Source organism: Gymnoscopelus microlampas, assembly GCF_963454915.1.
Source record: "Gymnoscopelus microlampas genome assembly, chromosome: 18".
Classification (NCBI taxonomy): Eukaryota; Metazoa; Chordata; class Actinopteri; order Myctophiformes; family Myctophidae; genus Gymnoscopelus; species Gymnoscopelus microlampas.
Window position 1 is genome coordinate 10,217,483 of NC_139955.1, and position 106,211 is coordinate 10,323,693.

A 106,211-nucleotide genomic window follows, 5' to 3' on the forward strand; every position below is an offset into this window, starting at 1 on the left:
GGTGTATGCAGGATCTATTCTTTGACTCAAGTACTGGGGTTGAGTACTTTGTCCACCACTGAGAATGTGGTTGTAGAGAAGAGAAACAGGATTAACTTTAAGCTACTCTTAACATAATATTGGTTTGAGACAGATTGAATCTCAAAGGCAATTGAAGAGTCTCTAAAGAATAAGTGAAGCAATAGAAAGAACATTAGAGGGGAAAGGGGCTCAGCCCAGCACAGAGCGAGAGAGAAAGATCATTTGCAGTTGGATGACTAGTGCCAACTGAGAAGGTCTTTCCTCAGAGTGAAGTTACAGCAAAACAACAGATATCACGTATCGTTGCTATCGGGCGGAAACCTTGTATGTCCAAAACCATTACTTTTCAGGCAATGGAAAAAAGAACCTGTGTTCCAATTTAGTTATTATTTAGTCACAAGCTCTCTAAATTGAGGTTAAATATTTAGAAAACCCACAGACAGACTTGACCACTTTCCACCTGGCGTCCCTATTTTGGGCATGTCATTATAGGCACAAATTTCAAATATTTCCAACATTTAAAAAAAGAATGGAACATGGAGATACAAGGTTTCTGCCCGACAGTGACGATATGTATTCTGTGTCCTGCAGATAGTATTTTAGAGTTGTTTTCTTCACAAGTCAGGCTATGGATGAAGAACTGCTGATCTGAATTCACTCCCTTCAACGCCCATCCTGACCTGACCCAAGCCTCCAACCTCTCCTCAACCTTATCCTCTCACATTTTTTATTTTTCTTTGGTTTATCTTTGTTTACTTGGTTTGTCTTGTGAATAGACTGAATTTTAACCCCACCTCGGTTGAAATTCTGAGATGACAAAGAGGATTTCTCCATTGAGAATTAGTTTGTGGAGTGCTCTGCACTCTAAAGAAATGTACAGTATTTTCATACTTTTGTGGTTGTAGTCATTTAGGGCTGCAACGGTTAATCGAACTAATCGATTCATTCGATTATAAAAAATCGATATCGATAATCGATTATCGTTATAGCTGAAAAAAATAAGTGAAAATAGCAGATCTACGAGGTCACAACGAGCGCATTGCGACCCGTTGTAAGCTTGTAGATCAGCTATTTTCACTATTTTAGCTCTACAGCGTTTTGTGACAAAGTGTAAAAGAGGCCTTACTGCCTTAGTTAATCGATTCATTGACATATTACAAAATTTACACTTTTTAAAAACGTGCTATTCGATTAATCGAAATGTAATCAATAGCTGCAGCCCTAGTTATTTGATATTGACTGATCTAAATATTGTGATTCTATAATAATGTATTTTTTTACCTGATATACCGTGCTCTAAATAGCACAGTTTTGTCTCATCTGTTATGATTTCTTTTGGCACATCACTATTATTTTATTTATTCTTAATAAACATAAGTATCATAAGTGTGTTAGAAATATGCACGCTAGTATATTTTGTATCACTATGTTTTAAACCAGTGGTTCTCAAAGTGGTGTCCAGGGACCACCAGGGGTCCTTCAGCTGGTTCCAAGTGATCCCCAGTAAAATGAGGAACAGTAAAACACTTAAGCCCTATTGTATATTCTAATAGATATCTACAAGCTCACAACACCATGTTGTGAGCTTGTATATAGACCAATTATTTGTTTACTAACATTGAGACTGGACGCACAGGTGATTGTTTCACGCAATCAATTCCCAACCTGTTGTTTCGGGGTGCGCTGGTTTCAGTACACCCCAACCCCCTCTTGTGTGTTGGCTAGTGAGGCGCGTCCTAACGAGACCTGATAGAATGGGTTTCATTGCACGCATACTGGTTGCACGCATACTGGTTCTTATCAGTGTGACGTCGTCTGTTAAGGGGTCTATATATTTTGAAGGTTTTAGAAAATCCTAACATATATGTTTTCTTAAGGGGGTCCGTAGCACAAAACTTTTCAAATTGGGATCCACAGCCTAATACGTATCAATTTCCTCGGGTCCAATACATGAAAACCTTTGAGAACCATTGTTTTAAACGTAAGATCGTCTCCCCCGCCGTCACTTCCTCTCACACCTCTTTCTCCGTTCCTCGCAACACAGATGACCCCCGACGACAACATCCTGTTCAGCACCCTGGAGATGAAGAACGAGATGGGAGGGGGCCCCGGGGACCTGTCCCGGGGCCTGGGTGCTCCCGGGGACCCCCGCAGCAACACCATGCTGGCCTACGACAGCTCCACGCTGCAGTACCGCCGGGCCGCCATGGCCCGGCAGAACTATGGCCAGTGCGCCCTGGAGCGCCACGCCCAGAAGAAGTCGCGCCTACGGAGGCGGGCCTCGCAGCTCAAGGTGAACATCCCGGACCTGTCCGACGTGAACTCTATCGACAAGTGGTCCCGGATGATCTTCCCCACCGTCTTCTCCTTCTTCAACGTGGTTTACTGGCTCTACTACGTGCATTAAGGCAAGATGGCACGGCCGGTGGCCATCTCACAGCGAGCGAAGAATGGAGGAGGACGATTTGGGGGGAGATGAGAGGGAGAGAAAGAGAGAGAGAGGGGAGGAATGAGAGATGCAGTGCACCAAATTTGTTTGCAGATTAATTTAGAGAAAACGTAAGGACTTTTGGAGGGACTGCGGCACCAACACCTCACGTCAGCAGTGACTCTTTTCGGATCGGGGGAAACACCTTAATGACTGACTCACGCTAACGTAACGAACGAAGGAGTGAGATTTTAAGACAGACATGGTGCCTGGTTCCAGAATTTCAATATATCACTAATATTTGTCATTCGTAGCTTAATCTCTGTGGATCAAATATTTATGCTTGTGTTTGCATATACTTTAAAAGATTTGTTTTGTTTAGTATATCTATTTACTTCGTAGCCGAGCTTACTGCATCCAGGGAAGCTTTATAGATGATTTAAAAGGAGTCATCCTTGATAGACTATTTTCCTATAATTACTGTATATCAAAAAAGAAAACATCCTTAAAAAAAAAGCATGCTTACGTTTGATTTCATTTGCATCTCAGTCATAATAATGAGCTCAAAGCTTTTTACTTTTATTAGCTGAGGTTTCATCTGCCTAGCAAACACATGCTGGTAGCCATTCTGCAGATCTTTCGTAGTCATCATAGCTTATACCAGGGGTCCCCAAACTTTTCCATGCCATGGACCCCCAAATAGCCATAGCCAATGGCTGTGGTCCCCCTATTGCGAAATGGCTTAAAAATTAAAAATAGTGGAAATAGATGATCTACAAGCTCACAGCACGTCGCACTGTTTTTGTTTGTGTGAAATGCTTTGAACAATCTTAACATTAATGACTTGACCAAAATAGGGAGGCCAGTTTGAAAGTGGTTCAACTGGCATTGAATTTGAATTAAAATTACAAATTTGATATACGTATATAAAGAGATTTTTAATTGTATTTAAACATTTTCAGTTGATTTTCCAATTGGCCCCCTTAGCGCCCTCTTGGCGCCCCCTGGGGGCCATGGCCCCCACCTTGAAAACCTGTGGCTTGCAGGCTTATTACCTTGGGGCCACCTGGGTGAGGAGATGGGGACTTCCACAGGAGGACAAAGGGTGGTCAGCAGGGGGCACTCTTTTCTAGGGACTTCCCTATGAGTCCTCAGTGGTGCTAATGTTGGGCAGAGAGAGAGCTTCCATTTTTGGGGAGTCTTTAACCACATGAACCCTAACCTCATTACCAGGATTTTCTCATCTTACAAGGGGGAAAAGCCTAAGGTAACAACCTAAGGTTAGAACGTGTCTGTGGAGTGGGAAGTTTGTTGTATGTACTTCCCGGAAGCTATCTTTTTCAACCAAACACGACACGATTTTCATGCCCTGGGTCTGCACAGCATCAACATAACCTTGGGTGGTCGTTCTCGCCCAGTGAACATTAACACTAGCATCGCTATTTGGGGCTAACATTCGCCGTAAACAGCCAATTATGCTTCCGCTTAAAGTTTAAGTTCTGCTACCGTTGCACTGACAGAATCCTGTCCTCATCACAACGCCCAGGTTTTCATTGTCTTTTTTGTTTTTAAAAGATGAGAACCTTTAATCATTGACTCTTGTGTGCTTTTTGCCATTGTGTGAGCAGCTTTAAAGGAATAGAATGGCTTTAATGTGACTTAATGCGTGGTGGAGGAACCCATTGATGACAGATGAGTTGAGTTGAAGCCCTTTCATTGCAAAGAACGTTGCTGCATAAATATGATAATCCACAATCACCATTAACAGTAGAACTGAATGATAGATGTACCACGCGTTTCATTGTGATTAGGTTTCTGTTTCAGAAAACTGTAGATACGGTTAAATCATGTTTGGAAAAAAAAAAAAAAAAACAAGTACAATTTTTATAAATCAATATTCATGATACAGTATGTGTAAATATTATGGATTTATTCTACTTAAACGGGTCTCTATTGTTGTTTTTGCAGTAAACTAACAGGTAAAATGTTCCATTACATTTCAAAAGAAAAAAACAAACAAACAAAAAAAAGTTCTCTGAGGAAAAAAAACATGATTTACAATTTTTCTGACCCTATACTGTTTGGAGTTCGAGTTCTCCCTTTTATTTTATTTTTAATGGACTCTAAAAAGCATCCACTGGCCAACTCAAAAGCACTTCCGGACAACCGTCAGTCACTTTTGGGTCAACGTTTCTGTTTTTCTTCTCTAGAAATGACTTTACACGGACCCGGCTACTGAGGCGTCAGAGCGGGGCATATTTTGTACAAAGTTCCTGTAAATTCCAGTTGTAATATTTCATATTGACTTGTAAATATCTTGTGTAATGATTGTCAGCAATTATGAAGATGTATCTAAAATTAATTAAAGCTTAACTCAGCTTATCACTTCATTTACAGAATACGTGGACGGACGTTTTTGTGTTATGTGCTTCTGTTGGCGGTCATTGATAAAAAAAACACCACCGTGTGTGTGTCGGAGGAGGACTGGATGCATGTCCATTCATGAGTATTGAAGCTTTGCCCTCAGGGGTGACACAGCAAGGGAATGAGAGAGTGACCACACTAAACATGAGAGTGAGTGAGTGAGTGAGTGAGTGAGCAGGCGATCAAGTGAATGTGTGAAGAAACGGGTGATGTGAAGACTGCAGTCACTGCATAATGGATGGGGAGACAGAGGAACAAGAACATGGTGGTCTGGTGGTGGTGGTCCGGAGCTGCGATGGGGTGGGCTGGGATGGAAGCCAGTGTCAGTCCCTGCCTCAGGGGACATTAAGGCAGAAAGCCTTGTACATGCAGGCATTCTCTTGACTCACTGGCCAGAGGGGACTCCTGAATGAAAGATGGGTAGAGGAAAAAGTGAGCGAGCAAGAGAGAGGGGTGGGGGGGTGGGGGTGGGGGTTCGGGTAGAGAGAGAGGAAGGACCTTCGATTCTTTCATTAAGCGACAGACAAACTGCAATGAATCTGCCCCATCACCCTCCCTTGCTGATATGATCAGTGTTGCGTGAATGTACTGTATGCACGTCAATATTTAATGTAAAAAAATGCTGAATTGTTAATGCTTAGCAAGAGTGGTTGTTATTACTGCGTCTGATATGCGGTTAATGCTTGATAGTTCCCCACCGAAGTTGTAGGACAAATTGAAGGCGAGGCAGTCAATTCTGTTTGTTCCTCTAAAGAAGCAAATGTAACCTCAATTTAAGTGTAACGTAGTAAACGCACCACATAATGTAATATTATGTAACAGAATAGAATAGAGCTGATGGAGACTCTTAAAACCTCCTCACTGATCTTCACTCTAATCCAACTATAGAAAAGAAACGGGAGTGTATTTGGATGTCTTAGGTTGCACCCCCCTGCTGAAGAACATAGCTCACTCCTCTACTAAACACATGGCTTTGATTGTTTTACAATAAGAATGTACTGGAGACCAGTAGTTCAGTTCAGTTAGTATTGAGAATCCATTCAAATTATTATCAATAAGCACCTGCACAAATTCTATAGTAATGACCACTGCTTCGGTGCAGGTGAGCCGGTCCTGACAGAGGAGAACCCTGCGGCCCTGGCCCCCCACCAGCTGCACCCAATAGACCACGTCAGAGTTTTTCCTGTGCCATCTTTCTTGATGTGTCAAACACCTTAGCCCCCCGGGGCAAAGTCTACAATTCTCCCAGTAGAACATGGCCCGGAGGCATTGTAGGTTTTTGGAGACCCCAAAGAACCCCCCCCCCCCCCCCCCCCCCCCCCACAAGCCATGGACAACCTGGAGCACTGGAGCGTAGAGGCAGAGGAGCACCAGGAGCTGTTGTACCTGGCTTCTCTCCTCGGGTGACTGCCCGAGGCTGAGAGAGAAGCTGGCCCACTGGCAACAATAAGCCTTGCTGTCTTCGTCCAGTGCCGACACCATGGACCATTTGGGCTGTTGGACCTGCTCCAATCCCAGACCCGGTTGAGGACAACATGATCGTTGTGCTGCTCTCTCTCTCCGCAGCTTGTGGGATAGTTTGAGGGGCTGCGGGGGTGACACTGTTCCCATCTCTGGAGTGCCAGTACCACCAGTGTCGCCACGTCCCATTCTTCCAGGTGCATGGAAACGGCCCGCCTGGTGGAGCATCTCAAAATTATAACCGTGACAGCCACCGGGCCAGCTGTCCGTCAGGGAGGCGCGGCCTATCCGGAGCAGGAACCAATCACCGCACAGGTAGGATGGAAGTGTCACAACTCAACGACCTGGACCAACATCAACTTTTCTAATCGTTATAGTATATTCTCATGCCATTTTAATGTTAATAGTTTAAAGCCTAATGTATACAGCGTTGCTTGACGAAAGGAACAGACATTTGGTGTGTGTGATAGTGTGTGATAAAATATAAATACGTTTTTTTTGGGCCGAATTCCCACTCAGCAGTAAAAAATAGAACAGGGAGATGGTCCAATCGACTAGACCTGAAAATTCTTACTAGTCGATTAGTAAGAATTTACTAGTCGATGCTGCTAAAACTTCTTGCTAATCCTGCTGCTCACCCTACTGCTAACCCTGCTACTAATCCCACTGCTAACCCTACCGCTAATCCCACTGCTAACCCTGCTACTAATCCTATTGCTATAACCCTGCTGCTAATCCTGGCGCTAACCCCGCTACTAATCCTGCTGCTAACCCTAGAGCTAACCCTTCTCAGTGAGCAAAAGATGGCCCAATGTAAAGGTGGATTCGATTTACTGTTTATCATTTTGTCCCTGACTCTAACATTTGATTCTATGGGAATTGACCAAAGCCTTAACCCTGGTAAAATACAATATCATGTTTTGTTTTCATAAAGAAAGGTATATCTGGGTAGACATATAATGACACAGTGAGCTCGTAAGTGCAAAACCAGCACGGTGTGAAAATTGACTCATAGTGACAGATTCCACGTACATAGATGCTACAGTACATCACTCAGGTGGAACCCTAACGTAACTTTTCATAAAGGTTTCTGCCCCATGGTGACGATTTATAATCCCTTTTTATGGGATCCCCATCAATGCTTGATTTGTGAGAAATGTTACATATTGTCTCAGTGGAGTATTAATAGACAGATTATTTTATCCTGCTGCTGAATGTCTCTCACTTTTGCATGGGGGGGTGGGGGTGGGGTGCAGATGCTTAAATGCATTAAAGTGGAAATTTCCGCTTTGTAATGTTTTCGTGTCGCTGGACTAATTAGGGATTCACAGACCTTTGCTATTTTTTTTTAGGAGTGTGTGTGTGTGTGTGTGTGTGTGTGTGTGTGTGTGTGCGCGCGCGTGCGTGCTTGTATGTGTGTGTGGTTGTATGTATGTGCCATGCAGACTCACAGCTGTGCCCCTGTGCAGTTGTACTGCCAGCCAACAGAAGCCTGGTCAGTGAGAGGGCAAAGCTGTTGCAACCCACACGTCAGAGCACATGACATCATGCCACGCCCCTGCACGCCTTATGGACTGGAACAACACGTCACAGGTCACGAGACGTCAGTCACCACACGCCCCTGTACGCCATATGGAGTGGAAACAACTTGTCATCAACCACCACCAACCAGGGAAAGGTGACATCAACCATTCTATCACTTCTTATAACCACTTAAGCCCCTATACTGTATACTACACTATATCATTTATATATAGACATGTCCAAAAAAGGGACACCAGGTTGAAAGTGGTTAAAGGAGTAGTTAACCCCAAAAAAAAATACTTATTTTCCATCAATTACACACCACATGAAGCCTTGAATTCGTGGAGATTTTTTAGTTTTTGTCGCAGCCAATAATTTGATGACTGGCTCCGGTACGAGACTCCTACTGACCGATGACCCGGTCATCAAATTATTGTCTCAGGAATGCAACAAAACCAAATTCAAGGCTTCATGGGGTGTGTAATTGGTAGAAGGTACGATTCTTTTTGGGTGAACCACTGCTTTAATGAAGAAAGAGGACCTCAGAGAAAATCCACTGCACACGTCAACATTTTGCAGAGAAATCCACAGAAGAAGTTGAGTATTCTGAAAGTCACGAACGGAAGCTGTCATCTCTCTGTCATTTCCGTTCATGAAAATATCTTTAAAATATATTTTTGAATTCCTATTTATGCTCAGCAGCAAGCTATATGCGTTGACTAATTTGAGTCACTGTTGGACTTATTTATGCGACTACAAAGATGAAACGGAAGTGTGTGGTCAGTGTGTGGAAGTGTGTGGTTCTGACGTGACCAAGCGTCAGAACAATGGGCTATTTCCCTTTGATTCAGACTGTAAATTGCAGATCTACAAGCTTGCGACTGCGATTTCTAGCATGCAACACCCTCGTACGACAAAGCATGTATCAGGCTTATTATGTGCATTATTCGCAGCTGTGACCGTTTACGTTTTATGAATCAGTGTAAACGTGTGTGTGTGTGTGTGTGTGTGTGTGTGTGTGTGTGTGTGTGTGTGTGTGTGTGTGTGTGTGTGTGTGTGTGTGTGTGTGTGTGTGTGTGTGATAAGTCTTAATGAATATCTCTGTGGGAGATTCTGGCCGGATAAAGAGGGCGTTGGACAGCCTGCTCTGGAAAAGACAACATATGTCACTATGAGGAAGTAGAAGCATCCTACATGCACACCATCTGTGCCAGGAGCTGCTTTGTGTGTAGCCCACAATAAATCAAACTCAATCACTCACTCTTTCTCTCTCCCTCCCTCCCTCTCCTCTCTCTCCCTCCCTCCCTCCCTCCCTCCCTCCCTCTCTCTCTCTCACAAGCACGCGCACACGCACAACACAGTATTAACTCTTGCCACTGGGCGACCAATTGTACCAAACGCTAATGTATAGTTCCAAACTCTACTATATAGTATAGTTATAAACATTGAACCCTTGTAATGGGTGTTGATGAAGCACACGCCTTACTTGAACCATGTGATTGCGACATGTGGTCGTAAGTCTTTCAGATGTTAAGAATGTGATGTAATTTTGATAGCATGTTGTTTAGACAGATGCTAGGTTCCTTGTTTACCTGGTAGGCTATCCTAGTTTCCTTGAGGCACAACAGCGTTCTCTCTGCACTCTACTTATGTGACTATTTAACCTTGTGGCTTATTGAATAGACTCGGAATAAGCAGAGTAAGCATGAACTCTAGTCACTAGAGTTCATGCACTTGCAAGCCGCTCTAAATAAGAGCGTCTGCTAAATGCCTACATTGTAATTGTAATAGTAGCAGATGTGGTATAACCTATTTTGCTGTTTGATCATGGCCCAGCCGCCAGCCCCAGACACACTCTCTTGTTGATAATATTTTGAGTCAAAACGAAGAACCGTAAGCAAGGCTCAGGATGTTTTATTGTCACTTGCATGGCAGCAACATTGCAGGCATTACAATTCTTGTACTGAACTGTCAAGTGCAAATTCTTGTACTTGAAGCTCCATGATATATAGCCTCCTAAACCAGTATGGAATATAAATATACTGTGCTTCCTCTCCGTTTGTTCGCGCTGCGTCTACGCTACAGGCTGTTTATATAGGTTTACCCCCTGAGGACTGCTTATGTCACTTTCACTGTCGGGTTGTCAATTCAAATCTCCTCACTCACACTGCTCCCATGCCTTGCTTATGCTTTCCAATGTACAGGATGTAGTTGATCTGGGGGGGGGGTTATTCGGATGGGGAGGGGGGTCATTATGTTATCAACTTAAGCTCTATATACTTTGTTGTACAACAAATAGCCCATCTGATAGCTCACAACATAAGAATGCTACTGTCAACTCAGATCCTTGAACCCAAAGATTATTGACCATAACACCGATAAGTCACCTCCCTGGAGCAAATGTACACCTTACGCATACGTTTCGCATCCTAATATTTTGTGTCACCTGAACTCTATTATCTCCCTGCAAATAGCTAGCTACATCTACTTGAGGAATGCCAAACTGCTCAAACAAGATGCCTATCAATCCAAAGGGGCGGGGACACACAGGCAATGTAGGTGTGCACCCATGCACCATTTCTTAAATGTGGCCTTGAACCTATAAGCACATACAGTAGTGAGAACTCAGTCAACGCACTGGAGAGGAGAGCTTGGGACTCTGGGTTTGTTGGAACGTGTAGGAACATTCAAGAAACTGCACAGAAGAAGTAAATGTGCAGTAAGTGATCTTTTCTTTTTGTTATGTGTTGAATACCTCTATATTCTGATAGTAATCATTGCTATGGAGTGTTTATTCAGTAACAGGTGTCTGTGTCTCCCTGTCTCTTTAGTAAACAGAAAATACATTTTCAGGAGGGTTACAATTTTCATCCAATCAGGAGAGAGAACCCATTTATCATCTTCCATTCTATAATGTTCCAATTCCAATTTTGTCTGCTCATTTGTTTTGATTCATTACTTCCAATTTCACTTGTTTATCCTGATCTCTCCAGATTGGATGAAATCGATATCCAAACCTGAACATTTATTTTCTGTGAACTAAAAAGCTGTAGAGATGGGATGACCTCTGTTATTGAGAAAGCACTCTGAAACAACGATTGCCATCAGAATATAGATTTAACATTTTGTTTAAACCAAAATATATCACTTACAGCATCTTTAAAGGGATAGTTCACCCCCAAAAATACTTTTTTTTGTATCAATTACACACCCCATGGAGACTTGAATCCATGGAGATTCTTTTGTTTTTGTCGCATTCCTAAGCCAATCATTTTATCCGGTAGGAGACTTAAAGTGTCAACTTTGAGTCTGAAGGAGATGGGGGCCAGAGGTTTGTCAGAGGAGACAAAGTGACGGATCCGCCCACCATGACGTGGAGAAGCCCCCTGGCATTGGTGCGGGACGCCCTGAGAGGTCAGAGTGAGAGAGAGAGGGACCTCCGCACCCTGGTGTCCAACCTGCCGTACGAGGGCCTGGACAGGAGCGGCCAGCCTAACCGCCACTTCCCCGGCAACGCCATCAAAACCACCAAGTACACCCTGCTCCTCTTTATCCCCATGAACCTCTTTGAGCAGTTCCACCGCATGGCCAATGTCTACTTTGTGGGCCTGGCCCTTCTGAACTTCGTTCCCGTGGTGAATGCCTTCCAGCCCGAGGTGGCCCTCATCCCCATCTGTGTCATCCTGACTCTGACCGCCTTAAAGGACGGCTGGGAGGACTTCAGGCGCTACCAGTCTGACAGGAAACTCAACAACACGCTGTGCTACGTCTATTGCAGGTAATTGGTGGCCTTACTTTTGCTTTGCTGCTCTTGTGTGTTTGGCATGCAGTGGTGGAAGAAGTACTCTGTTTTCTTTTTACTTAAATATGATTAGCAATTCCACAATGAAGAAATACTCTTATAAAATGATTGCCATAAAAATATACTTACAGTACAAGTCCAAGATAGAGACATAGCCGATCTACAAGCTCAAAACGTGTCGTATGATTACGCGTTGTGAGCTTGTAGATCGGCTATTTCTGAATAGACAAAGTATGAATAGGGCTTAATTGGTTAATGTTTGTTTTGTCAAAGTAACTGGTAACTAAAGTTTTCAGTGGAGAAAAAAAGTACAATAGTTGCCTCTGAGAGTTGAAGCATAAAGTATTGAATAGATTGTACAGTACATGAGTAAATGTACTTAGTTTCCACTGCTGCAGTTAACTGGTGGCCTTGCTTTGCTCCTCTTGGGTGTTTTGCATGTTAACAGTAATTCCCGGGATGATTCCCCGGGAAACACTCGTCGTGGTGCACAGATAGAGATGCAGCTGCGTAGCAGCTACAGTACATGATGTGCAGGCATTTATTGTGAGAGCAACCAAAACAATTAAATGACGCCTTACAGTGTGTGCATGTGTGTGTGTGTGTGTGTGTGTGTGTGTGTGTGTGTGTGTGTGTGCGCGCGCTTGTGTGTCCGTGTGGATGTGAGTCTGTGTGTGTTTCCCAGCTGTGCTGATGTCTGTGGACGTGGTTGCGCTGTGTGAACGTGTAGGCCTGTGTGTGTGTGTGTGTGTGTGTGTGTGTGTGTGTGTGTGTGTGTGTGTGTGTGTGTGTGTGTGTGTGTGTGTGTGTGTGTGTGTGTGTGTGTGTGTGTGTGTGTGCTTTACTTCATCTGCGTCTCAGCGCCCCATGGGAATTTTTGACCTAGAAATAGAAAATATGTGGGAGATTATTCTTGGTTTGAAGAGTCTCACAACAATATATTGCATCCATCACATTGTGCGCGCACTGATGAAATCCTCATCTTAGCGTTGCGTCAGTCAAGACGGTAAGGTTAGCAGTTATCTATTTTGAAATTACTGGTGAAAAATGAATAATTCACAAACACGGCAAAACAGTCATTTTCAGCCCTTTCATTATCTGAAGCTAATTCGTTTGGTGGGAGGTGGGTGGAGCACGGAAAGAGTGAGAGAGAGAGAGAGATTGAGAAAGAGAGGAGATGAGAGAGAGGAGATGGGAGAGAGAGGGAGGAGAGAGAGAGAGGAGAGATTGCGAGAGAGAGTAGAGAGAGATTGAGAGTGAGAGAGAGATTGAGAGAGAGAGAGAGAGAGAAAGAGAGAGCGAGGAGAGATTGCGAGAGAGAGTAGAGAGAGATTGAGAGTGAGAGATAGAGAGAGGAGAGATTGAGAGTGAGCGATTGAGTGAGAGAGAGAGAGATTGAGAGAGAGAGGAGATTGGAGAGAGGGGAGGAGTGGATAAGAGAAGATAGCAAGGGTTATCATCGTAATGTGCATGCGTTCGTCCGTGTGTGCGTACCTCCGTGTGTGCGTACGTCCGTGTGTGCGTGCATGCGTCCGTGGGTGCGTGTGTGTCAATGTGGAGGCAGACCAGAGTTCAGATGGCCGGAAGCACAGGCTCCAGACACAACAGTGAGCACACCAATTAAAGATATTTTGGGGCCTTTTCTGCCTTTATTGATAGTCTCAAACCCAGGACTCGCCGTCAGGCATCAAAGCCTATTCGGTACACACCTTAACCACTCGGCTATCGGCGCCTTAAATGATGTACATTTGTCTGCACTATATTTCTAGGAAGGGACCCCTGGGACCCAAACATACTAAAAACATTATGAATTAATTAACCACCGCCCTATTTCCACGTGTTGTTTTAACTCCAGAAAAGTATAGTCCAGCACTTTAGCTCACGTACAAATTTGACTAAGTAACTTTTATTGTAGTTGAGTAATATTTGACTAGGAGTAACTATACTTTGACTCAAGTACTGGGGTTGAGTACAGGTACTTTGTCCACCACTGCAGAGCTCTAGTGTTATTGCGAACGCGGAAGGAGGCGCGCCGAAGGCGCGCTTCCGCCCAAGTGGAGCTTACTATGAAAGTCTGCTCGGCTTGTGTGTGTGTGTGTGTGTGTGTCTGTGTGCAGTGCACTGCCTGGGTGCGGCCGACAGAGTGCGCCAGAGTGCAGCTACAGTCAAAACACAAACACACACACACACACAAACACACACAAAGTCCGTAAATACACAATATTTTCGAGCTGCGTTCGCTTCCAGTGTTCGCGCGTCTTACTTGTGTTATGTTATGTTTACTTATTTGATATGGACATCACAATTACACTGGACGAAACCATAGAGTTATGATATATCTAGAGGGCGGATTGCCCCGCCCCCCAGCTATTCATTTCTATGAAAGTTGCTCAGTGGCGTTTGAAGCACCCGGAAGTACCATATATTGGTTCGATATTGGGTCCTGAGCAGGTGCACTAGGGTTTCTACGGAGCCTCTGAAGGGACATTAGTAGGTTTTAACAGTAGACACACACGCAGTAGCATTTTAAATGCGGAAGTGTTGCTATCCCAGATTTGACTACCAGGCGAAGGCAGCTTCACTTCACTGGTTCTGGGGGCTTGGACGAAACCAGATGCATATTGTTTACAGTGTATACAGCACGAGCGCTAATTTTCAATGTCTGTCCACAGGAAGCTTTTCTAAAATACAGTATCACCAATCTAAAACCCAATCAGGTACAAACAAAAAAATACTTAAATCAAATCAAAATCAGACCCAATACATTAACTAAACAAAAGAAGACATAATCATTCAGATAACCAATCAGTAACCATACATTTGAGCACAGTTGATTTGATTCCAACCATAATTTGAGTCCTCTGTTAATCACATTACCATCCGTCTCTAGTTTTAGAACCGTAGGCAAAGAGTTCCAAAGGTTTGCCCCCTTCACTGAGAAGGCAGACTGTCCGAATGTGTTCTTGCTTATAGGTACAATACAGTCACCATTTGTTGGTGCTCGTGTAGTTGCTCTACCAGAGCTCTGACGCCTAACCAGTCCAGAGGTTAAACATGATTATGTAAGTTTACATTACATTACAGTCATTTAGCAGACGCTTTTATCCAAAGCGACTTACAATATAAGTGCATTGAACATGCACTTATTGTAAGTCGCTTTGGATAAAAGCTTTGGATAAGTGCAGTAGAATGTCACTGAAGAAGGGCTTCTACAATGCATTGGATTATTCTGGTCAGTCTTGAAGCTCTAGCTTGGTCCATTGAAAGATAACTTTAATAAGAAGTGTATATTTTATGACCTTTTTTGTTTTGTTTTCTTCTTCCACTATATGGTTTTGCATTTAGTGAGAGAACATCCATTGATTAACACAGACCTAGGTAGAGTATAGTAACAATTTATACCCATACTTTACAGATCACACACCACACATCAGCAACATGAACACACACAACCACACCTCACTTATGTAATGATCCGAGCATTTTTTTTATTGGGGCGGCAGTGGCGCAGGCGGTAGAGCGGCTGCTTGGAATCACATTTTTAAGCGCTTTGGATAACGGCGCTATATAAATGAGCCATTTACCCTTTATTTAATGCAGACACAAACACGATTATGTGGAAACTTTGCATTGTCATGCCTGTGTTTACATACTTGAATGCCGCACCCTGCTTTCAGCAACAATTATCCTTTAAAACGTCATTCATTTAGGCCACTTCAACACTTCTTTCGTGTCTGTGGAATGTTGTCGGATGGGATTTAACTGAAGTCACTATAATGTAGTCATGTAACTATAAATAACTACTTTGGACTGTAATTTGAGGGCGTAAAGTTTAATGACTTATTGGCAGCAGCCGCAGCACATTTGATGCCGAACAGTAGTGGAATTTGTAAAGCTAAAGAGTAACTAAATGTATTTATTCTTATATATACACAGTAGAGGTTCGGGCCGCTACACAGCCCTCACCTACGTCACACTGCCGATCTGACTGATATGCCCATATATGGAGATCTCTGTATCTGTCTGTCCTTGTCCCTTTTATGCCCATATATCACTCACCTGCATCTCACACTACTACCGGGGCGGCAGTGGCTCAGGGGTAGAGTGGCTGGTTAGAGTGAACCGGAAACCACAAGGTGGGCTCCCCCAGAGCTAGTGTTGAAATGTCCTTGAGCAAGACACTGAACCCCTAATTGCTCCCGATGAGCAGGTTGGTGCCTTGCATGGTTTCCTCCGCCTTGTAAATCCCTTTGGATAAATGCACCATTTATCTCTGTATCTGTCAGTCCTTGTCCCCTTTATATACACTGCATACTCTAAATAGTAATAATTCCAAGTGAATTGAATTATATTTAATTAAACAATTAACTTGGATGGGGATCCCCTGCAGTAATTGGTTTATACCTGATAGATGTAAACACATTAGATTCAAATGTCGACAGTAGCTAAGCTCATTCTCATCTTCTCCATCGCTGTCATTGTCAGTCAACCTGTGCATTATTCACTGTGTTGGAGCTCAGCTGTGTCCATAATCATTAGTGTGGAATCTGTGGATGTTGCTCTGCTCTTGCTCTTCATTTCATCTGAATGTGACTCATCCTGTTAGCATTGAACCACACAGCATTGCTAGTCTGTCCACAATGATTATAACAACCAATCTTAGCCGCTTAAATGTGCTGTAAGTGATATATTTTGGTTAACCACTTAAACCCCTGCATCGGTATTGTGGGGAAAGCTTTGGCTTAAAATAGCAGATCGACAAGCACACAACGTGACGTGTTGCGTCGCATTGTGAGCTTGTCGATCGGCTATTTTCAGTGAAAGCTTTCCCCACAATAACAGAAAACAGAAAATACAGTATTATTAGTAATGAGGGAATTAAACCCATATGGGGTTTAATTGGTTAAATCAAAAGAAAAAAGTTAAAGCTCTGTATTCTGATAGTATAGTCATTGCTATAGAGTGTTTGTTCAGTAACGTGGGTCTCCCAGTCTCTCCAGTTCTTTAATAAACAGAAAATACATGTTCAGGTAAGACACCAATTTCATCCAGTCATGAGAGAGAACCCATTTTTCAGCTTCAATTTCATAGTGTTCCGGTCCCAATTGTGTCTGCTCATTGTTTTGTTTCCTCATTTCCAATTTCACTTGTTTATCCTGTATCCTGTATGCGTTCTCTCTCCTGATTGGATTGGTATCCTGCAGCCTGCAAATGTATTTTCTATTTACTAAAGAACATTCAACTGTTTTTATCAGTAGAGCAGTTCAGTGGTCCAGGGGAACCCATTGGTCCTTGAGGTGGTTGCAGGGGATCCGCAGCTAGACAGTTTAATTTCACTGTCATTTCACCAACTAGACGTTAACTCAATGAGAGAATGTATAAGAATGACTTTTCACATCATTGGATTCACTCTTTCCACCTGTTATAGAATACAGTTGTAGAATTCAGTACTAAATCTAATCTAATATAAATTAAAGAAAAATATGTGAGATACATACTGTACTTCTTGACGTGAACATGTTTGAGATTGACTGCACTAGTTGTACAAGGAGCTACTATCTCCACACAATCATAAAACATTTGTTGATCTTATCTCAAAAGACCTCAGATAACCTATTGTAGAACAGAGCCACATTTATCGCAGAAAGCAACTCCATTCCATCTCACTTTGAAGATTAGAAATGTACATCAGTTGGATTAATTGTGAATTAATTAATTGAGTACGGTGGTAGATGATTAGAGAGATGGCTTAATGGTTTCCTAAGGTCTGTTGAGATGGCATACAAATAGTTTAATCACTTATTATAGGCTATTGTTGCCTTTAATGACATGCCCAAAATAGGGATGCCAACTGCCAAGGTTAATGTATTTAAAGAGAACATTGCATTTTGCTGATACAGGTAGACATGTCCTTACCCTGTCTAGGACCCTACTGTGTTCACCTCATCAGAACAAGAAGTTCTCGACTGACCACAGCAGAGAACCGGTCTTCCCTGAACTGGAAACGGGGCCAAGTTGAACTTTGTTCAATTCACACGCAATAGCTATTGAGCTATTTTTCGCTAGCGTTTGCTAAAAATACACACAAATCCCCCTTTGTGTTCCATGAGGAGTGGTGTGTCCCAGGGCAGGGCCACCCACCCGGTAAGGACAGGACAGCATTGCATACCTACTGCTCTGTGTCATCTAACATCATTCACTAGCACTTGACTGTAAGGTTTTGACCTACTTATGGCTCTGGAAACACCTCGAGACAGACACAGGATGATGATGATGATGATATTCTTCCTATCTGCCCTGGAGACATTTACAATATTGTAAATTATTATTATTATTGTAAATTAACTTTCTCACCATTACTGCAGTTGATCTTTTAGGTATTCATTATGTTCCCTGGTCTATTTTCCTGCTTCTGTGTCATAGTCTACTCCAGCTGTATCTGGTCTGTAATCAGCCCTAATTAGTCTTGTTCCCGGTCAGTCCTGGGTGGATCATACGTGTTTCAGTTGACGTTTGTGTCACCTGTGCATTAAAACACCCAATCCTAGTGGTTCAGTTCATCACTACCTGGCTTGCCGTCCTGTGCTTGGCGCCTCGCCACAGCAGCGGGTGACATGAAGGACAACAAACACCTTGATCCTTGGCTTTTCCTCTAAACCCGCTGGAGCCTTTCTGTGTTCCAAAGAGCCATAAACAAACCTGGGCCTCATTCCAAATCCAACATCACATGCTTTTTCATTGAGTTTGAGTCTGTTCATTTCCATACAGTCACTCTAGTTCTAGTGTGTGTTCCTGCGTTTATGACAAGCAAGCCAATATTTCACCTGATAATTACCTGATAACTTAACCTAATATACATACAGTGATCCATCAACTACTCCAACTGTATCTAACTATATAAATGGCGAGCGACTTCCGCACCCTAGGTGCGACACCCCACAGCTCTGTTATCGAATAAACAACGCACCGCCAGACCACATGTCGCCAACTGACTCGCCACGGCGGCCGCGCTGAATTTACGCGTCGCGTAGGGGACCTCTCATTGCTCACTACACCTTTTCCACCGCGCAACATAATTAATTCTACTCACCAAATGTCGGACAAAACGGAAGGGGAGGCAGCTTCGTACCGTTTACCGTGCACACCACCGACACCGCACGGCGACGGGTTTCGCCGAAACAACACGAGCGGCCGCCATTGCACTCTGCCCATGTCCTCCACAACAGCACACACACAGCTCCTTTGCTTCAACCCCCCCCCCCTTCTTACGTACCTCCTTTGTTCCACCCAGGCCGTTACTTTCACTTCACTCATGTCTCGATCACAATATGTCCGTCCTTCACGTGCCATGCTCATCCCAAACACAAAAACAAACAGCCACCGCCACAGCACAGCACGCTGCCCAGGGTAATGTGGTAAACAAACCTGCCTAGGTTCATGACACCACAGGACTCGACAGTGATGTCATCATTATGCAACCCGGAAGTACAAATACCAAGGATAGGTCAGTGATGTCAGTCGGGTTGCCAAGTTTGCTGCCAGGTTTTAAAAAACAAGCGACAGAAACAAGCAAACCGTGCATGAAAAAAACTAAAACTGCCGAAGGGGTCCGCCATGTTCCAGGGGGGTCCCCGGGGGTCCCAACACTCACAGGGGTCGGCGGACCACCAGGGGGTCCGCGGACCACCAAAGTAACAATCACTATTAACACATCGCGTGCCAGTCGCGTAGATCTACGCCAAACGATTTAAAGCCGCAGTGTGCCAGTCGCGTAGATCTACGCGACTCGCATTTCCCATGTTAAATCGAAAAAGTGCACATTCCGGAATTTTTTTCGACCCATTTCCGGTTCCGGGGCCGACCGGAAACGGAATAAAACTGGTTCCGGTTTTTTCGCTCGCATCCGTTTCCTGTCTGGGCGTCAGCTTAGAATCGATTTATCTCCCTTGTGGGTTTCCTCACCGCATCGCCCTGTCTAACGTTCTCGCATGTAACTTCAAAATGGCGGCACGGATCGGCTCGGATTTTTTTGTTGTTGTTTTTCACGGATCCCGTGTTTGTGTCGAACCAAATGAACGCGGATTTTAAACGGATTTAGCGGGGGCTATGACGACATGAAAAAAACAAAAAAACAACAAAAAGAGCTTGGCACTGGTAGGTACATTATGAGATTAACCTCTGGCGTCCAATGTGTTAACATTTTTTCCAATTTTTTTTTTTTTTTTTTTTTCTTTTTGGACACTTTTACTCCGGCGATTTGGGTACCCCAATATACACGCACCCACGCCGGGCCCCGTGCGCGGCTGGGGTTGAGGGGGGCGTAGCCCCCCGAAACTCTAGTGTTTAATAAATGCACACAGTAAAAATCAATCTACTGCATCAGCAGCGTGGGGACACCTACGTCTGTAATGACTGACTATAATTAACAACATGGACATTTCTCATTTCAGGAAGGAGAAGGATTTCGTGGAGAAGCGCTGGAAGGACGCGCGGGTGGGAGACTTTGTGAAGGTGGTGTCCAACGAGATCATTCCTGCAGACCTCCTGCTGCTGGGCACGTCGGACCCTAACGGAGTGTGTCACGTAGACACGGCCAGCCTGGACGGAGAGACCAACCTCAAACAGAGAAGGGTTGTGCCGGGCCTGCTGTCTGCTTCTGTGAGCATCAGTGTTTTTGTGTTTTAACTTTTAACCTCTTATCTGTTTCTTTCCTAATCGCGTCTTACTCCCCAACGTGGGTATGTTCCATAGATATACTGTATTCTTTGACACACATTATTCACATTGTATTTCGGGGCTTGGCCGAATCCGTCATTCCTTCACAACAACACAGCTTTCATCATTGGAATTGCATTAAGGTACGCACACATTGTTACATTTAAGGGGTTATTTCATCATAGCACAACATAAATGGTAAATGGTGCATTTATATAGCGCTTTTATCCAAAGCGCTTTACATTGATTGTGCCATTCACCCATTCACACACCGATTCACACACCGATGGCAGAGGAAACCTTGCAAGGCACCAACCTGCTCATCGGGAGGAAATTGTAGTGCAGGTAATTGCAACTACCACCAATCTTGTGAAAATGATCATTTCTACATAAAAGGGGGTCTTTAACCACTTGAACCCTAGCGTCCCTATTCAGTGGTGAAGATCCGGTGAAAATCGGCTATATTTGGTGGGGATGGACAATCGGTCATCATATCAGTATCGGCTGATATTGGCAATATCGGTATTGAACCGATATCAAAATAATATATCGGTTTTAGCCGATATTTTATAATAATAATAATAAAATAAAATAAAAAGCCTGAAAAAGCCTTTTCTGATGATGATCAATGCTGCAGATTCAATCAGTGTTTTCTGGGGAAGTTTTCAAAAGGGTCAGTTGGATTTTTTTTTACTAAAAATACCACATTCAAGCTGTTTATGTTGGGATATGGGCCAACATTTTAATAACGATGCATCCCTTGTTTTGGAATAAAGAGACATTGCTTTTTCCAATTCAGTGTTTATATGCCTTTTTCAGAATGGACAAAATTATTATTTATTTATTTTTTAATACAGAATGAGATCAAATCGACATCGGTTTATATCGGTTACCGGCCATAACAACAATTATTATATCGGACATCGATATCGGCCAGAAATGTCATATCGCCCATCCCTAATTTTGGGCGAAGATATTTGGTGTAGAGCAAAAACAGTAGGGTGCCTAGTATAGAGCCCTATGGGACCACAGTATATGGTCAACTAAGTATATAGGGTTTGGTTTTAAGTGGCTAAGGTTATGTTCTGTGGTCCATTAAAGATTTACTTACACCAGATGGCTCTGGCATAAGGATTGACTAATGACTTGTTCCAATGCAGTCTATGAATGGACTATTAACAGTGGGGGACAGTAACCAAGAACATTTACTTGAGTACTGTACTTGGGTAATTTTTTGAGTATTTGAGTATATGTACTTTACTCAAGTATTTATAACAAATGTTATACTTTTGGATACTTTACTCCACTACATTTAAAGACAAATATTGTACTTTTGATTCCACTAATAGTTAATTAAGCCCTATTTCAGATAGATAGATAGAGAGGTCTCTAGGAACATCTGAAAAATGCCTTCTGATAAGTTCACAAGTATTTTACTGATGCCATGCTTACACGTAAAAATGACTTGGGTGCAACCAGTTCACTCTAGATGTATGTTTTTATTTTAATAGTCTCCTCTCTTGTCATTTGGCAGACCTTGGAGTTTGAGCCTGAGCGATTCAACAGCACGGTCGTGTGCGAGAAGCCCAACAACAATCTCAACCATTTCAAGTGTTACGTGTGAGTATCAAGCACATGAATCACCAGGATTCCCCACACAGATCTTTGAGTCTCCGAAAGCAGCCGAGCAAAACTAATTTCCAACCCACTCACTGCTCTTCCTGACGCATTATTGGCCTGTAATAGGCTACGATCGATTTCCTCCTAGCGTACTGTAGCTTTGATAACAGCCGGGCTTTCCTTCCTGTCCAGCTAGAGGCCATGAGGCAGCACATTCGCTAATAGGGAATATTATGAGGGCTAATGAACATCTAACGAGATCTGACAGTAATGAGTGTGATGGTGTGTGGGGTGGGCAGTAGCGGAAAGTAACTAAGTACATTTACTCAAGCTAGAGGTTCGGGCCGCCGATCCGACCAATATGTCTGAGTCATAGTGTGGCTTTGGCAGAGTGCCTGTTGTACCCGTCTGTCTGTGTCCCGTAAAAGTCTGAAAATGTCACTTACTCCCCAAGCCCTCGATATGCGTATCAGGGCCCCCAGGGGCCACGTGTGCAAATCGGTGTTGTTAGGCAGCTAGGGGTTATGTTGTTGACATCAGCGCATGTTGTCTGTCTGTCCGTCCGCCCGCCCACCCATCACCCACCCTTTATGGATTTAATTATAGGAAGATAAGATAAGATAACTAACCCTAACCCTAACCTATATTGATCCTGTGAGGGAAATTCATTCACCAAAGGCAGTATAGCAGTTAAAGGACGACATCACCCATTTTAAACCTATCTTCATATAATAGATCCTCACTAATACTCATGATAAAATTGTGTAATTTTTCCCTACTCAGTCTGTCTCATTGGAGGGCTGTGGACACTTCAGAAACCCGTCTACCAGTGACATCATCGTTAGGAAGGTTTTTCTTTTTTGATTTTTATTAACGTGAAAACAGTGGCCTCCGTCATAGCATGCTAACTTTCCAGGAATAGAAAGCCTGTTGTTTCTATTAGCTTGGATTCCCCATCGATGATGTCACTGGTTTTCTGAACTGTCCACAGCCCTCTTCTGAGACACAGACTGAGTAGACAAAAATGGTGCCATGTTATCATGAGCATTAGTGAGGACCAATTAAATGAAGGCAGGTTGAAAATGGGTGAATAGAAGTCGTCCTTTAAGATACAGGTACAGGGCACGAAAAAATTATGTAGATACAGCTGAGTAAAGACGTCACACGAAAGATAAGTACCATCAATAATGAACAAAATATACAACAGTATACAGTATATAGTATACACACCCTAAATAAAGATTCTTCTCCGCATCATAAGAATATTAGTGTTTCTTTCTCCATCTGCAGAGAGAAGCCTGATAAGCACAAGCTGGGTGTGAGCATTGAGAGTCTATTGCTCAGAGGATGCACCGTGAGGAACACAGATCATGCAGTGGGGTTCGTGGTGTATGCAGGTAGGCAGTGGTGGAAGAAGTACTCATTACTTAAGTAAAAGTAGCAATACCACGATATAAAAAGATTCTGTTACAAGCAAAAGGCCTGTGTTCCAAATGTTACTTGAGTAAAAGTATTGGCATCAAAATATACTTAAAGTACCAAAAGTAAAGTACTAAAATGTTTGAAAATAGCCGATAGAAGCTCACAACGCGTCGCGGTGCGATGCGTTGTGAGCTTGTAGATCGGCTATTTTCAAATAGTCTATATAAAATAGTGCTAAAGGGGCAAAAGTTTTATGATATAATGAATTATGCCGTGAACCACTATTGGTCCGTGGACCACTGGTTGAGAAACAGAGCTCATCTGGGAACTGGAAGGTTCCCGGTTCAATCTCGGCGCTGCTCCTTTGCGTTTCGTTGGAAGTGTCTCTTGAGAGCAGGTTGGCACCTTACATGGCTGCCTCCATCGTTGCTGTGTGACTGAGTGAAGTTGGAGGATAGTTTCTTAGGGTTTTTTTCAAGATTTATTTTTGGCATTTTCATGCTTTATTTACAGATAGACACGGTACAGAGAGAGACAGGAAATGCGGACAAAGAGCAGGGGAGTGACATGCAGCAAATGGTCTGTCCATCCGGTAATCAAACCGCAGACTCACTGTCGGGCATTAGAGGCTTTTTGGTACGCACCCTGACTAGAAAAGTGCTTTATAATCCATTCTATGTGGTTCCCCCACAGCCTGCTACAGTACATAGAACAGTACATGTCTACCATCATAGCAGTGGTCTACTGCACAACCCGCACCACTGCATAAATGTTTCACCATCATTTGGAAACCTTACATTTCTCGTACATTTACATGCGGCAGAGGCTCAGGAGGTAATTAAAAGGTCCCCGGTTCGATCCTTTGCTCCTCCAGGCTTCTTGTGTCGCCTGGTTAAGTGTCCCTGAGCAAAACCCCAACTGCTCTCTCATGTGGTGGTCACTCCAACCAAATCATGGGTCAATGTAGAGAAGTAATGCTTGATTTATACCTATAGTTGCGCGCCAGTGTTGTGTCAATAGTCAATTGAAAAGCTTGTAGATCTGCTATTTTCAATATTTTGAGAAAAGGTGGTATATTCATAAAGTATTTTTGGACGTTTGAGTCCCTGGGGTCCCTTCCTAAGTAAGTAGTGTGCCATGTGTTTGAAATGTAGGCGAGTGAAAGTTATGTTTCCCAAAAAAACATATACTCAAGTAAAGCACAATATACTCAAAATATTTACGCAAGTACAGTACTCAAGTAAATGTACTTAGTTACTGTCCACCAGGTATGCAAGGTGTTGTGTCTGTGCTATGTGTGAACTGTTCCATCATGGGTCTATAATAGGTCCACAGTTTTTTCCTGAGTGCATCACATCACTGTCTCAAGGATTTTCCAAAGAATAACGAGCAGATGAAACTGTTATTATTGCACTCTTTGAGATCAATAATCACTCCTCTCCTAAGTGAGTTTTTCATGGCTTGTTTAATGCCTCTCTGTACTGGTGGTCTTAATTATTGGATAAACGCCCTTCTGTCCCATGTTCAAGGTCACGAATCCAAGTCCATGCTCAACAACAACGGGCCGAGGTACAAGCGCAGCAAACTGGAGCGCAAGTTGAACAGTGATGTCATCTTGTGCGTCATTCTGCTCTTCGCCATGTGTCTCATTGGAGCGCTAGGTACAGTGACATTAACCATAAATATCATTACATTATACAAAGACTGATTAATGGAATATTCCTTACAATGTGTTTATTTATGCTAATATATTTAGATATATTAGCAATATATATAGTATAGTGTAGAGCAGTGTGATCCTCAAACATTTTCATTTCAAGGACCCCCAAATGTATGTATTTGGTTGTGGACCCACATTTGAGCAGATTTCGTGCAAAGAACCCCCATAAGAGAAAATGTGTCAACAACATTTAGAAAATAGCAGATGTAGAAGCTCACAACGCGTCGCATTGCAATGCGTTATGAGCTTGTAGGTCTGCTATTTTGGAATAGCCGAAGAATATTCCGGGGTGAACATTTAGCAAACATAGCAGATACAATCTCACAACCCACGCAACATGTTGTGAGCATCTTGTACTGTAGATCGGCTATTTTCAGCAAAGATATTTAGTGTAGGGGGATAAAAAGAGACCCATGTGGGGCTCCATCCAACTAAGTATATAGGGGTTTGCAAGTGGTAAAACTGCTCCTCGTTTTCCTGGGGACCCCCTGAAAGACTCCTGGGGGGGTCCCTGGAATCCCACTTTTAGAACCACTGGTGTGGAGTGACAGGAAACTGCGGGCGGGAGGACATGCAACACAGGTCTCTAGAATCAAACCATTGCAATTATGTGGTCAAGGTGCTATCTGGTCGACTGCCGGCACAGTGCATTTATGAATGGGACCTGTCACTTCCTGGAGTGTGTTGGCCTAAAGCCCAGTGAGAGAAAATACTGTAGGTACGAGACAACTGACCGAGTAAGGAAGGACTCGGAGTGGAGCCAAAAATAGCTGCCTCCCTTGCAGACAGAGTGGGTGTGATTAATCCCCTGTCCTCACATACAGGTCACTTCATCTGGCTGCACACACTTCCCAGCATTCCTCCATTCCTGGTCCCCGACAGCCTGGGACACCTCAACCCTGCCCCGCTGTCTGGATTCTATATGTTCTTCACTATGATTATCCTGCTGCAGGTACCACGCGCGTGCGTGCGTGCGTGCGTGTACATGAAAAAGTTTGAGAACCACTGATAGCAACATAATTTAAAAAACATATATAATCACAGATTTGCACAAACAAAAATTGCAGATCTACAAGCTTGAGCTGCGAGCTTGCAGATCTGCTATTTTTGAATAGCCCAAAGTATAAAATAATGGTTATAGCTAAAAATCTAAAATGACACAGTATATGCGTTCCTGGATTGAATGGGTTAACCCATCACCTCCTGTTCCCCCTTAGGTCCTCATACCTATCTCCCTCTACATATCCATTGAACTGGTGAAGATCGGCCAGATCTTCCTCATCACCAACGACATTGACCTGTACGACGAGGACTCGGACAGTCGGGTGCAGTGCCGAGCCCTCAACATCACAGAGGACCTGGGTCAGATACAGTACCTCTTCTCAGACAAGACCGGCACACTCACCGAAAACAAGATGCTGTTCTGTAGATGCACCGTGGCGGGCAACGAGTACTCACACCATGAGAACGGTAAACCTCACACATAGGCCTCGGACCTCCTCATTCAACCTCCTCCTCTTTAACTACCCCCTTCTTTACAAGTTCAAAGGACCAGTAGTATCACTGCCGTGTGTGTGTGTGTGTGTGTGTGTGTGTGTGTGTGTGTGTGTGTGTGTGTGTGTGTGTGTGTGTGTGTGTGTGTGTGTGTGTGTGTGTGTGTGTGTGTGTGTGTGTGTGTGTGTGTGTGTGTGTGTGTGTGTGTGTGGATGTGTGGGTGTGCGTGCCGGACGCGGACGCTTTTGGGGGGCTTTGCAGCTGTTCGACTGGCCGTCCTCGACGAGGCTGACTCTGACGAGGAGGAGGTGGTCTTCAGCCAGCGGCCACGGCCGCCTCCGCAGACAGGATGGTCACTGGAGGCCGAGGAGGACACCGACCCCGAAGCCACACAGCGTCGCCATGGCGCCCGACGCAGGAGCAAAGCTGCAGGAAGCACCCCGGGCGACGTGGCCTTCAGCAGCCCACTGGTGAGATGGCAGCTCAGTCACAAAGTAAAAAGCCACATGTTCATATGCTGTGAATTCCTCCCGGCATTATGAGCCACACAGAGCCCAGGGGCGTATTGTCATCAGCATTCCACTGGTGGGGTGATGCTGGAGCTCAGACACTGAGCCACTGAAGGCTGCTAGGGGCGTCCAGTATACCTTGCAGGGTTCCATTTGCTGGGGGGGGGGTCTCTGGTCATTCATTCTTATGGCCGGTGCGGATATGTTTGATCCCTGCTTCTGGTCAGACTGATTTCAATACGTGCTTTTCCTTTTGGGAAATGTAGACTGATAGGTTCAATATTTATGTTTGATAATATCACAATTTAACAGTTAAATATTATTATATACACTGAGTATATACACTATATATACTGTGTAAATATACATTGAATCTTCTGCGATCTCACGATTCGTTTCAGATTCTTGGGGTCACAATTCGATTAAAATCGTCGGCGATCTTTTTGATTCAAAGCGATTCTCGATTCAAAAATCGATTTTCATTTAAAAATAATTCCCAATCAGTATTATTATCTACTTTAACAGTCATATTTTTGTCATCTGGACTTTAACAACCAAATGAAGCCCAGTTATTTCCAACAGCTCAAACAAAAAATTCTATAATACCAGATAGGGTCAACTTATAATAATTCTTGGTTTTGATGGTATCCTTAGATTAGGTGCATTTCTATTTGATGCAGAAACACAACATAATCTCCGTGATGCAGTAACATTAACGAGCGTCAACGAACGTCAGCTGGACACAGACACACATTGATTTTGAATCATTGATAAGAATCGCAATTCTTACATTAATTGATTTTTCCCAACACCCTAGATATACATGATGATGTACAGTACAGTATACGTATGTTAACCACATGAAGCCTTTTGGGCAAGATCCATTTGTCAAGATTTGTCTAGATTAGAAAAAGAAAGAGAAAGAAAAAGGCCAACATAGCAGATCTATAAGCTCACAATGCTTCAATTTATTTGTAAAAATGCTCAACTTGTCTTTATTGTATTAAAATCAGCCAGGCAGCGAAACGCGGCCTCATGTGGCGGTGGGTTCATGATGCAGATGGTCAAGCTGCTAGGTGTCAGTGATGAGCACTGCCCCTGTGTCTGAACCGACATATGGCCCTGCTGGGCTACATTAGGCATGGCCTACTGATGGCACATAGACTACAGTAAATGTGCATTATATATTAGTCATGGTGTACAGTACAGTGGTCACGGTGCCATTTCTATTTTTGCCCACAGGAGGAAGGGTCCAGGCCAGTTGTTGTCATGGAGAGGCATGATGCTCAGACGGCAGAATCACTTACTGTACTTACAGTACTACTCTTACCCCACCATGAATACCCCACTCTGTGACCACAGTAATAATGATAATAAAAATAATAAATGTATTTATACTATAGATAGATCACTTAGCACTTAATTAGAGTTTTTTACATAAATATTTAACAGAACAAAAACACAATGTGTGCAAAAAGTGCTGTCTGAAATAAAATAAAAACCTGAAGAGAAGCAACAATAACACTTTAACATCTAAATCATGGCCCTTTGACAAAAGAAAACCCAATAACAGCAGATGAACAATGGAAAACAAATGGTGAGCAACCTGGCCTTTCAAATTAACATGACCACAAATAAACCTTGTGCCAACAGGAAATGGAGGTGGTTCCGGACAGGAAGTTGCTTCAGCGGTTTCTGGGGAGCGACATCGGCGTCTGTAAGGCAGACCCCTATGTGGACTTCTTCCTGGCTCTCGCCATCTGCAACACTGTAGTGGTTTCCACGGCAACAGCTCAGCGACAGAGGGTGAGCTGTGTGTGTGTGTGTGTGTGTGTGTGTGTGTGTGTGTGTGTGTGTGTGTGTGTGTGTGTGTGTGTGTGTGTGTGTGTGTGTGTGTGTGTGTGTGTGTGTGTGTGTGTGTGTGTGTGTGTGTGTGTGTGAGTGTGCGCGCGCGCGTGCGTGCGTGCGTGCGCGCGCGCCCTGGATGAAACGCATAGATGAAGGCTGCAGAGAGAGAGAGACAGACAGACAGAGACACTGCCAAGCATGAATAAACTATTTGTGCTCTTGAAACTGGCTCCATCATCCTGTCTGTTTGTCTGCCTGGCTGCCTGCCTGCCTGTCTGTCTATAATATTTATTTTTGTGTTGTTGCCCCTGCATCCCGTCCCCAAAAGGACCACAAAGGAAACAAGCGTTCAGGCATTGTGCTTTTATCCTTTTGAATGTATTTTCAAGTGATCTATCTATCTGTCTGTCTGTCTGTCTGTCTGGGTGCCTGCCTGTGAGTCTAACCTCTTCTCTGTCAGACTGTGATGATTATACATTACATTAGTAGGCCTACAGTATACTATTTCAACCAAGTACGTTGATAAGGGTGCAACAACACTATCATCAACATATCTGTCTATAGCCTAAGTGCATTCTCTAGCAGGAGGCATGCCCTCATAATAACCATGTATGTAGTGAAACTCAATTTCTAGCCTACAGCCTTGAAAGTAGCGTGGCATGTGGTTTCCAGTTGTACATTCTCACCATTGGTCTCTCTCTCTCTCTCTCTCTCTCTCTCTCTCTCTCTCTCTCTCTCTCTCTCTCTCTCTCTCTCTCTCTCTCTCTCTTACACATTCATTGTCTACCACTCTTCATCTTTCTCTCAGATTTCTGTCATTCAAATGTCTCTGAAATCTGCAATGTATGATTGCTAATTCCTTGTGTCAGTTGTATCACCCAGTCAGTTAAAGGTTGCAAATTGAAAGGTTTTCGCCGCCCCACAATAGCTGAACGAGTCCTCAACATGAGGCCACTGAAGGCAGTGAGCAGTGTACAGTAGGGTAGGCTTTTAAAAAAAAACAGACATAGCAATCGTTATAATCCCAAAAAAATGCGATTGTATGACCTATGGGTCAAGAGTTATTGCCCAAAATGTAAAGTGGCTGTAAAGTGTCTTCCTTGGCCTACTGAGAGTGTGTGTGCAAAGTTTGACATCGGTCGGTCAAGTGTTGTCCAAGATTATCTGCACACATTCACACACTGCTACCTTGACCAGGTCTGTCTTGTAAAAGCGATTACTGATCTCAATGGGTAAAATAATGGAGTGGACACACATGCAGTGGTGGCTTATCCAACAGGCTTGAGGTGCTGAAGCACAGGGCACCAACCTTGGGGGGGGCACCAAACGGCGTAAAAAAAAACCCCTGAAATTTTGAAGCAGCGGCTGCTAAAGGAGCGCTACAACATTGAAACGCGCCGGTGAAGCGTTATTTTTTTCCGTGCTGCTTCCAGTCCGCAGCCTTATGGGACGCATACAGTATTAGTTCACAAAAATGACATAGTTGTCATTGTACGACTTTGAAAAACATTTAGGAATTGAGTTTGTTGGCCTACTAACAGCATGCACAAGAAATACGACACTGATCAGCCCTGTAATATGCAAGATTATTTGTGGACAGACGCACGCACGCACGCACGCACGCACGCAGGGCCAAATGCATGAATCTCCTGGTGGAGAATAGATTAATTAAGTTGGCATTCCACTTATCGGCCTCTCAGTTTGACTTGGATTTTTCATGCTCGCTGGAAATGTTAGCCAAAAGTTGCCTCTCTCTCTCATCAGTGGTCAGTGCTAATTTCTGTAATTGCTCTTCTAAAGCCCCAGATGAAATGGCTTTGTCTCTTTTCTAAATTAACCACACAGTGAGGGGTGAGTGCTGGGGGAGTCGGGTCACCCTTATTAATTTGATTACCCGTTGTTCGTGACTCGTCTGTTTCACGTTCAAATGGGACAAGATGGTGGATTGTAATGGAAGGTTCCAAAGCAAAGGGAACAAGTTGTTCCTTTTGGTGGAACGCATGCATCCTGTGCTTCGTGGAGAGGGCCCAGAATCTCTCCATTTAAGCCTCTTTGTTGAAATGGCAGTGAAGTTATCAAAGTGGAACCTTATGGGACGAATGCAAAAAAAATAAAGAATAAAAACAACAAGCGGCAGCCTATTAATTCCTTTCTCCTTCTTTAATTACCCAGCTGAGTGGGCGCCAAAGCCCCTCTCTGTCAAGGAACCCATTGGACACTTTGTCGAGCCTGGCGAGGACGGCCAGCTCCCTCCGCCAAAAGATGGCCTCTTGGCAACGCGCGCCTCGGAGGAGCCGAACTCTTTCTGAATGCTCGCCTATGGAAGAGGAAGATGTCCCTGCTAAAGCGGATGAGCCCGAAGGTCTCGACATGACGGGCGTCCAAACGAAAAGTGCTCCCCGTACCCAAACCGGCGAGCCTGTGGTCGACATGGACAAGCTGTGCTATGAGGCGGAGAGTCCGGACGAAGCGGCGCTGGTGTACGCGGCCAAAGCCTACGGGTTCACCCTCCTGGCCAGGACCCCCAACAGCGTCACCGTTAGGCTGCCACACGGGGAGGAAGTGAAGTTTGAGGTGCTGGACACCTTGACCTTTGACTCCAACCGGAAGAGGATGTCGATCCTGGTGAGAAACCCAGTGACCACAGAAATAGTTCTCTACACAAAAGGGGCAGATTTTGCCATCATGGAACGGCTTGGCACACCATATGCAGGTCAGTGGTGTAAAGTAACTAAGTACATTTACTCAAGTACTGTACTTAAGTACACTTTTGAGGTATTTGTACTTTGCTTGACTATTTCCAATTTCCAATACTTTCTACTCCACTACATCTCGGATCCAAATTTTGTACTTTTACTCCACTACAATCATTTGAAAATTTTAGTTACTAGTTACTTTGTAGATTTTGATTATTATTACAAAACATACATTAACCACTTCAGCCATATACATTTCGGCCATTTGAAAATAGCAGACCTACAAGCTCACAACGTGTCGCGATGTGACGCGTTGTGAGCTTGTAGAATGAGTAGTTTTACTTCTGGTACTTTAAGTACATTTTGATACCATTACTTTTGTACTTTTACTCAAGTAAATTTTGAATTCCGGACTTTTACTTGTTTCTACATTGCAGTATTGATACTTTTACTTAAGTAAAATATGTGAGTACTTTTTCCACCACTGATGCAGGTATGTGTAGCTGTAGCTAACAGACATGGTGTGTTATTTGTATACGGTGTTTCATATGTAGCTCAAGGTGCTTTACAGAACAGAAATTACTTTAGCAGATACATAAATAAGAGTTGCTGCTTTGCAATCTCATACACAGTAAAAGTACCGTAAAATGGATTCAAATGGACCCGCAACGGCTCAGTACTACTCTATGTTGTCATATCATTTTCCAGAGCACCTTAAAGGCAAGCAGATGCAGACCATAGCAGCAAATACTCAGAAACATCTGGACTGCTACGCTAAGGAGGGGCTGCGGACCCTCTGCTTTGCAAAGAAGGTGCATGCATATGGATATAAATTCTCACTGAAAAAGTATTCAACATACAGTAAATGTGTTTTTTTTTTGACAACTTCTCCAAACAGTATTTTTTGTCACAAGTGTCTTCCCCAAGTCCCCCAACACTAGTTAAGTTAAAGCGGCACTATGTAACTTTCTTTTCATGAATAAAATGTAATTTTGTCCAATCTGTATGCTATGGTAGAGTATGGCAACTTACAATGGTAACTTAAACAATTGGGGTGGTTGTATTTTGTCTCCCTGCTCTTCTATTGGGACATATATATTAGATGGTGTCAAAGGTCATGTCTCACCTAGACACAGGATTAAAAGATTACATTTATCCCCTGAGCAAGCAGGCAGGCTCTATTAGCTCCATGGTAAAAATGTCAGCACTTACGCAGGAAACCGGGTTCAAATCCGGGGTAGAAGAGGAAAGTTACATAGTGCAGCTTTAATACATACTATACAGTTTCTGTTTCTGACGTTATTACAATATGCTTCTACTTTTACAGCTTTTGATTCTGTACACAGTATAGTACTCCAGCCCACCTAACTGCATGTAGACATACTGGTATATTGGCTAAAATAATGTTTTATTAATAAAAAATGGGTTTTGGATTGCAGCATTAACCATTAATTACGGATTGTGTGTTGCAGGTGATGAGTGAGGGGACATATAATGACTGGTTAACCATCAGACAAAGCGCGTCTGCTGCCATGGATGACAGAGAACAACTCATCATGGAGTCCTCCGTCCATCTAGAGACAAACCTCACCCTGTTAGGTAACGCACATCAGCCACACACACACACACACACACACACACACACACACACACACACACACACACACACACACACACACACACACACACGCGGACACGGACACGGACACAGACACACACAGGGACACACAGACACACACACGCGCACACACGTACAGTATACACACACACACGGACACACACAGACACACGCACACGTATACACACACACACACACACACACGCACGCATACACACACACACACACACACACACACACGCATGCACAATAAAGTTGAATTTGAAGTTAACTATGCTAAGTGATTTGGTGAAGATGAAAAGACTGAGCCAACTCGAGTCCAGATTTGTAGGTGAAGGGGGTTTAAGAGGTTAAGGTATGCTCTTAACCTTAGCTTTGTATTCAGATTAGCTGAACTAGAACCTCTTCTTTGGATACTTTTGTTCTCTATAGGGGCCACGGGCATCGAGGACCGTCTGCAGGACAGCGTCCCCGACACCATTGAGGCACTCCGGGAGGCAGGGGTCCAAGTGTGGGTGCTGACGGGTGACAAGCCAGAGACAGCTGTCAACGTGGCCTACACCTGCAGACTGCTGCACGAGGAAGACCTGGTCATTAACATGAACTGCAAGGACAAGGTAGGCGTTCTGAGCTTGTAGATCTGCTATTTTCACGATTTATGATTAAATACTGTATAAAATAGGGCTTAAATGGTTATACTGTTCCTCATTTTTCCTGGGGACCCCCTGGAACCCCCTCAAGGACCCATGGGGGTCCCAGGACCCCACTTTGAGAACCACTGCCTTAGACCTAGGATTTTTTTATTTTTTTAATTAAACTTTCCATTTAGCCATGTATTGTCCAAGCACCAAAGTTTCAGGAGATGTTTCACCATGAGACTGTCTCCTTCCATGCAGTGTTTTTAAGCACATTTACGTTTGAGCTAAAGGTCAAATCTTCACATTTCCACCTCAGAGAGATAAGATGTCAAGAGACGGGCCGTGTGGTCTTGACTGGTCATTAAAGATGAGCTGACAGTCAGGAGGAGAACCGGACACTTCAGAAGAACCACCCGGCCTGTCTCTTAATCAGTGGTGGAAGAAGTAGGCTACTCATATTTTTCTTTTACCTAAGTAAAAGTAAAACACATAATCTTTTACTTGAGTAAAATTGCCATCTTATTGCCATCAAAATACTAGTAAAGTACTCTTTATGCAGAATGTCCCTTTTCACAAGGTGAATTCTTCAAAATGAGTCATAATGATTGCTATTTTCGGTACATCCATTTATTATTTATATAAGTCAATACTTTATAATCGACTAAATCAATTAGTTTGATTAACTGTTGCACCCCGACCGTCTCCCCCATGCCCCCCCCATACCTCATGCTTTGAGATTTAGTTAATGGTCCAATATACAGTAGTTGGGAATGGTTAGCACCACCTGTGTGGTGCTAACCATTCCCAACCGTTCTCTTCTGAACAAGAGAATGTATCTATGATGTACTGTATATGAAATGGACCACTTTGTACCATCATAAGACATTGACTAATTATTGTCCTGAATATACTGGCCCATCCTATCCCACCCACTGTACCTAATAATAAAGTCTTGCCAGCAATTGATGATATGACCCAGTTTAGATTAAAAACATTTTTTGGCACACTTTCCCTGAGGCTCAGAGAGAGCTGTCATCATAAACATGACACTGTGACATGCATTGGCCAGAATGGGCACACTGGAATATGTGAATTCAGCAGACAATGCCATCATTTGTCATTCCATCCTGCACTCTATCCGTCTTTTTGTAACTGTATATCCTTTGACAGTACAGGTATGTATGGCATTTTGATTCATTGTCTGCTTGTGGATTTTTTGTTAATTGTGTTGTGTTAATTACAAGCTTGGTTTTTGATCATGGAAGTGGTTTCATACACGACAAGACCCCGGTACATTATCTTACAACTATCTTTAACAATAAAATTCTGTTGGGACATGATCAAATTTCTCATCATTATCTCTCTATATTTGTTGTCTTTAAGTTCCATTATCAGCAACAGAACTGAGCCCATAAACGCAGCTGAAAGGTTTACTCCAGTGATGTGACTTGAGTTAAATGTGTGAATTTTAAAACTACAACCTAGTGGCGCTCGGGTTTGAATCCTCCGTGGTGCCTCCGGCTTGATATATGAACCCAGTTGGGAGAAAAGGGTGACAAATAATTGACTAACTCTAAACTAGAGTTAGTCAACTCTAAATTAAAAACAAGCCTACTACCCTTAATTACTTTTTAGAGGCTATACCGTTGGTCTCCAAGACGTTAGCTCAGCTGTGTTCAGGATTAAAATAATCTTGAATCCAGCAAACACAAATCAGGTTGATAATGGTGGCCATATAAACTTTTTCATGTCAAGGACCCCCACATTAATATGCTTTTGGACCTCCATCTGAAAGGATTTAGTGCCAGGGACCCCCATAAGAGAAGACTTTTCAGAGTTGTTAAAATGTTTCATGAATATAATATAATGCTATAACCCTGCAAGAGATCATAAAAAATACTCGGGCGTTGTTTTTTCAGCTCATGTGTGCATCCAGCCTGGACTGCATTGTGGAGGAGGTGAGACGCTATGAGGACGACCCCAGGAACGTGGGCCTGGACCCCTGCATGGCTCTGGTGATAGACGGACGCAGCCTGTCCATGGCTCTGGAGTCTGACCTGCAGGACAGGTTTGTGGACGTGGCTCGACGCTGCCGCTCCGTCCTCTGCTGCAGAGTGACGCCCTTACAGAAGAGTCACGTTGTCAAGGTCGTCAGGGAGAAACTCAAGGTCATGACACTTGCTGTCGGTAGGTGTGAAACTGTATTCTTTTTCTGTAGTATTGGTACTATGTTCTGTGTGTAATTGTCTGCTTTTAACCCCACATTGACCCTGTGACTTCAGGTGACGGCGCTAATGATGTCAACATGATCCAGGCAGCTGATGTGGGCATTGGGATATCTGGTCAGGAGGGGATGCAGGTCTGTGTGTCTGTCTGTCTGTCTGTCTGTCTGTCTGTGTATATAATCTCTCCTTTATTGCGCACAGACCAACAATCTTTACAAACGGTCATGTGTTTGTTTCTTGCAGGCCGTAATGGCGAGCGACTTTGCCATCTCCCGCTTCAAACACCTGAAGAAGCTTCTGTTGGTCCATGGTCACTGGTGCCACACTAGACTGGCAAACATGATCATTTATTTCTTCTATAAGAATGTGGTCAGTGTTGTTGTTTTTTTTTACAAATAAATCAATTCACTTTTATACAGCTATAAAGATGTAAAAAACATTACACTGTGTATGATCATCTCTGATGATCATACACAGTGTAATGTTTTTTTATCCTGCCTAAATAGTTAGAGTATGTTGTATGTCCTCTTGCAGGCGTATGTGAACCTGCTTTTCTGGTATCAGTTCTTCTGTGGCTTCTCGGGGACCACCATGATAGACTACTGGCTGCTGATCTTCTTCAACCTCTTCTTCACGTCGGCCCCGCCCATCATGTTTGGGATGATGGACAGAGATGTTTCTGCTGAGATGCTGCTGGGCGTTCCTGAGCTCTACAGAACTGGACAGGGCCCAGGGGTCAGTGGCAGTCCTTTATTCCTAGCCTGGTAGCTTGGTGGCACACCAATGTGCAATCTACAGCGAACAGTTCTCTTTTGATTTTTGAAATGTGTCTAAGATAGAATTTACACTGTGTGTGTGTATTTATGTGGGTCTCTGTGTGTGCGTGTGTCTAGGAATACAAGTTTTCAACATTCTGGTTTGCCATCCTAGATGCCTTCTATCAAAGTCTAGTGTGTTTCTTCATTCCATACTTGGTAAGACAGAATCTGATTCTAGATTGTAGAAAAGTACATTCAAAACTTCTGCTTTGTTGTCAACCATTTGCTTTTTTTTATTACATGACATTGCGAGCTTGTATATAATGCTATTTTAGTTAGTTCGTGTTTTTATTATTTAGTGTAGAGCCCTTGGGGATTCTGGTCATATAAGTACAGTATACTGTATGCTTTAAAGGTGCCGTGATATTCTTTGGTTAAAACAAAAATGTTTTTTTTTGTGTGTTTGAAATAAACAGCTTTTTATTCTTTATTTTATTGATGCTATGCTAAATTAAATTCATTATTTCAGGGGTGAAATAATGAATGATTTAAAATCATTGTTTATTTTGCTGGCCTTCCTGGCATTTTGCCTTTTTGCACCAAAGATTTACAACACCAAAGGTTAAGTGGCCTTGCCCCTAAAATGATGAATTTCCAGGCCTGGTAACAGGGGTCTCTCTGTCTCTTCATCTCTTTAATGAACAGCAAATACATTTTCTGGTGGGTCACCAATTTCTTCCAATCAGGCGAGAGAACCCATTTATCAGCTTCAATTCCAATTTCAGTTCCAATTCCATTGTTGTCCGCTCATTTTTTTGGTTTCTTCATTTCCAGTTTCACGCATTTTGCCTTTTTGCACCAAAGATTTACAACACCAAAGGTTAAGTGGCCTTGCCCCTAAAATGATGAATTTCCAGGCCTGGTAACAGGGGTCTCTCTGTCTCTTCATCTCTTTAATGAACAGCAAATACATTTTCTGGTGGGTCACCAATTTCTTCCAATCAGGCGAGAGAACCCATTTATCAGCTTCAATTCCAATTTCAGTTCCAATTCCATTGTTGTCCGCTCATTTTTTTGGTTTCTTCATTTCCAGTTTCACGTGTTTATCCTGTATGAGTTCTCTCTCCTGATTGGATGAAGGTGTCCCTATCTGAAAATGTATTTTCTGAGCTGGGGAGACAGGGAGACCCCAGTTACTGAACAAACACTCTACTATATAACAATTATTCATTATTATAAATTATTAATATCAGAATATTGAGCTATTTAACACTTATTTGGTGTTTTTGTTTGTTTGTTGTTTGTTTGTTCGTTTTAATGACACATTGTCTTCTTCCTTCAGACTTACCAAGATTCTGACGTTGACATTTATACCTTCGGAACGCCAATGAACACAGCGTCTTTGTTTACCATCCTGCTGCATCTCTCTATTGAGATCAAGTCTTGGGTAAGTTGAGGATCGACACCAGATTAGATTTATTCATCCCAGAGGGAGAGACTAACAGCTTTACAGCTGCCACAGACAAGCGTCGTAAATAAACGCCATACGAGTCGAGGAAACAATAAAGGCATCCATGTGCATAATATAGATTTGAATAATACTAAAACATCGTTTTATTTAATTCTGTGTCATGTAGATGCCTTTATTAAGTTATGTAATAACTTCACAAATAAAATACAGAAAACAGTATGTCCATTCTCATAATTCTGAATATTACTTTGCAAAAATAAATAAATTGTAAAAAATTAATTATAATCAAAATAAATGGTAAGTTTAATAAACAGAATACATCCTTTATCGTATAAAACCTTGACCGTATACTATGTCCAAAACCAGTGGTGGTAAAAGTACTAATATTCTTTACTTAGGTAAAAGTATAAATACTGCAATGTAAAAGTACAAAGTATTGGTAAAATGTACTTAAAGTACAAAAAGTAAAAGTGCTCATTGTGGAGAATGTCCCATTTCACAAAATGTTCAAAATGTATAAAAAATCTTTTGAAAATAGCAGATCTACAAGCTCACAATGTGTCGCATCCCGACGCATTGTGAGCTTGTAGATCTGCTCTTTTCAAATGGCCAAAATGGATATAGGGCTCTGAGATGTAGTGGTGTAGAAGTAAAAGTATTGGAAATTGGAAATACTCAAGTAAAGTACAAATACCTCAAAATTGTACTTAAGTACAGTACTTGAGTACATGTACTTTCCACCACTGCCCAAAACCTATACTTTACGGCAAATGAATCTCTGTTCAATGGATCCAATGTAGTTATTATTTAGTCACTCACAAGCTCTTGTTAATACTTTTTAATTGGTTCAATGTTTATAAAACCCACAGAATAATTTTCCCCAACACTATCATACGACAAAGTAGGGCATTGATTCACAAAGAAAACATCAAATGTTTCAGCCCAATATATGAATGTGTGCTTGTTTTTTCTTCATCATTGAGTGTGTTGAATGATTTGCTGATATGAACGGTATAGTGATGATGATGAGTATTAATGTTTGTTGGCGGTGCGTGTTATTGGCTGCCAGACGCTGGTCCACTGGGTCGTCATGGTGGGCAGCGTGGGGGTCTACTTCGCCGTGACCCTGGCCTACGGCGCCATCTGCGTTACCTGTAACCCTCCGTCCAACCCCTACTGGATCCTCCAGCAGCAGATGGCGGAGCCCGTCTTCTACCTGGTGTGCGTGATCACCACCGTGGTGGCGCTGCTGCCCAGGTACCATCTGCAGGCCCAGATTGTGTGATTCCCCCTCTAAAACCCAATCTGTGTGTGTGTGTGTGTGTGTGTGTGTGTGTGTGTGTGTGTGTGTGTGTGTGTGCGTGTGCGTGCGCGCGCGCGCGCGCGCACGCGCGTGTCAGACGTAAAGCCGACCGCTGTGAAAGAGTGAAGTGGTGTTTTTTATTTTTTTATTTGACCTTTATTTACCAATTCTGTTGAGATATAAGATCTCCTTTTCAAGGGAGCCCTGTCCAAGGATAGCAGCAGCATTATGAACGTTTCAAACAACATAAAACAATATAAGATGCTGAAATTACAATGTAGTTAATGACATAAAGCAACAATAAAAAACTAAACGCCTATAGAAAACATACAATAAAAAGCTGCAGATCTGACTGTTAAGTGGCTCCTAGATGCAGGGGCACATGAAAATAAGAGTATAGGAACAGGTTTAAAATCAGTGTCATGTAGATTAAAGAAGCATTCATATAAAACACAGTTCAATTAAGTCAAAGGTGCATAGGGTTTGTTCAGCGGTCTGATGGTTGCTACTGTAGATAAAAAAACGTTCAGAAATCTTGCCTGGCAATGGTCGCAGCAGAGTCCCTTAAAGACCCTTAAGAGGGTGTCGTTTTAACGTAATCTAGATCTTGTAGGCAGATTTCTAACCGGATAATGTTAATAGTGAAGGTCAGGGCTGAGTGAGCAGGAGGCTCACTGTTCCTCTCTGTGCAGAAGAGCTCACAATGCTCTGGTTTTACATCAAAGAGACGCATATTTTCCACTGGCCTACTTTCCCACCACCACCGCCAACACCCCCCCACCCTCTCTCCCCCCCAGGTACATGTTCCACGTGGTGAGGAACACGCTGGCCCCCTCCCCCCTGCTGCAGGCGCGTCATCTGGACCGCCTGGAGACCTCCGTCAAACAGCCCGGGATGAAGGAGTGGAGGAACCTCAGGCAGATGGGGGAGGTGGCGCGCTCCAGGCTGTCCCGTCCACCCTCTCCCTCTCCCACCCTGGACCAAGACGAAGAAGACCCCCACTTCATGACCTGATGATGTCATCATTGTGGGACATCAGAAACACGCCACCCTGTTACAGCCTCCTCGAGTTGTCAGGGGTCTGTTTGCCCTCCTTGGTGGACAAGGAGCCACAGTGGCAGCATGCTACACTAGCAGGGCGGTAACCACAGGATCCTTAACGTCCCCATTCTGAGGGCGAGCGCTAGACGAAAATATCCAATCTATAAGTTCACAACGAGTCGCAACGTGACACGTTGTGAGCTTGTAGATCGGCTATTTTCAGCGAAGAGATTTGGTGTGTAGGATGGAAAAAAAGAGGGTTTCATGGTTAATTTATTCAAGACAATGTTGAGGTTGTTAAAGGAGTTTTGAACTGGTTCATATCTGGATATGTCTCAGTGTAAAATAGTGTTTTACATTTTTGGAGAGAGTAGGCGGTTGGGGTGGGGTGTTACATAAAAACAATCTGGAAACAAAGCTGTTTTCAATAACAAAATTCTTCCTCTGTCTGTGTTGTGACAAATCATCAGCTACGGTGATGAGTTCATTTTGTAATGGAATGCTTGAGGAGAACCCCCCCCCCACACTCTCTCCTTGTAACAAGCTTCCAAAGTGAACACATAAGCCTGTTACTTTCCTGATGGGTTTTGAGTGCACACTGGTAACCCAATCAGTCACGCTACCCGCCCTTCCAAAAAAAGAAAAAGAAAAAAAAAAGGCTTTTCCAGAACAAAATGGCTCACGGACATTTAAAATATTCCCCTCACCGACAAACCCGAACGTAACATTGCTCAATGGATGTATCGTCCCACATGATGCATTGCTTCATTTGCATCCCATCGATGCACTTGTGGTTTGCAGATGGCACAACATGCTTTGATATTTTCATCCCGTTTGTCTATATTTAGAGCAGTTACATATGATGGTGTCAGAGAGGAGGAAAATGGCGATTTAGTGTTTATTAAGGCTGGGCCTGAAAATACAGCATGTATTTGTTTGTTTTGCGCGTTTTTCAAAAGTTCCACACTGATCAATATTCAAAAGGTGACACTGCTGTTGATATATTTCAACAGACCCTACTGAACATTATCTCCTATTACTATGACCCAGATAAAACTGCAACATCACGAAATTGAGAAGAGACAAGTCTATTAAAATGTAAAGACAGCTGCCTTTATTTATTAAATAAAAATGTGAAGGAGCTGAATCCACCTGTCTGAGATAACTCTTTATACAAGTGTTTATATAACAAGTCACATGCCTTCATTTTGAAACAATGCTGCTCTCTAGTGGTCAGATGGTGAGCAGCACAGAGGTCAATTATGACAATGTCATTGAACAATACAAACCCACTGTATGGGGAATTCATTAAAAGAGCACATAAACATAATAATCAATTGTACAATGGATGTGGGAGCCCATAGAGAAGGCAACATTGACTATGAATATACATTTTACTGGGGTCCCCAGTTGGTGTCGGCTAGACCGCACTCTCGCATTGCATCATTCCATTAAGTGAAACATTGTTATAATCATCTAAATATTAGATATTGGTCAATAAGGCCTCCCCTTTGAACAGAGTAATATTAATATAATTGTTTTTCTTATTTTGTTTTATTAATTTATGATTTAATTTGAGCCAGCAATAAAAAGTGTCTCCAACCAAAAAAAGAGAAAAGAAAATCCATTTACATATAATACATGCATACAAACATACTATACAATACATACATACTGTACAGAAAAACTAAAGAAACCTCAAGTCTAAAGAATATTAGTCTCGCGTAGCCAGACCCCACAGAAAATGAAAAACAGCGACCTCTGCTTTTCTGATATTCTGTGGAGTCTGGCAGGAGTATAATGTTAGACTAGAGCGCAGGGAAACACCGGTTTCATGTCTGCCTATAGCGCATCACTTCCGGTTGGTGCGACCATGTTTTCATTCCCACTAACAATATTTCTACACGGAACACTAACACCACTTCTCCCAGAGAACATGGATGGTTTTGGTTATAAGCCCACTTGTTTCTATGATGAAAGAGTAATTTAAAATGTGAATATCTTTCCGTGGTTTTGTCCGCTCCGAGGACGCTATTGTTAAATTAGTTTCGGCTAGTTTCGAGGGGGGGAGGGTGGATCATGGTGGATGGACACGTGAATCCCGCCCACTACATTTGATTGGGTAAAGCGCGGCCCACTTCCTGATCTGAAGGCACGCCCACTTTTAGCCAATGCGCACTGGTTAGGACGAACCGCTCCGACAGATTCCACCGCAGGTCGGAATCTGTTCTTGAGAGATTAAAAGAATATAGACTGAAGCTTATGTAACAAAAAAATATTATTATTTTACATATAGTACAGTCCTATCAGCAACCAACAACTTGATTTTGCATGGCTGTGTTCATTCATCAGAATTCATCAAAAAGGAGCTGATAGCACACAATCATGTTCTTATTTGTCGTGAAGAGTCTGCAGTGACCTGTAAGCTCACTGATTTGACATAGTGCTAAAAGTGAACAGTAAAACATCGTAGTCCAAAATGTCATCACTAAGACAGTTCAGTGAATTTTAAAAGACAATTGAAACCGAATAAAATCAGCCTAAAGGTTAGAGCAGCACGTTTGTGACCTAAAGGTTCCCGGTTCAATTCCTCACACCGGCAGGAAAGATCTCGGTGGGGAAGTGAATTGCCATCATTATTTACACTATGTACTGCATATTTTTATGCAAAGTATAAAATAGTGGCTTAGTGGTTAAGAATCTTTTGAAAGTATGTCCTTATATCTAGCATCCCTATTCTGGGCATCTTATAATAGCCAAAAAAACAGGAGAACATTTGGCATAAATGTAAGATCTACCAGCTCACAATGTGTCGCAACTTGTAGATGTGATATTTTCATCAAAGGGAGTGCCTAGTATAGACCCCTGGGGTACCCCAGTTAATAAAGTACATAGGGTTTAAGTGGTTAACAACTTAACCAAGTCTGTCTGTAAACGTTTGGTCCTGATTTGTCTCATAAAGTGGTCCTACTGTACATGAGACCTGTCGCAGTACATCAGTCTACCAGGTGGGCATCATGTCGGGGAACCAGGCGCGTCCGAGATGCTTGGACACCTCGCTGTGGATCTGCTCCATGTTGTTGTACGTGTTATCCGGGATCAGCACCTCCTCCATGATGGACAGCTGTGTCAGCCTTCCCCCGCACATCTTCACAAACTCCACGAAGCCGCTGCAGGTCACCTCGCACTCGCCTAGCCCGATGGCGGTCAGGCTCCCGCACCGCCGGCCGATCTGGATCAGCTCCTCGTCCAGGGGCTCCAGGCCGTTGGCGCAGACCACCAGCTCCACCAGGCGAGGGCAGTTCAGCCCCACGCGGCCCAGCATCTCCTTGCTGACCGCCCGGCCGAAGTACAGGTGGGTGACAGGGGTCTCCTCGCGGAAGAAGGGCTCAAACTCCTCCTCGTAGATGTAGAAGTACATGACGATGTTGACCTTTTATGGGCAGTGGTGGAAGAAGATTTTCTTGCTTAAGCAAAAGTAGCAATACCACAAAAAATATGACCCTGATTCTGAATGTAGAAATACTCTGTAAAGTAAAACTCCTGGATTCAAAGTTTTACTTGAGTAAAAGTACAAAACGTATTGGCATCAAGTATCAAAAGAAAAAGTACTGATTATGCTACATGTCCCATTTCACAAGATTTCACAAGAACGTTTTCAAACATTTGTCAAAAACTTTTCCAAATAGCAGATCTACAAGCTCACAAAGCATTTATGCTATGTGTTGTGAGATTTTAGATCTGCCATTTTAGAATAGCAAAACTATAAAATAGGGCTTAATTGGTTAAAGTATGTTCTGTAATAATAATCTAAATCTGCAAAGTAAATTGTAGTGGAGTAAAAAGTACAATATTTGCCGCTGAGATGTACTGGAGTAGAAGTATAAATGATCTAAAAATGGAGATACTCAAGTAAAGTAAAAGTGTCCCAAAATTATATAGAATACATGAGTACAGTAAATGTACTTAGTCACTCTCCACCACTGACCTTGGGTGAATGTTGAATGAGGGCCTGCCAGCTGCTCCTCTGGATGGGACGGAAGGGTGCGTGTTCGTTGCTCTCGCTCACCACGTCGATGCGGAGATGCTCCAAGTGAACGTGCTTCTCAGACGACAGGGCGAGCAGCAGGTCATCGCTCAGCAGGTGGTAGTTCAACGCCAACTCCCTCAGCCCGTGGCACTGGTCTGCCACACACAGGATGCCTGAGCAACAAGAACCAGATTGTTTGTTTTTCCCCATTTCCTGAAAAGTAACGTTTTTGGATATACAAGGTTTCCTCCTGACAGTGACAGTCTATTGCAGTGGTTCTCAAACTTTTTCAGGTCAAGTACCCCTAAATGAATGCGGATTTGGCCGTGGACCCCCATCTGAAAAGATTTTCAGATGTGGTGTAAAAAATTTAAAATAATATTCAAACGTTTTCAAAGAATATCAAGATGTTTTTTAAATAGCTGATGTATGTAGGGCCCAGGGGGTCCCTGGACCCCACTTTGGGAACCCCTGCATTAGACCACAGACCACCATAACTCTGAGAGTGTACAAATGGAACCAAATGGACCCGTAAGGGTCCATTTGGTTCCATTTGTACACTCTCAGAGTTACAGCAACATAAGGATCCATTTGGTTACTAACTATCCAACATTTATCTGGGTACCCCCTGGAACTCGCTCAAGGACCCCTGGGGGTCCCCGGACCCCACTTTGAGAACCATGGGTCTATTGGATCTAATGTAGCCTATCGTAAATCATACCTCGCTTTGGACACTACTTGTATTAATACATAGATATTTACTATATAATCCTACTCTCCTACTACAGTATAATCCTACTTCCTACTATAAATCCTACTATCCTATACTGTTTCACTCCTCGATCTGAACTTGCACATGTGCATTGACCATTGGCATATGCAGTGAGTGAGGAAGCCAATTCTTCACTTTTGCCAAAATGTACTGTGAGCTGTTTATTAGCATTTTTGTGAACTCTTATTCAATTAACACTGCTGTACGTGGAGACCGGGGGAGTGACTCATGGGAGCAGTGCCAGGGTTGAATTTAATTGGCGTTAGGTGTTTCCAATTGTCTATTGTAGCATGCTGTATCTGGGCTCAAGGCCACACACGCGCACACACACGTGTGCACACACTCTCACAGACATTTTTGTCGAAGAGTCCTTGAGCAAGACACTGAACCCCTAACTGCTCCTTATCATCAGGTTGGTGCCTTGCATGGTTTCCTCCACTGTTGGTGTGTGTGTGTGTGTGTGTGTGTGTGTGTGTGTGTGTGTGTGTGTGTGTGTGTGTGTGTGTGTGTGTGTGTGTGTGTGTGTGTGTGTGTGTGTGTGTGTGTGTGTGTGTGTGTGTGTGTGTGTGTGTGTGTGTGTGTGTGTGTGTGAATAGGTGAATGTAATGCACATTGTAAAGGGCTTTGGAGAAAGGCTCTATATAATGCGCTGTTTACCATTCATATTTAACACACACACACACACACACACACACACACACACACACACACACACACACACACACACACACACACACACACACACACAATATGCCAGTAGAGAAAGACAAATCGGGCTCAATGGTGCAAAGTGACTTTGATTTAAGCACAGCAAGCAGCACACCCAGTGAGGTTGGGCAAGCAATACTACAACAGTAACAGAAATTCCCAATTAACAGAAACTCCCAATTCAGAATCCTTCAGACTACACCTTACCCCTTATTAGCACTCTCTCTATACACCTGCTTGCCATCCTTCTCTTTCGATTGATGCTAGTGACTGACCAAGACATGTAATACACTCTATTTTATTACCTTGATTATTGCTTTGCTTATTCTGATCACGGACTTGTAAGTCGTTCTGGATAAGGGCATCTGCTAAATGTATAAATTGTAAATGACACCCTCTGTCCTCACACCCATTAAAATACCATTTAGCAGAATAGATGATGATTTCAGTGTCTTTAAAATTCCAAATGTATCCGATTCTGGATATATTCCTGAATCCTGAGATGATAAAAACATGTCTGAACAATTTTGTTAACATGGCTCTCAAACGGAATGAAATAAGACACCAGGGTTTTGTATAACTATTTTGCTATTCTTTTTATCCATTATCCACACTTTGAGGATGCCAAAATATAATTCATCATTTAATATAATTACATTTAAATATTTTAATGTTTTAATGAATAGGGAAATATAGCACATCACAACGCAACATTATGAGCTTGTAGATCAGCCATTTTCACTACTCATCGTATGATGAAGTGTTAAACCTTGAAATGCATTATTTGATATAAAGTAACCATCCTCTTTTTGATCCACTGACCTGCGGGGGACACATAAGGACAGCTGTTCATCTTCAGTAGCTTCAGGGTGTCACTGTTGTTGGCCACCAGCACCTTGAGAGACGGGTCATCTACCGGCGTGTCCTCTATCTTAATAGAGGACAGCGACTTGGAGTTGACAAACACCACCATCAACGCAGACGCAAAGTGTGACTGAGAGAGAGACAGAAAGAAAACTTCAGAGTAGTCAATTATTTTTAACCCACTTTTGACTCCAGATTTAGTCGTCCGAGTTAGTCCGAGTTAGTTTCACATACCTTCATTTGATTGGCTCAGTGGCAGATCGGAACTACAAATGAACGACACCACCTTACTCCTGCTGAGCCAATCAAATAAAAGCTATGAAGAATGAGAAACTGACCCAGAACAGGGAACAGGAATGCCACCTTCTGGAAAAAGGGAACCACAGTCATGCACAGAGCCTGTTAACCCTCCCCTCACATTTCTGTGTTGCCCCACTCGCTCAGGTGCCAGTGAGGAGCCTCTACCAGGAGGACCTAATGCCTCCATCCTCCCATTCAACACCCCCCGCTGACAGGTGCCCCTCCCCCGGGTTCCCTCCCTCAAACACGGCCGGTGGTGTTCATCTACTGTACTGTAGATGCTCGGGCCAATCCAGATGCACTATGGTGGATTTGAACCTCTATATGTTTGATAAACTTCAGAACTTTTCGTGTGAGATACTGCCTGGTGTCATCTTGTTCTCTAAGCTCGCTGCTTGCTAACATTCATCCCCCATAATAAAGGAATAGTCTTAGGACCCCACCAGCTCTGTGGCCTTGTGGTTTGAGTGTTGCGCCCTGAGATTAGGAGGTCAGGGTTCAATCCCCCGGCTGGGTCATACCAAAGACTATAATGCCTCCCTGCTTGGCATTCAGCACCAAGGGTTGGATTGGAGGTAAGTCCCTGCGACATACTAGTGTCATGTCCAGGGGGTGTACATCAAGGCACCTCACGCTACAGAAACATGAGATACAGTAGGCTTCTGCCCTATGGACCACATAAGGTTACTTACTTAGGACCATCGAGGGTCTACTACATTCACAACAGAGTTGGATTAGTCACATTAGTTAGATATGACTATTACTCTTAATATGCTGTAAATAGGACTATAAAAGAGTTAAAAATGTGCACGCCTGCGTACATTCTAATAATATGTGAGTGCGTGCGTGCCTATGAGTGTATACCTGGCACATGTCCATGAAGCTAGGCCGAGCTGTTGAGATGAGCCCCAGGGTTTGAATGGTGCAGTTCACCAGCTGAGAGAGGATGTCGCACGCAGCCTCCGCAGACTCCGTACAGCTGTCCACCTGTTTACATTTAGATTTCATCGTTTTGGGAATCAAAAGAAAAAAATGAAACAGGAATTAAGCAAAGAAGGAGGTTTAAGAATCTTGGGCAGAGATTCTGGGACGGGACTCTCGATGTGTTAAACCCATTAGCTCAGACAGAGAGTTGCTGCGTCATGTTAACGACAGATGGTCTGAAAGCAGATCCCACATGGTTTATGACAGCTCTACTGACGGCCAGCTTCTGACACCTCTGCCTTGTGCCCTTCATTTTTCAAATACTTTCTAAATTTGTATTCAAACGTTACAGTCTCATATCACATTATATAATATAATATCCACATTATCGATATAATATGATATCCACATATTGCCCAGCCCAAAGAGAGAGGTTTTCACCTTGAAGTTGACAAACTGCAGGTGATGCCCGTGTCTCTTAATGATCTGTTGGATGAGGTCAGGGTGCGTGGAGGGCAGGTACGACGTGGCCGGCTGGTTCAGCTCAAACTCGAACCTCCTCCACAGGTCGGGGCAGTGGGAGACCTCATTCCAGTCTCGGCATACAGATGAGGCCTGCGCCCGGTCCACCAGGGACAGATGCTGGAAGATCTGCAGGACCACGTGATGAGGCAGGTTCCCCCAGTCCTCCATGTATCTGCCCTGGAAGCCTGAAGTGGAAACACTGGTCTTATTTCTCTTGGCACCGCCCTCCTCAGGTGTGGGGAATGTTCGACACGTTGATTTGACATTCATCAATCCTCGCTTCATTCTGAAAGAAAGCAGAGCAGTGAGACTGTCAATAATGTTTTTTGCTTTTTTTTTAAGGCAGCGTGATATCTGTTTGTTAAAGTGTGTTTTATTCAATAACAGGGGTTTCCCCGTCTCTCCAGCTCTATAGTAAACAGAAAATAAATGTTCTTGTCAGGTGACCAATTGTATCAAATCATACAGGTCAGGATAAACAAGTGAAATTGGATGTGATGAAGTAAAAGAAAATTGGCACTGGAACATCATAAAATGTAAGCTGATGAATTGGTTCTCTTTCCTGATTGGATGAAATTGCTGACCCACCTGAAAATGTATTTTCTGTTTACTAAATAGCTGAAGAGACAGGGAGACGCCTGTTACTGAACAAACACTCTATAGCAAACTATCAGAATATAGAGCTTTAGCGTTTTGACAAAAAACTTTAAAACCCAAAACAACGTAACATTGTTGCCTCAGCAGTGCATGATATGTAAAATGTATTTAATATTATGAGAGTTAAGATTTAGACAGTCCAGTCTGAAGAAGAGACAGGTAACACAAGTGCCAAATGATCTGTTACACCACAATAATAGTACAAAAATCACACATCTGTGAGCACTTTTCATAACTAATGTATAAAGACTTCATAATTATATAGTGATGTCATTTTGGGTTTGTTGTCACTTTTTAACAAAAGAATATATAAATGTATCACTGTCCCCTAGCTGAAGGTTAAGTAAGATGGGACTCCTCCTCCTAAATGCAATGCATTAAAAAGCCCTTGATTTAAAAAAAAAAAAAAAACGAATACTATTTATTTGTACTGTATCACTTACTGCTATGCCAATAATAGGCTATAACCATAGTGGTATTGCAAACGTGTATTTTACAGACACTAAACCAGGTTGTAAAAGGAAGTCAAAAGCAACATTAGGCTACTGAGTAGCCTAATGCTGCTTTTGACTTAGCCATGGATCCAAGACGGGGTCATCTGTCATGACCGTCATGGATGAACTTCAACCTGGTGTTTGCACTTTCTCCCCTTTTGGTGCGTACATCTACATAAACGTTCACATTTCAAATATAAAGTGCTTACCTCATGGCCACGGATGTTACAATTATGTACGGGCCCTCATAAATACCCGTATCTCCCGTATTGTTCAATAAAAATCATTTTAATCCGATCGGTGGCCATTTTTTCATAGAGTTATAATGTATCAGAGTGTAATACACCTCCCAACCTATCGGGTCGCGTAGTTGAAAGAATGTGGAAAAAAAATATATAGAAAATGGCCACCGATCGGATTAAAATGCTTTTTATTGTACAATACGGAAGATACGGGTACTTCCTGAGGACCCGAACATAATTGTAACATCCGTGGCCATGAGATAAGCACTTTATATTTGAAATATGAACGTTTATGTAGATGTATGGGCCAAAAAGGGAGAAAGTGCAAACACTAAGTTGAAATTCATCCATGACTGTCATATAATATATAACATTTATATAATATATGATTATGAATTGATTGATTGATGTACTTTATTTGGTAAGACATAATATATATATATATATATATATATATATATAATATATGACAGTCATGTATCAGCCAGGGCTACTTTTGACTCCACATCGCACACACAAAAAAAACAGGACAGGCTACACTCTATCTCTAGTTTTTATTTAGGAAGAAACAGTACTTACTTGACTGACTAACAATACGTCAACGTTCCGTCCAGGTTGTTGCACATACATCACTCAAGATTAGCCTGATGAAAAACTGGAGACAAAGACCCATCCATCCCATTATAAACACTTTGCAGCCTATATGTCATGTATAATGTATGCAGCAGGTAAAACAGTACATTTGTCAGGACCTACCTGCTGTAGCAGAGTATTGTTGTGTACTGGCTGACTGTGTGTTTATGCTGTATGAACACAGAAAGTGTTGCCATGTCCGCTTATTATAAGCGACTTTGGGCTTATTTTTCTGTGACGTTGCTTGTAAATATTGGTTGTTTGCTATTTTATTTGGGCTCGTTTCTAAAGTGTAGTTGATTATTTGGGCTTGTTTCCAAAGTGAAGTTGTTTATTTGGGCTTGTTTTTAAAATGTAGTTGTTTAATTGGGCTTGTTTCTAGTGTAGTTGCTTATTTGGGCTTGTTTCTAAAGTGGAGTTGCTTAATTGGGCTTGTGTCTAAAGTGTAGTTGCTTAATTAGGCTTGTTTCTAAAGTGTAGTTGTTTATTTGGGCTTGCTTCACAATTGTTTTTAAATGTATTTTAACCAGTGGTTCTCATATATTTTCATGTTGTCCCTCCCTAAACCCCATCTGAAAATGCCAGGAAGCCCCGTCTACCGTACCAGATTTGTGTTGTTATATGTTCCAAAGAATATTCCAAATATTCCACCTTTTATTTCAAGATTTTTTGAAAATAGCAGATCTACAAGCTCACGCGACGTGTTGTGAGCTTGTAGATCGGCTATTTTCAATGTATACACTACAGTATATAAGTTTAAAGTGCTGCTCATAATGAACTTTGGGCTTGTTTTTCTAGACCTGGTTGCTTATTTCTCTCACAAAATCTGGCAACACTGAACACAGACCACTTCGTGCACTCACTGAGAAGAAAGTAGGTCAGTGTGTCAATCTGGGGCGTGTGCATGTGTGCGTGCGCGCCATTGCGACAGAGAGATTAGTGGTGTTACGTGGTGTGTGTGTGTGTGTGTGTGTGTGTGTGTGTGTGTGTGTGTGTGTGTGTGTGTGTGTGTGTGTGTGTGTGTGTGTGTGTGTGTGTGTGTGTGTGTGTGTGTGTGTGTGTGTGTGTGTGTGTGTGTGTGTGTGTGTGTGTGTGTGTGCGCGCGCGCGCGCGTGCGAGAGAGAGGTAATGTAAGGTAAGGTCATTTATTTGTGCCAAGTCATGCACTAAAACATGCCCAGCCAACCTGGGTTTACAAGCAATGTAAAATGTAAATACTGGCAGTGGTGTGAAAAGTATTCACAGTTTTTTACTTAGGTAAAAGTATCAATAATGCAATGTAGAAATACTATAATTAATATGAAAGGATTGGTATCAAAATGTACTTAATGCACCAAAAGTAGGCTACTCATTATGCAGAATGTCCCATTTCACAAGTTTTCAAATGTATAAAAATATTTTTGAAAATAGCAGATCTACAAGCTCACATCGCATCATGACGCATTGTGAGCTTGTAGATCTGCAATTTTCAAATTGACGAAATGTATATAGGGCTGAACAGTGGTTACTGCATGTTTCGTAATAATAATCAAAATCTACAAAGTAGGCTAACTAGTAACTCACGTTTTCAAATAATTGTAGTGGAGTGCCTCTGAGATAGTGGAGTAGAAGTAAAAGTACTGACAATTGTAAATAAGTAACCGCTTGAAATTAAAAAGTTTGAGTTCCACTAACGTAACACTAACAGACAGTAACGAAGTAAATTTACTTAAGTACAATTTTGATGTATTATTTTTACTTTACTTGAGTATTTCCAATTTCCAATACTTTTACTTCTACTCCACTACATCTCGGATCCAAATATTGATACTAGTTACTTTGTAGATTTTGATTATTACAAAACATACATTAACCACTTCAACCCTATACATTTCGGCCATTTGAAAATAGCCAATCTACAAGCTCACAATGCGTCGCCATGCGAGGCATATGTGAGCTTGTAGATCTGCTATTTTCCAAAGATTTTTGAAAGCTTGAAATGGGACATTCTGCATAATGAGTAGGCTACTTTTACTTTTTGTACTTTATAAGCAGTGGTGAGCTGTGGATTTTTGAACTAGGGGGGCTCTATTTTATGACGTCACGTGCAAGCGCACGCACACGCATGTGCATAGCCGATCAGCTCAGTGCTAGTTGAAATACTGTATTCAACATGTGATTTTAATGTAATTATATTTCTTATTATTTAGTTGCATTGTTAATTTGTTGTTTTTATTTTTGTTTCAATTCATTAATTATTTTATTTTCCTTTTAGTTTTATATAAAAGCCCTTTACATAGATTCACCCACACAAGTACTTAAAATAATCATTCAACTTGTCTTTACTTGAATTACTTTTTTTTAAGACTTACATTGCTTTCAAAACAGTGTTTTTTAAAACAAACAAAAAAGACCCTTTTGCTACTCACCAAAAACAAAGACGGTTTTATGGAGTTGAAAGCCTACTCTACTAAATGGGAACACTGTGAGCCCCCACCTCTCGTCTAAAATACACTTTTTGGCCAGAAAAGAAAATATTTCACAGGAATTAAAACATGTTTTTGGTTACTCCACAGTGCCCTCTACATATCTGGTCAATGGAATTGTCCTATTGACCAGATTCTTCCTTCCGGTGAAATATTTTCTTTTCTGGCCAAAAAGTGTATTTTAGACGTGAGGTGGGGGCTCAGAGTGTTCCCACTTAGTATAATAGGCTTTCAACTCCATTAAACCGTCTTTGTTTTGGTGAGTACCAACGGTGTATTTTTTATTTTTACTACAGACGAGAGGCTGCGCTACCGCAGTGCGAGGGGAAAGAATGGAAAGTACCATAGCGTTAAGGAGAACTCCTTCTAACGCTATGGACCAGAGCTAGATAGGGATAATAACTTCGTGAGTGTCTGGTAGGCTACAGCTCTTGTGTCCTCTGCTAAGCGATTAACCCTTTCACACTCCATGGCTTTTCTCGAGTAGCCTAATGTTATGCAAAGCAGCCAGGTTGAGGCCATTGTTTAAGGTTTTAAAAACGGCTCGCCGCTGACGTGCGTGCTCGCGCGTGCATGTGGAGTTCCCAGCCCCCAGCCCCGATAGTAGCTTCGCTACCCGCGCACCCCCTACAGCTCAACCCTGTTTATAAGTACATTTTGATGCCAATACTTTTGTACTGTTACTATAGTACATTTTGAATTCCGGGCGTTTACGTGTAACAGAGTATTTATATATTGCAGTTTGATTGATACTTTGTTTTACTTAAAGTACAAAATGTGAGTGAATGTGTGGAGGCTCTGGTTATATCATGTTACCTGGAATAATGTTTCAAGAGGTTTAGTGGAGGTGCTTTGCTGCCCTCTGGTGGATGTTCTCTTTTTCAGCTTGTCCACAGGCCGGGCAACACCGTAGGTTGGCCGTGATCATTGCGCTATAGACCAATTATTTGTTTACTAACATTGAGCCTGGACGCACAGGTGATTGTTTCACGCAATCAATTCCCAACCTGTTTCGGGGTGCACTGGTTTCAGCACACCCCAACCCCCTCTTGTGTGTGTTGGCTAGTGAGACGCGTCCTAACGAGACCTGATATAATGGGTTTCGTTGCGCGCGTCGTCTGTTAAGGGGTCTATAAAAAGTAGTTCGCAAGCGCAAAGTTGCTCAGCGTTTTCAACTTGTTGTTTGGTTTAAAGACTACTTTCTTACTTAAAAAAAAGAAGCGAATAAATAACTGTGCCATTCATTTAGAAACGCTTACTGTCCAAATTGGTGAAATAATTTGAAAAATAAGGTGTGCTGGCCATTGATCACACGACGGTCATCTGTCACGACCGTCATGGATGAACTTCAACCTGCTGTTTGCTTTTTCTTTATTTACGATTCTGTACATCTACATAAATGTTCAGATTTGAAATATAAAGTGCTTACCTCATGGCCACGGATGTTATAATTATGTACGGGTCCTTAAAAGTACCCGTATATTCCGTATTATTCAATACAAAGCATTTGAATCTGATTTGTGGCCATTTTCCGGCCGAATTTTCTTCATGTGTTGCCTTTCAACTACGTGACCCTATCGGTTGGGAGGTGTATTGCACTCTGATACATTATAACTACATGAGAAAATGGCCACCAATCGGATTAAAATTATTTTTATTGAACAATACGGAATATACGGGTACTTCTGAGGGCCCGTACATAATTTTTACATCCGTGGCCATGGGTTAAGCACTTTATATTTGAAATCTGAACGTTTATGTAGATGTACGGGTCGTAAATGGAGAAAGTGCAAACACCAGGTTGAAGTTTATCCATGACGGTAATGATATGACAGTTATGTGCGAAACGATTTTACGGAGTGATACCACAATGAGTGATGAGGTCTCTGATAGTTGATTGAGCAGGAGGTCGACAGGAGTGTGTGATGCAGACTGAGTGACGGAGCAGAGCAATAATCACATTCATTGATCTGAAAGTCGACAGACACACGTTTTCAAAGGTTAGTTGGGCAATTATTATTAATGTACACGGTACAGTTTGAAGAGGACTTGTTTTTCCTGAGTGTTCTACTAAGATGTTGTACTTTAATTAGCAGGTACACCGAATGATGGAATGATTGTTTAATGCATTGGTTCCCTAACTTTTTAGCTCGACCCAAAAGAGAAATGTGATGTCTCCCCAGGAACCAAACTAGTGAAAATAGCAGATATAGGAGCTTGTAGATTAGGCTATTTTCACTACTTCTTAAACATGTGTTTTATAATTTATGGAATTTCCGTGTTTTTGGAAAATAATTGAATTGTTTCAACTTCATGAAAAATGTTTTAAGATAATTAAAACAAAATGGGGAAACTTAATTACTTGTGCCCCATAAAAATGTGTCTGCGACCCTCAAATTGGTTCGTTTAATGAATACTGGTCAACAAATTCATGTTAACCCAGGCCTTCAACCCTTGGGGCGTCGTGTGGAAGCTTAAATGGGAATAATAAACCTTTTTTTAATTAGGCCTACCTAACAATTTGACAATTTTATACGAACGTTTATTTTATAGACGACATTTTCTCCAACAATAAACTAGCCTGGATCCGTGAAACGAAATGAAAATTCAGGCTGAGTGTCAGGCAAACAATAAACGCCAATTAAATTGGTTTGTTTGATGTCAGGCGCCATCTTGTTGCAGGTGAAGCACATGGTGCAAATTAACACTTTGACCAGTGGTGAAAAAAGTGTTATTGGTACTAGGAGGCACTTTATATGGGTATATATTACATGTTACATCTGAACTGTGACTGCATTAGTAGCCTGGTGGTAACTTTTTAATGTTGTTCTTCAAATGCAGGATTGAAACTTGATTGAAAAAGTCAAAATGAGTGGACGAGCACGAGCCAGATCCAGGGGCCGAGCACGTGGCCAGGAGACTGCAGCTCCTGGAATGGTACTGATGTCACTGCAGAACATGTTTAAAATGACAAACATATTTAAAATTTATGTCTTCATGTTTGGGGTGATAATTGAATGTGTCTATTGAACTGTTGTATTTTATTGGTTTCTTTAGAAAGCTTTTCTGTACCTGATTATTTTTTTTAAGGCTGAATACTGCTGCGGAAAAATCCAATAAACAAAGTAAAAAAAATATATATATATATATATATATATATATATATATATATATATATATATATATATATATGTCAAATAAACAAGGGATGAAACAGGAAAAAAAAGAAGAAAAAAAGACAAACATATCAGTTTAGTTGACTTGCAGAAGCGTTGCACTTGTAATTATTGTAAATACAGATGTTCCCAGCCTTTTGTCATCCCCTGCAATAATCTTTCTGTTGGTTTTCACTCTCAATTTGACTCATTTTGAGCTGATGATGATACACAATCAAGTGTTCTAGATTTTAACTTGTGCAGCTAGTTGACAACAATGCAATCCATAAGCACTTCCCACTTTGGGAACTGTAGTCAGGCCTAATTGTTAAAGGGACTATAGAGTTGTTCCACTCTAATCTGGTTCTTAGAACTGGAGAAAAGTAGCCTACTGGAGAATCAAAAATGTTCTTTTGTTTTGGGTGGGGATATCACCCGGGTCCCCTAGTGGCCTGTACTTGGCCCCTCCTTTTTTCCCCCTCTACAATAAACCTCTTTGCTGTAAATCTCCAAGCAACGATTCACAAACATGTTGTGAGCTCGTAGATTGGCTATTTTCACTGAATGTTCTATTATCACATGCTCAGAATAGTGATGTAGTGAGTGATGCCAGCTAGGCCTGTCGCAATTATTACATAATTGCAATTATGTGAGATGAGCTATTTTGCATAATCGTCAAAATCGTTTCCATGTTGAAAAGGGTTCACATGTTTTAAAACATTTTCCAAAAAAGTGGAAATAGCAGATCTACTGAGCTTGTAGATCAGCTATTTCCACTATTTTATAAAAATAATTGAGTATATAATATTAAATATGGCATATTTTGGCAATAATACATTATTTATTTTGATTACTGGTATCGGCCATTTGTTTGTTTACTTAAGTTCTTGTCATATCTGCCCCGTGCAACTTTTGTTCACAAGGCCTACTGTAAAAGCCACACAATTATTTGTATGACAATTAATCGTCAAGTAAATTTCATAATCGTGACAGCCCTAATGCCAGCCTAACTCATTGACATTAATGTGTTTTCTGAAGACCCCATCTCAAGAAGCTGACGTGGCACCGCTTATTCCTGCTCCTGCTGAGGTGGAGCTGGTTGGCAGAGGCAGGCAGAAGACTGCCCCAGGAGCTGTAGCTACAGAAGGTGCAGTCTGACTTATCTTGTATCCTACTGTTCTTGTGGTGTTCCTGCTGCCTTGTACTGATGGTTGTCATTGCGAACGCGCCTCCGCCCAAGTGGAGCATACTATGAAACTCTGCTCTCATTGTGTCTCTGTCTGTGTGCACTGCACTGCCTGTGTGCAACCAACAGAGTGGCGCCAGAGTGCAGTCAAAACACACACACACACACACACACACACACACACACACACACACACACACACACACACACACACACACACACACACACACACAGTCCGTAAATGCACAATATTTTCGATCTGCGTTCGCTTCCAGCGTTCGCGCGTCTTACTTGTTCTTAAAAAAATGTAATCAGTCAAAATTTGCATGGACATTTTAGATCAGTTTAATCTCTTGAATAGGATCACAATGAAAACGAAGTCCCCAGGACATTTTTTTGTCTTATCCTTATAGGTTTAATGTCTTACTGTACCATGTGCTGTTTACATTTCTGACTAATAAAGAAGTCAATCAATCAACTGCAGGACCCTGTAGTTTTAAGTAGTAACACTAAAGGTAGGGTAAGTGATATGTTTTGGTAAAAAAACTCATTTCTTTGGGTCACCACTTCCAATTTCACTTGTTTAATCTGTATCTTGACTGAGATCTCTATCCTGATTGGATCAAATGAAAAAAATGCATTTTCTGTTTATTGAAGAGCTGGAGAGGCAAGACTCCTGTTACTGAACAAACACACTATAGCAATGAGTACTATCAGAATATAGAGCTGTTTAACACATAAAAAGGTAGGGAAAATAACTTTCCCTACCTTTTTAAAGGATTACAGAATAGGTGTTATGACCGCTTTACTGAGCCCAAATCTTAAGTAGATTGTGATGATATCCTATCCTGGTTCAAATGCTAAATAAATGTAGCGAAGCAGAATGCAAGTCATTTGTGTCATGCGATTTATTTGTTATGTTATGTTTTTTGTTTATCCCTTTTTAGAGGATGTGCTGCAGATCTCTGGGGGCTTCCAGAAGGTGAAGATTGGAGAGCGAGGACGTCGCCGCGATTTCTACGATACAGGAGTGAACACCAGACAGGCCATGGAGCATGTCAAAGAGTGCAAGGCTGGTCTGTATATGACATGATTGTATACAAATAATACACACACAAGATGCACAATTGTTTCTCTAGGTAATTTACAGTAAGTGCTGAACACATGGCTACATAACTATTGGGGTGTGCATTTGAATGCAATGTTTCAAAGCTCACACATGATGGCGACATCATCTCAATTTCAGCACCAAGGACTTTTTAAAATGATAACATTTTATCTCCAACATGCAAATAAAAAATAAGAAAATATAATAACTAAGTAATTATCAATAAAGCAATAAACAAATTATCAGAAACAACACAACTTGAAAGTGATGTTATTCATAAATGCTAATTTGTATACATTTTTTTTTCTTGATTCCTAATTGTGAAAAGCTCTAAAAAGATGTTTAGAGAAAGACGTTTAATTTAAAGAGCACAGTCTTTCTCCTGCTGTTAAGCATTTTTGGATTATTTAGGAATAGGAACCGTTTCAAAGAAAAAGAAGTGGTATTGGAACCATCATATTTCAAATTATACACTACCCTACCCTATATACAACACGATACCCACCTGCAGTAGGCATGCCGCCATTAATTATATTTTTCCTCTGTGTTCACCGATTGCTTTCCAAGGAACCACTGGCTCCGTCATTGAGTTGAAAGCCAACTTCTTGCGCATCTTATCGCGTCCCCAGTGGGCTCTGTATCAGTACCACGTGGACTACAAGCCTCCCATGGAGTCCCGCCGCCTGCGTAGCGCCCTTCTCTATCAGCACGACGAAACACTTGGCAATGCACGCTCCTTCGACGGGGCCATTCTCTTCCTGCCTCGCAGACTTCACAACAAGGTACTAAAACCAAAGCAGTCACATCTCACCTGGCACAAAAATGTTGCACTTTTAAAAAAAAAGCATAAATAAATGCAGAAACAGTAAATGAGAAAGAATGGAATCTTAACGATCATGTAGCCCAGCTGATTGGCCAACAAATACCATATTTTGACCAAATACCTCTCGATATTGTGACGTATCCATTTTCTTAAAACAATAAAAACAATTGTCAAATGGTAAAGATATCTGATCTACAAGTTCACAACACGTTGCTATGTGTATAAAATGATGGCATTGGCTGATTAAAATCAAGAAAAGACAACTGTTATGCCTTACCACAGCAGCATGATAATCAAAATCCCAGACTATCCCATAATAATAGTGGTTATAATGTTAATATATGTATGTAGTCCTACTGATGATGTGTTTAGGAGACTGCTTCTAATGTAGTCCTACTGATGATGTGTTTAGGAGACTGTGCTTCTAATGTAGTCCTACTGATGATGTGTTTAGGAGACGGTGCTTCTAATGTAGTACTACTGATGGTGTGTTTAGGAGACGGTGCTTCTAATGTAGTCCTACTGATAATAGGTTTAGGAGACGGTGCTTCTAATGTAGTTCTACTGATGATGTGTTGATGTGTGTTTAGGAGACGGTGCTTCACAGCGAGACCCGGCATGGAGAGAAGGTCCAGATAACCGTTACACTGACCAATGAGCTACCTCCCACCTCGCCTGGGTGCCTTCAGTTCTACAACATCATCTTTAAAAGGTCAGATTTTTTTTTTAAATAGTTAGATCTGCAATATTGTATAACGCTGTACAAGTTCACAGAAGATATGCTGCATTAACCTACTTAAACCATACTGGTACCAAACTGGTATCTTTTCTTGGTGCGCTAATTTCTCCCTCTACACCAGATCTCTTAGCTGGGAATAGTCCATGTCAACATGTGGTGAACTTGTTGATAAGCCATTTTTGGTGAATGTTTGCCTAATTGGCTCTGTGTATGACTAGTTCTGTTTAGCAGAAAGGTGACATTCCCGTTTCCTGTTCCTGGTCAGTTAAATCATTGCCTCATTTGAATGGCGGGTGCATCCACACATGTACGTCAAGTTGACGCTCGGAAGTCGGAAGTCCCATCCACTCCTATGTTAAGTTAAAAATCGGAAGTTCCGTCCCGACGTCCGTCTGAAAAGCATATCCGGGTTACGGTTTTCATTGAGTAACGGCCCAAAATGGCCGGAATCGGAACAAGGGCAACCCTAGCGTCAACTTGACGTACATGTGTGGATGCACCCTTAGCAGTAGATTTGAACCGGAAAACTCATAAAGGTATTGTGTGTTTCCAGTTCAAATCTGCTACTGAGCCAATCAAATGAAGCTTTGAGAAACTGACCTGGAACAGGAAATGAGAATGCTAGCGTCTGGAACAGGAAATGAGAATGCTAGCGTCTGGAACAGGAAATGAGAATGCCAGCGTCTGGAACAGGAAATGAGAGTGCCAGCTTCTGGAAAAGGGAACTACAGTCATGCACAGAGCTTATATGACATAGCCAGAAAAGAAATGCTAGGGTTCATGTGGTTAACCACTTTCAACCTGGCATCCCTATTTTTGGCATGTCAAAAATAGCACATCTACATGCTCTTCACACGTCATGGTGTGTTGTGAGCTTGTAGATCTGTTATTTTTGCTATTCATTGTACAACAAAGTAAATGGGGCTTAAGTGGTTAAATAGGCATGTTGGGGGACCAAGAGTTTGATAGTTGGAATGAATTGTGTTGTCAAAGTGAAATTGATGGTATAACTGGGTCATTTATGCTTCAGAGCACATTGGTGTTGGTGAAAATGAACATTCCTGCTCAGTAAACCTACAAATACAACTTTGCATTAGAGCTGCAATAATTTTCTTAGCGTGTCGCATTGCTACGCTTTGTGAGCGTGTGTGTATAGGCTATTTCTATTTTTGAAAAGTTTTGATAACGATTGATTAGCAGTTGAACCCATGCTTTGCACTTATTTCTTCACTTTGTAATTCTAGTACTTGATTACTCTTACATTTGTTAGGATCCTGAGAATGCTGAACATGCAGCAGATTGGACGGCACTATTACAACCCCGACGATCCCCTCAACATCCCACAGCACAGGTACTGATCCCCTCAACATCTCACACAGCACAGGTACTGATCCGCTCAACATCTCGCTCAGGTACTGATCCACTCCACATCCCGCAGCAGAGGTGCTGTAAGAACCATAGAGAAAATATAATCTGCACACTGGAAATAATTCTCCTTCTGATGTCGATCTCAACGTTTCGATCATGAAATATCTTAATATTGTTCATGACTGTTTACATTAGATTGTCTTGTTTTTCTTTCTCTCGTCCTTTCAACACAATGTTTCTCAGATTGACAATCTGGCCAGGCTACCAGACGACGATCTTGCAGTACGAGTCGAGCATCATGATGTGTGCCGATGTGAGCCACAAGGTGCTGCGCAGTGAGACGGTTCTGGACTTTATGACCAACCTGAAGCAGCTGCATGGCATGCAGCGCTTCAAGGAGGCATGCACCAAGGAGCTGGTCGGCCTCATCGTCCTCACCAAGTAAGAGGAGCTTCCAAGGTGTTCTGATGTACTTTTGGCAGACAAATTGATTCAGGTTGCTGAATATGGTGATATGAGTTCATATCGTCTGTAGTTGGCTTTTCCTGGTTTTAACCACGTATGCCCTATTTTATACTTGAAATAAATGATCAAAATAGCAGAGCTACAAGCTCAGTTGTAAGCTTTTAGATCTGCTATTTTTGGAAATGGTAACAATACATCTTCACCTGAAATGGATGCTACTGAGTTTCTATAATCCACTGATGTATTTCTGCAGAAATCCCATATATTCTTACTTTACACAGGTACAACAATAAAACGTACAGGATTGATGACATTGCATGGGATCACACTCCAAACAACACGTTCACCAGGGCAGACACTGAGATCTCCTTCGCCAACTACTACAAGACAGTAAGTTTTCCAGTGTCAACACATTAATAGGGCACCATCATAAGTAGTAGCATTATAGAACACCAACAATCAAGTTTTGTAAAGTGTAAATGTGCTGTCAGCAACTGATTTTGTTCGAGCAGGGCCATAATTAGCATGAAGATATAATGGACACATTTGATTTGTAAACGCATAAAACAGCAAGCACAGATTATTGTTTGTTTGTGACATCAACTCATGACCGTCTGTTTACTGTTTTAAAAGGACTTTACTAATGAAATCATTAAATCTTTCTTCAGCAATATGGGCTGGACATCCGCTGCAATGACCAGGCACTGCTGGTCAGCCAACTGAAGAGGAGAGGTCCTGCTGGGGCACCAGACCCTGGACCCGCCATGCTGGTCCCTGAACTCTGCTTCCTCACAGGTACCAGCTCCTTCACGCCACTTTCATCTCCATTACCACTTGAACCCTAACATCCCTATTCAGGGGCTAATATTTGGTGAAAATAGCTGCTCTTGTAGATCAGCTTTTTTCGGTGAAAATTGTGTTGGGGGTGGGGGGGGCGGGCGGAGTAGCGTGCCCAGTATAGAGCCCTAGGGGACTCCCGTTGACTAAGAATTTGGGCTTAAAGGGGCAAGAAAGCCAAGGCTCAAGGTTTGTTTTCCAGCACAGAAAGGTAAAAACATGGTAGGCTAACCTTATAGTACCCAGTGATGTAAGGAACGTAGCTCCAGCTAATCTGAATAATGGTTTCGTTAGATATAATTGTGCCAGTGTGCAAGCATAGACAATACCGTTGACTACTGCCAATTGCATGCACGAATTGCCTTTAAAACCAGAATGCCATTACCCACAGGTCTGACCGACAAGATGCGTGCCGACTTCAACATCATGAAGGACTTGTCCGCTCAGACCAGACTGAGCCCAGAACAGCGAGAGGGACGCCTCAACTCTTTTGTAAACCAAATTCAAAAGTAGGTCACACTCATATATTTTATTATAGCAGGCACATGTACAAGAGTTATTATTTTACAATCCTGGTACAAGAGTGCAATGGTACTTCCAATTCTGGGAATGGCAGTTCTAGCAGACAACGGAGATACCATAAGAATCGCCAAAAAGATGACTTAAGCTATAGATTTTTAAAACGTTTATTTTTGCAAGTCTTTTTTCATGAGCATCAGTGTCCTAACAGTTTACTTTAGAACCAACCTCCTTTTTTGCTTTTTCTTTTTTTTAAGGAACACTGAAGCCCAGACGGAGCTGAACACCTGGGGTCTCAACTTCGATAAAGAGCTCCTGAACTTGAAGGGCAGAGTCCTCCAGTCTGAGAGGATTTTCCAGGGTTCCCGCTCGGTAAAAAAAACAAAACAGTTTTGGCTCATAGTTTTGGTCAGGAAGCATTGTGCAAGAAATCTGGAAGAGAATGGAAAATATCATCAGTCATTTCCCTTCTTCTTTGGAAACTATCCACTTTGTACTAATATTACTTAATTTAGTTATTATAAATGATATTAGACACGTACCTGGCATCCCTATTTTGGGTATGTCATAGGCCAAACAATTCAAAGAATGTCAGTAAATGTTCAACCTTGACCTTGTAGATCTGCAGTAGAAAATGGGACTTAATTATTCACAATAATCTTGAGATAAAGTTTTAAGCAATTTCATTAATGAAACACTATCTGAAGCCTAATTTGTGCTCCACATGATGGTCTACAAGCTCACAACACGTTGCATCCGCGCTGCATTGTGAGCTTGTAGGGGCGTGAGACTAACTCTGAATTGGGTTTAGAACTTGCTGAAACTCTGTTGAGGTAGCTGGGACAAAACTGCGTATGTTTTTGTTTTCAACTCAGTACGACTACAACCCCATGCAAGCCGATTGGTCCAGAGAGATGCGTGGGCTGCCTATCATCAGCTGCACCCCTCTGCGTAAATGGGCTTTGTTCTGCACCAGACGCAACAGCAATGAGGCCCAGTCCCTGGTGCAGACCCTCGGCAAGGTCTCCGGTCCTTTGGGCATCCAGCTGGACAGACCGACCATGTGAGTTAATGAAGTGCAAGTGTGTTTTTGTCCACATGGTGGCAGTTTTGTCTTTAAATTGCAGACGTTACAAATTCCAAAGTTTGTGGGAGAGTCTGTTTTACAAAAATCTTGTAAGCTGTCGCAACATAAGATGTTAACATGCAGAATTATGTCATTTGTGTTCTTACGTATGTCACATTAAACTGTTATGTTTCCTTTTTAAAGGGTGGATTATGAGGATCGGCAGGAGGCTCTCCTCAGAGCTCTGCAGCAGAATGTGACACAGGACACTCAGATGGTAAGTAGGGCTGCAACTATCCATTCCTTTACGATTCTGTTAAATAAATTCGTATAATCAACAGTCTTTCATAATTGTTTTATATATCAACTAATCATGACAATATTCAAATTGATTAGTGAAGACACACTGACCACATTAGTAAGGTTTTTTTGCATGACTGTAAATGTAAAGTCATATTCTGGAGGGTATGTCATTCAAAGAGGACAGACATCCTGTAATTGGAATTATTATGCATTACTCCAGTAATTCCAGCAGAGCATTTTTATTGGCTAAGAATCCCACTTAAATTTTTGTTTTAGTGTAGTTTATTTGCACATAGTTAAAAACATGAGAAAAGAGTTCTTAAAATACTACGGTACAATAACAAAAAAGAAAGATGATGTGCTGAAGAGGCCAAAGAAAAACAAACTGTCTTGTCACATGGCCTTCCAAGGAATCCTAAAAGATGACCGCAACATACATAAGAACTAAAGAATGTTGACAGAAATTATGCTTGATAACAGACTTAAGGAATAAGGAAGTTAAAAGGAATGATGAGGATCAGTAATGCTATACAAGTCAGATTAACGTTCCAAATAGCTGATGTCACAGATTCTGCATTTGAACGCACCCGTCACCGAGGCTAACAAATATAGCGATTATTTGGCTAACAAATAGCAAAGTAATCATAATCTTGTGATCCACGCGATTCTGATCTCCCAAGAGCAGATAATGTATACACTGGCCTCCATGGATGAACTATGGTTGATCACAAGTTGAAAAAGCTGAAACGCGTCTCAACGGCATCCTTTCTACACAAGGACGAGACAAAAGGAAATTACTCAAATTACTGAGATGTCTATTCACATGGGATTAGTATTAACGTTGGAGGACCTCAGAGTTTCGCTAATTAGCCCAGAAGTTTTAGTTGATGTTTGGGTAAAAATACTAATGGGGTAATAATTCCAAACAGATGTCCCTGGGTAAAATTCATTGGGGTTAAGGAGACTTGTTGCACTGTACTGGAATGAGGCAACTCTGTACCCATAACATGAACTGTTGAGCCAGTGTCGTCTTGATGTACTCTCTCATAGGTGGTAGTGGTCCTCCCCACCAATAAGAAGGACAAATACGACAGTGTCAAGAAGTTCCTCTGTGTGGACTGCCCCACCCCTAGTCAGTGTGTGGTGGCTCGCACTCTCAGCCGCCCACAGGCCCTCATGACCATAGCCACCAAGATCGCGCTGCAGATGGCCTGCAAGATGGGAGGAGAGCTGTGGAGTGTGGAGATCCCGGTTAGTCCCTCCTGTCACATGCAATCAATCATTTGATGTTTTCACAAGTTGCATTCATACCTGTTAACCTATTCAATCCGGGAATGCATCTGTCTCACTTAATATTTCTTTGGCTATTCAAAAATAGCAGATATACAAGGTCAAATTGTGGCTATGAGATTTAAACTGCTATTTTTGGGGAAAGAGTCGTGAAAATGTGTGTGTGTGTGTGTGTGTATATATATATATGTATAGAAAAAAAGACAATCATTTTGGGTGGTCCTTGACATAAGAAAAGTATAAAATAATGGTTATAGTTAAAACAAATCTAAAATTACACAGTATGCGTTCCTGGATTGAATGGGTTAACACAACTTCTGAAACATTACACCTCTCCGTTGTTGTAGCTCAAGCAGCTGATGATTGTAGGAATCGACAGCTACCACGACACCACTGCTGGGAAGAGGTCCATTGGTGCTCTGGTGGCCAGTCTGAACAATGGCATGACCAGGTTTGTACAGTATATGGGGTCTAATTATCTTATTAGCGATTATTCAATTGATAACTTTCTTGATTAATCGAGAGGTACAGGTTTTTATTTTATCATCAAAATAGCTGCTTTACAAGCTCATAACATGCGAGAAAACACGTGAGATTGCAGATCTGCCATTTTTGGTGTTGCACCCCTACTAATAATATAACTCTTAACATATGCTTTGTTTTGTTTTTCCATACCTGCTTTATGCAACTCGTAGTTGAGCAGGCTCTGGAAACTGGGGTATTGTGCATGAGAAAAGGTTACAATTTACTATTTAGGTGACAGTCTTCTCCAGAAGGTTTCACATGTGCCGCTGCTTCCATTCCTAGATTACGATATCATAATCAACCAATAGTGAGGAGGTCAAACTGTGCTTGGTGTTCTTGCCAAAATAATCCATTTGTGTGTCAGTGCTGTAACATTTTGAATATTAAATTAAATGATATCTGTGCTGTCGGATAGGTGGCATTCTTGTCTTACGATATATCTGTGCTGTTGAATAGGTGGTACTCCAAGTGTGTTCTGCAGGACAGAGGACAGGAACTCATCGATGGATTGAAGATGGCCTTCATCGGTACTTTAAGCTTATTTAAATGTTCTACCTTTGCTTTCGAGGCTGACACTGTGCCTACAATCATCTGATTCAGCCTAATTTGTGAGATGGAATTTGTTTTTCAGGTGCACTCAAGGACTACTACAAGTTCAACAACTTCCTGCCTGCCCGCATCATCGTGTATCGAGATGGAGTGGGAGACGGGATGCTGGCAACCGTGGTGGATTATGAGGTTGCACAGCTCAAGGATTCCATCAAGACGATGGGGACTGACTACATGTAAGAACTTTGAATGGCTAAAGTTAGAACTTTGAATGGCCAAAGTCTTCTGCCTTATTATAAGTATTGTTGGCTTTGCTTCTAGTCTTCCAACTATGAGTAGTCCCAAAAAAAGAGATAAGCAGAGACATTGGTAGGATAATTGTATACAATTTAAGGCACGGTCAAATGTGCTTCATACGCATCAGAAGTGTCAGCTTCCCTGTTAATGTCATTCTATGGGAGTAAAGGGTGGAGTGTCCCATTGGCAGCTGGTTGACGGCTGCGAAGCGTGTGAAGTGCAATGAGTTAAAAGCTTAGAGTTCAACATTGAACACTGACCGGGTATTAAACCAATAGGAAAGAAGCTTTGCGGTTGACCCCACTTGGCAGCCATTTTGCTTGTAGTTTTCTTTCAGTGAGCCAACCACTCCAACGTAAGTCAAACTAATTACACTCCAGAAAACCAGCTCTCAACTTACAGAAGCCTGTAGGGACTAAACAGACTAGTTAATTACGTACTGAATAACAAACATCTAGAATCTGTTTATTTGACAGATGTGCTGTATGAAATGCTCAAAACAGTTTCTGGTCTCCATCTCTAGGGAGATGTGCAAAAGGGAGGGGATCCCACCAATAGAGTGGAGGTGTTGACCACCGTATAAAACCAAAAAGAAGAGGTGGCATACTCGTAGTCACGATGCAGAATGTTTATTAAAACCAATGTTTCGACCGGAGGTCGTCTTCAGGGTTTAAACGAGGACCAGTAAGGTAGTCATATTTATAGGGGACAGGACACAGGCGAGTACCATTACCAAAGTGCCCTGAGGTACAGTAGGAGGGGTGAGTAATTACCCCAAATTGATAAGATTCATTAAAAATACACTTAGTAGTGTCAGACAAACATCATCTAAATACCAGGAGAATAAACGGCACAATCTAGTATTTATAGCAAAGTGATGTGAAACGAGATAATCAAAACAGATGTTCTGGTATGCGTGTCTTGAGGACATGTGTGGTCTTAACCCACATATTTATCATAAGGACAATAGATTATGTAGATGACCCCTTTCCTGGTGCATAAGATAATTCCCTAAAAGGAGTAGTTCACCAAAAACAAATCTTATTTTCTATCAATTAATGAAGCCTTGAATTCATGAAGATTTTTTGTTTTTGACGCATTCCTAAGCCAATAATTGGATGACCAGCGAGACTAGAGTCTTCTACTGAGTCTCCTATTGACCGATGATGACCCAGTCATCAAATTATTGGTTTAGGAATGCGACAAAAACAAGAATCTCCATGAATTCAAGGCTTCATGGGGTGTGTAATTGATAGAAAATATGTTTTTTTGGGGGGGTGAACTACTCCATTAATGAGTTCGTGCATGGAGATGTAAAACAAAAAGTGCATTTAAAAGTGCTGTTGCACTGCGCACACACACCACACCTGTAATAACCCTTGTTGGATCGTAGTAAGTGTGTTGTATTTCGGGGGGAAGAAGATCTGAATTGACTGAATCGCTCAGGTTTCTGCCTCGTTACCTGGGGGAGTCATTAAATATTACGCAGCTGAGGATCGGATTTTAATATGTGCCGGTTTGTACATGACCTGTTTAATCGAGTCAGCCGCATGAGTGGCTGAATTGGTATATCCACAAAAGTGTTTTTTAATTATATTGTTTCAAATTCACATCACTTTATTATGAGATAGTGCATTGTGCTGTTTATTCTCCTGATATCTAGATTGGATGTCTGTTTGACATTTCAAAGGGTATTCTTAAATGTATTTTTGTGTAGTAGTGATTGTTTGTGCCTGATTAATTACTTGACCCTCCCACCTCAGGGCGCTTTGATTTGAGGACCCCTCCCCCTCTAATGGTACTCATCTGTGTCCTGTTCCCTTCCCTGTCCTTGTTGAAACCCTGAAGAAGACCTCTGGTCAAAACGTTGGTTTTAATACACATTATGCATTGTGGCTACGAGTGTGCAGCCTCTTTTTTATTTTGATCTCCATCTCCAACCTTGGTCTTCTATTCTAGGCCCAAGTTGACTGTGGTGGTGGTGAAGAAGCGCATCTCCTCCAGGTTCTTCGCCTACATGAATGGCAAGCTGACCAACCCTCCCCCGGGAACTGTTGTTGACACAGATGTCACCAGACCCGAGTGGTAAGTTCTCTCTACTCATCAGTATGTCGCTAAACTATGTGAGGTGGGGAACTAAACATGTCTACAGACCACAACAGAAAGCGGCTGGTATTGCCCAAAACCCACCAGATACACTACAGTGCAACTGTCAGTGTTTGTTTATAATCAACTTTTTTATTTGGGGATTGACATTGCAGGCATCCATGGTGCTTCTCACATGATCCACATTTCTCAGTCCTTTCATAGTTGAACCATAGCGTCCCTTTTCTTGTGCTAACGTTTGGCAAAAATGGCAGATCTACAAGCTCGATCAAGCATTGTGATCTTGCAGATCTATGGTGTAGCGCGAAAAGGGGGGGACCATCAGACTTATAGGGTTTTAGTGGTTAACAAAGATTTATTGATGAGGGTTGCTTGCTGTAGTAAACGAAAAAACAACAAAACCACTTGTGTACCCAATCATCTCCCTCCACCCTGAACACTGTTACACAAAATAATTTCCGTTGAATTCTAAAATTCTGTTAAAAAATCCTCCCAGGTACGACTTCTACATTGTGAGCCAGGCCGTTCGCATGGGAAGTGTGTCTCCTACCCACTACAATGTGGTGTACGACACCAGTGGACTGAAGCCTGACCACATGCAGCGACTGACCTACAAACTCTGCCACATGTACTACAACTGGCAGGTAACTGCAACTTCCTGCATTGACTGCCTTAAATGCAAGACGTTCTGTTGACTGGCCACAATGTCCGATTATGTTAGCCACAGACACACTGTCTGCAACTGTAATTTAAGCTTACTACATCAATATCTTCTGTGCATGGCATATACCCTGGTAAGTTTGTTAATTATGGAAATTAATTGGATAATGCCTAGAAAAGTAAAGCAAGACGTCTCTTAAGGCCCAGACAGATAGAAAACACCAGTCGCAGTTTTTCATTACACCCATAGCTGTGGGAACTACTCCCCAGTAGGCTATAGCAGTTGGCATGGCAGCCCATCAGAACATAAACACTGTTTGGCACAGCAGCAAAACATGTTGCTTAATGATACACTTTACACACAGCCGAGAACAATTTCTTCCTTACAAAACCCAATAGCCAGGCTAATACTAATTACAGTACAATAGCGCTTTTAACCAAATATATGAGCAGTTACCGTACAATATTCCAAATGTGCTCTTGCGCTCTGGGGTAATGAATTCCCTCATGTCAACAACTCGATAGACTCCGGCTGAGGCTTTTCATTTACACATACAGGTGGTAGAAACAATTTGTTTCTGTGCCATGTTGTAAAACAACCACTGAATGAAGATTCCCCACACATAAAGTAAATACCAAACGGGAAACGGTGGACAGATGGCTGATTTGTGATAATAAAAACTAAAAAGGTGTAGTTTAAGAATAGATGTTAATATAATAGGCCCATTTTCTTTTCTTTTCCAACTCGGTCCCATTATTTCCTCCCTTTTTCTTTTCTCCCCATCATTCGTCAATTCTCAACCTCCTGCCTGAGGAGGGGGGGGGGGCACCCATAGTTACCGCGGCTGTAGCCTCGGAAACCCAGCCATTTTTTTTGTTACAAAAGAAAAAAGTCTGGGGGAACGATGCAGGAACGATGGTCTTTGAAGCTTGTTATCTCCTAACCATTCAGAGTGCAGAGGGGCGTCGCTCTAAATTTGGTGACGTCAGCCTGCTCCGTGCACAGACCGGGGGGGGGGGGAGGGGGGAGGGGGGGGGGGGGCGGGGACATAGATTGGTGAAGCAATCGGAGGACGCGCCTGCTCCGGGCGCCTGGGTTTGGATCCGCCCTTCGAGACCATGGATTGCTCTCGTTCTCTCAGTCTACCGCGGCTGTGATTGCGCCACAATTGATCATTTGAACCGCACAGATCCGAATGGAGCAAGGGTGGTACTAGTCTGTAACTACACATGCAGACATGTGCACTGTTCTATAGTTGATTTGGTGTACTTCTCTCGGTTCCGCCTGCACTCAACCGGCAAAGCTGCGCTGTTGAACCTTGGTGCCACAGAACTGAGAATATATGAATATCTTTTAAGTGTAACCTGTATTTTGCTTTCAGGGCATCATTGCGGTTCCAGCTCCCTGCCAGTACGCACACAAGATGGCTTTCCTGGTGGGTCAGAGCATTCACAGGCAGCCCAGCATTCACCTGGATGATTACCTGTTCTACCTGTGAGGAAGAACAGATGGATGTTCTACCAGTGAGGAAGAACATATGGAGAGGGCATTGAGCCTACGCACATTGCGTACCTGTTTGTTTTATTAGTAGGTTTGTTGTAGGTTGCTTGAAATTGTATTTGTATGGTGACCATTGGAGGCTTAAACCAATTGTTTTATTAGTGTAGCTACAGTTTTATTTACATTTGATTTACTACTGTTACAGTATTTATTTTAGTTACTACTGTAGTTCTAATTGTTTTCATTTTGGCTGTGACGGAAGGGAACAGCTTATGTTTATTTTATATTTTTATATTTCATTTAGAGTGTAAGGGTGCCCGGTGGCTCCCCTGTTATGTTCCCAAACCATGTTCAAGTTAGTGAGCATCGGCATGGGTTTGATTCTGACGTGTTTTGAGAAACATTTGTACACAAATAAAAAAATATGGTGGCACCTACCCTAGATGTTGTCACATATTTTTGCATTGACCATGATTATTAGAAATGGATGTTTATGTTGTAGCATAGTCTGGCATATAGACCAATTATTTGTTTACTAACATTGAGACTGGACGCACAGGTGATTGTTTCACGCAATCAATTCCCAACCTGTTTTGGGGTGCGCTTGTTTCAGCACACCCCAACCCCCTCTTGTGTGTTGTTGGCTAGTGAGGCGCGTCCTAGCGAGACCTGATAGAATGGGTTTCATTGCGCCCATACGGGTTGCACGCATACTGGTTCTTATCAGTGTGACGTCGTCTGTTAAGGGGTCTATAATGTGACAAATGAGCCTGATTTATACTTCATTGTATGAAGAAGCATAAATTGGCTTTAGGTGTTTTTAATTTTGAATCTTGGAGAGAATAAATACTTGTGTATAGAATTGTTAAAAAAAAACTACTGCCAAAAATACTTAACTGATAGCCGACTACATATCATCTCTTACATAGTCTCACGTCAAGAACATGAATAGAAATGAAAAATGTGTAAGACTTAGAAACAGAAAAGGGAATAATAAAATGTTTGCTTAGTTGAATCTGATTGTCAACTCCAGTGTATTTAAACCACGTAAACCCTATACTTAATTGACTGGAGTAGGATTCCCCAGGTCTCTAATATTTCCCTCTACACCAAATGTCGAGGGAGCCTAGACTACTAGAGCACTGAAAACTCATATTTACGAACATAAATAAGCACTATAAAATGCAAAAACATTCGAGGTTAATAATCCTACTACTGTGTTTCCTCTAAAGATGATTTGGAATTGAGAATGTGTCTTTGCTCATTTGCCCCTCCAAGAGGAGGGGTTTAGTGATACTTTCGTAGCCTGGTAAACCCTCCCTCCGGAAATCTCATTTCCATTTGATGGAAATGAGATTTCCGGAGGGAGGGTTTACCAGGCTAATACTTTCGGGGAAGGAACATCCTCCAGATGTTCAGAGAAGAACCCAGCTGTCACCTAATGGATTGAATATAGTGTCTGTCTGACTTGACTTGGAAGTGTTTTCTGTAAAGTAACTGTTTATTGGACATCTAGAATAAGTTGTTAATGATGATCTCCTATGGTGGGGTTTCACTTTCATTATTTATCTTTTCAATACGATTATATTGACATTTGGCAACGAGGCGTAACTGGTTAACCACTTAAACCCCAGCATCGTTATTGTGGCCAAGCATTCGCTGAAAATAGCAGATAGGCGATTATTTTCAGAGTAAGCTTTCCCCTTAACATAAAACAGAAAATACACTAGTATTGAGCCATGGGGGACTCCAGTTACCCATATGGGGTATAAGTGTGGTTAAATAAGGCTGACTTTGCTGTTGTGTATGGGTGGGGTGTTGGGGGTCTCGCTGCCTCGCTCGGCCCCGCCTCCCGCTTCTCGTGCAAAGACGCACATACAGTGTTGCCATGTCGGCTTATTATAAGCGACGTTGACCTTGTTTTTCTGTGAAGTTGCTTGTAAATATTGGTAGTTGCTTATTTGGGCTTCCTAATGTTGTTTAAACCAGTGTTTCTCAAACATTTTCAATGAAGGACCCCAAAATGAATAGTATTTCTCTGCGGACCCCCATCTGAAAATATATTATGCCAGGGACCCCATACAAGATTTGTGGTGTTAAAATGTTTCAAAAAATATTACACATTTCCTTCTAGATGTTTTTGAAAATAGCAGATCTACAAGCTCACAACGCGTTGCGATGAATGTGAGCTTGAAGGTCGGCTATTTTCAAATAGGTTTAAAGTGCTTATGTATCATATTCATAGACATAGTCGCTTCTTTTGGGCTTTTTTTCATAGACCTAAGACCTGGTTGCTTATTTCTCTCACACAATCTGGCAACACTGGCACATACTCACCAAAGCCCCCCCAATACCAGGACCACTCGGAGGAATAAAAGAACAGCAGAAAGAACACCTTTTAACATCTGGTAATGTGACTTGTATTCACTTTAATTTAGTTTTGAATATCTGGTATGATGACTTGTATTAACTTTATTAATGTAATATCTGGTAATGATGACTTATATTAATTGTATTTAGTTTAGTTAATAAAAGAACAGTAGAAGGAACACCTTTTAGTATCTGGTATGATGACTTGTATTTACTTTTTTTTAAGCCTTAACTTAAGTTTTTGCTATAAATGTGTCGTGTAATTTAAAAAAGACAACCATTTTATCTTCGTTAAAAATATATATTCCTACATGTATTACTAGTTACTGCCGGTTATAATTTACAACATTCTAAGAAAAACCTTTCATAATCTGGGTTTTATTTTTTACATAGTGACCGGAAGTCATTTAGTTGTTGACGGTGGGTGACTAGGGTTGCCAGCTATGCTTATTATAAGCGAGTTTGGGCTTGTTTTTCTTTAAAGTTGCTTGTAAATTATTGGTGGTTGTGTTTTTTTGGGCTTGTTTCTAAAGTGTAGTTGCTCATTTGGGCTTGTTTCTAAAGTGTAGTTGCTTATTTGGGCTTGTTTCCTGAATGTTGTTTGTCAAGGACCTGGACCCCCAAATTAATATATATTTGTAGACCCAACCTTCTGAAAATATTTTGTGCCAGAGACCCCCACACAAGATTTGTGTGGATTTGAAAATGTTCCTAAATTTTCACCCTTTCCCAAGATATGTCTTTAAAAATAGCAGATCTACAAGCATGCGATGCGTGAGCTTGTAGATCGGGCATATTATAAACAGCCAATGTATATTTATAGGTTTAAAGTGCTCATGTGGCTTCTTCTGGGCTTGTTTTTATAGACCTGGTTGCTTATTTCTCTTACACAATCTGGCAACTCTGCTTATGGTTCCAGTCTGGTTGTGGGCATGAAGGGATCCAGGGAAGAACAGAGAGCTTTAACCACCTTGTTTATGTGTTAATCTATTATTTATTGTAGGGAAAATAACGCTTTAACGGTTTGTCAGTGTTTTATAGTATGTCCCTTATGTTTGTTTTCATTCCTGCTTTATAATGGAAGCTTTGGTAGGCTAATGTTAGCCTGTTAGCTTCTTAACCTGACTGTACTTACTGCAACGTTACCAGCAGAACTTCAAAACTATATATAAAGGTGAGAGTTATGGATCATTTTCAATCAATAACGTTTGTTTGTGGATTGATAACGTTATCAATACCATCTGTTATAGTTCATGTCAGCAGCTACTGACATTAATGTTACTGTAACATTAATACTATAGAACTGTATGTGCCAAGATATAAGTCTGCTTAAAACAGCTTAATTTATATTCTTCAGTGGTACTTTTACTTAAGTACATTTTGAATTCCGGACTTTTACTCGTTACAGAGTATTTCTACATTGCAGTATTGATACTTTTACTTAAGTGAACTACTTTTTCCACCTGTGCCATTATGAAAATCACTATAACAGCTTAATTTATATTCTTTCAATGTTCATTATTATGTGCAAATTATAGATACACGAATTACACTAAATACAACACTGAAATATTTGACAACCTTATCCATGTGGGTTAAAAATAATACATAGTTAAAATGTAATTATTATTGTAGAAAACTAAAGTATAGAGTTCAAAACGTGATAAAACCATAAAGTAAGTAAGTCTGTTGAAATAAGTGTGTTTCCATAAGTTTAGATATATTTAGTTTGCTGTTGTTGGGTTTTTGGTCACTTTTGCTTAAGTTTAGATAAAACGTTGATGAGGTCATTCTCTGTTACAAAATGATGAACTAAGACAAATAATACATGGTTAAAATGTCATTATCATTGTAGAAAACTAAAGGATAAAGTTCAAAACGTGATAAAACCATAAAGTATAAAAGTCTGTTGAAATAAGTGTGTTTCCATAAATTTAAATTTATTAAGTTTTGCTGTTGGATTTTTGGTCACTTTGCTGAAGTTTAGATAAAACGTTGATGAGGTCATGCTCTGTTACAAAATGATGAACAAAGACAAAGACAAGCTCATAAGTATGTCTTTGTTCATCATTTTGTAGATCAGTTATAACTGATCTATATATGGAATGAATAGAAACCAGTGCTATAATTACGTTTCTAGAGTTTGAAAGCCACACATTAGTCCTTATTGTGTAAATGTGTGTATTTAAAAACAACAACTTAGTAGTTACGACTTGGAACTACTTGAAAATGTTCTGCAGAAAATTTAGAAAATACATACTGCTGCTTCCATTCCTTGTCTTTTAAGTGACGTTTTAGATGTATTACATGTATCATATTTCTGGAATGATCTCTCTCTGAAGTTCTTCAAAGCCAGTACTGGGAATTTGTGACTGCAGTGTTGACAATTTTATTGACATGAAAAACAAATTCTGGTGCTTAAAATGTATTAAGCAACAGTGGACGATTATGTAATCCTTGTCACGTTATGCATATATTCTGAATAATCATATGCATTACTGAATCTTTAAGAGATTGACACTAATCTGTGATGTCTTGGAGACCTTGTTGAATTTGACTGAATATATGAATGCACCATTTTATTTTACAATGTTAGGAATAGGTGGTATATTACTGAATTACAAACAACTGCATCAGTGAGGTATGACTGTGTTACTTGTGTGGCCCTGTTGTTGTGGCTGGCTGTTTGCACAGCAGTATGAATTGGCAGACAATACCATTATCTCATTTCTATTTCCCCCTAATGTTGTGATTGTTTAAACAAATTGGCATCTCAAGGCTTCCAGAGAACAAGTGACTCTTCTTTCTTATGTATATGCCTGCCTTCTATTTGCACATTAGCATTTCACTTGGCACTGCTGCTAAAGATAGAAAGATATAGGATATTTCATACCTCTGCTTAAGCCTTAAGTGCACGTTTTGACACTGCTGCCATAAGATAAGATATTGTATCTGTATATTGTACCTGCACAATTTTGACACTGCTGCTTAAAGATAAGTAAATGCTGTTGTTGTATTGTATATTTATAATGTTAGAGCAGTTCGGTAGAACAAGTCCTACCAATACACTGCTTGTACTTATATATTGTAAGTGACGACATGTAAAACCCTTCTTCATTCTGGTTCTGTTTTTCCTCTTTGCCCTTGTAGACTAGTCATGATGACACAGAAAGTGAAGCTGTGCTCTGTGTCCCTGGACGTGGAGGGAATGACTTGTGGCTCCTGTGTCCAATCCATAGAGCAGCGTGTCAGAGGTTTGCCTGGAGTCATACATATAAAGGTGATTGGCAATAATCCCCCAACATTTAAATTACGCTGTTTAAGATTTACTATTAAATACCTCACTTAACCCATTAAGACCTGAGGCCGATAATATAATAATATCAGTGGTGCTCAAACTTTTTTGTGTCAAGGACCCCCAAAATTATATGTATTTGGTCGCGGACCCCCATCTGAAAATATGTTGTTCCAGGGAGGGACCTCCAGAAGCAAACATTGTTAAAGTATATATAATAAAAATATAGTTTTACAAATCGTTCTAAGTCAAGTGGATGGTTCTCACCAACTATAAAAAAAGATTACAATGGTGAACGATATAGTTATAGTTATCTTTATAGTTATAGTGCTCAGTGTGAATGGCACTTTACAGATGAACATCAGTTAGAGATTTATGATTGGTTTATCCAGATCAGAAAACTGTAACAAACAAATGAATAATTGCAAGTAGAAGAGATACCTTTCTTCTTAAAGCATATACATTTGTGCTTGGTTTAAAATCTTAAATGTGGCTTCATTTGGGACGGGTGAATAGTAAATTATTTGCTTTCCCACGCATCACTAGCATCAATTGGTGTATTGTTTGCATAGTTAATGTGTGTGGGTGTGCTTGTGAGAGAGTAGTATGTGTATGTGAGTGAGTGTAATCTAATCTGTATTGTTGTATTGTATGGTTGAGTGCTGTAGTTATTGTCTCTTCTTACTTTGTACTGCTGTAACCACCATGACTTTTCCCCCCACTGGGGGATTAATTAAGTATTATCATATCCGTAACGTATAAGAAACAGATGAGGCTTTACTTTAGCGACCATGGTGTGCCCGCACACATAATAGATCTGTTTTATTTTAAGCAGATGCAATGTGGAACTACACTTTTGACAGATTTGACAAATGGCCCGCTGGCTTGGAAGCACTATTTAAACGCTCTGGGCCTGGCCAGCAAAACACACATTCTACTTGCCCACTCTGGCCAGTTTTTCAGGAAATGCTGACTTTGGGCTACTTGTGACAATAAGAGTCACAAGTAGCTTAAGTCACCATTTCCTGAAAAAATGATTACCTTTAACCTAGTTTCCCTTTAATAACATCTTGTGAGATTTCAAAACAACTGCTCCAAAACAGGACGTAAAATTCCAGTGTGGCCTCAATGTTGTCTTAAACGCAGAAAATATCTTAACCACATTAACACAGCTTATATACCTGCTATTTCTTCCTATTTGTCGTATGGTCAAGCATATATATATGGAATTATGTAGGGCTTATGTGGTTAAGATCTCAGAAGGTTATTTTCAATCTATTTGGTTCTGGAAAGGTCCTTCCTTTTCTGAGGACAGTCAGCTTTAATTTGTCTCCGACTCATTCCCTCAGGGGAAGGCTGGTCTAATTGATGGTACACAGTCATCCATGTAACTGAGAGAGATCCCAGATTGAAATAAATGCGACCTGGCCTTTCCGTCATGCTGTGTTTCACCCCCAGGCAGGGGTCAAATGAGAAGATAACGTAATAGTGTGATCCTGGCAGAGCTCTGCCCTTTGCAGAATTCTGTTCCAGCAGATCAATATGCAGCCTGCATGCACAAGCAAACGTTGTTAGGGTTCCTTAACCCATGCAAACCAGGAACGCATCTGTGTAACCACTTTATCCATATTTGATACTTTGGCTATTCAAAAATAGCAGAGATTCAGCTATTTTTGAAAAATCATGAAAAGTTTTGGAAACCTTTGAATATATATTATTAAAGCGAACATTTGAACTCCAATCTTTGCTTCATGGGGGTCCCTGGAACTAAATATTTTGAGATGGGGGTCCGCGGCCAAATACATATCATTTTGGGGGTCCTTGACATGAAAAAGTTTGAGCACCACTGATATAGAAACTGCATTTTTCAAAAAATTGTAGGATTTTAGAAGACATTTGTAGAATCCCCACATGCAAAGATTTCAGTTACAAATGTTTGCTTAAAAAAAAAAATACTGTATTCAAAGATATTCAAAAATAGCAGATCTACAAGCTCGTAGCGCGGCATTCGGGCCGAGCTATGAGTTTGTATATCTGCTATTTTTGAATAGCCAAAGAAATCTAAAATGACATAGATGTGCTCCCGGCTTTAATGGGTTAAAAGAATCATTACCTCCATTTATGAGGATTGTTATTGTATGTGATGGGAAGGAGAGAATTGATTTCTGTTCTTTGGACAGTTTTCCCTTTCTCTACCAGGCCCTCAGCTCCCCCCCACACACACTGTCTGTGGTTTGTAACTGGTGGCTCAATCAGGTGACCCTCGTGAGTCCGTCACATGTTTCCTGCTTTACTGGAAAGAGAGAGTGTAGATGTAGATGGAAGTGGAGCAGGATGTGACCTTTGCAAGGCAGATGAACTCAGTCACCCTTTATTGTACAGCCGCTCTGGTCAACAGGACAGCTGTATGTTGAGGCATATCACACTGGTAGCTGAAATAACCTGCCTCTCCTTTGTCTGATAACCAGTTTTTCTCTGATTTCAGCCAGGTGTCTGATCTAGCATAAATAAAGCAGTAGACTGCCCTTGTTCAATTAGTCAAATGTCTATTTAGGCAATGACAGTGGTGGAAAGTAACTCATTACATTTACTCAAGTACTGTACTTATGTACAATTATAAGGTACTTTTACTTTACTTGAGTATTTCCAATTCTCAATACTTTTACTTCTACTCCACTACAACTCAGAGGCAAATATTGTACTTTTACTCCTACAATTATTTGAAAACTTTACTAGTTACTTTGTAGATTTGAATTATTATATACAAAACATACATTAACATTTAAGCCCACTTAATCTTAATCTAAACTTTGGCTATTTGAAAATAGCTGATCCTTTTCTTAAAGTCTATCCTCATTTCATTGTTTTATGATTTAATGGCATCCACATCGACAACAATCTCACATGTATGGTTCTAGCAAAATGGTAGTTGAAAATGGATTTATTTATTGTTTTTATCTCTGACGTTACTTGTTATTATGTCGCAGGTGTCCTTAGAGATGAAGAATGCAACCGTCATATTTGACCTCAGCTTGCAGAGCCCAGAGTCCCTGTCGGAGGCCATCGACGACATGGGCTTTGAATGCAGCCTATCAGAGTCCACCGTGGCCACGCCGGTCGCCACAGACACCCGGCCGCTACCCACGACAGGCCTGACCGCAGAAGGCCAACAGGAAGCCCTGACCAGGCTGTCCCAGGTTCAGGGAGTGCTCGACGTCAGGGAGAGCCAGGACCCGAGGGGGCTCAGTGTCACGTTTGTCCCCTCCTTGACGTCTGAACTGCAGCTGGGAGAGGTGGTGGCCTGCGTGGGGACGTCTCCGGACGCCCCCGTGGATGGCGTCGCCCCCCAGAAAGCCCCAACGTCACCCTCGTCTCCCGGCACGGCGGGAGCAGGAGGAGGGGCAGCTCTGTTGAAGCTTCGCGTCGAGGGAATGACCTGCCACTCCTGCACCACTACCATCGAGGGGAAGATCGGAAAGCTGAAAGGAGTTCAGAAGATCAAAGGTGTGGTTGTCTGTTTCACAAGCTCGTGGATTCAAGTTCTCAGTCGCCACAACGGATTTCAGTCATTTGGATTCCATAAAGGCCAGCACGTCTTTTCTCAAATGTACAAGCTCACACACCTGCAACGCGTTGTGACTGTGAGCTAGATCTGCTATGTTCGGTGCACCACAGAACGTGCAACCTTATATAAATCAGGCATAACCCTAGCCCTTGTGCCTTACAGTAATTATAGATATTAAATGTTACTATTTTAATTGCTCAAACTAGCAATAGAATATATGTCAGAAGCGTCTTCCATAAACAATAATGGCCTTGGATAATACCAGTACCAAAAAGAAAAATACTAAAACATCATAATTGTTTCCTAAACAATTTGTTTAGAAAACAAAGCACCGGTGTGCCCCTTTCACACCGTTTCATAAAACGCAGATTGAAACTTGGCCTAAAAAAAATTCAATCTTTCATTTTAATCCATTTAAGCGGCACAGTGATACATTACCGACTCCTTCCCTGAAGTGGTAATGGATTTGGAGACATGAACATGTCTTCCTACAGCACTTGTGTCTTCATTCTGCATGTCACCGTTTCCGCAGCTTTGCCTCAGGGAGATTGTTTGCAAGGATTTGATTGTGACTCATGAAATCCTTTAATCTCAGCCCTATTATCGGGAGTGACATGTTATTTATAGGGCTATTTGACTGTAGGGCTGTTGGGTGTAGCACCACTATCATTGCACATGTACTGGCTGTCCTAGATTTTTATTGCATGTAACGTCTTTTTTTTGCTTTATAGACCAGTTACATCTTCTTTTAGTGAATTTAGTGAATTTAGTGTATTGTACCTTGAACGTCAAATTCAGAATCATCAAGTATGAGGTTCATTTAAAGAACCCTCTTTGGCAACTCCATTTTAACCATGTCAGATTCATTGAAAACACCTGTCCGTGGTTCAGTGGTGAGTAGTGGTGACTGAATATTGTTTGAGGGGGCTGTGCTTTTTCAATTACTTTTAATAAAGACATTAGATAAATAAATGAAGCAAGTAATTGAGAAAACACGACCCCTTACCCATCAGGACAATATCATTCACCAGAACGAAGGACGTGTGTTTTCAATTAGTTGAACATGGTTAAAATGGAGTTTGAAGTTACAATGGGTTTATATAGGAAGGGGTTGTGTCAGATCAAATTAATATCACATTTTTAAATATTGATTCAAGCAACTTAAAAAGTGTCTGGCTTGCTCACAAAAGCTATAGTAGACTTTAAAATGACCTCTGCGGTGTTTTAAAGTGAATATGAGAAATATGAGTGGGAGAGGGAGAGAAAGTTCAGCTGGCTTGAATATGATGCAGCTAAAAATGAGATGTCATATCTGTAGATCATTGACAACATACAGTACAGTATGCAGACATGTAAGTTAAATAGAGAAAAGATAACGTAGGACCTATAGTCTACTCGCTAGGGTTATGTACAGCAGTGTGTATGATAATGACATGTCATGTCAGCATTGACTTGCCATCATACAACGGTGAAAATAGCCGATCCACAAGCTCACAGCATGTCACAATACAACGTGTTTTGAGCTTGTAGCTCGGCTTTTTCTGAACGACACCATCATATGATGAGGTATAAATGAGATTCTGACGTGTACAGAAATAATCAGTTCTGCTAAATCAGCCCATATTGTGTAACTGATAAACTGAAGCACAAATGTATATGCTGTGTTTTATGCCAGCGTAATCCCAATGCAGGGCTATCAGTACAGTAGCCAACGCCTAACATTCTATCTCCTGACAGTGACAGGCAAGCAGAAAGTGCATTTTAGAAAATACTACTAGAAAATTCCTTTTTTGAAAATACAGCATCTAGTAGTAGCTAGTTGTAGTTGATATCACGATGCGACGTGTTGTGAGCTAAGATCTAATTTGATATGATTGTCACAATATTGAGCTACAGTATTTGGTCAAAAATATTGTGATATTAATTTTGTCCGTATCGCCCAGCTCTACTGGAAACTCCTTATTGTTGTAGGTGTATAATTCATCTTTTCTTGTGTACATAGTTGCTTTAGAGTCTCAGGAAGCTACCGTCGTCTACCTGCCTTACCTCACCACCACCCAGACCATCGTCGACCAGATCGCGGTCGCCGGCTTCAAGGCCTCCGTCAAGTCCAAGCCCCGCCCCTTGCAGCTGTCCCCCGCCGAGCTGGAACGCTTGGTCAGCTATCAGCGGTCGCCGGCCGTCTCTCCCACGGGCGAGACCTCAGAAGAAGAGACGGAGGACTCGGCCATGGCTACACTCAGGGTGACGGGCATGCACTGCCACTCCTGTGTGGTCAACATCCAGGTAGGGCTAGCCGCTTTTTGTGATTGACTTGTGATTGTCGTACAATGTGTCGCGCAAAAATAGCTCACAAGGCGTCTCCATGTGACGTGGTGTGACCTTGTAGATGACATATTTCTGCTATTTTAAAAAAGCATTTTGAAAGAAAAAACCTATCTATTAAAAAATCATTATCAACAATTTTTCTATTCTATTAAATCAATTATTTCGATTAACTGTTGCACCCCTACATCTAGGACAACGTGTCAACGCTGCCAGGCGTCTCCTCTGTGGTCGTCTCCCTGGAGAAGGAGATGGCGTCCATCTGCTATGACCCCCAGATGATCACCGTGCCTCTGCTTCAGCAGGCCATCGAGGCACTTCCACCGGGGAGCTTCAAGACCCTGCCCTGGGAGTCCCAGGCTCCCAGTGTCCCCGCTGAGTCCACGTCGTCACCCTCCTCCCCACTTCTGTCTCCACAGGTAGCCCCCCAGCCCTGTTTCAGCCCGCCCCTGGTGGCTGTGGCCCCCCAGGCCCAACTCACAGCCCCCCAGCCCTGTTTCAACCAGCCCCTGGTGGCTGTAGCTCATGTCCACATCGAGGGAATGACCTGTGGCTCGTGCGTCCAGTCCATCGAGGGCATGATCTCCCAGAGGAGCGGAGTGAGGTCGGCCCAGGTGTCTCTGGCCAATCACAAAGGGACGTTTGAGTACGACCCTCTACTCACCACCCCAGAGGAGTTGAGAGAAGCCATAGAGGACATGGGCTTCGATGCCTTCCTGCCTGGTGAGGAAATGGAAAGCTTAGTTCAACAACCTGTAGAGCCAGACGGATGCCGATCAAGAAGTGCTAAACTTTCTAAACAATTTGAAAAACGTATTTGCTTAGAAGTTTCTACTTGAGAACATAAAATGTATAAGCACACGAATAAATAGGAATAAACACAAATACACATAAACTGAACTTTATTTCATTTGACCATTTAAATCATAGTAAAAAAATCCAAAATAGCTGATCAACACAACACATTGTGTTGTGACGCGATGTGAGCTTGTACATCTTTTTTTTTATATTTGTGAAAACCTTTGAAAATGACATGGCCAAAATAGGGATGTCCGGTTGAAAGTGGATACAAATGGGATGCATCAGCTGCATGATTGCCAATGCCTTTGTCGTCAAAAAGTCAGATAGTGGCCGATACAATAGCCACACCGATATATCGGTTGGGCTCCAATAGCTACTTTCTGTTACAATACTATAGAGACAACAGCAGGGTCATTGTACAGACAGCGTGTTTAGCCTACGTCCCAGTTGACTAAAGACAGGAATTTAAAGTACACATTTCATCTTTGCAACTCAGCTGGACTGGAGGAACCGGTCCCACTCTAATTAGCCCCCTTTATGCCAGCCTGCCATTAACCACTTAAACCCCATCGCTGCGACGCGTTGTGAGCCTGTCGATCAGCTATTTTCAGCGAAAGCTTTCCCCACAATAACAAAAAAACTAAAAATACACTAGCACAGAGCTCTGAGGGACTCAACCATATGGGGTTTAAGTGGTTAACCTGTCTACAGTAGGGTGAATCACATTGTAATTGGAGAACACTAATACAAACATGGTTCTATTGTTCTGTAGCCAAGATAGAACTCACACAGATTTAATCATACAACCCAGCTCTGAAGGTGGTCAGCGACGCATTCAACCACATAATAATAATAATAATAATAATAATAATAAATATTGTATAAATGAAATGCATCATTTGAGCACCTGACATTTTATACAGAAACACATCATAAAAGCTCAGATTGTTAGAATTATTCTTTAAAAGGGTACCTTATTAACAATGACTCATATGATGGGGATGGTTGTATTTCTTCTAAAGGTATGAATAGGAAGAGATTGAGCGCAGACTAGAGAATTGTATTTTGCGTGATACAGTTACAGTAAAGCCAGATCTGATTTCATGTTGTTTATCCAGGAAGCCTTTTAATGTCAGGTGTGACTGTAACCCATCTGAATAATCTGAGACACAGTCTGTATACAGAAAGTGTACTGTATGTTGATGCCAGCAGGGTGTAAATGAGACCTCCAGCACATTTACTTTTTCTCATAGTGGGGGAATGGCCTCCTAACAATGAAAGAATTACAAAAACGGAAGCTCCTGCATTAAATCATTTATTAAATCTATGAAGCAGTGCATAGTTCTTAAGCCACTTTCAACCTGGCATCCCGATTTTGGGCATGTCATTAAAGGTGAAAATTGTCATGTTAGGAACTTGTAGATCAGCTTTTTTTCGGCATATGAAGAACTATAAATTAGGGCTTAAGTGGTTATAAAAGTAATGAACACTAAAACTGCTTGTCGATATACAAACTACTAGATCTCTTCTTTCCTGTGTGTCGTATTGTTGATCAGTCTTTTTTGTGTTCCTTGCTCTGAATGTGCTTGCTGAACCTTGCACTGCTTAACAATAGCTTTAATAAATAGTTTTGCTTTTAGCATTAACGCTTCCATTCTTGTTTTCTCACAATGCGACAGTTAACACATTGCCTGCCAGAGTTTTTTCAGATTTTTAGCTGTTGCCTGCCAGGGTTTTGCCATGTTTTTGGTACCTGTTCGCGTAGCCACAGATTTTTTTCCTCCAGTATGATTGATCCCCAGATGGTTTCTAATCACAGATGAGATTCAGGTGTGGTTTCACAAATGTCAACGAGGTCATTTTGACCTCGTTGACATGTTTGGTTGATGTTTCAATATAGCTCAAAAGCAGTAGTTTTAAACCAAAAAACAAAGTGAATTGTTTGTCCGTTTGAATTTTAACATTGAAGTGAATGGAGCAGCAAATCTTCGAACATTTTTAGTTCCTATTCTGTTCATAATTCGACAAGGGTTGAAATTATAAAAAAATGCAAAAAAAAAAAAAAAAATTTTTTTTTGAAATTTTTTTTTTTTTTTTCCCTTTTTTCCAAAGACGTATATATACGTCATTGGCAGGCAACAGCTGATTTCTAAATGACGTATATATACGTCTTAGGCAGGCAATGTGTTAAAGGTTGAGTGGATTCTAACTCCCAGGATGTTTTCGCTGTGTACAGAGACCAACTCCCTGCTGCCTGCACCAAAAAGAAGCTCGGTGTCATCGAGCCCATCAGCACCTGTGAAGGAACCGGAGCTGGACAGCGACCCGGAGAAAAGCCCCGCCAGCAGTAATTCCAAATGCTTCATTCAGATAGGAGGCATGACCTGCGCCTCCTGTGTCGCCAACATTGAACGCAACCTTAAAAATGAAGCCGGTGGGTGAACCATTTTTAACTTGGTATTAAACCCATGGTAAAAGTACTTTGTGCAGTACCCATTATCATTGTCCTTGGATGCCAGTCTATGACATCAATCCTAAATTGGCATAAAAACAGGTGTCAACATTATTAATGGCTCGCTGGCCCAGAGGACATTTTAACTGTCCGGGCCAGCAGAACACACCTGGCACTTTGGGCATCTAATTTCCTGCGGTACTGGTGTTTTGTAATGATTTTTGTGAAATCAGTAATTACCATTAAAAACATAGCGTTATGAGAGCCCAATGTCATTTGGATCAAAAAGACGTTTGCTGGGAGATTACAGCTCGCTCCCACAATCTGCGTTTGTTCACGTCCACTCCAGCCTGCACGCAGTCACAGATGTGGTATTTCTTTCATCCTTTCCAATTGTAAAATGTTTTTAAAACCACTGGTAACCGGTCAAACGCCGGGCAAAAAAACAGATTACAAAGAAAAGAAGGTCACCGGAAGATTTAAGGGAGAGTGACAGGCAGTAGTAGTGGAAGAGAGAAAGTTTCGACTGTTGGAGTTGGCTTGAATATGATGCAGCAAAAAATTATATGTATGTCAGATCTGTAGATCATTGACAACATATGCAGACAAGTACGTTAAATAGATAAACGATCACGTGTACTCGCTAGGGTAATGACACAGCAGTCTATGATAAAGACTTGTCATGTCAGCGATGACTTGCCGTCATACAACGGTGAACATTGCCGATGTACAAGCTCACAACACATCATAATGTGACATGTTTTGAGATATATGCTGTGTTTATGGCACCATAATCCCAATGCAGGGCTATCAGTACAGCAGCCAACGCTTAACATTATATTTCTATCTCCTGACAGTGACAGGCAAAGCAGAAAGTGCATTATAAACAATGCCACTAGATATTTCACCCGTGTCCCAATCACAATGGGGTATGTTTTAGAAGGATCAAGATATCATTATTTTATTAGTAATTTAATAATGAACACGACACGTTGTGAGCTTGTAGATTGGTTATTTTTGGAGAAGAGTCCTGGGGGACCCCGGTCAACGAAGCAAATGGGGTTTAAGTGGTTAATGCATCACAGCATGCAAAGACAATACATTTTCATATAACCTTTAAATTGGTCATGTTGTGCAGGTGTGTACTCTGTACTTGTGGCGCTGATGGCCAGTAAAGCGGAGGTGCGTTACAACCCGGATGTCATCGACCCGCTGAAGGTCGCTGAGTGTGTGAGAGAGCTGGGCTTCACCGCATCCGTCATGGAGAACTATGAGGACTCTGATGGAAGTCTGGAACTAGTGGTGAGTGAACAGCATTGATGACCACAGTTACACGGCGGCCATTATGCTCTCACGTCAAACACTGCATGTGTCAATTCAAGTGAAGGGAGAGGGCTTGTGCCGCATTGTGAGCTTGTAGATCGGCTGATTTCGGCGAAGGTATTTAGTGTAGAGAGAAAAGGGGAGGGGACCTGGTAGGTCAACTATGTATAGTGTTTAAGTGGGTGAAAATCTAGAATGAGCACCCTACTGTGCATTTAGATTTGTTAGTGGCATATCTGCCGGTGGTTGAATCCCCATTAATCACATATTTACAAACCAGTTTGCTGTCTTCTTCAGATGGTTTGGACACCCCACATCTTTGTTCTCCAGAGATGGAGAACGGAGATGTGTTGGTTAGTTTATGTTAGCAATGGTAGAATAAAGGTGTTTGTCTGTGTAAAAAAAAAAGAAGAAACATAATAGAATAAACTGGGAGACGTTATGAGAAAAGAGAATGAATGTTGGTGGGCAGATGGAGACACAGGACACACACGTATGCACAAGCACCCACCGGTGACGGGGCAAGAGGTGTGCTCGGTTTTGTTCCCGCAACATCCTGTTTTGGTCGCACTGGAAAAATTGTTTGCGCTCAAGCAAATTGTGTCAAAACCATAATGTTGTTATATTGCCACAGTTTAAATGTTCTTTGACATTAAGTGAGTCGCTGCCACGTCCCCTCTTGGGCAGCTTGTGTCATACAGCTATTTGTGACCTATCAAAAGACGCTACCAACACCAGTTGATTTTTTTAGATGGGTCTGTGACACAAGCAGTCCGCTTTGTTGACAGAGAAGAGCTTTTACATTTGTCATTTACTTGGTTGCCTCCCTTCTTCTTCTTCATTCAGGTCCGGGGAATGACCTGCGCATCTTGTGTTCACAAAATTGAATCCAACCTCATGAAAGAGAAGGGAATTATCTATGCCTCTGTTGCCCTGGCAACCAACAAAGCCCACATTAAGTATGATCCTGAGGTGACGGGCCCAAGAGACGTCATCAAACTGATAGAGGTATTCATTTATCCTTACTTCATGTCTGGGTGATATTTATACTAGGGCTGGGCAATATATCCATATTATATAGATATGGTGATATGAGACTAGATATCGTCTGGGATTTTGCATATTTTGATATGGCAAAATTGTAGTTTATTTTTGTTTTAACCACTTTAACCACCTTATTTTATACTTTGAAGAGGTTTTAAATATATAAATATTTTCACTATTTTTGAGCAATCTTTTTTTTATTAAAAATGAAGTTGATCTTGTCACAATCGGATATTATTTTCACAATATTGATATTGAGGTATTTGGTCTGAAATATTGTGATATTTTCTATATTTTTGTCCTTATGGCCCAGCCCTACTATATTTATACAACTTGTATGAGAAGAAGATGACACATTTAAGTGTGTGATGACAGATGAGATGACAGTGTGACTGTTGACAGAATCTGGGCTTTGAAGCATCTCTGGTGAAGAGGGACCGCACTGGGAGTCACCTGGACCACAGCACAGAGATACATCAGTAAGAACCATTCCCTTTTAGTTGCCAATGAAATCTCACGTCCCTTTTTAAACCAATAGGGTTACAATTTGTTCCGTATTTTCATAAACATTCCCTGCACATGTCTGTCACACACACATCAGCACTGAGGTAATATCCCGTATATATATATAATATACCGTTGGGCCAATCAGTGCCAAATTTCTTCTGTGTGTGTGTGTGTGTGCGTCTGTCCCAGTGTTGATTTTTCAACTAAACATTTTCGTCGACTATCTTTTTTTCACTGACGAGAATGAAATAAAAAGTAAGCTACGATGACTAAAACTAAGACTAAATATTTTGACAATTTGTCAACAAATACAAACTAGACTAAAATGTTAGGGAGGAACTAGTGGAGAAGAGATCCAGTAGAACTAAAAGACAAGTCATTTTATGTTTGGTCCCCTCTGAAAATAGCTGCGTTGTAAGATTGTAGATCAGCTATTTTCAGCATGCAACCAAGTGTAAAAGTTTAGTTGACTAAATCAACTGTAGATTTAGTCGACTATAATCTTATTAGAAAACTAAAACGTTTCAGATGACTAAAATATGACTAAAACTAAATGGAATTGTATTCAAAAGTCAACATTTCGTAAAGCACAATGGTCCCTCTCTTGACCCCAGATGGAGGAAGTCGTTCCTGGTGAGTTTTGTGTTCTGCGTGCCGGTGATGGGGATGATGATGTACATGATGATCGTGGACCACCAGATAAGCACGTCCCACCATCACAACGCCACGGCGGAGGACCGCGTCCTCTACCACTCCACCATGTTCCTGGAGAGACAGCTGCTCCCAGGGCTGTCCATCATGAACCTGCTCTCCTTCCTGTTCTGTGTGCCTGTGCAGGTATGTCTCATTAGGGCTGCAACTATCAACTATTTTGTTGGTGATTATACTATCGATTACTTTTTTTAATCAAATAATCAGCACATCTTTTTATTCTTTGTTTGATTTTTGTATGACTCAAAATGTTTTTTTCGTTTTTTATAATCAACTAAATTGATTAGTCTGATTAACCACTTCAATCCCCTTTTTTCTGTAACGATAATGCTCTGGAAGAGGCAATAATAAATCCCCATTCTCTCTGTGTGTGTGTGTGTGTGTGTGTGTGTGTGTGTGTGTCATCCCTGCCTTCTCCTCTCTCCTCAGGTGATTGGAGGCCGTTACTTTTACATTCAAGCGTATAAAGCGGTCAAGCATCGGTCAGCCAACATGGACGTGCTCATTGTTCTGGCCACGACCATCGCCTTCACCTACTCGGTGGTCATCCTCCTGGTGGCCATGGTGGAGAAGGCAAAGATCAACCCAATCACCTTCTTCGACACGCCGCCCATGCTGTTTGTCTTCATCTCCCTGGGACGCTGGCTGGAGCAGATAGCAAAGGTACGCCTACCGCACACAAATATTATCAGGAGCTTTATCCAGCAAAAATCCAAAATCAATGTGTCTATATAATATGGCTGCAAATATTGATTATCTTCTCAGAGATTATTATATTGATAGCTTTTTCGAATAATTGAGAAAAGGGTTTATTTTTTATTTTTGTATAACGAATTGACATGGAAAATTCTACAATTCTTCTACAACAGTGTCGTGCAAAAATGCTTGTAGATTGGTCAGAATCGAATGAATTAGTTTAATTAACTGTTGCACCCCGAGTGTGTGTGTGTGTGTGTGTGTGTGTGTGTGTGTGTGTGTGTGTGTGTGTGTGTGTGTGTGTGTGTGTGTTAGAGCTGGCCAATATGTTGCTTAAGTGTTATGCTTGTTATTGATAAAAACATATTCATATGATTTGATGTCTAAATATTGTAATGATAGAATTGTAATAATTGAGCATTCAATATATTTCCAAAGTGTGGTCCCTTATCCCACTGAATCTTATACTTCATTTAATGTTCAAAATGTACAAATACAGAATAGCTTATTGGCTGTGATTCATAAACAGTGTTACAAAAGACCTTATTGGCTGTGGTTCATAAACAGTGTTACAAAAGACCTTGTTGGCTGTGATTCATAAACAGTGTGTGTCTCTCATTCAGAGCAAGACGTCAGAAGCTCTGTCCAAGCTGATGTCACTGCAGGCCACTGAAGCCACCGTGGTCACTCTCAACAGTGACCGTTCTGTTCTCAGGTACAGTGAGTGCACTGTGTTCTCTGAAAGTACCTCTCATATTTCATGTTGAAATGATGATCAGAATAACTTGTAGATGTTTGCAGTGAATACATCTCAAGTTTAATCTCGGGTACAGTACATTGAAGGACCGGTAGAGCATAAACAAACCACCCCATGTTAGAAATACTTTCATTTACTTTTCATTGTATTGTAAAGAGCAGTGTAGAAATGAAAGATACTTTGCACCGTGTCTGAATTCCTTAGTGATAAATGTATGCCCTGTGACAATGTGTTCCAGTGAGGAGCAGGTGGATGTAGAACTGGTTCAGAGGGGTGACGTGGTGAAGGTGGTTCCTGGTGGAAAGTTCCCAGTCGACGGACGGGTCATCGAGGGTCATTCCATGGCCGACGAGTCTCTAATCACAGGTTGGATCAGACCTGTGTTCATTTGTACTGTATCTCTAGAAGATCCCATGTGTCATGTTTAGGCTAAACAAACATTTCTTCATTCATGCACGCTTCAATTGTCAAGCTAGCCCGTAAGATAACTCCTGTCAATAAACACTTGTTACAAAACCAATACCATTTACAGCTAGCTACTATACTGTAGCTAGGTGGTCAAGTCCCTCGTCATTTGACATGTAAAACACACAACTTTACTCTCATCATGAGTTGTTTTTAATGTGTTTCTACAGAGGTTACAGTTACTTTAACTCTTACAGACTAACTGATTAAATAGCCTTTAACCAACACTTTGATTTAAACTTTGGTGTTGCGATGAGGGGGAGCCCTTCATTTCTGATGTTGAGTAACAAAACAACATTTCTTAAAAACAATGGCAGTTAAATCAATAAGGTTGCTGAGAAAAGCCAATAAAATAATTCAGTCTTATTGTATGTACAGTATGAGTACTGCAAACGACCCTCTCCCTTTTACCCAGAACACTTGAATGCTGTTTTCCACTGTCCTCTGGTGTGTTGTAACGATGTGTGACCTGTGCCGCTAGGTGAGGCCATGCCGGTGACAAAGAAGCCGGGTAGTACGGTGATCGCTGGCTCCATCAACCAGAACGGCTCTCTGTTGATCAGCGCTACCCACGTCGGCATGGATACCACGCTGTCGCAGATCGTCAAACTGGTGGAGGAGGCTCAGACTTCAAAGGCAAGTCATCATGAGTTTTTTTTAAGGAGGTGGTCTTGCAGCTAACTGATGCTGATACTCAGGCTTAAGGTCTTTACACACCAAGGGCGTGATGAATAAATGATATAGTGATATGTGTTTTTGTTGTAAATTAATGCCCTACTTCATCCAACTATATATTGTCACACAAAAGTAGCAAAATAGCCGATCTGCAAGCTCACAAATATAGATATCACCTTTACCATCATCGAATGAAGTATGGGAACGTTGGCATTATAAATTCTACTGTTTAGGCTCCTGTCCAGCAGTGTGCAGATAAGATCATTATTAGCCTACTGTTTAGGCTCCTGTCCAGCAGTGTGCAGATAAGATCATTATTATTCTGCTGTTTAGGCTCCTATCCAGCAGTATTGACCTTTTATTTATTCAGGGAAGACCATTGAGAGCAAGCTCTGTTTTTCAAGGACGCCCTGAATACAACAACATGATCACAGCATATACAAAAAAACAATAACATTTTAAACAAAGTGCAATATAATGAACAATATTAAAAAAACGTCATAATGCAGATACATAAGGGCTACACAAAGCAGGTGCAGTCCTAATGTAATGCATCCTCAAGTAGTACCCTATATGTCTATAGAGTTACTTATTCTACTGTTTAGGCTCCTTATACAACAGAATGCAGATAAAATCATTATTATGTTTTGTCTCCTTTTTAGGCTCCCATCCAGCAGTATGCAGACAAGATCAGCGGTTACTTCGTCCCCTTCATCGTGGTGGTCTCTGTCCTCACTCTGCTGGCTTGGATCCTCATCGGCTTCGTGGACTTTCCTCTGGTTGAGAAGTACTTCCCTGTGAGTCTGAGCTTCATTCCAGCTCTTCAAAGACTACTGCACCCCCACCTTATATGCCTTATGTACACAAGACATAAGAGAACACCTTGAACCACCTTGAAATCTAGGACCATTTGATAAAATAAACCACTTGTGATCACTTAATATGAAGTATAAAAGTTGTGTGCCTCACCCCCAATCTCCTCTTCCTTATTTTGTTATCAGGTCTGATTGATGCCTAAATGTAATTTCAAATTTAAATATTGAGGGAAAAATGTGCACCCTTTTTTTATCATCATGTGTTATTTGTTAGATTGCCTGTATATTCCTTCCTGATGCTGAGAGTGACTCTTTCTGTCCTGCAGGGTTATGACAAGAGCATATCCAAGGCGGAGGCAGTGATTCGTTTCGCCTTCCAGGCCTCCATCACGGTGTTATGCATCGCCTGTCCCTGTTCACTTGGCTTGGCGACCCCCACAGCTGTCATGGTTGGGACGGGCGTCGGGGCCCAGAACGGCATTCTGATCAAGGGAGGAGAGCCACTGGAGATGGCCCATAAGGTGAGCCAGAACCGCTAGGAGCTGTCATACACCCTTATGGAATTCATAGATTCACAAGTCAGTGTCTAAACACTTCAATCTCCCACCTTTCGTTGCTAAAACTAAGTGGAAACAGTTAGAGAGTTAAAAAATAACTGCATTGCAGAGCCAATCCAAAGTCTATAGGGCGGTCCTGCATTTTGGGGCGGTGATACGATTAGTTTACAAAACTGTGCGTACATTTGTCAGTGGCCATTCTCGGACTGTGGCTTTTTTCAGTGAAGAGATTTGGTGTAGAGGGAAATACTAGTGGATGTAGATTAGAGCCCTGGGGGACCCTTCCTGATCAAATAAGGTTTAAGGTTAAGCTTTTTGTTAGACCATCATGCTAGTCTTCATATTTGTTCCTTATTAAATGTCACAAATGAAGTCCTTAAAACGCTCCAATGTGTTTGTGTTTATATGTGGTTGTTTTATTATCTGCATGCAGGTCCGGTGTGTAGTGTTTGATAAGACTGGGACCATTACATACGGCGCTCCTAAGGTCATTCAGATGAAGATGGTTGTGGAGGGGAACAAGATGCCGCGCTCACGCCTCCTGGCCGTAGTGGGGACTGCTGAGAACAACAGCGAACACCCCCTGGGGGCGGCCATCACCAAATACTGCAAACAGGTCAGTCCACTCAGTACTGACGTCTCAAATTCTGTCTGTATCTCCATGTTTCTTTTGAAAATGTTGAACATTTCTAGACGGGCGTACAATGGACAAAAACAAGTATTGTGTATAAATCTGATTTCAGATCTTGACGAGAACGGGAATAATACCCAGTGTGTTGGCAAGATGCCTGATGCAAGCACCTTAACCTTACTTTTTTCATAAAAGTTCATAAAATTGGCAGGTATTGGTGAAATGATTTAAAATGAATAATCAGTGAATTGATCAACTGAAAACAAATTCAAGTAATAAAATAAATATTTAAAAAAATCATATCATCTGTTAAGTGAAATTTCTATTATGTGCTATTTACGGTACAACTGCTGGGTAAACAATGAGTGATTTCAACATGTCTGTTCAGGTTCAGATAACTTGTGATAAGCAAGTTATCTTACTTATTCTGGTCTTAAATCTAAAATGTAGACCATAAAAAGTAATTGAAGATTATCATTATAAGATTATGCATTTCTTGTTAGTCCTTCGCTTGCGGAAAATGACAGAGACTTCACAATGTGTTGTGGGTGTGTAGATGACTGATGAGGCCGATACTCACACAGAGATATGACTGATTGCAGTGAGGGCAGGTGATGGTTGGGGGCTGGCTAGGTGAGGGGGAGGAAGGGGTTCTGCTTTTGCAGAGAGCTGTCATTCTGTTCGGCTGGGTGGAGGCTGCGCTTCTCCAACTCTGCTACACCACGCTTGATTTGAAACGGGGTTGTTGTGAGTCAGTCTCCCAGCTCTCTGGATAGGACCACAATAGAAACAAGTCCCCAGGACGTATAGCCTAAATATCTGACTGCACGGTGCGCTGTTTACATTTCTGACTAATAAAGTATTCAATCAATCAATCAATCAAAACCACAGCTTTTGAGAGTGGCCTTTAGGGTGTCCTTATAGTAGCATTGCCGCTGGCCGCCGCATGAGCGCTTGCCATGGTACAGTTTGCCATACAGCAGTTTTTTTGGCATCATTATATAATATGATTATGTATTTACTATTTAGACTAAAGTAATCACTTAAATTCATTGAAGAAATAATCGACAATAAGTTGGTAGTTGCAGCTCTAGGCCTGTGTGTGACCCATGTGTCTTTTGCTGAATGTGTTTCTGTGTTGTTGGCAGGAGTTGGGCACAGAGTCTCTGGGGTCGTGTACAGACTTCCAGTCGGTGCCGGGCTGTGGGATCAAATGTCTGGTCAGCAACACGGAGTCCCTGCTGAGACAGGAGGACAGCGACAGCGAGGACAACAACCAGAGGAACGGCATCCTCATCCACATCGCCGACTCCAGAACCTCCACGGGCTCCCATCCGCTTATCATGGACCCACAGCCACTCGGTATGTTGGGGCATGTACAGTAGTCCTGGGGATGTTGTTGTAGTCATTGTAGTCACACTGAACACGGTACAAAGATGTAAATTGGAACGTAGATTATCTATTGATCATCTGACGATCGTGTGTGTGCTTGGTTTACTATACTTTGGGAGCCAAATATCCCCACAAATATATTAGAATTTGAGAAATAGACATTGTGAGAACAATTTTCCTGGACCTCACAAGAGAAATTGTTGTTTTATGGTTAATACATTTTTTGGGGGAGGTAACAATTAGGAGGTAACAATTAGGAAAAGATTCCGTTTGGAAGTTAGGATTAGGCATTTGGAGGTTAGGTTTAGGGGTTGGGGTAGTATAACTCAGGTGTTAGGGTTAAATTTGTAAAAAATGCATTTTCTTTTCATTACTGTCCTAAAACATCGCAAGTATAGTAATACCGACGTGTTTGTGGTGTTGCACAGCCCTGGTCCAGTCAGCCTCCTATGTGGTTCTGATCGGGAACAGAGAGTGGATGAGGAGGAACGGCCTCCAGATCACAGCCGACGTGGACGAGGCCATGATAGAACACGAGCGAAGAGGACGCACTGCGGTCCTGGTGGCTGTGGACAGTGAGTCAACCTTTATCACATACCCTGTGGTGTATGGCTGTGGAATTAACCCAAATGATATATATATGATGTATATATGTTTAGAACCAATAACCGAATTGTAACAGAATAATCGAGAAGCACGTTTTTTTTAACCCATCAAGACCTGAGGCCGATACTACAAAAGTTTTATATCAGCCATATCAGTGGTTCTCAAACTTTTTAATGTCAAGGCCCCCAGAAAGATAAGATTTAAGTTACAAATGTTCGCTTAAAAAAATATGTATTCAAAGATTTGCAAAAATTGCGCTATGAGCTTGTATATCTGCTATTTTTTAATAGCCAAAGAAATCTAAAATGACACAGATGCTTTCCCAGTCAAAATGGGAAGCAATACCATTAAAACATTAAAACACCTACCGAGATAGAAACGTTCCCTTCTTGCCCTTGCAGGTCTGCTGTGTGCCATGATCGCCATAGCAGACACGGTGAAGCCGGAGGCGGAGCTGGCCGTGCACACTCTGACCAACATGGGTCTGGAGGTTATTCTGATGACGGGTGACAACAGCAAGACGGCCCGCGCCATCGCTGCTCAGGTACCACAAAGGAAACACCACAACATTATCATCACAAGATTTAGGCTCTGTTCACGCTTGGCAGCCCAAATCCCATTTGGCCCTATCCAGATTGTTAAAAAATATATATATATTATGTTGAATAGCAAAATATCACATAAAAACAAATGTTTGCTTATCGGATTTGAATCACAATCCTAGGTGCTTTGGAATGTGATTGAAGTCTGATTTCTAAAGATGTGCCACAGTCTGAACCCTCGGACACTGGAGACGCATTGTGAGCTTGTTGATCGGCTATTTCCAGCGAGTGAAACTGTCGTAAATGAAGCATTAACTCAATGCCTACGACAGTACGTCGTTTACCACCGCAACCAATGCAGATAGGTCGATGACGTCTGATACACAAATTCGTTGTGATCACTCCTAAAGACTGTTTGAGAAACAAATTGCATCTGCCTGAAGTCTGAACAAAGCCCTACATGGTTTCAAACCCAGCTAGTTCCAAACTCTACACCATCTGATGTAGCTGAGAGACGATACAATTAAAAACAGGACAGTTGTATCGACTCGTGATGAGAGTAAAGATGTGTTTTACATGCCAAATGACGAGGGACTTGACTGTGGAGTTGTTTTAGCTAGCTGTAACTGGTATTGGCTAACAAGTGTTTATTGACAGCACTTATCTTACAAGCTAGCGTGACTGTTGAAGCAGGCACGAATGAAGAAGGTTGTTTGTTTAGCCAAAACAATATGTCAATATCAACTGGCCTTGCCAGTTGATATTGACACATGACACATGAGAACTTCTAGTTGCCGTAAGTTTAAATATACAGCCTGCTCATAAACGGATGAATGAGAATATACATGTAACTTAACCACATGAACCCTAGTGTGACCAATCCACTAGCTCATTGTGAGCTTATAGATGGGCTGTTTTCGGCAGAGATTTGGTGAAGAGGGAAAAAAGGAGTCGAACCAAGTATAGAGGCCTGGGGACCCCAGTCAAATAAGTATAGGGTTTAAGTGGTTGAAGGGGGTGTAAGTGGTGTTTTTGTAAAAAATAATAATAATAATAATTATCAAACCAGGAGAGAGAAAGAACCCCACAAACATAATTGATCAGCTTCTGTTTTACAGTGTGACAGTTCCAATTTTGCCTGCTCTTTTTTTCTATCACTTAAAATCTTTTTTTCCCCCTATATCCCATATGAGTTTCTCTCTCCTGATTGGATAACATTGGTATCCCATCATGTGTTGTGCTGCACACAGGTGGGCATCAGGAAGGTGTTTGCCGAGGTGTTGCCATCCCACAAAGTGGCCAAGGTGGAGCAGCTGCAGCAGGCAGGGAAGAGAGTGGCCATGGTGGGGGACGGCGTCAACGACTCGCCAGCTCTGGCCATGGCCGACGTGGGCATCGCCATTGGAACGGGCACGGACGTGGCCATAGAGGCTGCCGACGTGGTTCTGATCCGGGTGAGAGTCCCCTGTGTGACCAGTCACCAACTGCTGTCTAGGCTCGTTTTGAATGTATTAATTTATCAGACTAGTAATTATAAGGACAATGTCTTTTTTTCTTTGTCATCTTACCATTACTACAATCATTTGATTGTTGTAAAAAAGAAAAATCACTTCTACAACTTCAATTGACTAAATCGATTAGTATTATATTAACCACTTATTTCATATTTCATCACGCTAAACTAGCCGTCACGCTAAATTAGAACATTTTCACTTAATAATGTGAAATAGAAAATGGAAAGAAATAGTAATTCCAGGTTGAAAGTGTTAAACTTGTAACAATCGACCTTTTACTCTTAAGGGAAAATTATTAACTAAAAGGAAAATCAACAGGATCGGCAGGATTTTAACTTAAGTACTTTATTCAAGCCACAAAATAATAACTACCATTACAAAAATGGCAAAACAAATAATATACTCAGGGCTTTAAACCACTTCTGTCCCTATCTCTTTCCCTACTAAACAAACAAACACACAAAACAACAACCCAAATGTTCCTCTCACGAACCCCTCACATCTCAGATTCACCCGTGAACAATATATTAAGTGCCAGCTTCAGTTATACAGTCAGAGCGCTGCACGGTCAGTCGCTCATTCGCTTTGTCAAACAATAACAAACAACTCCTCTTTATGATCCGAACGGCCTCTCGTGGGGCACGGTCTCGAGAGTGTCTATTGTCTTTATATCCTAACGAACATGTAAACGGTCTTCCGCACAAACGGTCCAAATAATAACTAAAGTTCGGGCGGGGTACCCCTGATTTGTAATCCACAAAGAAACTTAGATGCTTGGGTTTGCCTCACCGCTGGCCTCGGCTCCTCCCGACTCCAACACCGGCCGGCGGCACGTTCACGAACACCGCAGCGTCCGTTCCCCACGGCAACAACGGTAGGCTCCTTCCTCCGTGAGTCCGCTGGGTTCGAATATTCTTTGTCGTTGGCTGCAGTTCACTATTACTAACTTTGTTAGTTCAACTATAAACTGGCGCCTCGGAGGAGATCTCCTCTTTTCCTCTCCTGTCGCCTCTGCTACACAGGTTAGTGTGATCTGAGCTCTGCGCGCACCACACCCTCTATTTGTCAAGTAGAGTGTGGTATCAATCACTCAATCACCCCAGTGATCAGACCCATTACCCCTCACGTGAATAGGAAATGTTCATATATTTCACAGTGTCCAACATGTTACATATCACACGTATATAATAACATGCATAGATAGATCAGATGTCACATATCAATCAGACATAATAACACCCATAGATCAAGCAGATAATTATAATAAATATAATGTGCATTTTGTCACAAACTGTTGCAGACCATTTGACTCTATTCTAAATACATTTCGTCACCCAATTATCACGAGCGCTTTCTGTCAAATGGAGGTGGTCAATCCTCCAATAGGGCTTCTATTCTGTCTGTTATTGGATGAGAGTTGGTACCTTTATATAAATTACATATTTTTATTTGATCAGCATCTTCATCTAAACGTTGCTTCCCTTTCCCCACCGTGTGTCAGAATGACTTGCTGGACGTGGTCGCCAGTATCGATCTGTCCAAGAAAACAGTCAAGAGGATCAGAATCAACTTCGTCTTTGCTCTCATATACAACCTGGTTGGCATTCCCATCGCTGCAGGTAGGTGGCAGCAGGACACACATTGTCATGTTTGTTTGGAGATGTAGTCACATGGTTGACTGTGTTCACTGGTGGAAAGTAACTAAGTACATATACTCAACCATTTTGGTACTTTTACTTTACTTGAGTATGTACATTTTTCAATGCTTAATAGTTCTACTCCATTGCATCTCAGAGGCAAATATTGTACTTTGTACTCCACTACAATTATATGAAAACTATATTATTATCTATTCAAAAATAGCCGATCCGCAGCTCAACGTTTTGTGAGCTTGTACATTTTGAAAATGTTTGAAATGCTTTTACATTTAGAGTACAGGACTTTTACTCTGAGAATATCCACATTGTGGTATTTCTACTTTTACTTGAGTAAAAATCGGGAGTGCTTCTTGCAGCACTGACTGTGTTTTGTCATTGTGTGTGTGTGTGTGTGTGTGTGTGTGTGTGTGTGTGTGTGTGTGTGTGTGTGTGTGTGTGTGTGTGTGTGTGTGTGTGTGTGTGTGTGTGTGTGCGTGTGCGTGTGTGTGTCAGGTGTTTTCATGCCCATTGGCCTGGTGTTACAGCCCTGGATGGGCTCTGCTGCCATGGCTCTGTCGTCAGTCTCAGTAGTTATGTCTTCTCTCCTACTCAAATGGTAAGACTGGATAGAAACCAGTGGTTCAACGCATACAGAGTCTATACTTCCACCCTGTAAATGTATTTTAAAATGTCTTTAAAATATGGAACAGTTTAAACCTGTTAACACTATTTTATACTTAAGCCATTATATATATTATAAGCTAACTTATATATTTGCTTATGTATTTGCTGGCCTGGACCGTGGCTTAGCGGTCCAGGCACCTAGGCTCAAATATTTTGAGATGGGGGTCCGCGACCAAATACATATGATTTTGGGGGTCTTTGACATGAAAAAGTTTGAGAACCACTGCTCCATGCTTCCTCCACACAGTTACACGAAGCCCAGTGCCGAGAAGCTGGAGTCCCAGCTATGCGGCGGCCCCAGGAGGCAGGGCAGCCTGTCCGACGTCAGCGTTCACATTGGCATCGGCGAGCTCCGCCGCCCCTCCCCCAAGCTCAGCCTGCTGGACCGCATCATCAACTACAGCCAGGCCTCCATCAACTCCATGCGCTCCGACAAGCACTCCCTCAACAGCATGGCGCTCAGCGAGGCCGACAAGCACTCTCTGCTGGTGGGGGGCGGAGCCCTGTGCGACGAGGAGTTCGTCTGAGCAAGCCAGCCCGAGGGCCAGGTCAGGCTGGTCGAAGCCGGTTCTGTTCTGGGGCCTTTTGTACTGTATGCTACGCTAAGCTAACCTGATCTAGGGGAGGGGGTGGGGGGGGACGAGAGGTTTTAATGGTCTTGTCTGTATCTAGTGCAGGAAAGCCCTCCGGGGCAGAAGCTTTTCTCTGTAGCGATGATCCTCTAACGACATGCACTTCAGACAATGCTGGAAGTCACGTGCACACAGCGCGTTTCTGGTCTACCGCTGTCCTCAGGGGGAGGGGACGATGTAGCAGAGTGTGGCGCGGGTCCAGTGGTTCCCAACCCTTAGTCGGAGATGCCAATAATCAATGGGGGGGGGGGGGGGGGGGTGAGGCCTCGTCTGTTTGGAGGTAGTCCACAATAGTTGCACAAAATCATAACTTGTTTTCATCCACTGACTGTATGTTCTCTCAATTTGATATCAGTGCAACTTGTCATACAGAAAAACCTTTGAAAACCTCTCAACAATGTGAGGCGGAAACAGCAGAGCTCACAACACGTCACGATGCGATGCGTTGTGAGCTTGTAAATCAGCTATTTCTGCTATTCGTTGTAGGAGGAGTATATAGGGCTTAATTGGGTAACATGTCAAAAGTGTGTGTGTGCATGTGCGGGGGGGTCTCAGGTCTTTAGTCAGGTGTAAGAAGGGGAGTCTCCAAGGAAAAGAGGTTGGGAACCACTGACGCAGGGGTCCACATGTAGAGGGACGTCCTCTCAGAGACAATCTGTAACATCAATCCAAAGACACGGTGCCTCATGTACGAGTTGACACTTCACAGTCAACTTATAAGACAATGGAGAGTTGTTTTAATGCTGTTGTATAGTACAATTCTAATACAAAGACTATTTATATTATCTTTTATTTATCATTGTTTTCATTATATTGTACATAGGAAAATGAAGTTGTGTTTTTGACTACAGAGGTTTGATGTCAGGTTCCCAAAATGTACAACACGTTGAGAAAGAAGAACACATGTCATTCTCAAAGGCAAACCTTTTTGCGTTTTTTTTTGTTTTACAGTCACTTGTGAAAAGGTTTGTTCGAATAAGTATATTAGCCTGTAGTAGAGTTTAGTTGTGCGTGTAAATGTTACCCAAGTGCCAATCTGTATGCCACTCTGGCAAAGTCCAAGCACATTCCAAAGATAGCACTTTGCTGAGGCGAGGGCCAGGTTACCTTGAACTGAGAGAACAGACTGTGAACTGTGATAAGTCACTCATTCACTGAACCAGACGTCATTGTTCTGAAGAGGTTCAACAGGAGGGCAGGCTGGAAAAAAAGCAAGCCATTCCTTAGTTTTCTCCCTCAGTAGTTTAACCACTTTGACCCTGGTGCCTTTTATTTTGGGCACATTTTCAATGCAACACACAACCAAGTATATCGTCGCTGTCGGGTGGCAACCAAATTATATATTTTTCTCTACAATGTGGCCATTGACAAAAAAAAAACAATAATGGTTGTAACAGTGAAAACACATGGTGGTATACATAAAAGTAATAAAGTAATAGTTATCAGTGACTTCAAATTCAAATGTGGGGTAAGTTAGTGTGGGTAAGAACAAAGGATTGGTGAAAATCTTAACCTTTTTCTTGAGTGTCCCCCCAAATAGCTCAGTATATATTTCTACATAGCATGCAATAAGGTCCCTATCTAACACAAGGAAGAAACCTATATGCTACAGTCTGAAGTACAACTGTTATCCAAAGAAAATGTTACATATTGCTCACCATAATATTGACTCAATCATGGTTAAGTCTATATGTGGGTTTTATAAATATTGACACCTCTGGGTTCTTTTTTTCTATTAAAATTAGCATTCACCGCTTAAGCCCTATATTGTCATACGAGAAATCATGGGGGAGTTTTTTTTTTTTGAAAATGTTTCGCATATTCATAATGACATGGCCAAAATAAGGAGTCCAGGGTGAATGTGGTTAATTTCAGGGTCCCATAAAACTACAGGCTCCACACACTGTCCTATGATCCCGTCCCTGATAATCTGTATTGTAGATGGGTGGTATGTAGTCATCTGGCCGACTCAGTGTTCTTCTATCTTTTGAGCACAATCTAATTTTAGATCTCTCTCACACACACACACACACACACACACACACACACACACACTTCAGTCCAGTTATTACTTGTTACTTGGTATGGATAAAACTGTAGTTACATGCTAAGTGAATGTGTTTTGATTGTAATGAACATTTGCTGGCTACAAAGTGAAACTAGTGCTACAAATGTCTCCAATGTAAAATAATACCAAAATGTAAATGCATTGGTTTCATATTCTGTCCAAACAATAAGCGTTGCAGTGTTTTATCTTTTTCAGCTTTTATTCCAAGAAACAACAGGTCATTCATTCCTATAAGTGTCTATAAGGTTTATATTGGATGTATCACCCCAGGGTGAGTACATGTGAAATGCAGTTACCACAAACATTAAACATGAGTTTAAATTAAAAGATTGCCTATAAAGCACGATGTAATGAATTGTAATTATTAGTGCTGTCCCTGCTGTCAGTGGGTACTTAGTACTATGACATCAGTACAGGCCCGTGACCGCCATTCGCCTCATTGCCTGTCAGGTCTATTTACATTTTATTTTGTAATTTTACTTTTTATCCCTTTTATTTTTTACACTGCACTGGTTGGACGGTCCTGGAGATACAGTACGTGAAGAACAGGCGTACACACTCTTTATGGATGGATGTTGAGATCCTGCCGTGACTTGGCTTTGTGGAAATAAACAAGTATAACTTGTGTATCTTTTCTGTAACATTGTATCATAAAAACAGAAGTTATCTGTTTGCTGTGTATTTTTTATCAGGTCTTTGTGAAACCAGAAGGTTACCTGTTAATCATAATGTCTTCACTTTGCTTTCTACGTCCACTTGTGTCAAATAAATTATTTCCATCAAAATAAAACTTGTTTTATCGTGCTTTGTTTGTGAACATGTTTGATGAAAGTGCATTCAGCCTGCTGTGTTTGTGTATAACTTTTTGAGGACATTCAGTCATGGAGTGAGAGTGCAGATAATCAGTCACAGTGATAGTTTTAATGAGTTCTATTGTCCTGAAATGAACTAATTCACTTTTAACTGCACCCGACCCGATGAGTTGGTGCCTTGCATGCATGGCTGCCTCCACCTTTGTGCGTGTGCGTGTGCGTGTGCGTGTGTGTGTGTGTGTGTGTGAATGTAGGATAGAAATGTTATGATCTTAGCAGGCTGTGTCCAATTTGAACCAGAGGATGGAGCTATAGTCACAATGAACAACACCATATCCTTGTGCAAGATTTCATCAATTTTATTTCATGTAGTTAGTCTCAACGTTACAGCATCCAAATCCAGTGTACTGCAAAACAATTAGATATAGTTTTCTCATTATATACTTAAAAAATAATCATTTCAATTGATATAAAGTAAACTGAATGACTTATTCCTTTTGAGTGGATTTGTATCGCTTTGGCTATCATGAGATTTGAGATGATTTGGCTGATTGAAAGCCTGTGGAAAATGTCATTTATTGAGTTACGTTTTTATATTTTCAGCAGGTTTATCTAGATTTAGCTGAGGTCAGGATGCTCATATACAGTAGCCTGAATCCTGAAGGCTTCCAGAGAATTCACTTCACATCTTGTCTGAGTCCCTCTTATCAAGCATATCGTTCAGAGCAGTCGTTCTTAATTTCAAGGACCCCCATAACTCTCAGAGTTACAGACCTGTAAGGGTCCATTTCGAACCCCGAGGGTCCCTGGACCCCACTTTGAGAACCACTGGTGCAGAGCCATGTACGCAAGAACACAATGTTAAAGAATAGCATTATGTGACATTTACAAAAATATGCAGTACTTTAAACCTGTCACAACATTGTGCTTCCACAGTCTTTTATACACAGTATTACATGTAGTACCAGTGTGTTTAAGACTAACCGTTGTAAGTGAATATGCTACATTCAGTCACCAATTAACACTAGAATAAACAAGCCTCACTTCAAACAGCTACTACAGGGAACAGCTGCAAAGCTGTGGGTTCTCTCTGAAAACACTGACAACCTCAAATAAAGTTACTGTACCCTACAGTATACGACAATATGCAAATAGATACTTTCAATACTTAAACATTTAACACCTTACAAAAACCACAGACTGGTGAGAAGAATCAAGATCAAACAAATGGAATGTACACAGCAAAGTTACAAAATTAGTTTTTTTCTAATTTGTGCGTTAATACAACTGTAAATACTTATTTATGTATCTTGGGAACATCTACAGTATGTTCCCTCAGCCCTATGCTCCCTCAGTACCCACGTTCCCTTATGCTTTAGATGTAATTTCACTGCTTGGGCAGGAACCCGAACCTCTGCGTCCCCATGCTAAAGCTGAGGGTACCCTTTTGACCACGTTGACTCCATGTACAATTAAAAATCACACC

At 41.7% G+C, this 106,211-nt stretch overlaps 5 protein-coding genes across 7 annotated transcripts in view; 4 read left to right on the forward strand and 1 right to left on the reverse strand.

The window, feature by feature from the left end:
• The window catches only part of gabrb2a (gamma-aminobutyric acid type A receptor subunit beta2a), a gene marked incomplete at its 5' end in the record, with an annotated part of 55,434 nt that extends 52,963 nt beyond the window's left edge, over positions 1 to 2,471 (forward strand). For both annotated transcript variants that reach the window (XM_084085786.1, XM_084085787.1), the window contains one exon: positions 2,066 to 2,471. In XM_084085786.1, the coding sequence (XP_083941912.1) occupies positions 2,066 to 2,428 (363 nt within the window). In that variant the 3' untranslated portion in view covers positions 2,429 to 2,471. The remainder of the gene's footprint in view (positions 1 to 2,065) is intronic.
• An 8,007-nt stretch (positions 2,472 to 10,478) lies between these two features.
• On the forward strand, positions 10,479 to 42,032 carry atp10b (ATPase phospholipid transporting 10B). 2 transcript variants are annotated; one of them, XM_084041192.1, is made up of 22 exons: positions 10,479 to 10,577; positions 11,143 to 11,636; positions 20,111 to 20,318; positions 21,910 to 21,995; positions 23,286 to 23,392; positions 24,947 to 25,078; positions 25,962 to 26,089; positions 26,355 to 26,607; positions 26,893 to 27,101; positions 28,794 to 28,946; positions 31,161 to 31,701; positions 32,393 to 32,496; positions 33,157 to 33,283; positions 33,735 to 33,919; positions 35,860 to 36,127; positions 36,223 to 36,299; positions 36,409 to 36,534; positions 36,700 to 36,900; positions 37,059 to 37,139; positions 38,266 to 38,370; positions 39,464 to 39,651; positions 40,495 to 42,032. In XM_084041192.1, the coding sequence occupies exons 2-22, from the start codon at positions 11,227 to 11,229 to the stop codon at positions 40,709 to 40,711; spliced, it is 3,906 nt and encodes a 1,301-aa protein (XP_083897318.1). In that variant the 5' UTR covers positions 10,479 to 10,577; positions 11,143 to 11,226; the 3' UTR covers positions 40,712 to 42,032. The 2 variants fall into 2 exon arrangements, with proteins under 2 accessions (XP_083897318.1, XP_083897319.1); XM_084041193.1 differs by having other exon boundaries at positions 10,483 to 10,572; positions 11,146 to 11,636.
• Positions 42,033 to 43,734: 1,702 nt separating this feature from the next.
• Positions 43,735 to 51,050, reverse strand: fbxl3l (F-box and leucine-rich repeat protein 3, like). The gene is made up of 7 exons (XM_084085903.1): positions 51,011 to 51,050; positions 50,834 to 50,909; positions 48,778 to 49,147; positions 48,277 to 48,399; positions 47,071 to 47,242; positions 44,727 to 44,941; positions 43,735 to 44,171 (listed from the first exon to the last, which is right to left on the reverse strand). The coding sequence occupies exons 3-7, from the start codon at positions 49,144 to 49,146 to the stop codon at positions 43,740 to 43,742; spliced, it is 1,311 nt and encodes a 436-aa protein (XP_083942029.1). The 5' UTR covers position 49,147; positions 50,834 to 50,909; positions 51,011 to 51,050; the 3' UTR covers positions 43,735 to 43,739.
• Positions 51,051 to 56,220: 5,170 nt separating this feature from the next.
• Positions 56,221 to 71,847, forward strand: LOC311033497 (piwi-like protein 1; the record flags this gene model as incomplete). The annotated part of the gene is made up of 20 exons (XM_084041013.1): positions 56,221 to 56,289; positions 57,546 to 57,654; positions 58,641 to 58,773; positions 59,373 to 59,583; positions 60,215 to 60,336; positions 61,634 to 61,714; positions 61,975 to 62,172; positions 62,478 to 62,586; positions 62,865 to 62,991; positions 63,425 to 63,542; positions 63,810 to 63,924; positions 64,428 to 64,615; positions 64,823 to 64,895; positions 65,972 to 66,172; positions 66,559 to 66,662; positions 67,193 to 67,263; positions 67,368 to 67,521; positions 69,542 to 69,667; positions 70,185 to 70,332; positions 71,731 to 71,847. The coding sequence occupies 20 exons, from the start codon at positions 56,221 to 56,223 to the stop codon at positions 71,845 to 71,847; spliced, it is 2,574 nt and encodes an 857-aa protein (XP_083897139.1).
• A 3,282-nt stretch (positions 71,848 to 75,129) lies between these two features.
• LOC311033726 (copper-transporting ATPase 1-like) lies at positions 75,130 to 102,069 on the forward strand. Its single transcript, XM_084041338.1, has 24 exons — positions 75,130 to 75,393; positions 77,370 to 77,499; positions 80,502 to 81,018; positions 83,082 to 83,365; positions 83,599 to 84,127; positions 86,442 to 86,639; positions 87,796 to 87,959; positions 88,827 to 88,988; positions 89,427 to 89,503; positions 90,146 to 90,368; positions 90,672 to 90,905; positions 91,562 to 91,653; positions 91,934 to 92,061; positions 92,642 to 92,796; positions 93,498 to 93,632; positions 93,977 to 94,171; positions 94,641 to 94,823; positions 95,987 to 96,200; positions 96,659 to 96,805; positions 97,238 to 97,380; positions 98,629 to 98,832; positions 100,394 to 100,511; positions 101,043 to 101,145; positions 101,461 to 102,069. The coding sequence occupies exons 2-24, from the start codon at positions 77,377 to 77,379 to the stop codon at positions 101,738 to 101,740; spliced, it is 4,608 nt and encodes a 1,535-aa protein (XP_083897464.1). The 5' UTR covers positions 75,130 to 75,393; positions 77,370 to 77,376; the 3' UTR covers positions 101,741 to 102,069.
• Positions 102,070 to 106,211: the final 4,142 nt, after the last annotated feature.

Coding starts and splice junctions, on each gene's coding strand:
- fbxl3l (XM_084085903.1), bottom strand. CDS start 49,146: ATGAAGCGAGGATTGATGAATGTCAAATCAACGTGTCGAACATTCCCC. Junction 47,243..48,276: donor GCTTCATGGACATGTGCCAG/GTATACACTCAT, acceptor TCTCTCTCTCAG/TCACACTTTGCGTCTGCGTT. Junction 44,172..44,726: donor TCATTCAACATTCACCCAAG/GTCAGTGGTGGA, acceptor TGCCCATAAAAG/GTCAACATCGTCATGTACTT.
- atp10b (XM_084041192.1), top strand. CDS start 11,227: ATGACGTGGAGAAGCCCCCTGGCATTGGTGCGGGACGCCCTGAGAGGT. Junction 36,535..36,699: donor ATTTCTTCTATAAGAATGTG/GTCAGTGTTGTT, acceptor GTCCTCTTGCAG/GCGTATGTGAACCTGCTTTT. Junction 39,652..40,494: donor GTGGTGGCGCTGCTGCCCAG/GTACCATCTGCA, acceptor TCTCCCCCCCAG/GTACATGTTCCACGTGGTGA.
- LOC311033726 (XM_084041338.1), top strand. CDS start 77,377: ATGATGACACAGAAAGTGAAGCTGTGCTCTGTGTCCCTGGACGTGGAG. Junction 81,019..83,081: donor AGGAGTTCAGAAGATCAAAG/GTGTGGTTGTCT, acceptor TTGTGTACATAG/TTGCTTTAGAGTCTCAGGAA. Junction 97,381..98,628: donor CCCGCGCCATCGCTGCTCAG/GTACCACAAAGG, acceptor TGCTGCACACAG/GTGGGCATCAGGAAGGTGTT.